Below are 141,900 nucleotides of genomic sequence, written 5' to 3'. Positions count from 1 at the left end.
TTCCTTCCTTCCTTCCTTCCTTCCTTCCTTCCTTCCTTCCGACACTTCCTTCCTTCCTTCCGACACTTCCTTCCGACACTTCCTTCCGACACTTCCTTCCTTCCGACACTTCCTTCCTTCCTTCCTTCCTTCCGACACTTCCTTCCTTCCCTCCGACACTTCCTTCCTTCCTTCCTTCCTTCCTTCCGACACTTCCTTCCTTCCTTCCTTCCTTCCTTCCTTCCTTCCTTCCTTCCTTCCTTCCTTCCTTCCTTCCTTCCGACACTTCCTTCCGACACTTCCTTCCGACACTTCCTTCCGACACTTCCTTCCAACACTTCCTTCCGACACTTCCTTCCTTCCGACACTTCCTTCCTTCCTTCTGACACTTCCTTCCTTCCTTCCGACACTTCCTTCCGACACTTCCTTCCGACACTTCCTTCCTTCCGACACTTCCTTCCTTCCGACACTTCCTTCCGACACTTCCTTCCTTCCTTCCTTCCTTCCTTCCTTCCTTCCTTCCTTCCTTCCTTCCTTCCTTCCTTCCTTCCGACACTTCCTTCCTTCCTTCCGACACTTCCTTCCGACACTTCCTTCCGACACTTCCTTCCTTCCGACACTTCCTTCCTTCCTTCCTTCCTTCCTTCCTTCCTTCCTTCCTTCCGACACTTCCTTCCTTCCTTCCTTCCTTCCTTCCTTCCTTCCTTCCTTCCTTCCGACACTTCCTTCCTTCCTTCCTTCCTTCCTTCCTTCCTTCCTTCCTTCCTTCCTTCCTTCCGACACTTCCTTCCTTCCGACACTTCCTTCCGACACTTCCTTCCGACACTTCCTTCCTTCCGACACTTCCTTCCGACACTTCCTTCCGACACTTCCTTCCTTCCTTCCGACACTTCCTTCCAACACTTCCTTCCGACACTTTCTTCCGACACTTCCTTCCTTCCGACACTTCCTTCCTTCCTTCCGACACTTCCTTCCGACACTTCCTTCCTTCCTTCCTTCCGACACTTCCTTCCTTCCGACACTTCCTTCCGACACTTCCTTCCGACACTTCCTTCCGACACTTCCTTCTGACACTTCCTTCCGACACTTCCTTCCGACACTTCCTTCCTTCCGACACTTCCTTCCAACACTTCCTTCCGACACTTCCTTCCTTCCGACACTTCCTTCCGACACTTCCTTTCTTCCTTCCTTCCTTCCTTCCTTCCTTCCTTCCTTCCTTCCTTCCGACACTTCCTTCCGACACTTCCTTCCAATACTTCCTTCCGACACTTCCTTCCGACACTTCCTTCCTTCCGACACTTCCTTCCTTCCTTCCGACACTTCCTTCCTTCCTTCCGACACTTCCTTCCTTCCTTTTTTTTTATAATTACTCTATATCTTTAGAGATTTTCACATCTAGCATTGTGAAAGGTATGTATGTGATCACTGTATGTAAAAGGAGAAAAGGTGTACATTGTATATAATGCTGAAAGTGTACTCACACATGTGTAAATGTCCATACATGCTGTGCATTTCCAAGGGAACCCAGGAGTGCAACTCCTGGAATAATGGAGAGAGCAGTAGATGACTGGGGGGTGGAAAAGTCACTCCATTCCCTTGCAAAACCAAGCATCGTCTGCACTGCAGGCTGGCAAATAATGAGCATTAATGCCCTGAAACAATGTGTGCTTGAAGAAAAGGGATGGATGTATTGAGGGAGGGGAGATTTGTAAATATTGCCCACATATCATTCAGAGCTGCTTTCACAGTGCACTACTAAAGACAGACTAAATTAGCAGTCCACTTCCCCCGCTCTCCTTCCCACTCAAGTCATGTCTGTTTACCCTCAGTAATGACAAAACGTAGACAACTGTCTGCTAGGACTGTGGTGACATTGGCACACACATACCAGACAAGCAGAATGTTGTGGGAAACACAGATTGAAGCATCTTGATATACGAGAAACAATTATCATGGGAATTGTTGTTTCTCAATGCAACAGCTATAATAAATAGTTGCCATATGCTAAGCACAGATGCCTCCTTGAAAAGCAGCCCTGTGATGGCACTGCCCATGTTCTCCACAGTCTGGGGCTTTGATGAGATGACTGGTTTTTTGTTAGAGCTGCTGCCCCAAAGAAGGGTATCTCAAGACACTGAAGACCTTAAGGGTAAAAAAGAAAGGAAAAAAAAAAAAGGGGGGGGGGGGCAAAGTAGCAGCTTTGCATTTTGCAGGTGGATTTTGCAGTGGGATCTGAAGCTGATTCCTTCAGTCAGCTGAGAGAGCTGGGATGCCTCTTGGTAACATGATTTTCACCTCTGCCTGCTTCTCAGAAATCCAGGTAAACAGAGGGGCACAGAAAACCTTTCTGAGGAAGAAGTGCTGCCTGCATTACACACGTTTCAGACCTGCAGGAGGATTTGGTGCTCAGCAGGGGCCTCAGGCTATGTTTGATTTCAGGACTTATGGGTGGAGTGCTTCATCTGCATCTGTGCAGACATACACCCAGGCACGTATGCACATGTGCACGCAGGCATGTATCTGCACCCATGCATCACAAAACTGTTCTGTCCATCTAGACAGCAAAAAGTTATTTCTGTAGCAGAGGAGGAAAAACAAGCAAACAGAAAGATGATGATATTCTTCCACCTATTTCACTAATACATCTCAGGAGATTTGTGCTGTTCAATAGAGAAACAAAACAAACCGAAAAACCTAACAGGTCCAAATGAACCAGGCAGTCTGACTTGCACAGTGTCCTGTCGAGGCTGCCAGAACTGATGCTATTTTACCACCACTGCCGATTCTGCATCTTTCTAGAGGCCAGGTTCTTTAAAACCCTATCTTCCTGGCATTCACAAAACCCTGCAGGCACATTCCCAGCCTTTCCTTTCCCAGCACAATGCCGAAGCTAGATTGTTTAGGTGCCTGAGAAGAGCCCAGCCCCGGGGCCATTCAGTGTCTGAAGGCAGCTACCTACCAGGTTATAGTGACAGATAGAAGGTTAGATTCTGGAAAAAAAAAATCTTATCTTTATCATTAGGCATCAAAAACTTAAAAATAACCCCTGCCTCTGTTTTCTTCAGGTTTTACAGCACTCAGCAGTCTCAACCTTCACATTGTGCTACAAACAGCTACCAACATTTTCTACTTCTTTGCTTGTGCTAAAATGGAATTATGGCCTCAATCTGGGCATCCAGGCATTACTGTAACAGGAACATCTGTTTAACACTTGGGTCTTCCCCGCCAGGACACACAGGACCTGACACTCCAACAGGTTCCACTAAGTGAGAGAAGTGGATGGAAATCTAAACCTGCCAATGATGCGGGGTCTGTGTGTGTGTTTTTGTGTGTGTCACTTTAAGAACATGGCAGGGCATATATTTGGAAAGCCAGCTGTAAACCCCTTAGATAGGCTTTGGAAAAAGCCAACCCATCGTGCACAGCAGATGCTGGCTTCATAAATGTCACAGAAGGCAACGATGTAACCTGCTGTACTGTTTGGCTGACAATTTATGTGTGCTATCATGCAGAATGCTAATAGTGTTTAAAATATATTTTTTAAAGTGTCAACCAGACTAAGAAATGTGTTACAGAAATATCAGCTAGTTTTTAATTTCTCACATGATTAACACAGCAGTGTTTTACAGCTATGAGGAATTTCCAATAACTTTTCACGTTTTTCATTCATGCAGTCCCTTTTAATCAGAAACTTTCTTTTATCTGAATGCAGTTGTATGCTTTGCTAAGAACTGTTACTTCAACAATACCAGGAACTTCCTTATTATTATCCTATTTATGCCGAGGATTCTGATTGCTACCCCCCACTCCCATCTCAAATTTAAAGGAAAATGGAAAACTGTTAAGGAAAATTAAACCCTGCCGAGTGGTTGCTATGCATTTTGAATGGCCCTTTTGTGCATGTATTATACATACATACATACTACATGAACCTTTTATTGGCTAAATTTGTATCTAGTGTATGTTTATTAAACAGCCAAAAAAAAAAAAAAAGGCACTGTGAAGAGGCTGCCTGTTTTCAGCCCTTACTGGATTTGCAACAACACAAGATAGCTGAATAAAGGACAAATGCTGAAGTGTTAAAGATCCTCTTTTTTAGCATATGAAGACTTTACAGCTTCACACTTGGAGTTCTTAGAAGTGCCTCTGTTTCCAGGATCTTTTTGAGCTCTTATTTAAACCTGTCAAACATTTTTTTTAAAGTTGACCTATTGGTCATTAAAAAACCAAATCAAATCAAACCAAACCAAACCAACAAACAAAAATCCAACCAACCAAACAAAGAAAACCCCAAAACCCCCCAAAGACCAAAGCAAAAAACCCCAAAACCCAAAAAACTAACAAAAAAAAAAAAAAACCAGACAAAAAAAAAAAAAAAAACACCAGGAATTTTCCCATCAGTGGTTGTATTTGCCTGTTAAAGATATCATACCATGATGGCAACATCAATCCACAGGCTATTTTAACTCTGAATTCCACAGTGCTGTTGTGTGTGAGGGACATACAGACCCAGATCCCATGGCTGCACTTGGCTGGTGACAGAGCAGCCTTTTCAGTCTCTCAGAGCTGACAAGAAGGAATTAAGTTCAACACTGGCACTGGAGTCTGCATTTTGCAGTCCTTACCTCAACCTTCTCCTCACAACATTTCTATGGAGAGCAAGGGATGCACCAGCTGAAATAAGACCCCTATTGGATTCAGCTTGTAGCTAATGCCATGCAAAACAAACTTTTTGGTGAACTGAAGTTGCCCTTGACAAGTGTGGCACAATGAAGCTGTTTAGCCCATGAAGTGCTACCCAACAGTACGGGGCAACACCTGCAAGAGAGAGCTGAAGCCATGTGGATACGAGGGAGAAGTTCAGTTACTCCAAATTTAGTGGAATTGAGCTGCAATGCGCAAGTTGGCACTTGCCAGCTGTGAAAAGTAACAGAAGAAGGAGTCAGGAGTCTGCCTTTAGAGTCTGTTTGAAGGAGAAGTTCAGGCACATCAAACAGCATCTATGATGGACCAACTGTGTTCATAGGAGACAGGAAGCATTCCTCCTCTTTTAGCCCATGCTCATTAAGGGGGCAATTTCCTTCTGCTTCCTCTGGATGAGAAGGCTTGCTCGGGAGATATTTGCAAGTGAAAAATCTGACACTCAGATGAAGGGAAGGGTTAGAAAACCATTAGCTGGTGGAGTTAATGACAAGAGGTATCTGCTCCTGTGTGTGTTGCACCACGGTGTGTGTGAGAGGAGTGACACCAAGCACCCTGCAGGATAGATGCCGTGGAACAGAAGGACACTCACCTGCCAAGCTATGCATTTCACCAAGCCCTGCTAGCAGGAGCCCTGCCCCTGCCTCCCTGTACAGATCTCCTAGCTGAAAACTCTGATCAATCAGCAACACACAGTACTGCCAATACACAGCCTCAAGATCTAAGAGTTGGAGCTTTTAGAAAAGACACATCTCTAAATTTATCTGAAAGATAAATCTCTAAAGATACATCTACATTTCCTCATTTCTTCTTATGAGCTCAGGTAGAAGTATCTTTACAGAGAGTGTTATGGCACACTGTCTGCGAGGAGTTCTCCAGGAATGCCCTGAGCTTGAGCTCTAAATGCAAAGAGGTGTCTCCACCATCCCTCAACCCCTGCAGTGGCTTACAGCACACCCTGCTCCAAGTGTTTCCTGGATGTAGCTGTGGGGCAGGAGAGCTCCCACTCCCATGTCTCACCAGCCACTGGCTGCCATGAAAGGGACGAGCATGGGTGGCACCAGCATGTCCCACTATGGTGCAAATGCCACCACAATGGAAACACTCAGAGAACAAAGGGCCAAAAAAAGACAAGTGCAAGATGTTACTCTTCACTCTTGCCCTAGTGCTTCTCTACAGCCACTCAATTTGGACATTTATTGCATCATCTCTAAGCATCTCAGCTGATTTATTTTAGTAACATATGTGTGTTTTCATGGCAGATCAGATCTCAAATACTGTTGCACACCCTATTGCCAGCAGTTACCCCTTAGCCCTGCTCTGAGTGGGGGTACGGCAGCAATCCCAAGGGACACCTCCTGCCCATGTTGCTCACTGGACTTGCAGGCTCCCTTTCTTCCACCTCCTCTGTCCCAGTGACTCATTTCTGATGGGCACTGAGGCCCCTGGGGAGCAGGGCTCAGCCTGCTGGCACGGTGGCTTTTGTTAGCTCTGCTTTCTGACACCTCTAATTCATGGCAGTCTCTTAAGCTTTAGGCTGGAGTGTCAAGAGTTCCTGTAGTGGGATCTTCGTCTAATCTCCTCTGGGATAGCCTTAAATGCCTTGTTTTCCCTTTTCCTTTTGCTTGGGCATTGTTCTTTTTGGTTTGCATGTGGCTAAATTCTCAAGTTGACAGCAGCTACCGAGAGTATGGAGGTAACTTCAATTACTCCTTTCATGGTGAGAACTCCCTCCTATTTTCCTCAGCTCTGCTTTACACAGACTGAGTGGTTGCTTTGGCTAATTACCTTAATTGTCCTGCTCTAAGACAGATCTACTCCCTGTGTTTGACTCTCAAGTTTTCCAAGGCACAGGAAAAAAAAATAGGCAAGAATGACCAATGGTTTCAAGCATGCAGAGCTGTTTGAAATAGGACAAAACCTCACATTTGGAGACATATATCTGTGTTCATTGTAGTTGCCTAAATTTTCAAAGGAGATATGCTGTTAGGAAAAGTGACCTTCACATCACATTCCTAAATGGACACATCAGCAGATAAGATAGTGCACAAGGCATCAGGGATTCACAACTGCAACAAAAGCAGAAGGAGGACAGAATATTATTAAACAAAGATAAGAGCCTGATGTTTAACAACCATTTTAAAATAAGTTTACTAAAAGAGAGGTTTGTTCAATATTTTTTCTGTACATTTGCCCAGATTCATGTAAACTCAGCCCTTTGAATAGCCTTCAAGTTGACTGGCCACCCTCCACTAGATTTGATGGAAGTTGAAGTTGCACTACAAATTATTAAATTCTTACAAGTCTCTATGTAAATAGACACCTGGGTTGAGGAAGGTGGTTCTGCTTGTGGCCTCACTGAAGACAAGTCCCTGTCAAATGCTAAAGCTTACTAGGTGCAGGGAATCTGCATGGGAGACATCACAAATTTCTCAGACATGGGGAAAAACCTCGATTAGAGACAATATTTTATTAAACATCAGAGTATACAAACACAAAGGAGAAATCCTACAGACATCATGCTCTTCCAGTTTCTCTACTCTTGCTGTGAATTTCTTGCCTCAAATTTTAACTAATTTGCTTAGGTGCACGATTCCCAAGTTTCCCTGCCTTGCTCATTATGGGACTTTTGAAACATCTAAATGAAAGCAAAAATACAAAACATTATAGAGGCAGTTAATTTGCCTTATCAATCAGATTATTTAGTCGTGCGTGTTTGTCCATCCAAATGTAGGTGATCAAAGAAAGGTGAGTGGGAGAAGTGTACTAACAGTGTTCTGCACAGAGTGTTGCTTTCTGAGGGTAATATTTATTTCATTTATGGCACTACCAAATACTGCTCTCTGGGCCTAAAGAGGGCATTTGCAACCCCCATAAGTTTTTGCTATATATGTTGTTTTAATAAAGATTAAATTCTTCCCAGGAACATATTCATTTCAATGATTTTCTGGTCCAGATCCGTCTAGTCACTTCCTATTACAGAGACAGTAAAGAATGAATGGAAAGGTTTCAGTTTTCAAGACTATGAAAATCCAGTAGCAGGAGACTTCTCTATCTGGTTCCAAAGGGGAGACAGAAAAATAATAGAATATCAGAAATTTATATGAGTTGAATACAGCAAAAATTTGAATGAAAGCAATTTGTTCTAATGGAAATACATATTTGCATTATTTTGCTGTTGTATCTTACTGAAGTTGTCAAATTCTGCCTTTTTGCTAAAATTTCACACACTCTGTGTGATTAGGGGAAATCAGAGATAGTGTAAAGAATATCTGCATTCCTCCTCCTATTCCTGTTTGAGTGTAATCTGAGATGGAAATAGAGCACTGTTATTCTTAATCAATGACTCTGGTAACTAAGTGTACAATTCAAATGGCCAAATTTTAAGTTAGGAAGGTTTTATTAAATTTTTTTTATATGAATCATCAAACTTTTCATCATCTCTTTGGTTTGGCTGTTGTTACAGAATTTACCTAGGTGTTTTAGTAGCTAGATGACAAATTACTGCTGTCAATCTGGTTTAGCTTTTCCAAGATGGTAACCAAATAAATGAAAACTGAATACCCCAATATCAGTTTTCATGGTGCATGTGCTCATTCTGCTTATGTTTACATGATGGTGAACTTTGCTGCTGCCTCCTGTACACACCTTCTATTGCAAATTTGTAATATCAGTGAAAGTAACCAGTGGAGAGAGAAGTCAATGTTTCTGAAACAACAGAGAAAGCATGTGAGGGTCCAAACACTTCACACAATTTTGGAATGCCAAGCTCCAAGCTAAAGTCACATTCGACTGTTCATTTGAAAATACTCTTCTGAAAGCTGCTCAAATCTGCAACCAGATTCTGTTTCAGGATGTTGCCTGAGGCTTGAACAAAGTGAAGCATCACACATTGAAGATTATGGAAAGTATGAATAACCATGGCCAAAAATGGATCTTCTGGGGTGTCATTGGGTAAAAGGGTTAAAGCAGCAATGGCTGCACAGAGAGACATTTCCAGAAAAACAAAAAGCCAGGATTCAAGTAGTATGATTTTGTCTTCAAAAAGAAAAGAAGCACAAAACTCAAAACCTACAGCCCCACCAAAATACTCCCCTGATATGATACTTGAGAAGACAGAGGAGTAGCAATTGCCTGTAAGATGTAATAGACCATGTGCTGATGCTCAAGGAACATTGCAAAGAACCAGGTCCTTGCCATTTTCAATAGAGAGACTGTGGCTACAAGAGTTCACTAGTTCCTGGTGGTGTTGCTATTTTACTTTCAAGCAAAGGCAACCAAAATAACAGCACTGAAAAATACCAAATGGATAATCCAAATTTTGGATATTTCACAAAAAACCCCAACCTTTTGCATACCAGGCTATCTTTGCATTTTTCATGAAGTGTCTTTGTTAGTCTAGATATGATAGCACCTTATATCTCAAAGCAAGAGTGATTCTATTGAAAGAGAAAAAATAGAAGCCAATTAATAATAGTTCAGCTAAGAAAAAAAGCCCTTGGAGCCCAAAAGACCAGGTTTGAAGGAGACACTAGGTATGTATCAGCCAGGGTGACAAAGGGAAAACAAATCACATATCCAGACAACTTGTTGATGGATATGCTTGCCAAAGATAATTTAGTGCTGAGCACCGAGCTGAAAGCAACCAAGTAAAAATCAATAGGCATCCGAGTGGTGCTGTGTAGAGCAGTTTTACAGAGGACAGCAGACATCAAAGTCTGCAGTGAGAGTGAGCTGTGGCCTTTTCAGTGCTCAGAACTGAATTAAGTCGAATGCACATGGCTTCCTCATACAATGCTAACAGGATAGAAGGAAGACTTAAGCCCATCAGCAAGAACAGAGCAACGGATAAACCTCTTTGACTAAGACTTAGTTTATTTAGTCAGATGGGGGAAAAAAAAAGCAATCCACCAAAGCCCCCCTGAAACCATCACTATCCCATCTGTCTGTGTTATTAACAAAGACTTGTCCAAAGGCTGAGTGGTGTTAACAAGGCATCTCTGCTCATTTGAACCATACGAAGGTGCAGAAAGTCATAAAGTTAAAACATTGTTAAGCATTTACCAGACAATAACAACAAAAGGTGCTGAGAAATCCAAGAGGATCCTCTGCCAGCAAATATTTCAAGGATACAACTGCAGGACGTGAAATCCAAATTAGAGACAAGTGGATTTTTTGTCCCATCAGCAAGTCAAACGTCATGAAATTCTTTCTTTAAAGATAGTGTGGGGGTGTGGGTGCAAATCACAACAGTAAAGTACATCTCAATTCCACTGCGATCCTCTCTTGCTCCCTAGTCAGAGACCACCACAAGAACACAGGACTTCTCAGAGAGGGAAGATGTGTGTTATACCACATGCTCAAACAATGGGCACAACCCAGCAGAATTATAGATCTTGGCTAATGCCTGAGAAAGTCAGAAAACAGCCACAAAGCATCACTCCCTGACAGAAATATAATAGTGTTCTCCCCTGGGACTGACACTTGCAGGGCACTGATTGGCCTGCATGTCTTCTGGGGATGCAGTGCTGTTGGTGTTTTTTTCAGACAAAGGAAAACTGGGAGCCTTAGAACTCATGCAAAGAAAATGTCATTATCAATACAACTTCTCCGTGTTTGGACAACCCTGGGAGCTTTCATCAGGCTTCTTTCAGAAATTGCAAGAATTCACATGCCATCTGTTTGTCCCTAAAAGTGCAACAACTGATGCCATTATCAATCCTTCTCTGCCAAAAGGGATGAAATCGACTCCAGCCAGCTTCCCCCATGCAAAGATTGCTTATTCCAGCGTGAACTGCATGCAAACCATTAAGCAGGCATTTGGAGATGATTCCTGCAATGTGAACCCACTCTGCTGGATCCAGCAAGTTATGGCTGGACAACTGATGCCAAAGGGAATTTGGACATTCAGTGGATGCCTGAATCATCATCACCAAAAACTGTCTTGAAGCTTATGAATTACAGATGTGTAGTGTCCCTTCCTGCCAAACTGATGAATGCTTATGCATTAATAATGGATTCAAATGCACAGGGATATGCAAGTTCCAAGCTGTACCAAGTAAAAGACTGAGAGGAACAGTTTGCAAGATCATTTCAGTGAAGATTTGGCAGAGGGATATTAGAAAGGGAATAATCATCTTATACAAGACCTGCGAAGCAAATATCTAACACAATTCCACAGGGGGAAAATATAATGTTGTTTATTATGGTTTATTTAAAATTATCAGCTCCCTACTTGTGCTCAGAGCCTCTTTTTTAGCCAAGAGCTATGTACTCTGATAAAATGAAGGCTGTCAACAAAAGCATGCTTAGCAGCTCTGAACTACCCCACTGAGGAAGCTTGCACATCTACATAAAATCTAGAGGTAGCAGCACCTGCAAGGAGCTTCAGAAGAATTTTGACCACAGCAACCATGAGCAAGAGGAATGCCTGACCTTGACTCACCAGATGTTGGCTGGACAAGACACTTGTGCATGGTAAGATCTCCTCAACTCTCTTCTTTTGAAAGATGATCCTTTCAAAGCTGCTAAGAACAGGAAACTGTCGTTGTTAAATGGAAATTAAATAAATTTCAGTGGAGACAATAAGATAGTGCTAACACAGGGGATAAGTGGCCCCGGTCTCTCTGTGTCCAGGCTCTCACTGTCCATCCTGGTGGTATCTTGTCCTGCCTCCTGAAACATGGACAATTCATGCCATGAATTAGACTGGGCAAAGCAGATTCAGGTACACCCTTGTCCTCTCCCAGCTACAGCTGAATCTGCTCCAGTTTGCCATTAAGCTAGTAAAAGTACTGTGGAAGGAAGAGCATGGCACAGGGTGAGAACAAGCAGTCAGAAGCAGAGGAAGTGTGGATCTACCGCTTTCATCAATACTGACAACTTATGCCAGCTTAAATTATTTGTCTGACTACAATCCTGAGATCTTCCAAATAGATTCTCATTCCAGCTTATATATTACCAATCCATAATCCTGTCATCACCGCCTGAAGCTGGTCAAAACACTGCAAAGGAAAAGTTTTATGGAAAAGAGGGTTTCTTTTTCAAAAACTAAGCTCAGGGCTTTCTCCATGTGTGAAAAGGACTGAATACCTGAAGACTACTCCTGCACATTTGGATCCCCCAAAACCCACTTTGTCTGACTGCCCTTGACAATCACTACTGCCTGATCACTGAGCACTGAATTTAAAGCAGAGAACATCCTACTGTGAAGGTGATTGAAGAGACTGAGGAAGAAAACCAAAAACCAAAAGCCAAAGCTGAATAAATTGCTCACACTCATTCAGAGACCAACCTAACTTAGCTTGAGCACTTCTCTCCCAAGTTACAGAAGCAAAACCATCCCCCTATTTCCCTCTTTTCTTGTATTCCCACATAGCTTCTTGTCAAGCTCTGGTAGTGTGCAAACCCCATGGAGGGCTCTCATCTTCAGTGGAAAAAACAAGCATTATTCACACAGCTCTGGCTCACTCACTTGAGTGAGTTGCACAGTGTCAGCAACAAGTGCCAGCTTGAAAGCTTTAGGTCAGGATTTTTAAAGAAAATGTCTTTCTGTCCATTAGAGCTTCCATCTCCAGGATGCTTTGATTTCTACATTGCTATGAAAAGAATTTTTTAAAAATTTTATTAATTTTGTCACAACTTCTTAGTTTCATTTCACTTGTTATCAAATTGACTTTTGTATTAAAATTCTTTTAAACACATTTTAATAAATATTTTGTTTTAAAAACTTACCATAATCTGCCATATTTTACTATTAATTAATATGCCTTTTAATATTGCATTTTTGAGTGCTTTAATATAAGGAGCATAAAGAAATTGGTGTGACTGAAATCAGAACTTCAGCCTTACTGCAATAAAAATATTCACTCAATCTGAAAGAGTAAAAAGTCTCTTCTTTGACCTAGATAAACACTGATTCTGAAAAAAGCAGATTCCTTGCACACTGAATCTGGAAAGAAGCATCCATGGCATTCCTGCCCTCCCATTACTCTCCAGCCCTGCAGAACCTGGCTGTGCTGCTGCAGCTCCTTTGGACAGAGCACGCAGCTCTCCCTGACCCGCAGCTCACTGCTAACAACTTCATGGCCATTGCTTTTTGGTGAAATTGTTTTTTTAAGGCCGAGCTTCTGCATTCAGAACCTGCTGTCCTCTTGATACCTGCTGAAAGTAATTCCAGGAACAGCCAGAGATTCCTCCTGGAGGGAGGCACGGCGCAGGTACCGCAGTCCCCTCCTTGTCCCCAGCAGCTCCTCCCCTGGACGGGAGCGCGCTGGAGAGCTTTTATGAAGTGACATATGTCTAATTGGCTGAAAGGTAATATTCAAAGCTGCTCTTGGAGCTCAGGGACTGCAGCTGGCAGAGTGTTAAATCAGTTAACAGTTGGGCCTTTGCTGCACTGCACCGCTGCTGCTGCTGCTGCTGCCGCTGCTGCTGGCGGGGCCGCTGCCCACTTGGGCTCATTGAGCTCCCCACTCAATGGAGAAGGCATCTCTATTGTGCACCTCAAAGCAGGCTCACAGCCCCTGAAAGAGAAACAGGCCCCAAACTACTGGGGCAGATCGTATGACAGGATTACTTGCTTGCTGTTCCTCTTTCTTTCTTTTTTTCTTCTTTAAAGGACTTCTATTGGGCTACAGGAAGGAATTACGTGAGGGGGAGACCATATTACATAGTGACAGCTGGAAACCCGGGGATTGCAGGCTAGTAACGGAGCTGGGTTCCTTCTGTGCCGGCTGGACACCTACCTAAGGCATCTTTTAATTAATTTGTGCAGAGAGTGATCTCCAGAGCCCAGGCAGCACAGGGCAAATCCTCTCACGACTGGTATCGGTGGCAGCCTGCCCCAGCACTGGGGTGAGGACGGGATTTTTTCACAAAAGCATACACAGCAGCTCCTTGTTGCCAGCCTTAGAGCACAGAAGTGCGAGCATTTGTTGTTCTTACAGGATCCAGACATCCAGGTTCAGGAAATGTGTTAGAGCTGTGATTAAACAGAGTTCTGAATGCCTGACACTCCAGTCACAGCAGAGATCAGGTTCTTGGCTGGCAAAAATCAGTATTTCTCTAATGGTGTCAATAACCATTGCCTAGCTGATGAAGTTCCCTAGCAGCCCAGCAGTGCTTCTGTAACTGGCTCTGGCACACCTGCCTAAAGCAATACCAGACAGGCAATTTGTGACCACCCCTCTCTTTCTGCAGGCTGAGGCTGTGTGTGCACCTCACACCCCTGTACCTGTGCTTCCAGTAAGACATCTGCAGTTTGCCTTCCAGGGCTGTAAACAGGCACAGCACCAGGGACCTCTGGCATTGCTCAAGGGGAGGACAGCACTCATTCCATAGGTGCCCATGATGGCAGCAAGGGAATTCCTATCTGGAGTTTGAGCGTGATCCTTGGTCCCTACGCTTCCCCAGAAATGCACAGACATTGCACATTTCTGGTGAATTGCACATATATGCCTCACCTCACCTTGCTGGTAGCATCTCAAGGCTTCAAAGCTCTTTAATTGACCACTCTCACTGTTCAAAGCACTCAGTTAAGACACAGTGCAATCTGTTTTAGCACACGTAGAAAGCAGTGCCACTGTTTAATCTGGGCCTAAGAACTGCACAAATGTGCACTCCTGCCCTGGGTAAAAATAGCACTTTCAGTTGGGAGCCACAAATCCTGCTGGGGGCTGGACTTTTAATGCCTAATTATGTTAGTATTCCTTCACATTTCTGGACTGAGGGAAAATCAAGCTGTCAAATCTTGAAGCGAATTGTTAAATTCGGCTTTGTTTTGATTCAACATGCAGAGTTGTCTAGGTCTGTAAAGATACCAAATCTACCAAGCTCTGTGATGTTCTTGGAGAGGAGAAAAGATCAGCCTAATTTTCATCTACATGCTGGCACATATGCACCTTTCTGGCAAACAACAAGGACACCAAAGTGGATTTAAAAGCAGACTGGCAGGAAACAAGTTACCACAAGAGAAGGTTTGAATTTAGAGTGCTCAGGCTCTGTGGTGATAATTGTGATAAGCTGCAGATAAATGCTTTTGTCATAACCACAATAAAGGCAAGGTAAGAGACCTGGCATGCAGCTCTACACGAGCACAGGGCACTGCCCAGTGTGCCACAGAATAAGAGCCAACACTCAGGCACTCACCACAAAGCAGATGAGGCCGTGTAAATCCCCACCCTTGCTGGCTTTGTGGTAATTTGTTCATGTGCTTGTCCCTGGGGTGAGTAAAACCAGCCTGTTCTGCCAGAACGTCCTGAAATAGCAGCATTTGCTGAAATTGTACGTTATTATTAACACCTAGGATTACGTCAGAATGGATCATATCTTATCCAGCTCTACCACACATGTCATGTGGTCTCTGAGCACACAACATTATTGTACTATTCAGTCATTTAATTAAAACAATAATTGATGCAGAGGATGAAAAATAAAGAGCCTTTTTCCTAAAAAACTTACAACTTAGCCTTATGAAAAGATGGTATAGATACCTGACAGAAATGGGAAGAGGATTTTGTGCTAGGAACAGAAGAAAAGGGGATTTTAGAAGCATGAGAAGCAAGGGGAGCTGGTTGAAAGGACAGCCAGAGTACAGCTGACTGGCCAGGCTACAGGAACAACTGGATTGAGGTAGGAAACAGAAAGGATAGGCTGCTTTTGCATGCTAGGGACTGAAAAGGGACAATATATTTGAGAAAAGATTTTCAGAAAACTTGAAAGAGGCAAGGCTGGGGGGGAAGGGAATTGAGAGAAATGGAAGGATGATGGGATAGTCTTCAGTTCCAAAATTTGGGGCTGAGACATCATGTCATTCAGGAACCAAAACTCCTGGGTCAGTGAGGAAAACACTGAGGAATATCAACACAGCAAGTGAAAGACCAAGCCATTTCACAACTTCAGAGTGTTTAACATTCCCAAGCACCCAGACTTTCTGTATCTTAATGGCTGACACATTTCACCCTCTCTATCTGGTCAGCTTCACCCAACAGCATTCCTTCATCAGATGCTGCTCAATCCCCTTCACACATAAGATGGGAGGAACGACAGGGCCGAGCCTCCTCAGCCCTGGTGTCTGGAATGCAGCTCCTCCTGGCACCATGGCAGAGCTGGGGCTCTGGTGGCTAATGAAGGGCAATCTGCTCTGGTGATCCCAGCAGGCAAGGCTGGGAGGTGGGCACGCCGCCTGTCCGTGCCAGCTCTCACACTCGCTTCTCCCCCTGAGAGCTGGGAATGCCACCTGCCAGCCCCACAGGCTTGTCATGGGCATTGATTAATGTCTGCAGACATTTTTAAGAGAGGGGGAAGCTCACCAGACAGAGCTGCTAAAAGGCTGAGTGCAAATGGTTTTATCACTGCTATGGCTTAAACTGAGGTCCACACCATAAAAAAGAATTGTTACATTTGGATTCAGTTATATCCAAATGATCTGTGGCTGTCAGGCACAACTACAACATGCAAAAGTCTCAGAACAAGTGACTCTTAACCAAGGGAAAAATAGCCCATCCCTTGCCTTTTGCTTTTCTCCAAAAATCCCTGTGTAGCCTTGCACGTCTCTGGGGCTGCGGGTGTTTCTGCATGATGCCAGTCACAGCTTTGTCACAAAAGCTTTCTGAGCACCACCAGACATGTCCCTCCACCCTGGGCTCCCACTGGAAGCATGCCTGGCCCTGGGTCCTGGCTGTAATGCCAGCAGTTGGTTCTCAGGCCCATCAGCTCTGCTGCAGCCTTCCAGCAGTCTGCCCCAAAAGCTGCACCTTGAATCCTGACCGCGCTCCCCAGCCAGGCCGAGGGGAGCTGCGGGGATGGGGCAGACCCGGCCACGGCGGAGCTGCCATTCCAGAGCACAGATAAAAGTGAAACCCGAGCAGAAAATGTTTGCGGTGCCACTGGCAATCAAGGGCCGGGTTGTCCCAGCAACGGGAACACTTCATCAGCTCAGCTAACAGATGGTCAGTGAGCAACAGGCAGCATATGTTCCAATAAGCACTGACATCAGCACAGATGGAGGGTGGGCAGGAGGCTGGCCCTGAAACATAACCTGACATTTCCTTCTCATTTGGTGCTGCATTGTTATAACTCACACAGGAAGATTAGCAGGGAAAAGTGAATAGCATTAGGGAATCTGCTCAGGAACCGATTACTAACACTTCACTGCAGTTTTAGATTTTTACTTAACCAGAGTGCAACATTGTTAACAACATTCAGGGGCAGAAAAGGAAAATGCACCGGGTTTTAACGATGGGGCTTTATTTTCACCACAGACAGGTTTTCCCAAGAACACTAGTTAACAGATTGCCACCTTCTAGGAGTCTAGATCTCCAGTTCCACTATTTTTACAGCTTTTCTTTTACTCCTTCCATCCCTCCCCCAACAAAATGCACCCAAATACCCCACAGGATTAAATAAAGCTCCACAACACATTGTCACAAAGGGCATAGCTTTCCTCAGCCCAAAATAAACTTTATTGCTTGCTACAAAAGACAGAAAAACAGCCACAAAAGGAAAAAAAAAAACAATTAAAATAAAACATATATTCCTGCTGATGAACATTCAATAAAAATAGGATTCAAAGGAGACTGTAGTCCTTGGAATCAACAACTGATCAGTCTGGGATTGAGGGTTGCTGTACAAACAGGTTACACACAAGCTGTGTATTTGCAGACTTGCACTGAGGGCAAGCATGCTGCATGGCTCCAAAGTGCCTCTTTGTGACAGGCAGCACGATGCCAAGTGGATGCATGCAAGTGATGTAAGAGTACAGCTGTACCACAGGCAGATATTAAAGGGGGCAGCATGTGCAGCCACAGCCTTCTGTTACCTCGTGAGATACCTTTAGAAGCCTTTTCCTCCACCAGCTCGTGGGAAAGTTTAGCAGGCACCTCCCTTCAATGCTAATGGCACTTGTATGTTCATCCATCTCTGGTGTCAGCACAAGAACAGACCCTCCAGTGAAGACTGTCTGCGGTCCTGGGGGACTGCCAAGCTGTTTTGGGAATGGCAAATGCTTCCATCCCTGCTCCCTGTGCCTTTCTTTGGAAAGCATGAATTTGGTCAGAGATTTGCAGCCTGGATAACCTCCTGCATGTCCTCCTGTTAATTCACAGCTTCTTCTCATGAGCTTTACCCAGATGCTGTGCAGTTGTATTGCCCAATTCTCACAAAGATCTCCTGCCCATCTTCAAACTACAGCATCTCTGAGAGATAAATACAGCTTTTTAGCAAAGAGCTGCACAAGGAGGCATCTGCTGATATTCTCAAGTGGCTCCTAGTGTGGCACAGCTCAGTATCTGGCCTCAGAACTACAGAGCTATTGGGGTAATATTCCACACATTTAGCGTGCAATACACACTGCAGCAATCACTTCCCATGCCTCTCAGCTTCCTAGAAACTTCTAAAGATGGATCTGTGCTCCAGCTGATGACAATGAGTGTCACAAGATTCTGGTATATCTTGAGCAAGGTCACAGAGTCAATAAATGATAGCTCTAGGAAGGTGCAGGGGAATCAATCAGGTTTCCTAACTCTGACCCCCATCCTAATGATTAGAGAGAATCCTCTTAGAGCAGAACAAATTAAATCCTCATCATCTCTGAACACGTGTTCAGTGAGAGCTCCCTAATGAACCCTGTGTGCCACTGAGTGGACAGACACACGGAAAGATTGCTGCATAAGGAGCAAGGAGTCCCAGGACTGTGCTCTTGCTGCTGACTGCCAGGGGCAAGCACTGCAACTCTAGCAAAGCCACTTAAGAACACTTTTAACCTGAGAAGACTGAGCAGCTGAGCCATTTTTGATCAATTTCAAGCACAAGGATGCCAGACTGCTGAGAGACGCTCATTTTATGCTCTGGGCTGTGTTATGCTTTATGCCATCCATGACTTTCAGTATCAGAAAGGCAATCTGCAAGTCTGGGACCATGCTCTTGGAAGTCCACCTCTTCTAGTGCTGTTTGGGGAACACCAGTCGTAGGGGATGTTTTGCTCCTTTCCTCCACTGCATGTACAACCACAGCTGGTACATACTTACTGATTTGGTGCAGCCTCACTCTCCCAGTTACACCAAAGACTGTGGTTCAGTCATCACCATTGGGTCCTCTGGCAAATCTTCACTGATATTATAGCAGTGCAGATCCTTTATGGTGAACAGTACTCTTAAGTGGAAGTTGGAGATGGTCAATGATAGCTAAAGTCAAAATGAAAAATCCAAAGCATGTGTTTTAATTGCAGCAATAGTGCTGACTGTTTACAAAACAGCTGCAGGGTGAGCATATACAGCCAGTTTCTGCCAGTTAGGAACACTTGGAATCACATTTAACAATTGAAGTCTTTCAGGATCCAGAAGGATTGGTTTGGTTTCATATAATGTGCTTTTTATGAGTAAAAAAATTTTCTGTATCTCTATTTGCACTACATATGTTCAAAAATATGAAGCAAGTGGGACATTGGGATTATTTATCCAACAAGCGTGAGTTGAGGATGCTATTTCTAGACAGAGGTAGTTTTTCTAGGAAAATCAGCAGCCAAAGGATGTTAACATTGCTTAGATCTCCAGAAGTTCCTGCCTCTATGTCTATCAGTTAAGAAATCAACCTGGCCAAGGTACCTGAGCATTCCCTTCTAGTGAGTCCCTCAGTTCTCTGAAGCAGCATGGATAATCTGATAGGTGAGCAGAGGAGTAATCTGAGCAAGGAACAGAAAGAGGGGAGACAGCTTCCACCTCTCCTTCCACTGTCCAACTTCCTGATCCTCAGAATGAGCAGGATATTCATGTTTACTGAAAAAAGAAGACAAGGGGCAAGGAAAGGTGTAATTTCAATATAGTAAATAAATTCTTTACAATGAGAACAATAATTCACTGGAACAACCTCTGCAGGGATGTGGTGCGGTCCTCATCACTGGAGGTTTTCAAGGTGTGATCAGACAGGGTGCTAAACAATCTCATCTGGGCTCCTCCCATTGAAGGTTGGGCCAGAATCAGTGTTCTATGATTCTGTATCTCCCACTGCTTAAAAAACCCCACCAAATAATTTTACAAAATGCTTTTGGGAAGTGAGATTGGTTTCACCTTAATGTGGAGCAAGTCCTTCTCCTAAAGGGAAGGGAAGGTCCTGTGTTCCCTCACCTGCTTCCAGCTACCAGTGTCTGTCCCTTCTTTGTGCTGGCCACAACAGACAGGTTAACAGATCAAAAGTTAGAGTTTGTTCTTCGTTTCTTGGGGAGGTTTTCTCTCAGTCAAGCTTGAGAGCTTGACTCCCTGACTTTGTGAACAAGGCATGAGCAAAGGGAGCCTGTGGACAGTGTTCAGCTTGCTGTAAAACAGATGGCTGGAATTTTCAGGAGAGACAAGAGTAGTGTCCTTTGACTTCTGTGGACACACAGCCGCAAACGTGGCAGACGCTGGTGGGTCTTGCCTTTAGCTGCAACCTCTGAAGCTGCAAAGTGTGACCACGGGCAGGACCTGCAGTGGATGTGCTGCACTCACAAGTGAAATCTTGTTCAGGCATAGAAATGAAACCAGGGCATGGTCAATCCATAAAATACAGAAGAGTCTTTACTGAGAGCACATCTTAGAGCACATCCTGGAAAAGCAGGGTGAATGGTGCAGCTTCTTCTCTTGATGTCCCCACCAAAGTGAGGGCTCCAGTGACAGGTTAGAGAGTCACAAATAGAGAGATCCCAGCAAAACTTGCTCTGAAGCAGCATCAACAGAGCAGTTCTAACAGGGCTCATGCAATGTTAGGGCACATTTGTGCAGGGACTGGCAGTGTCTTACAAATAATTGCAGGTGCCTGATCTTAATGCTAGCAACTGCTTCTTTTTGTCTGTTCTGTAGCCAGGACTTGTGAGTGAGAGAGAGATTGAATGCTTTGTAATGAAGGTATATTGTAACATTTCTCTCCAGGTGGCACTTTGTTAACAACAATTAGATCCTGATTCATCTTTGAAGGGCTAATTCTTATGTGGTTTGCAAGGGTCCTACAAGGAGCAAGTGTTGAGTGGGGGCACTTTAAAAGTATTAGTGAGGGGGGCAAAAAAAAGAATAGTGCCATAAGAAATTTGCAATACAATGCCCAAGCCTCCTTTGCACCCCACAGTAATTTGTTCTTATTCCTGTTATTATCCCCTCGGGCACTAATGGTCACTTTATTAATTAGTTGAAAATTGTATTCTAGGTCAAATGGCAGCTTTTTTCCCTCCCATTGTTGCAAATTGCTAGTGGTATGGCCCAGTAAATGGCAGTGTGACTGCAAAATGGGAAAGATCCTTTGCTTTTCAAGATAAAGCCTATGGACCAGCTGCACTTTCCATGACATTTCTAAGCAGAGCATTTCCCCGGGCCTGCTTTTAAGCAGTTAGGAATTAAACAGAACTCACTGTCATTGTTAAGATTTCTAATCATAGGCTGTTACTGTATTTGCTCTCACTCTCCTCACCCTGCCCCCCATTTTAATTCCAGCCGAGCCTGTTCTCTAAGGTGCATCTCTGCAGTGCTTAGCCCCATTTTCCAGCAAAGTGGGCAGTGTGTTTAGGTGCCTTCATTTCTGGTGCTCTGATGGAAATACTTTAGAGACATCTGCTTTTGCAGAAGAGGACAGATGCTTAGCTTATTTCTGAGAAATAAGGCCATGTCTGTGGCCTCTGAAGTTAGAGACATGAAAATTACAAATCACTCTTGAAAATGTTTGCTGGCTACTGAATGTAGAAATAGAGCAAACCACAGTCTCAGAAAATGAAATGGAAATTACAGATTTTGTGAAAGTTTTTCGTAAAGAAAACTCCTACTGGGGACAATAGATGTTTAGCCTTTAAACCAGAGGATCAGCCCACCAGAAGTGAACATCAAAGCAGTCTATTTTCCATTAACTACTTTCTGCAGCCTACTGTGCTGGATGCAATCTGTCATGCCAGTTTGTAGTCCAGCAGTCAGGGAAACTACCAGAAGTCAGAAGGCCTGGGCTAATTTCCCAGCACTGTCAGCCTAACACATCTAAAAGGATGCAGTTCATGTGAAGTAAGTTGCACAAGGTGCCTGAGACAAAGCACAGCCTTTAATTTTTAGTTTTCCAAAAACCCTGGCCTCATATCTGATTAATTTTCTTTCGTAAAATTACTTTTAAACTTCTGTTCTGGTAGTCCCAACTTAAAACCCACAGAATTCAGAGGAAAAAAAAAGAAAATACCCTCCCTCTGGGCCTTCAGGGATTTTACTGAAGTCGTATAAAAAGCAAGAAAACTTTTTGCAAGGGAGGAAAATGCTACTGAGTCTCTTACAGAAACTTCACACATGCTGCCCTCACCTACCTAAAAGCACAACTGTTTTGAAACTATTTCCTCTCTAAGGATAGATCATTTCCAGCACACAGAGAGGCATCTTATCCTCCAGCAGGCTGAGCACTCTTCCTCTCAAAGCCTCAATGCTGGAGCTGGCACCAGCTGTAGCCCCTAGTGAGCAATACACAGGGCAGCCAAAAACCCCCTGAAACTGCACTCCTAGATCATAGGGACAGAAAAAAAAGCTTTATTTCTCCTTTTTCTTTTTGCCCTCTCCTCTCCACCCTCCCTTCCTATTTTCTAGCACCATAAACGATCTGCCTTGCTAAGCTGGACTCTTTCTACAGGCAGATGGGGGTGTTCATGAGGGAGAGGGATGGTGGAGTGATTAAGCAATAACACCTTAGTGTAAACAAATGCACAGTGACAAATTTGGGATTTCTTTCCTGCTTCCAACAAGGAAGTGTTAAGACATGCAAACTGGCTCTTGTTAGCACTTAATATTTTTTCTTTGATGCTACTTTTTAACTTGCTTGGAGCAAAAGTTTCTTACAGCACTATTTGTTGCCAAGAATTAATATAGTAACCAGCAATGCAAATAAGTAAAACAATTCCCTCCTCAAACAAAAAAAGAAGGCTGAATTTGCAGGTTAGTATTTCTTTTGTTCAAAAACTTCAGGAAATCATTAAAATCTAATCTTCATTTAAAGCATAAACCACAATCAATGCCTAGATTTGCACTGGTGTCACACAGTTACAAGATGAGGCGAGATAGGCAGGCACTCAATAAAAACCACAAACAAATCTGCATTAAGTGTATTCCAAACCAGTATATTGCTCAAGGTTTCTGATTTGTTTTTAAAGCCTAGAAGTCTTGGTCTAGATGCACTGACCAACTTCTAAATGCTCTGTGCTACTGTACATCAACTGTATAGCTGCTCTCCCTCTTCTGTCTGGAAATGCAATTTTGTAGTGGATTTGTTTGAAACTCTCCTGTTTGCTCCTTTGTGAAATCCCTTCTCTGCATAGGGAAGGTGGAGCAGAAACTAAATCACACCTACAAAATGAAGGCTTTGTTAAAGAGAGGAGTATTGCAAGTTGCTCAAGGACTTGGGGGCAGCCTTATCACCCTATTTAAATGTGGTGATCTTTCCTATGTGTATTATGTAACAAGAGGTTCAGCACCCTGCCTCAGACCTCCACAAATGTCACTGGAATGGAAAACCCTCCAGCAGAATATAGATCAGAAGGACTGAAGGACCTGATGGGTAATTAAAGTAGGGGACAAAGATGATTATCAAAAGGCAGCTCATTATACACTTACATCCCTTGTAGATGAGCTGCATCTTGATCACAAGTGAAAATTAAAGTGTTATCAGGAAGTAGATACAGAGCCTGCTGGTTTTCTGCTATTAACAAACAACCTCTTGCCTAAAATAAAGCTGAATGTCACAAAGGTAACTTCTGAATGGTTACCTTGACCTACCTTTTTCAAATGCCATAAATACCATGCAAGTTTCTCATCACTTTTCTAAAAACTGTGATTGCTTTCACTGATTAATGAGTTTTTAAGCCACTTAAAACATCATAAGGAAACACATCTGATATCAGAACATCTCTTACAGTACAGTTTTGCTCTTTAATATGAGTCCAAAACCCAGCTGCAGACTTGGCTACCTAATTTTTGAGACAGGGTGCACTATCTTCTATTAAAAAGCCTGCAGCTTTATTTCCAGGATTGGTTTCTGTGCCTAATATTTCTTGTGTCTTCTGACATGAAAAAGAGAAGCTTAATACATTTGAAATATCAATTTATTAATATTAAAAAATCATGCCTAGATTAACTATATTAGCAGTTAATATATCCCTGTTTATCTATGGGACCACTACTAATAAAAGGTCATTTGCTAAGTGATCTAATATGTACCGGGAAAATAAGAATCAATGCAAAGACACATACTCAAAAAGATTCAAAATACTGCAAAACCTCAAAATACTAAATTGATGGGTTGTGTGCACCCATACCTTGCATTCTGTCTTGTCCTTGCTGCCCTAGCCTGTGTAATTTTCAGGTTTGTGCTTGAATCTGATCACCAAATCAAGTCCTTCATCTCCAAAGGAATGGTAAACAGTCATCACAAATGTCATCACTGAGGAGAAGGGAGTCTTTTGGTGATGCTTATTGGCAAGATACATTTTGATACTGAGCATGAACACCTACACTGAGGAGCTGCTAGGCCATCAGTGTGTACCCACGAGGGCAGCCTCACCAGACTCAGAATCTCACGGCATTCCTGTGCTCCCAAGCACCCTGTGCCTTTATGGCACAAACATACCAAGGCTTCTGCATATTTACTGGGCTCACCATGCTTCCACAGAACCCAAAGTTACCCTCTAAGAGAAAGAGGCTCGGCACCACAGAGGACTGTCCCATCAAACTTCCAAGTGAAGGAGCTTGGAAGCTATACTAGTCTGCCTGCCAGTTCAGCTGCCAGTGGGGAGTCAGTGTTTAAATGTGAACATGTACACTTTTGATTTTCCTCCCCAGCATTTAAATAAAGATGACCTTTGCAATATAATACTACATGTTGGAGTATCCTTATACTTTTGCTCAGCATGGCACAAAAAGATGTGTAGAGCTCCATCTCAGCACAGCACTTGCTAAGATAGCAGAGCAATTAAAACTGTTGTCTCCTGTTTTATAAAAGAGGCACAAACTATAAGTTTTGATAATTGCAGTGCCATGGCATCATAAGATTAACTCATTGTTTCAGGGTTTTTTTCACTCCAGATTCAGATTCCCAGTGTGATGGTGTCACAAATGAGCAAAGCAATTTGAGAGGAAGGACACATGAAGAGGAAAGCTGATAGATGTGCTCCTGTCAGTCACTCTCTCACAATGACCATGCCACAATTTCTGCTGAGTCACTCTTGACTAGTTTATTGATGCTATGGAATGTTCTCTGGATCCCCTTCCAGAAGGAGAACACATAAAGCTATTAAATCAATTCACAATTTCAGTGAATATTTGATGAAAGGCAGCTACCCAGTGCACGGGCTAGAGAAGACTAAGCAGTACAGCAGAACAGCTTTCGTTACTTCACTTCTTTGAAGTGTTCCTTCACTTCAAATCCATGTCTGTTTGTCCTCTGTAACCGTTCGAAACAACCCTGTGGTCCACATATCAAGGAAACCCTATTAAACTGGAACTTTTAGTTCCAGTTTATGGTTATGATATGATTTCTTTCTAGAGTCCATACACTTTGTGATATTCTGAACAATTCAAAGTTCAGTGAGACAGGAAAGCATCACCTCTGTGTTTCAGCTTCATGCTTCTGCTTTCCCTCTGCTATTCCTGGTGGGAAACAAATTTTCTGGCTTGGAAATAATAATAATAATAAGCAGCTTCTCCTTGTGGTCTAACATTAGGAAGAAAAACAACCTCACAGAGATGCTATCAATTCTTCAGTAATCAGGGTAATTATTACCAACAATTCATACCACAGCTAGCACAGCAAAACTCCCACTCTGACTGTATTTAACTTTGTTTATTGAGGATAACAGACATCTTTTCTCATATCAAAGCCTGAAGAGGGAATTACCAACAAATTCTGGCACACAATCACATTCTTTTAAAATACACTGTTATACATCATGAGATCCCTGAAACCAGAGAAGTCTCCATAAAATTCAGACCACATTATTTCAAAAGGTTTGTAGGGGAGGGATAAAAATGATAGTAAAAAAAATGATAGTACAATTACAGTCAGTGGAAAATCAATTGAAAAAGAAAGCAGAAATACCCCTATGATGACAGTGCATTTCCTGAAACACAAATCAAGACACCGTGTTGGGTGAAATGGTGTCGGCTCATACTTTACATAAAACTAGAAATCCTTATTTCTTTTTTTGTTGGATTGCTCCTATATACAGAGTATGAAAAATATATTTATTAACTATAGAAGTAGAGCATGATAGATTCCTTCCTCAGTTGAAAAAATTACAAAAAGTTCCTTAACTAAAAGTATCAAATGTAAAAGCAATTTTTTTCCTTTGTAAAAAAGTGTTACATTTTACAAGAAAGTCACATTGTTTCACTGGCAGATGATGCTTACAGCAGTGATGTCATGTTTCAAACTTTTCAGGGTTTCAGAAACAATGGTATAACCCTTAAAACACAGATATAATCCACAATCAAGACATAAAGCACAATACAGCATAGACATCACACATTATTCATGGTGAGGAAAGTATTGTAATATAAACAACTATTACAAAAATATGCAAAAATTATAGTTTAAGTCTTAAATTTGCACTCAGGAATATCTCACAACGTTATAAAAAACAATTCAGACTTTCTCTTGTCAAATGGACAAAACAATGTAGCTATACTGGCATGCTATTGTGCCTCAGGTAGCTGTAACTTAAGTTTTGGTGATTCTGGTCTCATAACAAGCTTAGACCTTACATGATAAATGATTAACAAGCTGAACAGCCTCAGCTTTGTGTGATTTTCTCCACAGTCACACTGTCCAGTTACTCTGCACAGTTCACAAAAACAGGTGAAAGCCTGAATAAACAAAAATGATCCCAGTGGCAATTATTCCATCATCCCATTTGCCACTTGTAGACATGAATTCTTTACTGAGGAGGATTGTGATACCTCCTCCCATGTGGATGTCCTGATCCTCTACCTGGAGAGAGTAAGAGAGGAATTAAATCATTCAGTGAACATTAAAGCAAAAAACAAGAGTTTATTAAGATAGCATGCAAGAAAAGCTATAATTATACATATCTTAAAAAAATACATGTCCCTGTCCAATTGGTGTGTAATTATGTATGTATGTATGCATGTATTCTGAGATCCTGGAGGATAAAGTGCATGGTGGCTCTTTTTAAACTCTTGGGTGACTGTAACTTTTAAGCCTAGTCCAGTTAATGGGTTGGGATAGTGAATCTCATCTGTGACTGGTAGATCTGACTGCAAGAATTCAGGTAAGGATAATACGCTGTTTAGAAGCAGACATAAGCTATATTTACAAATATTTTCATACTGGTTTAAGTGTGCCTGTGCACCATACTGCTTTAGTTAGAGAGCTCTATTAGCAAAGCAGCACCCACAATGTAAATTAAATCTTTTCTCAGCACTGAAGTTCCACCAGGTCCCATCTGCATTACAGTTCTACCAAAATCCTATTAATGAGAAGCATGCTTGAAAGCAACACCAGTGTGGAAGACTTGACTCAGTATCTTGCAAATGAGAGGCTGCTTGTATTATCAGCAGTTATGTGTTTTACAGTGTGCTAAGACTGAAGTGAATGTACCCTTTTGATGCACCTACATTCTGTGAAGAAATGCATAATTAACAGTGGTTTCCATAGTTCTTAATGCTCAGTTTATTTTTAGGTTCTTATAGATTGAGTTAATATTGTGATGTAAAAACCAATGTATTAGCGGTCTTAACTTGTAATTAATGAAGTTTGTCTACCAATAGGGTATATGGGCTGTGGTGTGGTGTTGCAGCCACAAACCTAAAATCCACAAATTATCAAACAAGAACTATTAAGGGAAAATCTACCTTCCTGAGGCTTAGATGTCCTGCTCTGAGTAACACAGATGTGCTTTTGTAACACACAGCCAAGAAATTTACGGAGAGAAGTTAAATGAATACAATCAAACAAACCACTCCCACCCCCCCACCCCAACCTTCCCAAAATGCAGAAAAAGCCACAGCTGAATTCTCTGCACTCAAAATACAGCACAGCAGCTGGGTACAGCAGCTACCACTGGCCATGTAACGAAGGATGCCTGAGTCCAGTTCTTGTTTTGCCTGAGGGCATTCCAGCCATCCTCCCAGAGAAATGCCACTGCTTCTCAGGTTGATGCTGTCTTGGTGGAGGCACTCTTTCCTCCACTGCTGAAGCTGAGACATTGTCACAGAATTCTTAAACATTAACTGATAAGAGAGAGCAAAGGCTGCCTAATCATTATATACACTCCTGATACAGAAGATATGGGTCCCATGGTTACTGTTCCATTACTTTTTACTGTATTTAATCCAATGATTTATGTATTATATGCAACAGTGGGAGCCATAACAGTGTGCCATGGAAAGGTACATAGAGGATGGGATAGACAGATATCAGTATTATTACCAGGGAGTTTTATCACATAAGCTACCATGAACAGAAAATGGCTGTTCTTTTTCTCTCTCTCTTTGCTGGAGACACACATATAACAGACAACAGCTGACACACATATAACAGACAACAATAGAGAAGTAACCTGAATACCTGTGCTAATATTAGCAAACTTAATAGAAGAATTTTGCCAAAATGAGTCATGTTGGCAGATCACTTTAAAAGGAGCTCTAAAACATTGAAGGGCTCTTTTATAAGGACAGATGTCTTTTTCCAATAAACCTGTTTCACTTATAACACAGGCAATTTAACTGCAGTTATGGGATCATGTTTTAAGAGTGTCCTAAGGGTAAGAAATAGGGATAGTGTAGAAGAAGCCAAGATGTTTAAATAATGCTACTGAAAGACATTTATAACACAGCAGCACAGTTACTGTGGAACATACTTTGTGGAATACACCTAGCCATAAAATCTCTGGAGCTGGTCAGAGATTATCTGACTCCTGAATATCAGGTTTCTTCAGATGGTCAAGAACTGGTAACAATGACCAGTTTGTGTTTTGCATATGGTCAGCATACATACTCTATATTTTAGCTTTATATTTTACACAGAGGATCACATAATATTATTTATGAATCAAATGATATTATCTTACTCTGAAGCATTCAACAGTGGCAGCTGAAACACATTTAAGACTTCACTGTATCTATTTTTTATTTATCTTTACTAATCACATCAGTGATCTTATTTGAAAACCTCGCCTGGAAATATAAAAGAAATTCAGGTTCTGCAGACTTAATAAAATAATTGATGGTTTTTAGACACCTCTCTTCCTTATTTTCTTTAATCTACATGTATGTGCTTCAACTCACAGTAACGAGGAAGTAAAACTGAATTAACTCAGTTCAACAGTGTTATCCACTGTGGTGTTTCACTGAAATGTCTGCTCTTTTCAAGCAGTGAGACTGGTGAATGATTTAAGATTAATGCCAAGGCAAGACAAAACTTGCATTTGTATCACTTAGGCAGTGACCTGGAAGCAGGGACCCTGATCTAGAAAACCACTTAAGAATGTGTTTAACTTTATTCATATGCTTGAGGGTTTTGTTGAAGTATGAACCAAGATCTGCAGCTAAAGACTTCAGACACATTTCTGTGCAGCTGTGCCAATTTGTTTTAGAACTGTTACAATTTTCAACACAGTTCAGCTGAGACCAAGCATGAAAATTACAAATACCACATGAAAGCTTATTTCCCAGAACACTGTGAGTAGAAGATGACTGCAGATTACAGTGCTACACTCCATCTCACCCTGCAGAGTCGGTTTTTGCAAGGGGCAATACAAAACAGTGTAACTGATGGTGATGCCTTGTGAAAGCTGACCTAGAACAGAGGCTAGACAGAGTTAAAGAATGATGTAGGTATTTATTAAAAGGCCTCAATGGATACACCTTGGGCAGTACAAGAGCCCAGCCAGGGCTACACCCAAGATGAACCCAAAATGGTCACAAAAATGGATGACCGGTCATGAGGTCTCACATTTTTGTAAGTTTTGGTCCATTAGCATATTGGAGTTAATTGTCCAATTACAGCTTTAGGTTATGAAGTCCCATCCTTCTTGTTTTCTCTCTTCTGTCCACATTGTTTATGCTTTGGGCCCGAGACTAGTATGGATTGTCCTTGGTCCCTAGCTGGAAAAGGACTCGTTCTGTCTACCTACTCTGTGAAGAGAGCTTACCAAGCCTTAAGATGAAACTCAGAACTGCACACTAAAGCAGCACAGAATCTGAAAAATATAAAAGCTAAAACTTAAAGCATCAATGCAAGTTTTGTTGCTGACTGCTGGAGGGTTACTGCACACATAAACATGAACCGCAGGCAGACACAGAGCTGTTATACTGGTGGTAGGGACAATTCCAAACCCACAAACATGCACCCATTTTTTACCTTGCGATTGCAGATGTCTTTGTGTGAACTCCCTCATCTGGTTGTGATATGGAGAAACAACATGACTTCTGTGTGGCTGTTGGAGCCTGGGATTAAAATCTCTTTGTTCTTCTTTGGAAAAACCGTGTGCACTGAGCAACTCTGACAATATGTAAGATTAAATGGAGAAAAAGAGGGACAGTGTATTCTTTTTCAGGAAACAGTATTTCTTAGTTCTGTGCCAAAATACTCAAGCACAATTACGATCTTTCCAAGCTAAAGTCAGCCTAACAAACATGGTTCTTGTCCTCATTTCCATCTATGCACATCCTGATTACAAGCTGTTAACAAGTGTATTTAGAAACCAGATCAAAATTTTATGACACAGATTTGGAGACTGCAGTCATTAAAACAAACAGAAATCCCTCTCCAAATTGGAATCACAAATCATAATTAAAATGGTTAAATATAGCTCTCAAGGAAAAGCAGATGCTACCAAGGTCTGGTATTATAAATCACCAACAGATATCCTCAATTTTGAGTGTCCAGCATGAGCTTGCTGTGGAGCCACATCACAAGTATTGCTGCCACATAATGCAAAGTATTGAACTAGCAGAAAATAATTCTGTCTGTTGTAATTCACTCAAGGAATTCTGAAGGGGTAATTGTTATCCTCACAGACATTATAACTGATCAGGTATTAGGCAGGTAATAAATATAATATGAGCATAAACACTGAGATTCAGTGTAAATTATTTCAAAGTCTTGAAGCCTCAACATTCAGGCTGATATGTGATTGATTTTAAAAACCTTTTGGATGTTTTTTACCCCAAAAGTCAGGCAGCTCAGGTAGGGAAAACAAATTTGCAAACTGAGTTCTTTAGCAAACTGTGCTGTAAAGCTGGGTGAAATAGCAAGAACTTAAGCAAGAAAGCAAAGTTTTTCAAATTGCCCAAAAGTTCTCTTCTATTTTGAAATATGTCAGCGAATGCAATAAGAAGTATTTAATCTTCAATGCCTCATTCTGACCTTCAGTTATCAATGTTAAATAGCTCCCCTGAGGGATTGAAAGAAAAAGCTGGACCATTTAATTTCTCCTATAAAAATATCTTTAGTCACTGAATAAATAGTGATGTTTCTGTCAATTGATGATACTTATTGCATATATCTCACTAGCTATGTACCTACATGGTAATATTATTCTATATAAACTTGGGTAATCAAATTCACATAAATTGCTAAAAAGAGTAAATATTTTCTTAGATCTTTTCATTGCTTCTTGGAGAAAGAACTTCAAATTTACTTAGCTTGAGGGCCTGCCTATGTAATTGCTGCTGCTGTAGAAGGATAATTTATCTCATTTATATATTAACTTGATTGAGAAAATTCACACAATGCTAACCTTCTAATTCATTCCCTCTTGGTCTGCTCTGTATTGTTCTGTTCTTTGCCATGCAAATCTTGCAAATGAGAGATTTCAGATTCTGGAAGGGTGTGTACAAAGACTCCTGCAGAAAACACAGTTAAAAATCAATGACTCTTCTGCTCTTCTTTCTTCAGGTGTAGCACAAATTAAACACATTAACAACAACTATAAGACTTGTCTTAGCCACACTTGTGCATGCATGAAGCTGGTAGATCTGGTTCACACTTTAACAGGAAATAAAGTTTGAACATTTAATATTAAATGTGGATACCTGGAGGAGTGAGTAGGGGTGCAGAAAAAATGCTTTCCCCTTTCTCAGTGAAGTAGCTTTTCCTTCTCTGCTCACATCTGCAAATCCTTTGCTGTCCTGTCCTATTCTATGACCTTGCACCTGTAGATACCCTTAACTAGACTTCCATCTGCAATAGCTCAGGTAGAGATGGTTAAAGCTTCCAGATAAGGACTGATGAACTCATGGGAAACACACCAGTTACAATCTGTCTCTTAATCTCATACATTACAAACACAACTTACCCAACAGTAATACATCTGCCCCAATTCCTGGCTGATAAAATATAACTCAGTCTAAAAAGAAATGGGGGAATTAAATTCAAATGTTTACCTTGTGGTGTGATAAAAAAATCTACTGTCAAAAGGACAAGCTGAAGCTATATAAGGGTGCAATATTGAGAGATGTGATACATCCTTGACTTTCTCTCTGATTTCTGTGAGCTTTGAAAAAGTGACAGATCTTAGAATGTATTTTTTTTTTCTGATTGGTACCAGGCATGTGGGATTTACTATACATTGAAGAGGATTAGGAAAAGAGAGATTTTAGAATAATATCATAATTTGTTATTTTCATAAAACTGAACTGATTTTTACAGGATGACATTTCCCTTTGAAGATGACAGGATAAAGTAAAAAAATTTAATAGGTAGCAAGGCTGCAGTAACTAGAGAGGTTTCTTAAATTAAAGGTAGAGTCTGACTCCCTGAATGAACCCTGCTGAGAACTTCCCTAACTCCTCCAATACATTTCTTGAGTTAAAAAACATCTTCAGAGAGACATGACTAAAACCCACAGATTTTTTAAAAAATTTGTTTTACCATACAATCTGGGTCCAGCCTGTGAAGAACACAGAGAAAAACCTTTCATTTTATTCCTGGGAGAATAAACTCAGAATGTATGGAGATTGGATGAAAAGTGAGATCAGAAAAGAACAAAACATCAATTATGCCGACCCCATGATGTAATTTGGTTTTAATTTAAAAAAATTGACCATGAACATACTCATTAGTGAGAAGCACAATAAAAAGGCTAATAAAGTGATAATATCATTGCCTCACTTCTTTATGAGACTATTATAGCCAATTTTCTGTGTGGATAAACAAACTAATATGATTACAGTTTTGAAAAACAGAACTAGCATAATATGAGCTTAGCATAATTTTGTAAAAAAACAAGATGGCTCTATTTTTATTCTTATCACAAGCTGTCCATTTTTTTATCTTTAACAGCTGTTAGGCTACAAAGAGCTGAGCTACACAAAAACTTGCCCACAAAAATATCAACTGTATTTAGTGTACACATTTTCTTCTTTTGGTATAAGAACCAAAAGGAAGGTAGGAAGCAAACCCTAAGATGTTCAAAATTTTTGATACACATGTAAATATTTAAACAGGATTGTATTTCCACTGTAATTGTCAGAAACCTATTAACTGTATTTAAGCCTATCAGATTCAAAACAACACTGATTCTGAGATTGCCTCAAGTGCCTGAAGTAATGCAACTGTCCACATAATAGAGAAAGGACCCTAGGACTTAGGAGACAAGCACTTAACAACCAAAGGAATAACTTTTTCATATAATTTTTCTTTCCCATAACAAACATACCATTTAGAATAACTTCTTTTCTGCATACAGTACTGTCACTATCACCAGATTAGATTCGTGGTGCTCAAGGTTAGATTGTTAACAAACAAGTGCTGAAAGATCTTGGCTTCCAGCAGTACATTAAGCTCTGCCAGGAACTAAGTACCATTTTTATTTATTAAAGCTGAATTATAATAAGAGGAAAAACCAATCACATATACTTGTTCCCTTGCCAGTGTTCCCAAGCAAACTGGCATCTCCTGGCAATTCTCCCCAGAACAGATTCTTGCCTCAAACTGATAAGCTGAAAGCTATTTTATTAGTCTGGGTACATATCTCTGCCATATATGTACCATAAAATTGTACCTAAAAAGAAAAAGGTATTTAAATTACTCTGAAAGTTCACATAGCTAGAGTATTTTTCCTCACAACAGAACAGTTTATCTGGAGTTTGTTTAAAACAGAGCATCAGGCTTTAAAAAACTCTAACCTAGATATTTCAGTTGACCAAACATATTTCTAACTCAGTTCTAGGAAAGGAAGATATTTCTTCATCTTCATTATAAAACAGAATAAAATAGAACTCCAACACTAACACAAGATTTTAAAATGTTAGCTAAAACATACTACATGACACATTTAAAAATATCTGTATCAATTAATATAAAAGGTGTACAGATTTAAATTTTTATTGTCAAAGTTACCCACTAACCTGAATTCTACCCAAGAGGAAAACAAGTATCAATTTCATTTTGGATACTTTAACATTTTCCCATTTATTCTTTAAACCCTCTATTGTTTTGTAAAAGTCCTGCATGAAATTCCTGGGTGAACCATTAGACCAATCCAAAATCTACTGAAATCAACAGACCAATTAATAGGAACCACAGGATTTGGATAGAGGTTATGGTCCAAATCATATGATTGAACACATATGGAAAGGATTATTCTCCTCCTTCATGCTAAAAGCATGTTCATTCCACCCACTCACAAGAGCTGCACTCCTCACTCCAGACCAGCATGGTATGCAGCTGGACACAAAATCAAAAAAGATAACCAGTTATATAAAAATAACTGGCACTGACGCATAAGATTAAAATAAATCAAAACTGAAACATTTTTTCTCTGCAATTAATTTAACCTCAAGTGATACATTCAGTAGCAGGTAAAAGCATTTAAAAAATAATTAAATGGTACAGGCTTTTCAGACATATTGATTGAGAAAGACTCATTAATTGAAGGCCTTTAGAGCTACCTTCCCAGATGGGTACAGATCCACCCAAGCATCTCTCCACATATTCTGTGCTGGTGGGGCACAAGGCAGGTCTGGTTTGAGGCTTCCCCAGTGCATCAGCACAGTCCGGCACTGAGCCCAGCAGACCCCACCTGTGAGCCTGGCCATGGTGTCCCTGAGCAGGGCACAGTGCTCAGCAGCACCTCCCTGCCCAGACAGGTCTGAAATCACACTGCTCTTCTGGTAACACAGCTTGCAAATCTTGTAAAGCTCCAGATTTGTAAGATAAAGTGGGACTGAGAACCAAATAAGTACTTAGAGATACAGGAAGGTACTTGGTGAGACTCTAAACGAAATACCCATATTTACCTACTCTAAAAGAATGTACCTTCTTCTGATTTGAAGTTCCTCTTTGAATTTGCCAAACCTTCATCTCAAAATTTAGGTTCCTTAATGCCTTTAAAAATATCACTCTTAAATATTTGGTTTTTTAAAGGTGTTCTTAACATGTTGCTTAAAATCTCATAGGAGAAAGATCTCATTAATATCTCAGTACTAGAAAACTATCGTGGGCATTTTCATTTTTGAAATTGACAACTATTTTCCTTCTATTATTTTCTGAGTAGTGGGAACAAAATTAAAGGTAAAATTACAGCTTCCTTCATAAGCTCAGTATTTCTACTTTTTTAAAAATTATTTTTTGTGGAGAGAATGAAAAAGGAATAAGATAAGAAAATATAAAGAAAAGGGGGAAAGTGTAAACATGAATACAAAAACAATCAACAAAACAGACAGGTACATTTTTACAAAGAATGCAGAACTAAAAGAAAGTGATCACTTACATTGCCTTCCAAAAGTTCTTCCATAGAGCAACCTCGGTGTGCCTTCTGGTATTTTTCTTGAAAAAGTTTTCCATCAAACACTGCCCAAGGCATCAGATCATCCATCCTGAATGGAAAGCCACAGGCACTGTTGGCCATGAGCAGCGTGGTAAGGCCACGGATAAGGACAGCACCCAGGTGTACAGCCCTGGAGTCCACCTGTGCCAGCTGGGAACACACACACACACACACACACACACACACACAGAGGAAATATGAGCCACCTCATATAGTTTTTGTACCCCATATAAACACACAAGCAGCAGAGAAAATGGTCAGCTGTCCCAATGTTGTGACAATGATGGTCCTCGACTCCACAGCACAATTTGTCTGACGGTTCTGTATCTAGTTTTATTGAATAAAGTGGAAGAAGTGAAGTTCAACAAATACAGCATCTCATTCAAGTTTTTTAGACAAATACATTCAAAATGTAAATGGAAAGACAAAATAAATGCCCCCCCCAGTATTTTTCAAGCATTAGCAGCTCTGCAGGGAAAAAAGTTCTGTTAGTGGAATGCAAAACATGAACTGGGAGTACAAACTGATGTGTACAGTGATCCACTGACCTTCCAGAGTTTGCTTACCGCGGAAATGTTACAGTGTTTAGACATCATTTAAATTGCAGCATTTGACAGAACAAAGTTTATTTTGTATCCCAGCTTTTATTTTAAACACTCCAGAATTTCCTTTGACTGTAATCTGAAAGTCAAATTATTTCACTTCAACCTGGATGTCTCCAGAAGAAATACTGGAATCGTGTGACCTCATTTAGAAAATGCAAAACGAGAAGCTCAACAAGACAATTAAAACTCACAGCCAAGATAAACTCGATGTGTGAATTTAACATCCTGTTGTGGCAGAGGACAGCAAAATATAAAAACCTTGAATCCAGTATGGGGAAACTCTAACTTTAAGTATTGTTTAAACAGTACAAAGCTCTCAGTGGGCAATGCCTTTTCCAGTCTGTTCCACAGCAGTCTGTTAGGATCAGGAGAGATTCATAACAGTGTGGCCATCCATGCTGTAATCCCTGGTAGCTGGTGTACCCTTAGGGTATAAATTATACCAGAAATGGAATAGTATCCAAAACAGTCCGGAACAAAAAGGGCAAAAAGTGACTCAAATTGTCTTAGCACTAGCTCCTGCAGAGGTGTGAACTATTTGCTTGAAATGCAATGGAAAGGGTTGGCCATTATTACTACATCTTACACCTTGAAAGATCTCCAAAAGACTTAAAGGTATGAACATACAGCATCACTGCCTTATGTTTTAAAAAATGACAAGCAAAATCAGTGAAATGTAGTATTAATGAATCAGAATTTTTCCTTCCTAAGGCCCACATAACAAAATCAGGTAACCTTTGCCAGCAAAAAAGAGCTACAAAGCTTCATCCAAGAATGAAAATCATATATCATTTGGAGAATAGAGCCAGACCCTGGTGAAGGAATTAATTTTTCTGCACTATTATACAATGAGCTGAGTTCTGTTGCAAAATTTGACTAGGTGAAGCTGACCTCTGTGCTGGGGCTCTCCCCTGCCACAGACACGGGACAGTAGGGTTCTGTTAAGCTGACTTGAAGATACGAGGTGCATCTCCATGGGCTGCTTTCTGCAAAATGCAGAAGCAGAAGAGGACTCAGATATGAAGCTGCAGGCAGGAAGATGCCAGGCAGGGAGGTTCAGAGCCCTCTGGGAAGAACTTATTCTGTCTCTAGTGATTCCTGGAAAGGCATCAGGCTCACCACCAGGGCACTGACCCAAAATGACAGTCAGTAGCTGAAATTCATCCAGTGCAGACAACTGCTGACAACCACTGGCATCCAGACAAATGCAGACAACACAAGCTAATTTCACAGAACTGTAGGATGGTTTGAGTTGAAAGGGACCTTAAAGTTTATCTTTTTAGTTCATCTAATTTCAAGCTCCTGCCATGGGCAGGGACACCTCCCACTAGAATTAGAGCAATCATTTAGAAAATGAAAGATCCATATTTTTCTGATCATGACATTTCATATTAAAGTAAGGAATCACTCTCCTGCCCTCCCTTTAAAATAAATGTACTTTCAATAGGGGATAAGGCCATTGAGTTTCAGGAAGTTATTGCCTCCAGATGTCAGCTACCATTTTGCCAGCTGAGACTAGTAACTACATGCACACTCATAACTCTCTTGCTCTGGCAAGTAAAGCAGGGGTTTGCAAACTGTTTAACGATGCTGAAGGGTACTTGAAAGAGGAATGTGGTTTAAGTGAACCAGCATTTGTACTGAAGTAAACTGCTAGAGTGCACACAGTCACTTACCATGTTGCAGCTGAGATTCTCACATTGCATTTACCAGATTGTTTCTGATCACCAGATCAAACCTAAAGATCTGCTAAGGAAGTATGTCCACATCATTTACAACCCTAGTTGTGTTCTTTTCAGTTAAACTTGAGACATAGTGACCAAAAAGATAAAATAATGTTGCTGGTGAGAGCCTCTATGGTTAGAAGACTTCATTGTCTAGGGATATCAGCCCAGGACTTTCCTAAAGCACTTTAGTATTGGGGGGTGGAGGGTTTGTGTGTGTGTGTGAGGGATATCAGGTAAGGCGTGGTGTTTTAATGGAAATTAGTATGAGCAAAACCAATGCAAGAGCTATCAACAGTGATTTCTTTATTTTAAGAGAATAGGAAATACATTGACTAAAGGATAGTTTCTATTTTCCATATCTGGCAATGAAAACGAAAGAAAATGAAAGCACAGTGAGTCTGTAACAATGAGGCTGTGCACATGGCAAACCACAGAGTGGCCTTGCCATGGGAATGCTCACAACTGCTTGGTGTCTGCAAGGTTAAGATGTCATGATGAGAAGAGGAAAATTCCAAAAGAAAAGAAGTCTTGTCTTGCAGGGCATTACACCCTAGAGATTACTTCCTTTTGGAAATTGTGTCCATTCTTTTTACCATTTCTATAAACTCAGGACCCCAGTGAACCACATGAGATGCAGCCCTGTGATCTCACTGCTGCTACTCCTACCACCAGCTGATGACATTTGTGTGAGACACAGGGACTGTGTGAGAACTGCCCCTCCTGCACCAGCTGCCTCTGCTGTGTCCCTGCTGCTGAGCCTCCCAATGGCAGCTCCCCACCCTCCCAGCGCTTGGGGAAAAAGAGAATTTTTTCCTGTTTGAAGACTCAGAACTCAAAAGTTCCCAGTCCTCTAGCATCATTGCAGCAGAGGTTACTGATATGAGAGGCTTGATCTGAACTGGGTAAGTTACTTGAAAAGCGCAAGAGAAGTGCTACAGCATCCACAACACTATGCATGAAGTTTTTTTCTAACAATTTCAGAAATCTCTTTGCTGGAAGACTTATATCACTGAGTTCAGGCCAATCTCTGTGGCTGTGTGCATGTGCAGTGGTGACAGAAAGAGGCCTGGCAGGGTGGAAGGTGTTTGCTCACAGCAGCACTCTGCAAGTCTAGACCGAGACTGCACATCCTGCTGAAGAGTTTTAACTTACAGGAAGAGAAAATACATGGATCTTGTACATGAAATGCAAATTTCCAGTTCAAATTTCATCTAATGAAATAATAATTAAAGAATAATCAGGATGTAAAAATACTTTTATGTTTAAGGAAATACTATTAGCCCTCTGACTCTTTGTAGATTCAGAAGGGATTTTTTGATAGAGGTGTAAACCTTATTCTATGCATTTTGAAACCTGCACAAACTAATTCCAGGAGCATACTAAAAAAATAATTTGCCCCTCAACTGATTGGAGTTTAAAAGCTTCAAATTCTGTCAAAATGATAAATAGGTTCTATGGCAGTTGAAAAGTGAGGGTGAGTATCTGAACATGCCACATGTCAGCAACACAGCAACATTTCACCAACTGAATTTCTTGAAACCAAGGAGAAAATTATTATGACAATTTCACAGTTCTTTACTTGTGCTACTTTACATGTCCTCTGTATCTCAATGTACTAAATACAACATTTAATTTAAAATGTCTTCCTTTAGTAGGATTTTCAACAACATTCTGGGCATGCTCCTTTTCAATGTAAAAAGTCTGTATTAATAATTGTTACATAGGTTAGAGTTTACTTTTTTCCTGTTCTGTTGCCTCCTTCCTGTGGTGAAGTTGAATACATAAGACATGACTATGGCTAACATTTTGATATAGAAATTTTAAAAGAAAAAGCTTTAAGATTACATAATACATTTTCTCCACTCCTCCCTTCCCCACCTTCCTCACCCACCTATAAAAGAACATACCTGTTTTTGTGATAAAAGGGAAAACATAACACTCAAGGGCAGTTAAAATTAATCAATTCAACAATAGTTACAAATCAATGTAATTTGTCCCATGCAATAAACTGCTGGAATTCAAGTGGTAGTGATCAAAATCTGTGTACTTGTCTAGTTTAACCAACTCCTTTTAGATCCATTTGAACTCAGTCGGTATATCATCAGTATTGCTGCTTCTTACATTAACTCTCCCAGCAGCCACCTGTATCTTAAATGATCAAATATTTAACCATAGGCAATTTGTGCTTGAGCAATAAAGGCAGCAGGTAGATGCTATCTCAGGAACTTGTCACTAGAACAGTCAGGCTTAGCCTTGCCTGAGAGCTCTAAGGCACACCGTGTTCTAAATATAGAGAGATGAACGCTCACTGAGACAAGTCTGCAATGGAAAGCATCACTAAACAACCTCAACCCAAGACAGACAGCAGACTGTCCTGCCTTCAGCCATTACTATAAATTCCCAGTGGGAGCAGGCAAAGGATGCTAAAGCCCCTGCACACTGGAACTCTACTCTCTGCTCTTGAGAAAAGGATACCTACACTGGCGCAATGTTGGTAAATTACAGGAGTGTCACCCTGCAGAGGCGGGCTGGTGAAATAGTGCATTTACTAGGCATCCGTCAGCTTTAAGCAACAAGCTGCTGGGCCCTGTCAAACTGAGGGGGGAGAGGAGTGCCAGTATTTTGAAAACAGACTAAGGTTTATTCTGATGAAAGATTATGGCTTAAATTAAGCTCTTCCTGCTTAAACAAGGTGTGTGCAAAGGAAAACGGGGATTGAAAAGAGATCCTATGAGGGCATTGGCTGCAACAGAAACTAGAAAAACCAGTTTTTAAACCCTTCTAAGACTTTGAAGTAAATATTTAGCTGTAAACAACCCAATTGTTTAGTATTTATATGTTCAGGAAAGTTTATTTACTGTGTTTTATCAGGACTTTGATGTAAAATGATACCTCTCTGTGGAAAAACACTCGTATTTACATTAAACCAAAACCACCACTGAAGTAAACTTTAAAAAAAAATTAAATATGGCTTTTACCATTATGCACCATTAAGCACAAATAATAACACAAAAGTATTACTGCTAACCAATCTGCAACTAGAAAAAATCTCCTTCAGTTCCAAAAAGATTACATCTTGTTTCTTGTTTAATTTTCATAAACAGTTGCTTTTATCAGAAATCTCTATCATATCCACAACAAACCCCAGCATAAGTGAGACTTCTGTGATAATTAATTTCACAATTAAAAAGTTTTGTCCTCTCAGCTTATTTATTCAATTCTGCAATAGACAGCATGTTAACACCTGCAGAAACACTGAAATAACATTACTTCCTTTATTTTAGCCACAACTGCTCAACTCTGATCAAAAGTGCTAGTGACAGTCCCCAGTACCTATGACATCTACAGAATGCTGACATCAATTTTGAATTATAGTCACCAAGCTAACCACCCAACTGTAGCCCAGCCAGCAGCCATGTCCCTTCTACAACTGTGAATGGATTTTAATTTCTAGTGTCTTAAATATTTACTCATGTTTTTGGTGACATACTTATCCTCAAATCTCCTCACCTTTCCAATACATAGATAATACTGAATTTAGTTGGTAGGGAAATACATTTTATTTTTTTGGGACTCTGAAAATACTTGTAGCCTGTAGCAATGTCTCCCTTTCACATGGATGCCCTAATAAAAGTGATGCCACAATAAAGTTTCATCCTGTTGGGCAATTTAGAGTGCCCTCTCCATCTTCCCTGCTGTCTATTTAAAACAACCAGCAGTAAGTATTGCTCTCTCAGACTCCTACATTTCTGTCAAATGCAGCTGAAATTGGCCAACACATCCAAACGTTATTAGGGGACACAGAGAAAAAATTTAGAAAGCATGCAAAAGGTCACTTCTCTCCCAGTAACTTTCCATTGTAAGCCTTCAAACACCAAACTTTATCCCCTCTTTTACTTTCTGACATTCACCATATATTTCTGTATTCTACGCTACACTGTCTAGCTCCATTACCAAAATCTTCAAAATGAGGGTCTTCATTTGCTGCTGCCTCATCCTGACCATACTCCTGACCTGAAGTCCTTATCCACACATTAATCATGATTCTTTAATCATAGGACTGGTCCATGGAACACAGTTTCAGGTGTAAAAATTCTGCCACCAACAGAACTACAGGGCAGAGTGTACTTGGATGCCTTTGCTGATGCAGTCTGTCCTTCCACAGCCCCAGACCCCACTGGCAAATGACAGCTGCTTAGGCCTGAAACTGCTCAGTTTGCTGCTACAATTGTCCCAGGCTTAATTAGCTAAGCTTAAAAATCAGTATTCTTTATTTTTCTCCCTAGATTCAGAGTGGACCTCCAAGGTTTATTCAATTGTCCTAATGTAGGATCATCCTTAAGCTGATTGAGCTTATATTTCTTAAGGGTCTGATTTATTTCACACTGCAAACAACAGAAAGATTGGTGAATTTCACAGAATTGGACCTGGCGAAATTTCGCATGTCTGCAGCACTGCAGCTTCCAGAAACATTATCACAACTGTTACTCATGTCATAAGCTCTTCAAATAAAACTGTCATTGAACCAGGGTACCTTGTGTAGAGAATTCTAGCAGAGCAAATATTGCTTGCCAGTGCAATACAGGTTTTGTAGATTCCCCCCCCCCTTTGAGTTTCTTTGTATTGCAAAGCAGCTGCACAGTAAGATTGTTGATACTTCGGTTCACCCTTTGAAGTGATATGGGCCGGCAAACAGCTCTGGCTGAGGAATTTTCTAGGTGTTAAGTCCACAGGTTGAGAAGGAAAAGAAGAACTTGTCTGCTTCTATTTCATGACAATCCCAAGCTCCAAGACAAATCAAATGAGTCACGCAGCATCATTTCAGATGACCTGTGAAGGGAACTGACAAACTGTAACCTGTGATCAGGGATGTTCAAGATGTCAGGATTTCATCTGAAACTAAGCTACAATAGTTTCCACTTCCAGAACACCTATTCCTTTCAAAATGGAAAATTGCCAGACACAGCTTGAAAGTTGCTGCCTTTTGCACAAGAATGCCAACCCCGTGCTGTGGTTTAGATGAATGCATACAGAGAAATTAGAGAAACCTTCTTTGGTGCACACAGCTGTTGCATAAAGATGGTCTTCTGAGCTATTCAAGAACTAACTCAAAATTTAGGTTTTTAATGAAAATAAAATTATTTACAGGTAGTATTCTACATTTTCTTGTGTTAACACTATGTCAGAGCAAATAAAAAATAAGTTAATGTGACAGTAACTTGGCCATTTTTAAATACTTACTGAATACAGAGAAGAATGTTGTTTTAAAGAAAATGCATGCTCTGTAATAAGCCAGACTTCGGCATTGCAGTCCTTCAGCCAGGAGGACTGCAGGCACTTTGCTGATAACATTTCAGCCTCAGGAACTGATACCCAGCCATTTTAAAACAAAGGATACCTTTTTTTTTCCCTTTTTTTTTTTCTAATGCAGAAGGTGCTGTGCCAAAATAAACTTCCTGCAGAACACCACTATGCTTTCAGCCTCCTGAAATTGAAAAATACTACGTACCATTGCTCCTAGGCTGAACTATTCCTCTATTGTACTGGAGCCTCAGGGTACAAATACAACACACAATTGTATGATTTTGCGATTTTGCTAGAAAGTTAAACATGCTGACATGCTGATGAGATTGTAAACACTTAACTAAATCTCTCCATATACCACTAATTTTCTTTGGAGGTAATACACAATTACCTTTACACATTTGGTGTTTATTGTCCCTGTTTGTTCTTTCCTCACATGTAACATTGGGATTAGAATGTTTTAAGAAGTGATGATGTCTTTGGATGCTAAAAAATAATGCTGGGAAGGGATATTATAATGTACTTTTATCACTTTTCTCTTAATACAGCTCCATTTCTTTAGAAAAAGTTCCTTCAAGGACATCTCAGCTGTTTCTCAGTGAACATCAAATGAAATAATCCCAAAACAAGGATGAAGGGGAGGAGAATACATATATGACATCAATCTTTATGTTAACACATTAAAAGTTCACTTTCACACAGCAATTTTGGCTAAAAAACTTATATCATTGAGACTAGTGTTACAAGCAAGAACTAAAAACTGAACAATTGGACCAAAGTCATAGAAGAAGCAACAGATAGGAACTGGACACTGTCTTGACTTTTAATCCCTGGACAGTGGTCATGCCAATCAAGAACACACTTGAAAAGAAAGGGAACAAATCAGCTCTTGCTGTTTCTGACATCTTCCAGATGAACATTTCTACTATAGTAATTCGAAAACCTCCAGTAGGTCCAGCAAAGCACTGTAGCCACATGCCTATAAATGCATCCACGTCTCATTGGCTCATTTCAGCAAACACTTGGCTTCTCTGAAGCTGCACACAGCCACCTGCTCCTTTTTCCAGGGCCAGCCCGGCCAGATGTGCGGCTGGCATTGCCGCTGGGGCGTGCCAGAGGCGCGGGCAGGTGCAGAGCCCCGAGCAGATGCCGGGCAGGTGCGCGCGTGCCACCGCTTCCCGACAGCGCCGCGCCCTCCCTACCCTGCCCCTGGATGTCACCTGCCCTGGGGGACACGGGGCAGCCCCTGGATGTCACCTGCCCTGGGGGACACGGGGCAGCCCTCAAAGGCAGCGGGGAGCAGCCCCACCCACGCCATGCAAACACCACCTCCAACCCCCACGGGCTGCTGGCTCCTTCCAGCATACGATATGCAAGGAAGGGAGAACTATTGAACTCAGAAGTAAACGTACACTTTGACCAACACAAACTTGGCAGGAAAATGCCAATTGATACCAGAAATATTTATTTTCCCCTCTCTGTAATAAGTTATCTCTGACTTTTTCAAAGCTGTCAGTTTGCTTGATATTTTGGGAGAGCTTTATTACCCTCACTACTAACAAACATGTTTCACTTCCTGCAATATTATTTGGCATGGATTAAAAATTAACAGCAATTTTGTTATCTGAAATTCCAGAGTGTCCTTTACCTTAAGAATCCTGAAATATTCTTTAAGCTATATACAGTCTAAAAACAATTTATAACTGAAATATTGCTGCATTTCCATGTTGTTGAAACCTTGCTAATTATGAGCTACAGGACAGTAAAGGGGAAAACTCACAGAAATGCACAGCAAACTTAACACAATTATGCAGAAACATGCAAGACTATCTTCCACAAAGGAATAAAAATCCTCTTTTTAAGACCCTTGCTCAAAACCTTGAGCAAGATTTTCTCCCTGGGCAAACTGAATCCATGTAAATAAATGAATTTTTTTCACAAAGTAGAAGAGATGACCTACAACTCAGCTCTCTATGGCTAACTGAAAGGAGGCTGTAGTGAGGTGGGGGCTGGTCACTTCTACCATGTTTCAAGTGAAAGGATGAGAGAAAAATGGCCTTAAGCTGCACTAGGAGAGATAAAGATTAGAAAATAGGAAATTTTTTTTTACTGCAAGTTTCACTGGAGTAAGTTGCTCAGGGAGGTGGTGAAGTCGCCATCTCTGGAAGTGTTCAAGAAGCATCTGAAGATGGCACTTGGGGATGTTGTTTAGGGGTAAATATGGTGGTGCTGGGCTGATGGTTGGACTAGATGATCTTGGAGGCCTCTTTCAACCTTGACAGTTCTGAGATCTAGTTATGCTGTGGTTTGTATTTGTGCCAGTTTCATATAATAGAATTGACACAGCTATGTGAATTCTGGCATTGGGGCTCACGTCAACTGCAAAAAATGTTCAGGAAAATAGACTCTAATGATACTAATAAATATACCAAATTTTGTCAAGAAGAAAAAGGGGAGAGTGGGGCAGAACACCAACCTTGTCTGCAAGATTTCTTTTTAATATGCGTATGATCCAACAGTATCAAAAAAGGTAGAGCTAGTTGTCAATAGACTAAGAAAACTTTATTCAGAACTTTAAAAGATGGTTATGAAAATAGCCACAAATTTAGAGATGGGTCTTTGAAAAGTGCTGTAAGCAGTGAGTAACTACAGCTCCAGAAAAATCATTGTATTTGCACTAATGTTTGACCCATGTAAGTGCAGTGGAACTGTTCTATTTGGACTGGTTCATTTAAGATCTTGAGCATATGAGAAGACTATTTCTAATTTTGAACAGGGATTGAACCAATACCAACTTGAAATCACATCCCACACTGCTGCACTTTAGTTCCAGATTAGCCCAGAACACCAAGGAAACCTAAAGACCGCAGATGAGAAAATGGGCTGGGGAGCAACGCCAAGATCAGCAAATCACCTCAATCCCCCCCTGCTCTCCACCACCTGCCAGTTACAATCCTGACTATAATTTTTAGAACACTTTTGACAGATGCAAATTTTGAGGGAATATGAACCCTGATTCAGTAAAGCATCTGGGAATGCACTCAAATTCCATTTTAGTTACTACTAATGTACATTACAGAAGTGGGTCCTTTGTATATAAGAAGGGTTTATCCCTAAGATCTTTACAATATTCTTACTTGCATTTTATGTTTTACTCAATCCAATTAGACTTCAAGCAAATATTAATTAGGAAACAGTCATACAGACACAATAAACATACACTCCCTGGGGGGAAAAAGGATTTTTTAAAATAATCATATTTTGACAAATACAGATAACTCACAAAGGCTGTTTGGGGTCTGTTTGAAAAATATCACACATAATGGTGTTGACAAACATAGCCTGGCTTGCCAGCACATCAGGAGATTGAAATTATTGAGTGTTTAGAATCTGGATATTATTTATGTCTTTTAATCTGCATGGCACAGAAGAAAAAACACAGAATAGATGTAGCAACATCCTTTAAATCTGAGGGATCCCTACCAAGACATCCACACCACTACTTATGTCTCTAAAACATAGTGCTATTTTACATGGATGTGGCCAAGTATCCGTCAGGAAAATATTCAGAGAAAAGTACCTTGTGTAATATTGGTATAATACCAAGGTAAACCAAGGTAATTTTGATTCCATGACACTGCACAATGAAAAACACTCAAAAGTTCTGTGCAACTAAAATTCTTGCTAAATGTATTTCAACTAGCTATTTTAACTAGCTTTCAAGCTAGTTAACTAGTTTGCTGAGTGCTTCTTATTATTATTTCAAAAGCTAATTAAATAATACCTAATACATATTGTGTGAAAGTTCATTTGCAATCAAGTAGCAAAGACTCTTTGAATCTTATAGTTTCATCTAAAATGATTGTGCTCATTTCACATCAGTAACAATTTTAAATAACAAAAAACTCTTAAAAAAATTGAAGAAATATATTTCTTCAGTGCTTGACTGTCTTATACCTCATACACAGAAGATGTCATTACTCTTAAGCAGATATTCTGGCAAAATGGGACATTTTAAAGCAAAGCTATCAAGGGTTTGCAAATGCCCTGCATTCCAGCAGTGATGTGTATGTCTACCCATGCACCTGCTATTAACTTTGATTTCCTATTTTCTAACATACATTTTGCTTCTAAAATAATTTATCAGGACCCAAAATTCATCTACCGATTTGCAGTTATTTCCTTTTTAACCAAATTTTTCCATCTCATCTTGGGTCACAGCTTTCAGAAAAGATGTGATTCACAGCTTTACACTTCCAACACAATTTTTTCATATTGTCGCATACTTAGTGAAATCTTAGAAAAATTGTAATTGTGTTTATAAGTCATTACAGTTTTTCCTGTTTGGGCAGTATTTTACATGCATTATTGTAATTGCACTTGTAAACAACCAGGGCCAGCACAATGTAAGAAACAAGTCTGGAAGCACAACTGCTGGTGCCTCTTTTCCTCTGCAATGGCCTCCAAGTTAGACTGATGGCTCCCTGGGCTTTTTGCCAACACCACACACCAGATTTAAATAGAAAGAAGGGAACTAGACAACCTGGGGTCCAAAATTTAATTATGACCTTATGTATAAGCTCTATGGGAGGCTTGGGCAAAGTAGAATGCTAATCTACCATATAAGGGGGGCACCACAAGAAAACTAGAAAAAAATCTAACCAGAAAAATGTCTTTTTTATCATGTGCACATTTTGGTATTTTGAAACCATCGATCTTGAAAAATAATCAAATCTTCATGTATAAACATTATGTTATTCTCAGAAAGTAATATTTAATGTACAGTGTTGTTACATGTTCACAGCCCACTTTCTTTCAGCATGAGCTAAACTATATTTTTTATGGCTTTAACCCACTTTATTCAAACCATAGACTTTTCTGTTTCATAGACTTGTGGGTTTATGGATCTCATTAACAATGAAATATGGACAGCATATTAGAAAGTAGATGTGAAAGTGAAGACTGAAATGCTCTCTTCATTCCATCAGAACGGGCTCTATTTATATCTCCTCTCATATTTCAGATTGGAAGTTAAGTATTCTGCTAAAACATATTTGATAACTGACTTCTTTACAGAAAGAGATATTTTTTAAAATCAAATTAGTGTTCTTCAAAGAAATACTTACAAGAAATAAACATTTATTTCTACATTTAAATAATACTATAATGTTAAGTCCAAAATGGCAAATGAGAAAATATCTTTATAAAATTTTGCAGATGCTGACTCATTTTACCATTTTCTTTGGAAGCTCTGTGATTTAGCTGTTTCTAAGAATTGCTTTTAACTTTTCAATGGAGAACAAAAACTATGGAAAACAGATTAAACTCTATTCCTGATTTCTGACAGTAAACTCCTTTTATTAATCAACTACATGCTAGTGTCATTCATTGCACTAGGATCCTTTGCTTTTAAGCACAAATATCTAGAAAATGAAGCTGCTAAATACCTATTGAAACATTATTCACTATTAAAATAACTCAATAACTCTATTGAGCATAACTCAAGTTTGTAAAATAACTAAGTAAATACAGTAATGAGTAAAATCTGTTTAAGCTATTCTGAGATGGGATCTTGAAAATTAGATGCTTGAATGGTAATTCTCAGAAAGCTAGCTTTACTGATCATTATTCTTAGAATATTTGTATAAGATATTCTATTTATTTAGTCCCCCGCCCTTTCAAGAGAGAATTCCCAGGACATCATTAAGTTCTCTATTCTTGATACAGCTTGACACGACACAGATACACACGCAACTGAGAAACAGCAATTTTTTTCCACAGGGAAATTCAGGTCATCAAAACACAGGAAAAGAGGTTAATTTGAAGGCAACGAGGGAAAGTTTTGAAACTCCTATTTATGTATTCACAACCTCAGAAGAGAAAGAGACCAAAATCTTTCCTCACTATTCCCTTCAGAAGGATTTATTCTGGCTCAAACTATTACCAAAGGTACTACTGTGAATTTTGACAGAACAAGACAAGGAACTGATCTACAAAGTGGCCTGATACAAAAAATTTCAGCTACGTTACATGGACCTTGTGCTGGTTTCTAGCACAGCAGAAGGCATTGTGGGACAGTGCATGAAGTGCTTATATAAGCAGCAGAGTGACATAACTTTGGAAAGGAGTTGGCAACAGCATGCAAAGTCAATTCCAACAACATTCTGTCCACTTCATAAAGTGGAACATGACACAGTGTAAGACCAGCTTCACACTTCCTGCACCTCTGTGTGCACAGCTGATCTGCCATAAGCTTTGTGGGCAAATAACAAAATCTTGTGAACAACTTTCAATCAGCACAATGCTGATAAGTAGCATACATTGATTAATGTTATGCATTTGGATGCAGATTTGTATTTCCAAAGAGCCACAACACAAATGAATCAAACAAAGGCCTCTAATTCAAGCAGAATAAGCTTAGAAGCACTTTAGAAACTTGTGTAACAATCCCTGTAAATGCATCTATAAACAAGTTGTTTCAACACTTCCTGCTTGGGCTTGATTTCCCTTATGCTGCTGCTGAATGACTGCCATGCAGACTTGAAGTACTGTTCCTCCCAATGCTGAGCGCTGCACTATGTGCAGTAATGTATGACAGAAATAAATCCTACACTTCTGCTGTGTTCCATATTGCCTTCATTCCATTGCGTCCTTTTTGTTACACAGTCAGCTACAAATCAAATTTGTGATGACTTTGAAGAAACTTGTAGGAGCCTGGACTTCACCTGCTATAAGGAATCAAATAATGGAACTGGGATCACACTGGTTTTGTTATTTTGGTACTTGTGCACTAGAAACAAATGGATAGTAACAGGAGTGTAATCTTGAGATCAACAAAAAAATACTTCCAAAATTCTCCCATGGACTGCTCAAAGAAACAGGGAACTTACTGGAAATACAAGCAAGATTTACAGAATGAAGATATATTAAGGTTCTAACAATTTCTAACCCTTTTCTGCTTACTTTTATGTAAACCCACAACTCAAATAGCAACTGACATGTGGAGTCTGTGCTACACATTGCTAATACTTTGATTGCAATTTCAGGCTAAGAAATCAAAAATGCTCTTGCATCATTTCATGCGCAGGAAGAATTTTTTAAATGGTTCTTCTGCAGTAACCATCTAGGAACCTTCAATCCACAGGTAGAAAGGCAGAAGATAAGAAAGGAAAAAAACAGATTTGCATGGAGTATATATAAAATATTTAAAAGAACTTCCAAATAGTTACAGAACAGTGTAATCCAAATGGTTTTCACTGCAGTGAGTCACATTAGGTAACTTTTTTCTGGTTAGGTTTATACTGTTTATATTCTCCCTCAAGCAGTAATACCAAAATTTAATACCAATACAACCCACATCCAAAACCAAAATCCTCCTCAGTAAAAAAAATGAAGCAATGTTGTATGACAGGATTCACGTTACCAATTTTTCATCAGATGGAAGTTTGGAAGCTAAGGAAGGAAGAAATCTGAGAATAATTTGCTCACTCTAGGACTGCAACCACTACAAAATGTCCCTTCGATTTTAATTTTTTGTGTGATTAGCAAATATAAGTATTCACACAAAGTATAGCACACGAAAAGCCTACATCTTTACCCTGACCCTTAGCTCCTGTATCTGTAAAAAAACTAATGTAGAATGATTTATCCCCAAAACATTCATCACAAGGTTTCCATGAGTATTTCACGCTACATAATTATTCCAGTGCATACCTGCAGGCCTTTCAGTTGAGCTGCTGATTTCCCTTTGAGGCAGAGGACGAGTGCCAGAAATGCATTTAAGTCCTCCAGAGAGAGGCTACTGACCTAAAACAGATGAAAAAATGACACATTATCCTAAGGTTCTGAAGAGGACCTTTCTGAAAACTGAATCCTCTTGCTCAAGCACATCAAACTTGGAACAGGGACCTCAATAATGACCACCAGGAATGCATCATCTAAGAAAACACACAGGGAACAAAATACTTTCTTTCACAGCTTGAAGCAAGTGCATACCCCAATGCTTGTGTATAGTGTATACACATAGATTTCCACACACCAAACAAAATACCCACCCTTCATTTTTCCCTTCTCCACTTCCCTTGGAATTTCTTAATAACAGGAAATTTCTCCCTCTCTGTTACAAAAAGCATAGTTTAAAAAATAGATATTAAAAAAAATTTCCTTTAAAATCAAGACATAGGATAAAAATCACCTAAATGAGCCACAGATATGATGACCATCAGGAATTTTAAAAATTGCTTACACATTTATCTGTTAAAAAATTTCAAAATATTCTAAAATATTTCAATTACCTATTTTAACCTGAATTTCAGGATTTATCAAAACATATTTGACTTATTTCAGGTTTTAAGGCTACTTATGGAAGCAGGGAAAACTTAAAACTAAAATGTAAAATGTTCAAGTTGGGAAAAGGAAATGACAAGTCTATATTGATGTATCAGTTCACTTTTATCCGTAAAGTGAGCACTTTTTCTGCTGTGAAAAAGTGTCTAGAGAGATTGCAGGGGCACATGATCAGCACAGAAGAAACACAGCACCTTGAGAGCAGCTAGCATCATTCCATGACACCACCAGTGGAGTTCTAATCCTTTCCTTGCTCCCATAACACACTGTGTATCACACAAGTGCACCAAGAGCACTTAGCTGTTACAGCAGCTGAGGACATGCAGAGAGCTCCAAAGTGAGATCCACAGAGCATTACAATTCCCCATCATTTGGAACTTGAGGAAAGGTTTCTCTTGCAAAATGTGGAAATGTGCATTGTGGGTGTGCAGAACACTTAAGAGGCAGCCAGAACCTCTGCATTGCCTTTCTTTTAATAGGATAAAAATCATTCAACCACTATTCAGATTTTTTTTTAAATCAAGACCCATTGCTTGTCCCACAGTAATGACTCTATGACACTGTTAAATCTTGCATATGGCATAAGAACGTGAGGGATATCAGAAACATTTTAAGCTTTCAAAATGCTCCTTGGTATTCATTAACTCCACCTGTCTGCTAAGATCTGATAATGGCCCTCCTTTACCCTGTAATTCAAGTCAGCTGTCACCTTTGTGTAGATGGCAACAAGAGAGGTTTACTAAACCCGCACATTTCATGAAGTAACAGAAAAAGTGAGTTTTATCTACAAACAATTCTTAATACCTGCACAATTTTGTCCTAAGAAAAGGAAATCAAAGATTGCTTTCAGGACAACAGCAAGAAAATGCCCCTAACAGAGCAGATCAGCCAAAAATGCTGATGAATGTAAAAACACTTCTTCAGAGAAATATTTTATTCAGTGATCAAACTTGGTGAGTTATCACAGTTCCACTGCCAGATTTAATCCAAAATTGTTAGAGACTTAATGAGAAAATTCTCCTCTGTCTGGAGGCTTCACTGGTTGATTTGAATTCATTTGCTGCTTTGCTGACTTTAAAGACAGACCTAATATTTTGTAATTTTTTCACTATTTTTATTTTCAATTTAGAGACTATTTGAAAGGTATCCTTGAAAAAAACACTTTTCGAACCAACACTCTTTTTACATAGTTAAGGTTTGTTCAATGGATTTCTTTTTCTTACTTAAAAAATGCATCTGAAGTTTTCATTAAATACTTGCACATACATTCTGAGGAAGCCAGATGGGTTGGTTAGTATGCTGGTTCCTGCAAAACCCTCATTTTTAGCTAAGATTCAATTATAAGTAATGAAATTTTAAACAATTTTATTTTCCCTCATATGAGCTGAAGGAAGACTTCAGGCCTGCTTCAAGGCAACCTACAATTTCCTGAACTTAGATAATTTCTGAGGAAACAATTCACCTTCCTTCTCCAATAAAAATTTAAGACCAAAGTGTAAAGACAAGAGTCAGAACACAGCTAGACAAGCCTTGTTTTCTCAGCTATAAAACAAATGGAAGCAATATGGCCAGCTCAAAGCATGGCTACTGACACTCCTGCCCTCATGTTTTCCTCTCAAACATCCCAAGAGAACAAACAGACGATATCAGAGAAATAACCAAAGTTTAAAATAACTCAGCAGTGAAAACCATTTTACTCCAAATCAATTCCCCAGTCTGGTTCCCAGGGTAGATTGTATCAGTGCAACTCCAAGGGCAGAAGAGAATCAGGGAAATGGGGCAGTTCTTGAGAATCTGGCACTGCCATGAAAAACCTTCCATCAAACTGAGCCCTTTGCATGAGCTCTCTGCTGTTACTCCTGCTGAAGCCAAGAGCTGTAAGTGTGATTTTGTCTCTGTTTATAACAGTGGCCATTGGATAATAAGTTCTGAAAACCATTTTACTGACAAGCATTTTTTTTATATTTTATTAATACCCTGTGATCAAGGTTCAGTAAATCCACATCTCTGCAGGTGTTCCATCCTGTTACTCCTCTTCTTAATCGCACTAAAGAAACCCTTCTCAAATAATTTAGTTATCATGCTATGAAAGGGTGCACAGAATAAATCAATAAATAGTGGAACATTTATGGTGGAACTATTCCACAATAAAAAGTGGAATAGTGGTAAATGAAACTGCATTTTCATATTCTAATAAGAAAAACACTTCAAGTATGTTGAAAGGTAGGTACATGATATAGATCTTGTTGACCTGAAACTGCAAGGCATGAAATGATGTTTAATAAGTATTATCTTTAAAAAAAGTCAATTTGTATTCTGTTATACAAATATTAAAGAAAAAAAAGACCCACACTGATCATTTGTGTAATTCCCATATGTTCTTCCTCAATATGTCATCTAAGTTTGAGTAAACATATGAAGGGAAATGAAAGGAAAATTCAGGGAGAACTTGTTTTCATGTATCACACACCAGTACAAATCTGTTACTGAGGAAATTGATGCCTCAACAAGCAAAACAAAAGACAAAATGCAGTTCAGTTAAGTGCAAGTGAAACTGAGTTTATCAGATTAGATAAATGCATAATCTGCTCATCCTCAGAGAGGAAAATCTGCTTGTGAGATCACCCTTGGAAATGTGGCAAGTACAGACAATATATTAAATACCTGAGAGAAAAGTAAATAATGAAGCAATATTGTATTTAATCTTGTGTCCCTTTTTATTAGAATTAAGGTATGCAGGTATTTTTATTACAATTAAGGTATTGCAGGATGCCAAGTATTTGGGATTATAACAGAAGTGCTACCTAATGATCCCTTATTACTCAGAATTTAATGAGAAGGGCCATATCCTCAATTCTGGCTTGAAAATTAGTAAACTGACAAGAAGGCATGAAAAAGTATTCAGTGAGAGCTGACTAAATATTTATATTGTCTGTTTGCACAGTCTGCATAGTCACCTGAGGGAATGTCTCCTTTTGATGACACAAAGGAAAGACAAAAGGAGCAACCTTAATTTGCAAACAAGTCCCAAAGAGCAGGGGAAATCCCTCAGTTTATATTCTCTCTGCTAGACTGCCCGAGGGGTTTTGTCATGGGCACATGAGAGTTGTGATTAGCTACTAAAAACCCCGAGTATTTCTTGAACAGGATGGTGCATGCTAAGTGGAGTAATTAAAAACACTGTAATGCAGTACTATTAAATTTGATCAGCTATGCCTACAGTAAGGATTAAGAGGAATGCCCAGCACAGGCTAGCAAAAACCATTTTATTTGTCTTTTGCACTTGTCAGGGCTGACAGCCCTGACTGAGGGAAAAGCAACCATCCCTCTTACCTGCATCATAAGATAGGCCAGCAAGCAGCAGAATCCTGCAACAGGTGCTTCCAGAGCTTGGAGCTCTTCCATCTCATCTTGGAGGTGAAAGCATGCCAGAAATGTGCTATACCGTTGCTTCTCCACGTCAGGCCCCTTGGCAAGCCACAGTGTTTTCAAACTAGGTGTTCCACCTACAAAAGAAATACATTATTTTATTTTGGCAGCAACAAGATGAAACATGTCTACCTCATTACAAATCTGAAAGGAAATGACTGCTCTGGCAGGAAAGGAAATGAAATGCTCTTGGCACTTGCCAGGACTACAGAGTCAAAAATAAAATGTATTTGACGAAACTTGCATTTGAAAAAAAATTAACAAAAAAATGGCCTATAATTTAAACCAAATTTATTGAATACAGGCATGTTTAAGCAGAGTGGACTGAATCGAACTCTTAAAATAACATAGACAACCTCGAGACAGCAAGAATTCAACCTATGCAAGGGCAAAGTTTGCCTGCAAGTGTGTTCTTTCCCTTGGGGATGCACAGCATTAATTGAGGCTCACTTCATCGTGAAACAGTGATTCAGTAGAGACCCACCAGGTCTGTTTTTCTCTCTCTCTCTGCTGAAGTTAACATATCAGGGGTCCCCAAAGGATGCTCACACTGCCTCCCTCATGATCACCTGTTTCAATGACCACCTCAGCCACTCGGTGATGAGCAGACCCTCCCCACCAGGCACTGTGTGGGTCTGGCCCCTCTGCAGCACGTTCCAGTTTGGGAACAAAAACCAAGGGGATCTGGTGTTTTTCACTTCCTAAGCTACTGTATGAAACACTGCTGCAAACACACACAAAAGATCTGTCATCAGTTATGAATAATGGATCTTTCCAGACTTTCTCTAGTATCATTCATGCTTGTCTCTAAATCCTTAATATTTACCCCATGCTGCCATCTCCCAGCTTGTGACACGTGTGGGCTAATGCAAAATTTGCTCCTCATTTAAATTACATTTAATCTGTTATCAAAATAAACGCTAAGGCACGTGAAAAAACAGAACAGTGAACTGGTTATGCCTGGGAATCTCCATAAGAGACAGAATCGTACCATAAAGTACGGCTGTTTCTGTAGTTAAATAAAACGAGGTGTGAATTTTAAATGTGCACTAATTAAGCTACATTTGGTAACACCTCTTCCTTTTTCATGTGACATGCAGCAGCTGCAGACCAGTTAGGAACACTTGGTGATAATAAATGGTTAAAGTGACAAGGTGCTGAAATCTACATAGATGATGTTTATTTAGCCAGGAAAGCCCATTAACCAAATGGTACTAATCCTCTGGAGAGGGGGAAACCAGAAGAAAAGTTAGCACTCTCTTTCTTTATCTCCGTGATGGATGTTTCCTTTACTATTTTCGAGGCTAACTCTCCTGTCAAAAGCTTTAACCATAAAAAGAACTACTATCAGAAAATCCGTAAGTTTCTAACCTTATTTCTAAGGGAAATGTATTATTAAGAAAAAAACCCAATTGCTTGATTGGAGGTAGAAATGCAAGAAAGAGATAAAATAAATAGTGGCAGTGAGTGGGGTAGTATAGACAGCACAGTAAGACTCACATTACTGGTTCTGAGATTGGAAATTGCTGCCTTAAGAAAAAAAAAGAACAGCAGAAACTGACTTCCAGGAAGAAAATGAAATATAACATGAATGAAACAAAAAAAGTCAACTTCTGCTACAAGCAACCCTGATGTGTGAGACAAGCTGTATATGGGTAAACTCAAATTGTTTTGATGGTTTCTGCACATGAAGAGATACACCAAGAATCAGTTAAAAGAAAAGTTCTCTTTTGCATCCAGAGGCATAGCTAAAAACAGAAATCCTTCTTTCTTCAGAGTAAAACCATTAACTTCGTCAATATTCAAGATTATAGATCTATATTGAGAGAGCTCAACAAAAAATTCAAGACATCTCTTCCATAAACAGTTTCTTCCACTTTCAGAAACATCTACTTGTCCCTGGAAAAAAAGGGTACTGATAAATTATGAGCTATTTACTGTGGGAAAGAAAACCTGATGCTGTCTCCTTTAGGAACACACCAACAAAAGGCACTTTTTTTCTGAAGGGTTCTCTTCTTCAAGTAACAGAATTCCGTGTAATACCCAAGACTAATCTATTAAATCAAATGAAAGATAAGTAAAACAAAGAAACAAATATCCTAAAGTTTAATGACTGTTCCACCATAAATGCAGTACACAGCACATCTAAGATTCATCTACAGCAGACCCTCAAAATGTGCTCTGCTTTACACACATCCTCACTACATTATTTACAATAATTAGAAAACATTTCTGAAATAGAAATGTACTTGGAGAGGCAGGAGAAATATTTCATTTTCTGAACATGTCTATACATTTCCTAAATTAACCTGAAAAACAACCAAAACTGAGTAACAAAAGGAAAACACCCCAAAACATATTTCTATCTACCTCATTGAAACATCTTTACTATAAAGACTAGTAATGATAGAATTACCTGTTGAGGTTGTAGGAACCACAATTTCCCATCAATTACACAAACATATGCAAACATAATTACTCTCAACAAGCACAAAATTGTGTGAAAACCATATTCAGTTCACTATGTGAACTGCAGTCCTCAGGAACCTCAAGAAGAGGAGCTTTAAAAAGACCTCCATGGAGGTGAGAAATTACTTGCCTAAACACAAAAACTGACAACCTATCAATTAAATACAAAAAAACATGGACAAATCACTTTTTACCTTTTCCTTTATATTCACACATTTAATACCATTATCATATAGAAAGCAGCATGAGAAACAAAAGCTTTCTCAAAATATAAACATTTATTTAATCTGTTTGAATTTCAAGAATCGATTTATGGATATGCAATACATGCAAAAGTTGTGGAATGCATTAATGCTATTATATAATTTAACTCAACACTTAAAGGTGATCCTCACACTTAAGTTGTAGCAAATTAAGCTGTAGCAACTTAAAACACATCATTATTGCGTATATAGATGTATAACAGTAAATGTTCATGTATATTTGAAGTAAAGACTATTGAAATTTTATTTTATAAAACCACAAATAGAACATTAATACTTCTTCATTTTTACATGCTCAAGTAAATACCAAGCAATAAAAATAAGTCTATAAAAATGTACTTGCTAGGAACACTCAACAGTAACTTCTCAACAACCGTGGCCAAAAAACTCAAATGCCAATTAAATCTGACCATTAAAGACAGAGATAGCTTTTTGAACTTAAACATATTCATGACACATTCATGAAGGATGCAATGATTCGAATACTGAAAGTACATCCAAACTCTGTGGTATGAAGCTACAATATCCTATGCATGTCAGAAATAAAATGAACAGCAGAATCAATACATTTCCAACAAAGACTTTAGAACTTTTTCTGTTCCACATAAACTGCATATCCAATATAGCTGCTGTGTTCACAAGATATGGATGTGAAACAGTATTTTCCTAGATCATGGATCTTATAACAAAATTGATTTGCCAGTGACATTTTCTATCAATATAAGTGCTGCTCTGTCAATGAGTGTAAATCATGATCATATTCATTCAAATGAAAAGAAACATTCTAGCAGGAAGAAAAGACACAGACAATGCAAGAAAGCACAGATGCTAATTCAGAAGACCATTTCTCAAAAATAAAAAATCTAGTTAATACATACTTACCATCCTGCCTTTAGGATTCAATATTTCGTTTTTTAAAAAAGCTAATATTCAATCTATCACCTGCAACCTTTCCAGATGTAAGGCAATTCTGCTGTTTTATACACACACAAGTGTGTGTAGGTTAAGTTAGTAGGAATTCTACTTCTTTTTTAAGATTGATGCAAAATTTAAAGTATTTATCATTGTGTACACTACAGTTTAAAGTTCACACTTTCTTTAGACTTTTTGATCTAAATTAAACTGGAAGAGAGTCAGGATTTTCCATATATTCTCAGTACAGCTCTAAGGTAGTTTTGATGATCAGGTTATCAGCTTTTAAAAAAAATATCGAGCCTTCCTAAATTAATTGCACACTTGATGATTCAAGTAGGTTTTTGCTAAAATTATTTTTTATCTTTTTGAGTAACCTGATCTTGATTGACAGCCTTGAACTCTAACTTCCTAAAACAACTTTAAATTTAGCTCTAAATATGATCCCTGTCTGAAAAATGTGATGTGCTGTTGAGAACCTTATTTGGTGAATTAGAGAGTCATGCTGTGGAAAATCAAAGACGTATGAGCGAATGTAAGGCATACAAATATGGACTGCAAAAATTTTAGAAAAATATTTGTCTGCTGAAGGAATGACAACAGAGCACTAAAAATAAACACTAAAAGTCCTCCTCCCTTTTTTAATAGTCTGCTTGAACAGTCTTTCATTACTGAGTTAGTAAAGATTGAATCTGAGAAGATTCTGTTTTTATAAACTCCACTTATGTGGTTGCTATAAACAAACACACTTAAAATCCTGTTTATTGTCAACAGGAAGGTGGGTTCTACGTGTTGTATGTTTGCAGAGCTATAGAACCAGAGTACATGAGATAATTGCATTCTCCAGAAAGGGAGGAAGGAAGTATACTATCTGGGATGGAAAATTCCACAACAATAAATATAGTATATTTGCTAGACAATTTGAAATGTAACTACACAGGTATGGTTTATACTTTTAGTTTTGTTTCCTTGTTTAGCAGCATGTTCCCAGTCCACTGTATGCTGAAATAAAACATTTGCACAGCACCAACTGATGAATTTTCAATCTGCATATTCATATTCCATGTGAAAAATTTCACAGCAATTTCTTGCTATCACAAAGCAAATTAGATAATCACTCTCCTAATATTATGTCAGGGGTACTGGACAGTGAAAGCACTGTATATCAAATAAAAACTCTTTTGTACTTAGTCTATATAACCAATTTCTTTCTGAACAGTCCTTTAAAAAGGATTTTGAAAAGGATGATATCTAAAAAGCAACTGATTTTCCTTCATCTTTGATATCAAAGACTCATTAAATATATGAGTTTCAAATATGAAGTTAAATATTCAATCTTTGGATACTGAAAAAGAAAATTTACTATAAATTTACAAAGATGCACCTGCATTTCAGCTTCTGTATTTGGATTTGGATCAGATCAGCACAAAGACTGCTACAGAAGGATGTAGGATGCCCAAGGAAGATGTGCGGGTAACTACTCTCCAAAAGCTGAATAACTTTTGGATAGTAACTAGATAGTAACTTTTCTTAACAAAATATCAATGCTATTGTATATCAGTGGAAGAAATACATTTCATGTGAAAGGCTAGAAAAATCCCTGAGCTGCTGATCCATTTGCCAACAGATGACAGAGAGGGAGAACTGTGAGATCAAGGATAACTACAACTGCATGGACAAATGAACACTTAGAACAATTTTCCCCTTGACATAATAAAATTGTTTACTTCCCATCCTAAACTTATACTGCATGATACAATTGTGTGTATATATATATATATATATATATATATATATGCACACAATTATATATATACAGTACTCAATCTTTTCACTAAAATGTATGATACTTCCTCATAAATGTAACACATTTCTCATAACTCCAATTTCACTAAGAGTGCTCATTAATGTGTTTTTTTACCAAAGGGAAGAAGATAAAACCACACAATATACCTAAGAGGGCAGAAACAGCTTCAGAGAAACAGTCCATTTTTTTTTTTTTTAATTAAAAGCTGGAATCTCTCTCTGGGTTATCAGAGATGATATAAAAATGACTCCTTTTTACATTCTCCACTGTTCTCATTAACACAATCTGTCAAACAGCTTAACGGATGAGTTTTAACATGGCCCCACACACCACTTATCCTGGCCTCAGAGCAGTATTTAGAACTTCTAAGAAATTGTCTGCATTTTAGAACTGATATTTGAATTAGCACTGGGTTTAACAAGACCCAGCAAAAACATGTATCTCAAAGCTGAATCCTACTATAATTACAAAAGGTAATTAAAAGCAACTACAAGAGTGCAGCTCTTTAGGTCCTTGTTCTCCACAGTCATCCTGGATTCTGTATCAAATATATGATGGATTGTCCAACCTCATTTTAGTGAAGTGGTTCCTTCAGTTTAGATTAATACACATTTTTATTCTACCTGTAAGAGAAGGTTGTACAGGTTGGATCAGGTCTGGCTGCTTGAGAGGATTTCCAAAATAGACAAACCACTCTTTTACAGAAGGACAAGTTCCACCTAAAAAAGACAGAATTGGATCAGTAAGGCAAATGCAAGTATTGACACTACTGTAACAGCTGTGATCAGGATTCCAAATAGAAGGCACTTCTTGATGACTTGTTTGCTCAGCTTTAGAAACAAACCAAGAAAAAATTGTTTCAGTATCTTTATGACAAATCATCAGAACAAATAAAGAGAGTTTCAATTACGTACTATAAACATGAGTTTGGGCTGGGGAACTGCAATCAAAACTGTAAATACAAGAGTCTGTGGAAAACATTCTGAAACAGGCCTAGGCCTTCCCAGCCCAAGGCAGCTCAGGAAGCTCTGGAGGCATGTGGCATGGCTCAGGGACCTGCATAAGCAACCTCAGTCTCTCAGCACTGTTACACTGCCACATATCCAGGCAGAGCTTAATATGATTCACCTTCCAACTTGCCCTGACGTTTCTTGTGTCAGGGTTTGAGCCAAAATCTTAATAGGGAGGCCTTGATGGCTATTTGAAAGCAATGGAGTCATCCCACCATCAGATGCAGAGCTTTTACAGCCCATTGTTCAAGACCTTTTTCGAGCATAAAGGAATTGTTTATACGTAATACTTCAAGTGGCTTTCCTAGTTCCTAACCTGAATCCTGCTCAGCCCCTCTATAGATGGCTCTTAAATTAAAAACTTGACTTCAGGAATTGTGCATCTAACTACTTGATGCTTAAAGAAACCCAAACAAACCAACCTACAGGAAAAAAAAAATCACGCATTTGAGAATTTTTGAAATGCAGACTATCCAATTTACAAAAACCAGCTCAAAATCATTCAAATGCAAGTCTTCATTAAAAAAACCCCAAACAAACATAGAATCAGTGCTGCTATCATGTATTCTGTCCAGATTTTGGTTATGGTACCCGTGTCATAGTGCCCTAAATTTCTTCTCTGTAATCTCGTAAACAGTATGAATTAAAGAGATTTAGCTAGTCCTGGACACTTGGAGTAGAGTTTTCAAATATTTCCTTTTTTTCCCTCCCTTGTCCCTTTCCACATTCACAGGATTGCATCTCTAATTTCTTCCAGCTCTCAACAAATACTGAAGCCATTATCCTTTAAAAATCCCGCCTTTTATCAGCAATTCCAAACTCCCTAAAATTTACTGCACAAGTATTTTTGATGCCATGTGAATCCTAACCAAAACTTCCCCTAGATTAAACCAAACCTTTAGATTAAAACAAACCTTTCCAACACTGTCCTTTCCTTGTCCATTCAAAAAGGTTTTGTCACACAATTTCCTGATCTCACTCATAGCTCAATGCTGGAGATAACTGTTGACATGAATGAAAAAGTAGTGTGCTATGGTGCAAGGGCAGAAATTCCTCAGATGAATTTCTAATGTCGGGGTAAGAGAAGGAGAAAAGAACACTACAAAATCTGTTTTACAACCCTGCTTCTTCCTCCCTTCCCCATGGACCTGCAGAACAAACTCCCAATAAAGGTGAGGGACTGAAGAACCAACACATGGAGTATGAGGGCCTGTGTTACAGATGACTTGCCATGCTTATCTATTCAGAAACCAATGACATTAAAAATAAAATTTAAAATGCCTATAGTACAGGGGGGAAAAGCCTTAAACTGCACATTCCAATAGCTGAATAATCTCACATCTTGATTATAAATCATTGTCTATGATAACATTATTTCATGAACAAAACCCTTCAATCAAATAACCCAAAGTAACTTTCAGAAACATTCTGGTGTTTTAACATTCAGTTTTAAGATTTAGTGTGTGGATTACTCTGCTTTGTTCAATTTATTCAGTTCACTCAGACTCTTAAATTTTAGCCTGGTTTCTTAAGGAGGCAAACCTAATGCAATTAGGACATCTGTCTTATAATTAATTCATGGATGCACTGGTCTCCTTCAACTAAATCTGCCAAGGGAGAAGTGATTTCAAATGGATTTCAAAAGTCCTAGACATTTTGTGAAACTGAAGACTCAGCTGACAGAGGGATCCTATTAGGGCACCAATTGAAAGAAAGGCAGGAAAGTCAACTTACCTGTTGTATCCAAACAGACTGAATGGCCAATCAATACACAAATATCTGTAGAAGAGCTAGAGGTGAGAGAAAAGCTAGATGGGATTTGGGAAGAGCAGGAAACAATAGGGAACATGCTTAGGAATACCATATACTGCAGGAGGGCATTGTCAAGGACATGAGGAGAAGTTAAGATGGTATAAAGAAACATGGAAATAGAATAACTTCGCTGGTGAGGAGCATTGCTCTTTATGAGTTCTACAAGTCACATAAATACATATCAAAATGTGTCTTGATCCTAAATACCAGTGAGAGATTATTTTTGACATCAACCATTGAACTCATGCCCAGTAAAAAGGGAAGCTGAAGGAAGGTCTACAGTTTCACTCTTTACATGTTTGTGAGTGTAGGTACAGGACATAGTCCCACATCAGCTGAGCGCTTTTCATTACTATAGCCCATTAGTAACAAACATATCACTGTTCACATAAATAGCCAAATAAATATAGCTGAAAGCAAGGTCCTGCAAACTGACAGCCTATGAACATACCAAGAACAAAGTGGAGATATGATTTCTAAATGTCAACCCTCTCTGCATGGAAATGTCTTGGGGAAAAAAAAAAACCCAACTTTTTCCCCATAATGCATATAAAGAATATCACCAATTAAATAAAAAAAAAAGCAGTTCCTTTGTTTAAATAGATTCTGAATGACCTGTGAAAGCACTGCTTAGGCAGCCTAAGGAATCTTCAACTATGTGCAAACCACGAGAGAGCTGGAAAATGCTGTTATGTGTGTTCCTCTACACCTGCAACAGCCCCAGTTCTCCTGAGCAGTCACTGGTGATAACTGGCAAAAATTCTGCTAAGGGACTGGTTTTGACAGTGTCAAAGCAAGAATCAGTCTGGCCTGTTAATGTTAGAACTGGGAGTGATGCCAGGACTTCGAGGAGCTGGCCACGGGCTCAGGCTACATTACATAACCTCCTAATTGGCAATGGACATGCAGGTGCAGGTATTTTCATGGACTGTGTCAGTGCCAAAACCTGCTGGCTTTGTTCTGAACCCTTTGCACACATAAGAAAGCTTGGCTGGCCTATCAGGGTGTATTATTTACTGTTATTTCCCCCTCCTACTTGAATTTTTCCAGAAGTACTTTTTCTCAGAAAGATGCTAAAGTGTTGACAATTTCTATCACTGTATGCAATATTTCACATACCGATCAGAATGGCTCAGTTAATTATAAGTGCACTTTTGAAATATACAGACAACAAATGCCATGTTGTCAGAATCAGCCCCCTATTTATTTCTGTAGGGTCAAAAATAAGGCTGTGATTCTCCAACATTTCCATGAGTAAAGGTACAGGCACCACACACCAAACTATACCAAAGGCAATGTTATATAAGCAATTGTTTCAGCAGCTCTGCTATCTTTTACAGGCAGGCACTGATTTGCTCATTCCCACTCCCTGCCATTCCCTCGGGGTGTTTCAGCACAGCTGCTTGTGGCTACACAGAGCCAGATGGGGAAACAGACAGGTTAGTTACCTGACTACAAAAAAGGCAGGGAAGAGAGACAGAGGCTATTTTCAGTTTCTCAAACTAGGCCACCACACAGCTGCACAAACAGCTGCAACAGCACAACTGAGACGATGTGCAAGGATTGAAATGAGTGGCTGTGCAAGAAAATTATTTCAAGTGGCACTGATAGGAAAAGCAACACATCCCACTATGGCTTCAGGCAAAGTGGCATGGTAAGGGCCAATGGCTTCAAGGGATATGACATTCTGCTCCTATGAATTTGTGGGTCTCCTAAGCACCCTTAAAAATCACAATCTAGACATTCAGCACTAACAGTCTTTTAACAGAGTAGGGCAAACAGTTTACATTAGCTTTAACCTGCTCTTACTAAAACTGTAACCACTGCTTTTACTAACTTTTGGCTGCTTTGCCAATTAATAGTAAGTAAGTAGATCTGCAAACTGCAAAGAGGTCAGTTTCCACCATATTTTAATTGATGATATTAAGGAGTAAAAAAGAGGATCACTAACACATGCATGACCACTGCAAACTGGAACAAACATTGTGTAGAGTAAGTCAAGTTAGCTTCAAATGTGCTACATTAGCAGCTGTAAAATGGTGGCAGACTCCACATGGACTAATTTAATTGGTTGTCTTGTTTCAGTAAACTCTTCAATAATGCTAACTCAATGTCATTCTACCTTATACTACGACAGTGTAGACTACTTCTTCCCATTCTATCCCTTATCAAATTACAAAAACCAATCAACTTGATCTCATCTGAGGGAAACTGGCACAGGATTCTACTTTGTAAAGAACAAAGTTTTGTAGGTCTAGCAGGGAATCCATAAAAACTAATGCTTACACATACCTATGCTTTCCAATACAGACTGTAACTAATGATCTACACTCTTGTCTTAGAAGCAACTATACACTGGAATAAAAAAACAACTCATGAACTACTAGGAAGTGACATGGTTAAAGCAGTTAGAGGTAGACACATGCATTGAAAATGCAGATTTAATAGATGCACCCATGCAGACACAATCTACCTACCTTTCTGGAAGGGTTAAGGACTGATTTTCTAAACTATGACTTAGTTTAGAAAATTATCACTAGAATTGGAAGCCTGAACTGAGAATAAATAACCCATGCTGTCATTTTATTCTAAAATCACTTCTTTAAAAGAAGACAACTCTCCCATTAAAATTTCATTTTCAATATGACTCTAAATAAACATTTCTGTATTTCAATTCTAATCTTCTCTGAGTACTAAACCCACTGTAACACAAATGCTAACCTGCCTACTACCCTGCCATCCTGCACCCACAACTGTTAATTAGGAATTTTGGCCTGGGTGTTTCTGAAAACATCAACGAATATCCTGCTGTTCAGATGAATAAGTAAAACCCAACCAAGTTATAATTATATACAAAATTTGGAGGCAGTACACCAAAAAATGAAAAATGACAGATGTGCATGATTACTGCTGGGATTTTTGTTATTCTCTCCAAATTGCTATGTAAACTCTGATTCAGTTTTTCCTATTATGGCACAACTTCAACCTCTGGCTGCTGAGTGAAATCATGTACTTAATTACCTTTTTGTGCCTTTCTAAGCAAATAGTTTGAATATTAGGTTTGATGGCGGTGCACTTTCATCAATAAAATGTAAAGTGATTACCACGGAGAAATCAACACATTCAAACGAATAAAGTTCAGTACACTTTTAATTTTCAACTCACTGGCTGAAAGACACTGTAAAGATAACACTTAACTAATGGAAGTCTTAAGAACATGAAATTGGTGCAAGGATGTGAATAAAGACCTCTCTGTCTTCAAGGAGATGAATGCAAGCACAGATGTAAGTACCTGCTACCGAATCTGTTTATACCACTGGATAAGGAAATCATATTTTCTAGAACCTGGATGAAAGAACTAATAATAGCTGGCATGACTACCTGCATTTGTATTATTACAGTAACTGTATTTGACTGTTCTGAAAACTGCAGACTTAAAATCAACAGAAGGTAAAACTTTAACAGTGAATTATTGTTCTGTAAAAGTTTTTGCAACTCACTAATTCATCCAGAGCCACACTTACCCAAGAACATTAGGTTTCATACACCTTCAAACTTTCAAAAATCTCACAAAGACCATTGCTTTGCTCAATTTTTTGATCATTAACAACTTTCACAACTTCCCATTTAGCAAGGAAAAAAGCTCCAATTTTTAAACATCACTTTAAAAGCACTGAAATGGAGCAGCATGTAGAAAAAGCCCCACAATTTCACATTTTCTCTTACTTCCATAAGAATTACATTTCAGCTGTTCGGAGTTTTTATCCTAAATGCATTTTCTATCCTAAATGCTGATAAAGGCACTAAAGCCATGAATTCAAGATTTCATATTTCAAAATTGAAAGTACAATGGTGTAAGTGGTTTATTCCTTACCTTTTCCAGATTCCAGCAAGATAGAATAAATATGCTGACGAGCAGGGCGGTAGATAAGTGCCTGTCCAGGAATCTCTCTATCAAAGTCATCTTCCAAGGAGTTGCTGCACTCAATCTCTCCATGACTCAGGATATTGAAGATCGAATAATTTTCAGATTGGATATGCTGTTCTTTAGCTAACTGTTAGTTCAAAGAAGCAAGAAGGCATTATCTCCAAAGTAAAGAATAAGTAAAAAGTAACAACATGTATTCACTGTTTGAGGAAATAGATATTTCTTTATCAGTAGAAATGGAGGGAATAGCCAGGGAGGGAACAAGTGCTTTTTCAGATAACACCAATATAGTTTATTTTCATCTTTTTGTGGAGAGGAATCCCCAGGAAAACTGTCATTACCTTTCTTAGCCCCTCCTTTAATTCTAAAAATTTAAAAGCTTGAACAACAGTAATTCTTCTTAAAATTAATTCTGAATTCTAGCATAGCTGTCCTCCTTTGGTCACCTGAAAATGTATCTTCCTTCTTTAAACAGTGAGTGAAGGTATGACAAAATGCAAACTTCCCATTTTATCACAAGATGAACTATATAAGACAGCTGTATTTCTTTCCTGACCTGACTTGGTGTAGTTTACATTCTGGTAAAATTAGAATACCTAATTTCACCATACTTTTACTTTGCAATAGCTCTCCACTGTGAAAAGAAATGCCATGTACTCTAGTGAGGAAAACCAGGTCTGCAGGCATGTTGCTGAAAAGCAGAATTAACAGCATCACCCAGGCTGCACATTAACCATGACTGGATGCAGACACATCTGGCTACAGCAGCTGGCTACAGGCAGCCTCAGTACCAGCAGGGTCTGCTGGTCTGGAACAGCCTAGGTGAGAAAGCAACAAAGATGCTCTCAGCATCATTCTGTGCTCATCAGCACAGAATTCCAACCAGTAACACTGGCAATCTGGATTGGTCAAGTGCACAGACAGACTTTCTACTGTACAACCCCAGACCAAAACCTGGGGTGTTTAAACAGCTGAGCAGAGTGAGTATTTCCATGGGGTGCCACTAACAAATTCTCCAGGACCTGTGCCCTATGGTGAGCAGGCACTGATGTTTCTTTGCTCTACATTCCCTTCATGTGTTGTGCCAGTTGTACTATTTGGGTTGTGCCATCCAGCGGAAGCTACCACAGATTCTTTCACCAGGAGTTACTGGACCACTGGCCAGAAACAAATTCATTTCTGCAGAATTCCAGTATCTGCAAACCTGGGAACTCAGCAGGTCACAGCTGAAGTCATTCACTGGGTAATTAGTGATCAAAAATAATTCTACTAAAATGTCATATTTTCTGTGTACAGTGCCAATCAACAGAGCACTTATACAATAAATTAAAGGTTTCCGTGCCAGAAATACTTCAATATTCCTAATATGTGTAGACAATGTAATCCCATCAAGTATACTTTTGTATAAAATAAAGTATTTCTAAGCATGATTTTAATGAAGCACTGAACTATTGCACAGAAACCAGATGAGACCATCAACAACGCTAGCTTATTGCAATTTGCCAATAAGCTACATATCCTTATGTACTAAAAAAACTGCAAACTGATTTCAAATGTACTGCTGTATTCAATGTCTGTATCTTGAAAAATATTTCTGATTCATACCTATAATCAGCTAGAAAGTTATGCTCTTCTGAGAGAAACAGCAACATGAGGCTGTGCCCTCATGGTGGGAATTGAGCTTTGTGTGCCATTTACATGAAGCTTAGACAATGTGCAAGGTAAGCAGAACTACATATGGGTTCCAAAACATGAAGCAAAGCACACACATTACATATACAAATATTTGAATACTTGTAACAAAAACAAAAGAGAAGTTAACATGTCTAACATTTTGACTGTAATTTCCTTGGCCCAGGGATTGGCTTCATGTAGGATTCTTGTAGCAACAGGGAAGCGTTGTTCAATGGAGTTTCTAAACATTATTATTTTATTAGAGCAGTAGCTCAGCATGATGCTTCAGAACTTCAACCCTTCAAATTAAAGACCAAGCCAAGAAATAATGACCATTTGTCATAAAGACCACACAGTACATTCTCTTAAGGAATACGGATATTGCCACTATTGTCCTGGCCATAATCCAACCTAGATAATTGCATTCTGGTTGTTTATTCCTTGCACTTCAAGCAGAAAGAGATGTTTCAACACCTTATTATGATGTATGGCTGCTGATTTTTTAAAATATCTTCTATTTAACTACAACAGTAAAAAAGTGATATGTACTGTAGCTGTGTGTGGTGAATATAAAAACCCAAATATATCTACAGTTTAGCTGAAATGAGCACTGCATTACAATGCAGTTATAAAATGTTTTATAGTCTTTTTAGAAAGCAAAATGTAAATTATATTGTTACTTTACAGTAACATGAGGAAACAAAAATAGTTTTAAAGAAAATGCTCAAGATAAGCAAGAGAAAGAAAAAGAAACTTCTGTGTTTGAAGTCTACAAGGACCTAATAAAATAGGGAGTAACAGATGGCTAATATAGGGTCTAAAATACACTTCCTTGTATAGATTTTTTTAAAAAATCTCAATATGTTATCTTAATTGCCACGAATTGACAGAATTGTACTCTAGACTTACTGTTGTACCATAAATTCTGATGCAAGGTAGCACATTTTCTATTAGCCAGGTACACCACCCTAAGCTAATATATCCAATTTCCCAGAGTGACTCAATCTGCCATACCGTATCTGCCATACCCCACATCAGTGCATCCCTGTCAATGTGGGATGCCATAACTAAAACTTGCTACTGCACCCCTGCCCTTTGGGAATTAATAAACACATTGAAGTGCTTTTGGGTCGTTCAGGGACAAGGAAAACAAGGAGAATTTAACCCGAACCAAAAATACAGACTAATTGCATTTGACACTGTCCTGTACAACATCCTTGTCCCTTAACTGGAGAAGCATGGATTTCACAGATGGGCCTCTTGGTAGATGAGGAACTGGTTGGATGGTCGCACTGAAAGAGCTGTGGCCAATGGCTCGATGTGCAAGGGGAGGCCAGTGCCAAGCGGTGTCCTCAGGGGTCATACTGGGACCAGCACAGTTTAACATCATTGCCAGGAACAGGGACAGTGAGATCAAGTGCTCCCTTGGCAAGGTGACACCAGGCTGTGTGGTGCCATCCACATGCAGGAGCAAAAGGATCCACCCAGAGGAATCTGGACAGGTGGGCCTGTGCAAACCTCAGCAACTTCAACAGGGCCGAGTACAAGATCCCGCACTTGGGTTGGAGCATTCCTAACCACAAATACAGGCTGGATGGAGAATGGATTGAGAGCAGCTCTAAGAAGGGCTTTAGGGTGTTGCTGAGTAAGCAGCTTGACCTGTGAGCTTGACCAGCAACATGCACTAACAGCCCAGAGAGCCAGCTGAACCCTGGGCTGCATCCAAGGCAGCGTGACCAGCAGGGCAAGGAATGGGATTCTCCCCGTCTGCTCTGCTCTGGTGACACCCTACCTGGAATGCTGTGCCCAGCTCTGACATCCCCAGCACAGGAAGGACTTTGACCTGTTGGAATGAGTCCAGAGGGCTGCAAACGTGATCAGAGGGCTGGAATATGTCTGCTATGAGGACAGGCTGAGAGAGCTGGAGTTGTGTAACTGGAGAAGAGAAGGCTCTGGAGACACCTTAGAGCTGCCTTCAAATACCTAAAGGGGGCTACAAAAGAGCTGGAGAGGGACTTTTCACAAGGGTGTGTAGTGACAGGATGAGGGGCAATGGATTTAAACCAACAGAAAGTAGGTTTAGATTAGATATTAAGAAGAAGCCCTTTGCTGTGAAGGTGGTGAGGCAGAGGTTGGCAAGAGAAGAGCTGGATCATCCCTGGAAGTATTAAAGGCCAGGTTGGATGGGGCTCTGAGTAACCTGGTCTAATGGAAGTCTCCCTGCTCAGGGCAGGGCTTTGGAACTAGGTTATCTTTAGTCCCAACCCCAACCATTCTATAACTCTACGACATGATTCTGCAGGAGTTTCCATGTCTCCACCACAAGCAATTTCAACTTCTGCATTCTTAGCGCAGCTACCTTTGATACCTCCACTGCAAGGCACAGCCAAGCAGATCACTGAACAGCTTATGGCTGACCTGTGGGTTCTCAAAGTAAAAACCAAGTCAATACACAAATTATATTAACATGGGAAATCATATAATACATGGGAAGTATGTTTCTGTGTCCAGGTGCTGACCTAGACAGGAGCTGCTCCCCATTACGTGACCTAGCTACCATTCCAAAATGAGAGAAACTACATTTTATTAAATGTGCTGCATCTGTGATCATATTAATGCATGCAATAATCATAACTGGAGCTCTACTTAACAGACAAAAGATTCTTGCACAAGCAAATTGAAATCTATAGGATTGATGTACCCATTACTAACTTCCATTAACTAGTCATGGCAATGAAGTGATCATTAAGGTTTAAAAAATAAGTTACCTGAAAGATTTCTTTATCTTGACAGAGAGGTGATTGTTGTTGAAGGGATAACATTTGACAAATTGTTTCATTGTGAGGAACCCATGGAGACTGCTGCCCAGGCAAAAGGTAGGAGCTCACTCCTCTGCAGAGCAATGTCTTGTCTGATCCCAGAGGTAGAATCTCTTCCAACTTTTTCAGGCTGCTGTAAGAGCATGGAATTTTTGAGATGTAATTTGCTACAGACAGCAGTATGTCTGCTCTTCTGCTGTAGCTGCAGTTCCTGTGGTGACTCTTGGTTAAACATTTGTTCCAAAATCCTTCCAACATGCTTTCTGGAACAATATCATTGCCAAGCAAGCATGCAAAGAGAGGAAGGTGTGTCAAACTAATACCCAGCACACGGCAAAGGACTTCTCGAGAGTACATAACAGTGACCAGTCTGTCCAAACAGAGGTTCTCAATGGAAAAGTAGGGACATGTGTCATAGATGAGGTAGTCACTATCTTGCCCCAGAATTCCTATACATTTGTGCTGCAAACCATATGCAGCCACCTCAAAGTCTGCCTCTTGCAACGTGCAGACTGTTTTCTGACCGAGGGATTTCAGGGCATAACGTGTAAAAGTAGGCAGAGCTGAAGGAAGAACAAACATTTCTCTCCCTGGCTGTATCCTGTAAGTCTTGATAAACTGAAATAATCTGGCTATTTCCTCAGTATTCTTCATCCTCCGTTTGATCCACTCATCTCTCTTTTTCTCTTCTACCACCCCGTCAAAGTAAAACACCAACTTGATACCAGCTGCCATAAAAGCATTGATAAAATCCTCTAAAACAGCAAGGTACTCTCGCCACTGGCCACCGCACACCCAGGATTCTGGAGTGTACCAGCGTCTAACACAGCTCATGGCATCTACCACGATAACAGGTGGGCAGTCAGGATGATCAGTGCGATGCTTTTCTGCCATTTGTCTCAGATCTACCGTTTGGCACGCATGTGGGCATACTCTTGCCACAAATCCCTGCAAGCCTCTAACACCCATGGCTGATCTCCAAAACTCACAGCAGTCTGAAAGAAAAGAAATAAAAACAATGTCCTAAGATGCAATACTGGAAAACAATGAAGTTCTACAATAATACTTTTAAAAGCTGCCTGGAAACAGAACTGTTATTTTTCTGCATTTGCTGATAGTTCATTGCTGTATGCCAGCTTTTAACAATTTGAAAGAGTTTACATCCCCTCTGCAAACCAAACATAGGTAGTCATTCATTTTCCCTTCCACTTCTGGCTTTTATATCAGTGAAAAATATAAGTACCAAAAAATTCTGGTAAGTATGACCAAACAAAATTCACTCATTCATTCACACTGAATGAGTAAGGCTGGAAGGAACCACGAGTCCAAACTGCCTGCTCCAGCAGGGCCATCCTAGAGCACACAGCACAGGATTGCGTTTGGACGGTTCTTGAGTATCCCCAGTGAGGGAGATTTCAGGTTAATAGCGCATAGAGAAGAACACAATACAAGAAAAACGAGGACAGATTTTGTTTTTTTATTAAGAAATATACAAGCTTATGGTATTCAAAAGGTAAAGGAAAGTGAGTTTACAAACTACAGTGATTAGACAGCTTTTAAAATCATTCCCGAAACCTATCAGTTAAAGATCGAGTTCTGAATGCCACCCTCTTTAATCACAGTCTGGCTTAGAAAGGACCTCGCAGGGCGTGAGGGCCGCTGCGTGCAGCCCCCGCAGGGCCGAGTCCCCCGCCCCGGAGTCCGTAAGGCTCCTGGACCGCGCTGCCCGCGCACCCCGGGACCGGGACCCCGGGACCCGGCACCCCGCCCCGCTCCGCCCGGCCCGGCCCAGTCCCGGGGAGTCCCCAGGCCCCGGCCCCGCCGCCTGGCACTGACCCGAGCACCGCTTCCGCTTCCCGCAGGGAGGGCGGCGCCGCGCCTGCGCAAGGCGGCGGGGCGTGGCGTGCCCGTGAGGGGCCGAGCCCGGCCTGTGGAGGGGCCGGGCCGCGCCCGTGAGGGGCCGGGCCGTGCCCGTGAGGGGCCGAGCCGTGCCTGTGGAGGGGCCGGGCCGTGCCTGTGGAGGGGCCGGGCCGAGCCGTGCCTCTGGAGGGGCCGGGCCGTGCCTCTGGAGGGGCCGGGCCGTGCCTGTGGATGGGCCGTGCCTGTGGAGGGGTCGGGACGTGCCTGTGAGGGGTCGGGCCGTGCCTCTGGAGGGGCTGGCGCTGGCAACGGCGTCTGTCCCCGCCCGGAGGCTGCGGTCCCTGGGCTTTGTACGGCTACAATGGGGCCGGAGGGGCCATTGTGCCCCCGAACAAACCCGGCCGGCATGGGGGGACGGGGCGGGGGACATGAAAGCGTCGCGCACCGAAATCGCTTCAAACCCCCCCCGAGTCGCACTTGGGAGATTTATGTCCCCCCGGGCAGCGCGACCTTTGGCGGGGGGCGGGTTCGCTTTTCATTGGGCCGATTGCCAGCGGAGGGGAACCCCCGTTGTCCCCCGGGCCGCACGTTATCCCGGGATAACGCCCTGGGTGCGGGCCGGCAGCGAGACCCCCTCGCAGCCCGCCGGCAACAGGTGGGGACCTGAATAACTTCACATCTTTCCGGGAGGGGCAAGAGGGACACGGGGGAGCCCATGGGAAGATTAGATCAGATGTTATTGCCGGTGAAAAATTAAAGAGAGCGGTGCACTGGGGAGTGCAGATTAATATATTTGGTGACTCCGAGTGCACAAAGCCTCACCATTGTGGCTCTGTCTGAATGCCTGTGAATAGGACGGAGCATATGTGGCCTGTCACCGCAGGTGCCCACATCTGTTCGTCTCCGGGCAGATGCTCTCAGAAAAGGGGAGAGCATTTCCAAAAGCTCAGGCCCACCCCATCCATACCCATCCTCTTTCTCATAATCACCTTCTGCAGAGTAGTTTTTGCCCGCACCTTCTCCCACCCCCTGCCTACCCTGAACACGGAGAGATGAAGAAAGAAATAAAAACTCCACAAACTGGAAGTGGCTTGGAAAGCTCTGGAAGCATGTAATCAAACTGCTGCCCCCTCTCCTCCCCCAAAGTTTATTAGCAGCAAGTTTTGCACTGCAGCCAGCGTACAGTGCACAAGATGCACACACTGTGCAAAGGGGGGGACACAAAAACCCTTCATGCATGAAATGCAACATAGTGCAGCAGCACTCTGTGCTGTCTCAGGGCTCTAGAGAGTGACCTGTGCTGGAGTGGTGGTTTGCAGCTACTATTTATAGTTCTGGCTTAAGATGATGATTAATAATGCCGGGTAAAAGTTTTCCTACGAGAACTGGCAGAGACGGTGAATATTGCTACTGAAGTTGGTAGCAGAACGGGATCTTTCCAGCCATCCAACAGAATCTCGTAGCTGCTATGCAGAACATTTTTTTGAGGAGTGCCATCTCATTTTTTATCACCTGTACACGATCTGAGTCCTGTGGCTCACCCTCCCTCTGTGACCCTGCTGCCAAGACAAGCCAGGCCTCAGCACTGCATGGAGTTACACTGGCCTCGCTTTGCAGGGCAAAAGGGGCGCTGGGGTGCAGGATAAATATCAGGACCAAAGGATATTTAATGTGGTAAGGCACTTCAGAAGGTTTTCTAGTTCAGATATGTTCGGTGGCTTCTGGTGTGGGGAAGACCTTGAGTATCCTTGAATTTAAAGGCAGGCAAAGATGCCAGTACTCCAAATGCAAGGCCAAGGTGCTTCCCAAGAGGGGCACAGGCAGGAAGAGCCTTTGAAACTGCGTGTCCCAGAGCAGGGGCAGGGGAAGGAATGGCACCTGCCCAGCTCAGGGCACCCGCAGGAGGTTTCGGGAAAAGTTATGTCCCAGACCGGGGTGGATGAGGGGGGTGAACCCATGGACTAAGGGAGGGCAAGGAGGGGGGAAGCCTTATTTCCCCGAACCCCTTTTGTCCTGTCATTCCCTGGGGGGTCCCGTGGTTCTGGCCCCCCGGGCGGAGGTAAGCAGCCCTTCACCATTCCGACTTTGGGAGCAATGACAGCTCACGCACACGAGTGATCAATTTTATCCCTCTTAGTTTCCCACAAGCTAAATCCCGTCGGAAGCGAGCCAGGGAGCAAACCCAAACAAACAAGTAGCGCAGAGAAACGGGGCCGGGACGGGGGGAGGGGGTATCTGGCTTTCTCCTCGTGTGCAATCAGTAAAACACATATAGGGGCCACTTCGGGATTTGCCCAGGGAAGGGTTGGAGAGCAGCTGGCTGCGGTAATCTCCTCGGGAGACAAAGGAATGCCCCGTCCCAGGATCACAGGTAAACACACAACCATTGTAATGAAAATGAGGGACTAGGATAGGGCCAGAGCAGATGATTTGCGATTTCAAAAAGAGGGCTGGGGGGAAGGGAAGACCCTGAGCTGCTTATCTATCATCTGGCCTCGCTGTGTGCCAGCTGAGCCACGCGACTGCCCTTTCTTATTCTAATCAGCACATGCCTTTGCAACTTTGGGCTAACCTACACGCTAAACTTCTTAATCCTCCTCCCCGCACACGGCAAGGGCGGCGGAGCGCCCCTCCGGCACCGCGGCCCCTCCGCGCCCGTCACGCACCCGCCTCGGGTCAGGGCGCCCGGCGGCGGGGCCCGGGGCAGCGCCAGCACCCCCGGTCACGCCGCCAAGCCTGGGCCAGCGGGGGAGCCGGAGCCCCGGCCCGACGGCACCGTGCCTGCCCTCTCCCCGCTCCCCATCCCCTCCCGCCCGGCCCGGCCCGGCACGGCACGGCCCGGCCCGGAGGAACAGGTGAAGGGGCGTGCGGCGGAGGGGCAGCCGCGCACACATACCTCCGTAGGGACTATAGATCTAATTAAAATATTATGCACACTCGGCTACACATAGCTCCACACGTTCACGTCCCTCCGCCGGCGCACCGTTCGCCATATGCCCGGAGCCCTCCGTCCCGGGAAAAATCAGTGTTGCACGCCAGCGATGGCAGCGCGTCGCCCTAATTAATATACGCACATATCCCACCCACCCCCCTTTTTAAGTGACTTTTCCCATAATCTGGCTCCCTTAGAAATAAAAGCTGCGGCTGATGGGGAGCTGTCGGCCGCGCTGGTCCGCGGCGCGACCGTAAATACTCGCCGGAGCAGGAGAGGGGGCCGGCGTTGCGGAAAGGGTCTCAATTAGGGGCAGGGAGGGAGAGCACAATGCCCCACCAGCCCCCGCGAGCCGCTGGCAGGCGGGGCCGGGCCCGCCGCGTCCCGGCCGTGCGGGGTCACCGCGCCCTGGCGGGGCCCCACTCCCCGCGCCCGCCCCCGGGGGTCCCGCCGCCCGCTCACCCGGGGGGCGGGTGCGGCCGCGCAGGGCGCCGGGCGGGACGGGACGGGACGGGACCGGGCGGCCGTGCCCGGCAGCGAGGGCCGGTGGCGGTGCGCGGGCACGGCGAACAGCGCGGGGGCGGCGGGGGGCGGCGGGGGGCGGCGGGCGAGCGCGGTGCGGAGACACGCGGTTGGGAGCGAAAAAGCGCCATTTGGTTGGGAGCAGATGGCTGGCTGGGGGGCTGATCGCATCTAAAGGCGTGTCATCCCCCTTCAGCGAGAATCCCTAAGGGCTCCCCTTGTCTTCGAAATCAATGAAAATTAAAGTGCAGAGAATGGATGAATAGTTAGACCTCGAGTCCCTCCTTTGTTCGCCTCAGCTACTGGTGGGCAGGAGTTAAACTACAACAGCCTCCTATAGAAACACTTAAGTTAAACAGTCTCCCCGTTAGTCCAGCATCTGAAAGAGAGAGGGAGAGGGGGGAAAAAAGCAGAAAAAGGAGCTTTCTGCTTGATTTCCCCAATACAGAATCGCGTGGCATAAATTAAGCCAGAGAAGAATGAGCGCCGTGGGCAGGATCCTGCCGGCTCTCACGGCGCCTTTCAGTCACGCTCAGCAGCGGTAATCGAGAAATCTGTGCCACGTCAATTTAACAAATACCCGGTACCGAAGGGGGGTTGTTAAGGATTTGGGGGCAAGTTTTTTCGGTTTGGTTTTTTTTTTCCCCATCGCTAGGTTAAAGCCCTCGCGCGTGTAACTTTTTATTTCCAGTTTTTTAAGCAAGGAGATGCTAATGGACCAACTTTCTATCTCTCGTAGATTAAAAGATCCGCGTTGATATATCACTTCTCGCCTCCGCCGACGGGCCACCACCCAAATTTCAAGAAAGATATTGCCGCTGACCCCCGCCCTCCCCGCCCCACTCGCTTAGTAAACCTCATACGAAGTGATGTTTTCCCCCTCTCTCTCTTTTTCCCGGGGAAAACGCCGCAGCAAAGTTTGCGAAGCAGCGACAAGCCACTTGAAAAGATGTTGACGCTAGGTGGCAAAAGTAATGTGCAGTGGAGACCGGCGCTGCTGCGGGATGCGCGCCCCCGCTCCCCGCTGCTGAGGCCGGGCACGGTGGGGGCGGGCGGCCGGGCCTCCGGGGACCCGCTCCGCTCCCTCCTGGGCCGCTTCCCTACGTCCTCGCACCATGCCTGCAGGATCGTGGTCCCCCCTCTGCCCGGACACAACTCCGGGGTAAAAAAAAAAAAAAAAAAATCAAACCCAAACATTCCTGTACACTTTAAACTTTTGCTTATGCGTCGAGGGGCGGGGAGAGGTGAGAGGAAGAGCACCTGGGTGTAGATGGCTCGTTCGACTGCAATTTGATGTAAAGGATGTATGCTGAGTAGCAAAATGTGGCCAAGATCTGGATGCTTGTACCAAGGGTTGGAGTAGGTGGCCTGGGTTTGGGGTAGGTGCCACAAACCCCCAGTAAATGAATGTGGGCAGCTACAGTCCTGGAACAGTCAAGAAGAGCTGGGCTGAATGAACTCATTAGTGATTTTCTTTTAATTGGTATTACTCAATGCTTTTACTTTAAGAAGTCTTTAAGATTTTTTTTTTTTTCCTAGCGCATTGTAAGATAATTTGTGATCAAGACATCTGCTTCAATGGAAGCCACATTTTGCCATGCAAATGCACGTTTCAACCCAATAAAGTCGCCATAATAAGGCTTTTAGCACGGCATACCTACAGTGAGGTTATTGTAGCCAAATCCTCTCCTTTCGCACACAAGCCTAATCTGTGTTGAAATGATCTGTTACAATTAAAATGACATTTACAGAGACAGTTACACCTTGCATCCTAATGAATCCGCCTGCGCCTACCAAAGGTGTTTAAACAGAGGGCCTAAACAAAGTGGAAAACCCTGCTTCGAGTGACATGCCAGAGTTGCCCTCCAACTTTTATCCCCTGCTTCCATCCATCATTAAGAAGCTGCCCAAATGGTAATAGTCTCTATCCCTTTTTCACCGCACCAGTAAACTCCTTTCCGTATTTTAAGGATCAAAACAAAAGTTGTACTGTCTAATGGGCACGTAAAAAAAATTATAAAGGTGACGACTGGTGTAAATTCGGGCTAGTTTATTTTGTGCGCGTATGTGAGTGTGTGTGTGTATGTGTGTTGCGGAGGGGGGAAGTGCTGGAAGGGATTTCTTTAAAAAATGTGCGGACATTGTTGTAGAGGCAGTAGCGTGCGCCGAGGGGAGCTCTTTCTCTCCCTCGCATTGTGCAGGGAGCAGGTGCTGTCTACATTACCATACAGCTGAGAGCACAAAGAGCTAACTGATTCAGCCCTCACACAATAACAAACGGCCTTAATGACAGCCACGCGAACGACACACACCAAACTCACTTTTTACTAAGCTGAAGGACGAAAAAAGAGAGAGGGAGAGAGAGAGAGACGGAGAGGGAGAGGTTGCTGGTGATGATGATAATAATCATAGAGGGGTGCGGGACGCGGGCGCAGCGAGCGGCTCTCTCCGGCAGCGGTGGCGGCGGGGACGGGACCCGCGGAGCCCCGCAAACGGGTCCCCTCCACGAGTCCCCGCCGCCAGCCCGCCCGCGTCCTGCCTTGCCGCCGGACCCCGGGATCCCCCGCGCCTCCGCCGGCGAGATGCGCGCCGTGATCGGAGCCTCGGGAGGAGCGAACCCCCGGTCACTTCGTCCACGCTCGTTGTTCCCCTCCCCAATTACCCCGGTTACGCCAGGGTAAATGCAGTGTGAATTTCATGGGATGGGACCCCCCACCGCTGTGGTTCGATGGCTCCCACCTCCCTCGTCCCTTAAACGCCGGAGAAGCCCCTTGGAGTAATCACGATCACCGAGTCACTTTTTGGGGTCACGGCGGCTGCTCTGCGCGTTCCAAGAGGCAATTACAACCCGCCGTCCCGGGGGCTGCTCTCTGGCCGGAGCGTGTTGCACTGCCTCTCCCCGGTGCGGAGGGGGTGTTACCCTCTCGCCGGAGCAGAAGGGGGATTCTTGCGGTTACCAAATTTGCAGGAATGTAAATGAACACGTTTTGTGAGCGCGAAGGGGAGGGGGAGGAGGGTTGCACATTTTACAGCTCACTGACCATTTGGCGATCCATTGAGAGGAGGGTTTGGAAAAGTGGCTCCTTTGTGACAGCTCTAGCCAGATTGGGGGGCTGCTCATTTGCATCTCATTAGGCATGCAGTCGGCCGGCGGGATATAAGGGCGGCAGGCGCCCAAGGAGAGGCAGATCCTTAGCGCTTCACCCTCGGAGAGAGCCGCCGAGCCGAGCCGAGCCGCGGCACGGAGCGGAGCGCAGCAGCGCAGAGCAGGCACCCCCTCCCCCGTAGGAGCACACCCGGACACGCTCTGGTCGCTGCTGCTGAGACACGAGCTTATTTTTGTTGGCTGGGATTCTTCTCAAAACAAAAGTAAACCCACAACAAGGAAAGAGAGCTTCGCTTCCTTTGCAAAAAAAAGAAAAAAAAAAAGAAAAGAAAAAAAAAAAGAAAAAAGGGGATCAAGGCTCCGACGTGACCTGCTCGCCACCGCTGCTGTTTGACACCCACCAGCCCCGACGTGCGCTGGGCGAGCGCAGCCGCGCAGAGCCGCTCCCGAATCGCACCGCCCCGGGAATTATCGCCGCTGCCTCCGCCGCTGCCTCTGCAGGGATTTCCAGATCGCCAATTTTTAATCTTCCTTGGGAAGCCTTTTCTCTGCCTTTGTTGGGAATTAAGTTGCTTTTATTTTATTATTTTTATTTTTTCTTCCTGGAGAAAAGGAGGACCATCGTGGATTGCGAAAGAAAAAGAGTTTAACAGATAATTTTTTTTTTCCCCCCGTCCTCTCTTCCTCTCTTTTTCTTTTGCCATCCGAAAGAGCTGTCAGTTGCCGACAGACTACATTTAGAGGTATCGGCAAAAGGGAAAAAAGTCAGACACTCCTGAAAGAAGGAGACCGTGACACTAACTCTTCCAGCTCTGCTGGGACGAGCGGCTTTGGCCGCTGTGTTTTTTACCCTTATCCCGAAAGACACTTTCCCCTTTTCCCTCTGACGAGAAGATAAGGGGGAGGAAAGCGAGGGCACCAGAGCTGCACCTCCAAAATGGGAGGTCGGTTCCTGCTGACGCTCGCCGTCCTCTCGGTGCTGCTGAGCCGCTGCCAGGTAAGTGCCCGCGGCGTGGGGGACAGCAATGCCTGACCCGGGGGGTCCCTGCACCGGGAATGCCGGGGACAGGAATGCCTGCACCGGGGAGTCCCGCGGGGATGCCGGGGACAGGAATGCCTTCACCGGGGGGTCCCTGCACCAGGGGTCCCGCAGGGATGCCGGGGTCTGTCGCTGCCGCTTGCAGCCGTGAGGAGCGGGCAGGGGGTGCCCGCTGGGGTCGGGGCCGGGCTGGGGAGCGGGCTGCTCGGGGGCTGACGGCCGCTGTCCCTGCCCCGCAGGTCGGCTCCTCCGGGGTCTTCGAGCTGAAGCTGCAGGAGTTTGTCAATAAGAAGGGGCTGCTCAGCAACCGCAATTGCTGCCGCGGGGGCGGCCCCGGCGCCGGCGGGCTCCAGCAGTGCGACTGCAAGACCTTCTTCCGCGTCTGCCTCAAGCACTACCAGGCCAGCGTGTCCCCCGAGCCGCCCTGCACCTACGGCAGCGCCATCACCCCCGTGCTCGGCGCCAACTCCTTCAGCGTCCCCGACGGCGCGGGCGGTGCCGACCCCGCCTTCAGCAATCCCATCCGCTTCCCCTTCGGCTTCACCTGGCCCGTAAGTGGGGGGCGATGCTGGAGGGGGCGGCACATATCCATCCAGTCCCGTCCCGTGCCATTCCAAGAGGCCACCAATCCCCTTGAAGTGTGAAGATGGGAGGGGGATAATGACTGCTGACTCCTGGGGACTGGTGGCACTGTCCCTTGGGCCTACCTGCTCTCATGCGCTCCTGGTGGGTTGTGTCTCCTTCTTCTTTTCACAGGGCACCTTCTCGCTCATCATTGAGGCTCTGCATACGGACTCACCTGATGACCTCACCACTGGTAAGTGTCCTGAAACACTTTTCCCCATAATAATCCCAGTCCTGCAGCCCTATTTTGTCCCCTCTCTCTGCAGTGTGTAGCACATTCTCCTCTACAGCAGAGCTGTGGCAACAGAGGCCAACCTGTTGGCATGCAGCCATGTCATCCTGCCTCTGCAGCTCCCCTCCCACCAGAGACCCCACTATGCCCTGCCTGCTTTGGGCTCTCTAACCACTCTCCTCTCCACTTCCCCACAGAAAACCCTGAGCGCCTCATCAGCCGCCTGGCCACCCAGAGACACTTGGCAGTGGGTGAAGAGTGGTCCCAGGACCTGCACAGCAGCGGCCGCACCGACCTCAAGTACTCCTATCGCTTCGTGTGCGACGAGCACTACTACGGAGAAGGCTGCTCCGTCTTCTGCCGGCCCCGGGATGATGCCTTTGGTCACTTCACCTGTGGAGAGCGTGGCGAGAAAGTCTGCAACCCGGGCTGGAAAGGCCAGTACTGCACTGAGCGTAAGTGTCACCTCCTTGTCTCCTTGGGTGCCCCTTGCAGCAGCATCTCTTGGGGTTGGCAGAGGGCTGTTTCTCTGACATCAGGCCCCATGGGGAGGGAGAACCAAGCAATAGTGGATGGATGTCTGGTTCCATGCCCAAGCCTTACCAGTGTGAGGGATGGGAGATCTCAGCATTGCCAAAGAAAGGCAATGCAGACAGCCCCTTCTCAAGCCAACAAAATGTCAGTGCCAACACTACACTCTTGCTCATTTGCTTTAGACCATTTAATCTGGAAGCAAAATGTTCAGCAGTTGCTTGAGGATTTATTAAAATATATCAGGACTACTTTTTATACCTGCCCACCCTCCTGCCACACAACTTTGATATCATCACCTACAGGGTACAAAGCACCAGGGGAGGGAGCTAGACTTTGGCAACATCCACGTGACAGCCTTGTGGGTAGGCTTGCTATGGTCTGACCCTCTGTGGCCTTGTATTAAGAAAAATATTGGGAAGTCCAAGACATTCTCTATGGCTTCTAGACTATACATTTCTCATTTCTACTCATATGCTGCCACTAACAATTTCTGCACATGGGGCCATGAGAACGTTCAACTTATTCCTCATCTCTCTTCTGTCCCGTTGCCATGATGATTAATACCAATAAAGTAGTGAGGGACATGAAACATACCCCAGAGCTTGAATTTTTTGAGGAATGTGGTGTGTTGGTACAGCAGGAAAAGCTGGGACAGTAAGCAGATCACAGACAGGACAGTCCAGGATGTCAGATACTTTCCGGTTGTATGAGATTCCGCCCTTTGTAGATCCATAGCAGTGTACACCCAAATGTGCACACAGAGCCCCTGCTGCAGCCTGTGATGGCATTCCCTGTTTGTGTGTATACATGGGTCTGAAATATGCTGGCAGATGACGTACTGGCCAGTGCTCCTCTGCAGTCATCAAAGGGCCAGGCAGGCAGGAAGAAAACAGTTCCAGGCTGCAAAGCAGCCTCTCAGCTTTCTTCTTGTTGTGTTTTTGTTTCTCTTTAAACCCACCTACACTGTGGTCTCAGCTGAGCTGCTATCAAACCATTCCTGATTGATTATTCACACTGTTAGTGAGTGCTAGGATGCTTTTAGCAGTTCACGGTAAGATGTTGTACAATAAACAGCAGGCAAAGGGGCTTGCATTTTCTTTGCTAGTGTTTTAAATGAGAGTTACAACCTTTCCTATGATCAAAAGTGCCTAGCCCAGTTGTGTCAAGGGGTGGGGAAAAAGGAAGCATTTTGATAATGAGCTCTTTTGGGGCTGTCAGCACTTTTGAATGCCTGTACATCTCTGCTATTCCCACAGCGAAGCAGAAGGCTGTCCATCTTTCTTGACTCATTACGTACGTTCTTTCCTGTGTTTTCCCTCTCAGAAAAAAAACAGCTTATAGCACTGACACAAACCTACTAGGCAGGGGAGATGTGTTTATGTGTGCATGCAAAAAGAATGTTTTGCCGTTAGTGAGTGGAGCTGCCAGTTGCAGATTGCTTCCCGTTGCCTTGCCCCCAGCTCCATTCTTTCCAACTTGGAGGCGATCTGATTATCAGCACGGATTCTTTCTTTCTTTTTCTTCCCCCCTCCTTCTCCTCACATGCCATTGTCTCCGGCTGGCTTTGTTGAATTAAAACTTTGCAGTGCCTGCTTAATGAGTTCCATAACCAGGCGAAGTAATGAGCAGAAGTTCCTTTTTTCCCTTCTCTCATCCTCCCTCCTGCTGGCCCGCTTACCTCTTTTACCAGGGCTGCACCCACCCGCCCGCCCCTTTTCGGAGCAGGGCGGAGGGGGGGAGGAGGGAGGGAGGAAGAACTTTAGACTTATTTATTTGAATAAGAAAAAAAAGTTTTTTTGCAGCGAAATCACGCGCGTGCCATAGATTAGCTGTGGGCAGGGATAGGCTGCCCGGTCGCCGGCCGCCGGCCCCATTGGCTCCGGGGCCGGGGTATTGTTGCAGTGGGGCAGCTGCTGGGAGAGAATAGACAATAGAGCAGCTGTCTTGCACTGGCACCCTGCACACCAGCTGTCCACTCTTATCTGCACACACACTTTCGGGGGATATTAAGAGGTGGAGCTGTGTGCATAGAATTGGAAAAAAGGACTTCTGACCCTCACTGGGAAGGGAAGGGAAGGGGGGTGAGGGGCTGTGGGGAAGGGAGCAATTGTGAGCCCTCTTTTGTCTGTGTGCAACTGTATTAAGAAGAATGCTCATCCCTGGTGATAAGTAAAGTGCCCAGTTACGGGGCAAGATCAATACTCCTTCAGACTCCAGAGATTAATTCAGCTGCGCTTAACTGCCCCAACCTAGTAAAAGGGACTCATTCCCCACCCACAAGGTGCTCCCAGACTCAGACTTGTAAAAGAGAATTGTTTTGGCACCAGTGCTGATGTCTTTCCCTGCTTGGTTTGTTTACAGCGATTTGTTTGCCTGGATGTGACGAGCAGCACGGCTTTTGCGACAAGCCGGGGGAATGCAAGTAAGTTTTCCACTCCCTTCCTGCTTCCTTCTTTGTCTTTCAGTGTTGATGCTCTGGTGTTAAATAAGCCATTGGACATTTGAAGGGTTGGTTTAAAGGCCTTTCATCATATTAGATGGAAATTTGAAATATCCGGTTGATGCCAGATCAAAGTATTATTCCATAAGTCAAACATCACTGCCATTAATATTAACCTAATGGGTTTACAGTGCTGTGTGTAAGATTTGGCTCTTTGTTATTAGAGTAAGCAAATTAACTATCAGAACCATGGATCTATCTAAGGAAGTGGAAGAAATAGCTAGGGCTGATGAATGCTGATGCTATGGTTGGACTTGGTGACTTTCTCACATGAAGGATCACTGAGGGCTTTTAGGAAACTTGATCCCTGGCATCGGTGTGCTTGCAGAGTTTGTGATAGGCTTTCCAACTGGGAGAATTCTAAATCTGAAGAGAATTTTTTGTCATCTTTTTTTTTCAGGTGCAGAGTGGGCTGGCAGGGGCGATATTGTGATGAGTGCATCCGATACCCAGGCTGCCTTCATGGTACCTGTCAGCAGCCGTGGCAGTGCAACTGCCAGGAAGGCTGGGGTGGCCTCTTCTGCAACCAGGGTGAGTTCTCAGTCCTTGCCTGAGCATCTGTTTTAAAATGCAGAAAGCAGGCAACTATTTTCAGCTCGCCCACTGTCTGCTAGTCTTGCAAAGTAGCAAGCATATTGGCTGCTCTCTTTAAAAAAAGAAAATATATCTTTTACAGACCTGAACTACTGCACTCACCATAAGCCCTGCAAGAATGGTGCCACGTGCACCAACACTGGTCAGGGGAGCTACACTTGTTCATGCCGACCTGGGTACACAGGCTCCAACTGCGAGATTGAAATCAATGAATGTGACGCCAACCCTTGCAAGAATGGTGGAAGCTGCACCGTAAGTTGTTTGCTAAACTCCCCCAAGGGAGGAGTTAATGTCAGTTTTACTAATTTTTAAAATCCCTTTTTGGATTTCAGAGCAAGTTCAGACAATGTTTTGATAGTTTCTTGTTTCCTCCCCCCAGGATCTGGAGAACAGCTACTCCTGTACCTGCCCCCCAGGCTTCTATGGGAAGAACTGTGAGCTGAGCGCCATGACTTGTGCGGACGGGCCGTGCTTCAACGGCGGCCGCTGCACCGACAACCCTGACGGGGGCTACAGCTGCCGCTGCCCACTGGGTTATTCTGGCTTCAACTGTGAAAAGAAAATCGACTACTGCAGTTCCAGCCCTTGTGCTAATGGTAAGGCCAAACAGCATACCCTTACTTTGGTGTCTGGTCTGGAGCTCATAACAAGGCCCACTGATCAAGGCACACTGATCAATCATAGAGTCATAGAATGGTCTGGGTTGGAAGGGACCTTTAAGGTCATCTAGTTCCAAACCCCTGCCATGGGCAAAGACACCTTTCACTAGACCAGGCTGTTGAAAGCCCCATCGAATCTGGCCTTGAACACTGCCAGAGACGGAACATCCACCACTTCTCTGGGCAACTTTTCTCTCATAGTAAAGAATTTTTTCATTTCATCTTATCTAAACCTGCTCTCTTTCAGTTTAAAGCCATTCTTCCTTGCCCTACCACTATATCCTCTTGCAAAAAAGTCCTTGTCATGTCAATAGTTGACTTGATGGAGGAGGATCTCTACTAAGAAAGCAGTGGCAAGGCTTGGGCCATTGCTTCAGATTGCATTTTCTGATGGGGTGGCTATGGCCAACTAAGTTGGTCTGAAGCTTCATGCATGAAAACATGGAAGATTATACTTTTAAATCCTTTACAAAGAGTCTTAGAGGTCTGTGGATGCAAATGCCACACAAGTGCTAAACATTACTACTTGTAATCTGGTAACAGTAATTTTCCTGTTTTGATTAAACTAGTGAAGACTTTCTGTACTGTAATCCTCCTTATTCATTGCCACTCAAACTCTGTAACATGAGATGTGGTGTTAATCTGACCCAGACTAGTGTTCTGGTTCAAGCTGAGTGAAATGTTAAAAAAGGAATAGAATTGAGAATGAAAAATAAATCTGCTTAACAAAAATCTTTCTTAAAAACATGTGCTTTTTATGTTGGATTAGACTTGTCAAAGGTCAAGCTGACCTTTCCTCAGCTGCTGGTTATACCTTTTGCCTCAAGAGCAGCAAGTGGGGGGCTGTTGTGTCTGGCTGCCCACCACTCAGCTCTTCCCCCTTGCTGTGTTGCAGGAGCCCAGTGTGTGGATCTGGGCAACTCCTATATCTGCCAGTGCCAGGCTGGCTTCACTGGGAGGCACTGCGATGACAACGTGGACGACTGTGCCTCCTTCCCCTGCGTCAACGGAGGGACCTGCCAGGATGGCATCAATGACTACTCCTGCACCTGCCCCCCAGGATACAACGGGAAGAACTGCAGCACCCCGGTGAGCAGATGCGAACACAACCCTTGCCACAATGGGGCCACCTGCCACGAGAGGAACAACCGCTACGTGTGTGAGTGTGCCCGGGGCTACGGCGGCCTCAACTGCCAGTTCCTGCTCCCGGAGCCGCCGCAGGGCCCCGTCATCGTGGACTTCACTGAAAAGTACACGGAAGGCCAGAACTCCCAGTTCCCCTGGATCGCTGTCTGCGCTGGGATTATTCTGGTCCTCATGCTGCTGCTGGGCTGTGCTGCCGTGGTGGTGTGCGTCAGGCTCCGAGTGCAGAAGAGGCACCACCAGCCTGATGCCTGCAGGAGTGAGACCGAGACTATGAATAACCTGGCAAACTGCCAGCGCGAGAAGGACATTTCCATAAGTGTCATTGGTGCCACTCAGATTAAAAACACAAATAAGAAAGTAGACTTTCACAGCGATAACTCTGATAAAAATGGCTACAAAGTCAGATACCCATCAGTGGATTACAATTTGGTGCATGAACTCAAGAATGAGGACTCAGTTAAGGAGGAGCACAGCAAATGCGAAGCCAAGTGTGAAACGTATGATTCAGAGGCAGAGGAGAAAAGTGCAGTACAACTAAAGAGGTATCTCACATCTGAGGGAAGGGGCAGCTTGGCTTTGAAGGGGGAGTGTATATCTCATAGGTAGCTTTAAGCAACAGTCATCTGACTTGTTCTTTCTCTTTTTGCCTTCAATAGTGATACTTCTGAAAGGAAGCGACCAGATTCAGTATATTCCACTTCAAAGGACACAAAGTACCAGTCGGTGTATGTCATATCAGAAGAGAAAGATGAATGCATCATAGCAACTGAGGTTAGTAGGGTTGGAACAGCAGAGAAAAGTCTGCAGCTCCCATCCAATACATGCCAGGGCAGATAAACTCTTTTCCATAATGCCACAGTGTTTTGTACCTGTTGAAATCCAGACATCTTGAATTTATGATGCTGTGGATGTTGTAAAGACAAGCTCAGTGATTTGCTGCTGTGCATGTTGTGGGTTTGACAAGTTTTGTAGACTAGGGTACAATGGCTGAGGTGTGCTGACCCACCTCTTGGTGTGCTTTATGCAGAGTCCTGACCCTCTGCAGCCTTACAGCCCTCTTCATATGTTTCATTAACCTCTCCTGATCTCTGCTTGTGTTTTCTCTTTCCAGGTGTAAACCAGAGGTCATATGGCAAGGTGGTTGCTCAGAACAATTTCAGAGGAGACGTGCCCCAATGAATGCTGCTGAAAGAGGAATGGGAGATAGATTCCTTCACTGACTGCTGCTGAGAAACTAAATTCAGGCTTGAGCTGGTTCTCTACTGAAGTTAGCAAAGTGACTGCAAAATAAAGAAACAAGATGGACACCAGGCTAGGGTCTGTGTTCAAGGATTACTGTTGCACTGCCTTTTATGAATTTTATCATTGCACTATGGTCAGTTGCTTTTCTATATATATTTAAATGAATGGACTTAATTACTACATAAGAAGCATGCACTGCCTGAAGTGTATATTTTGGATTATTATGAGCCAGTCTTTTCTTGAATTAGAGACACAAACACTGCCTTTATTGTCTTTTTTGATACTAAAATGTGTTTTTACTAGGTGAGAAAAAGTGTGTTATTTTTTTGAATCTGTAAAAATATTTTCATGATAATTGTAAAGCTTGAGTATTTTGTGATGTTCATTTTTTTATAATTTAAATTTTTTGGTAAATATGTACAAAGGCACTTCGGGTCTATGTGACTATATTTTTTGTATATAAATGTATTTATGGAATATTGTGCAAATGTTATTTGATTTTTTTTACCGTTTTGTTAATGAAGAAATTCATTTTTAAAATATTTTTCCAAAATAAATATTATTAATGATAACCAGAGTGCTATGTTTATTCCATATCTGATGATGAACTGACTGAACTTTGCAACCAGGCATCTGACAGGCCTGTGTGGACGCATGGGGGCATTGAGTAGGACTGAGACTTATTACAAAGATTGGGGAACAACTTGTTGTCTGTAGACCCTCGATCTTTCCCCTCCTAACCTTCTGGCCTTTTGACCCCATGGCTGTGCTCAGTATTACCCCAAAGGCAAATGGCAAAACCTTGAGTAATATTTGCCCCGTCATGTTGGGCTGTGTGTTTATGTAAACACATATGGAGTCACTTCCTGAGGAAGAGCAAGAGTTGAGTGCACTCCATTGCTATCCAGACCTGGAGCATGTCATGACTCAACTCCTCATTTTTTGAAAGCTCAAACACTTGCCTGGAGTCCAGGGGAGTTTGGGACACACCAGCAAGGGAGAGCTCCTAGCTCAGGTCCTTGATGTGCTCCTATGGGCTGTGAGCTTCCCCCACCTCCTTCTCCAGGAAATAACAGTGAACTGTAACAGTGAACTGACTGGTGGCCACAACTCCCCTGACTAAACACCTACTGAAGTACCAGCTGTGTCTTTGGTTTCTGCTCTGCCCCTGGTGCCTGCTGCCTTCATAGCGGGACAGTGTGATCCCATTCCCTGGCTTGGCTCTGAATGCTCAGGCAATTTCCCCAATTTAGTTTGCTCTAATGAACTTGCCTTCATGTTGTGCTGCATGTTAATCTGCAGAGACCCTTCAGAAACAGGCAAAGGGTTCTTCCACTTCAGGAAAATAAGGAAAATCTAGGGAATAATCTCATTTTTACTCAATTGTGGGCCACCTTCTGCAGCTTTGCGAAGATGGTGAAAATCCTCTGTCCCCATTCACTTCAGGGGAGGGGGATGATATCCTAAACACAAAGAGTGGGATAGCAGATATAATGAAGCAATTATTGCAGCGGGTGATCTTTATGTATTCCCCTTATTTTAGTGTGCATAAGTACATGAACCACTGGAACTCCACTTTTGTCTGAGGTCAGTGGAAAACTCACACTGACTGCACAGGCTTGTCTGTTTATATGCTTAGCTTTTTGTAAAGTGAAGCCTTACACAAGATATACAGGCTCACTTCCCACAAACTGTCTTGATGAAGTTATCATCTTCATCTATCCCAAAGTGTCCTTTACAGGAAAGTTTTCATAAGGAGAGTGACATGAGAAAACCATCCTGTCAGTGACAGTCTGAACAGCAGTTTTAATTTGAGCAGTGACATAACAACCTGCCAATAATCAGTAAATGCATCCTATAATAAATGAGGCATGATGGTGTGAATGGCAGCAGGTGCTCAGTGCAACATAATCTCACAGATTGGACAGAAAAGTGAGCCTTGGAAGGTGTTGTTGCTATCTTTGTTGCTCATTTGTTTTTCAACCTTGGCCAAAGTGCTTTATTTCTCTGTATTTCCTCTTTCTCCCAAGCTTTATGGAGCAGGCTCATCTCTCATGATGTACCGCACTTTGCAGTCAGCGCCATGGTCTTGGCTAGGCTTTCTTAATGCTGCTTCTGTAGAAACAGCAGTAACAAAAGGAAGGCCATCAGTGGTTGAGTACTTCTGCAATATCAAGTCTTCAGTGCTACAGCAAGATCTACTTTAATTTACTGTCAGGCAAAGGTCTGGAAAAGCACACAGCTCTGCTCTTGTGAAAATGCACAGTGTGGTGGTGTTCACAGGGATTTTAGGATGAGGGAAGAGATGAGAATCTTGACTTAATGTTTTAGATGGTTGATTTATTATTTTATGATATATGTTATAAGAAAATTATATACTAAAACTGTACTAAAAGAATAGAAGAAAGGATTTCATCAGAAAGCTAGAAAGGAAAGGAATGGAAATAAAATCTTGTGACTGACTAGAGAGTCTGAGACAGCTGGAATGTGATTGGCTATTAATTAAAAACAACTACATGAGATTATTAAAGATGCACTTGTTGCATTCTACAGCAGCAGATAATTATTGCTTTTCTTTTCTTTTGAGGTTTCTCAGCTTCTTAGGAGAAAAAATCCTAGCAAAAGATTTTTCAGAAAATATATCCTTAACAGCACAGCATTGGTATCTACCTATCTTTGCGTACAAATAAAACACTTTTGGAAAGATAAGTTTGTCCAAGCGTGCTAATGATCAGCAGTGCTAAGTTTGGTGAGTGACAGAAAACTATAGGCAAAAGGAAGGACATGGTCCTGCCTTTCTGAAACACCTCCTGAAATGATGGCTACACAGATCAGCCCAATGGCTTCTTCTATTTCTGTCTTGAGCAAGGTTAGGGCTACAGTCACACACAGGATTTATTCTTCTACAGGATCACCAAGTCCCCCAGCCCTGAGTGGCTCTCAGTGACCAGAGTGGGTTGAGGTACGCAGTGTGGAGCACTGGTTCCCTTCTCCTCACCTCACTTGGGCCTTACTGGGTAAAAAAATGGGTGATCTGGGCAGGGGGTGGAAGTGGAGCATGTCTTGCTTGGGAGAGAGGATGGCAGATGCAGGTGTGGAGCCATGTGTGCAGGTGGAGCACACTGCCAAGGGGCAGTGACGGGGCAGTGCTCACTCCAGGATGGGAGCTCGGCTGCCAAAGAACCGCAGGAACCTCCTGGTCAGCAGGGTCTCCGAATGGCCTCCTCATTCTAAAATGGGAGGAGAGCCTTCCTGGGGAGTCCATTTAGCTGGGACAGCTGAGAATTCAGGGCCCGATCCAAAGCCCATTAAGTTAATGGAAAGGTTCCAGCAAACTGCAGGGACACGTGGCACCGTGTCCCTCCTGACACAGCACATCTCCGTCTCTCGCCAGGGAAGCCGCAGGCACTGATGCAGCGCATGGCTCTCCAGGTGGTGGACAGGAAACCTGCGGCTGGTCCAGCCAGGCCTGTGCCCTGGGCATCATCCCCCTGGAGCCAGGACTTTGGGGGCCTGGGGTCCCTCCTCAGGCTGGCACTGTGGCACTGTTAATTCAACCTGCAACATCTCCTTCTCTCCGTCCCCCAGCATCCATCCCTCCTTGTTTGGGGCCAGTTCTCAACAGGGTGGCCAGAGAGGGCACCCTTGTGTCTCTGTGGCAGGTGGCATTTGCATTGTTGGCACAGACAGGATATGTCAAGAAATTAGAAGAAGCAGAAGAGATTAGGTGCTGGGAGGTATTATCTGCCCTGGTGGTAGACAGAGATTTCTTAAGAGTGTGACATCTTTCAATACATAGAAAACTTTAGGTTCAGACAGCAGTCTTAGGTTTAATTGCACGACATAGCTTTATAAATTGATTTAAATTTATATTTGTGCTTCTTTTGTACACAATGCAGGACAGTTTGTGTGTCAGGAAACTTGGGGGCTATTCCTGGCTCCACCACAGACCTGATACATAACCTTGGGAGAGGAAGGATGGTCTTGTGGTCAAGGCACTGCAGAGGGACTCAGGAGGGCCCCCTTCTATTTCCAGCACTCCCTCCAGACTTCCTGTGCAACCTTGGACCTGTGTCACTTAATCTTTCCAGGACCTTAGGAAAATGGGGGCCTCCTGGTTGCTCTAATAGGGAGAAGGTCATTTGTGCTTGCGAGAGGATACCGTGGTGGTGGGGAATGCTAAAACACCCTTTGAGGCAAGTAAGGCTATTTCCTATTTCTGCACATCAGACTGGTTGTCTGTGAGGTGTGAGCTATTTTTGCAGAGCACTTTCAGATGCCTGCATGGAATAGAGCCCCCTCTCACAATTGAAACATCCATCATCTCAGAGAGGATATGGAATCCCTGCACTGGCAGCGACGAGACAAACTGGAAGGGGGAGGGAATGTGTGTGCACAGTGTGTGCAGGGGGAATGTGATAGAGCTGTGTGTCCATGGCCCAGAGAGGATGTCACACACCACAGTGCTGGCATGGATGGCCACAGTGGCATCAGCGTCCTCCTGCAGATCAGCATCTGCAATAAAGGTCTGTAATCATCTCTGCTGTAGGTAGGTTCTTTTACAGCAAAACAATTTGGAAAGTAGAGATATAGATTAAACTCAGCTTGGAACTATGAGGGTCAAGGAGGAAAGCTGCAAAAATTATACAGATGGCATTTTTTCACTGACAGACCCTGGGAAGCTTCCCTATTGTTGCAGCCTAACATCCAAAGTCATGTACTCCAAAAAAAAATTATCTGAGAACTATTGCTAGGCCAAATCCCAACCTGAGAAGCAGTCTCTTCTGACACCTGACATCTACTTGTGTCAGAAGAATGAGGAGCCTCTGTTCCCTTCCCTTCCCTTCCCTTCCCTTCCCTTCCCTTCCCTTCCCTTCCCTTCCCTTCCCTTCCCTTCCCTTCCCTTCCCTTCCCTTCCCTTCCCTTCCCTTCCCTTCCCTTCCCTTCCCTTCCCTTCCCTTCCCTTCCCTTCCCTTCCCTTCCCTTCCCTTCCCTTCCCTTCCCTTCCCTTCCCTTCCCTTCCCTTCCCTCCTTGGGAGGTACATTTTTCACCTTGCTTGTAAGACCTGGCTTTCTGTCTGTGTCTGTGTTACCTGCTATGCAAATCAGAGAAATCAAGAGCCTGGCCAGAAAAGATCCAACAGGTAGAGGCAGATTTTCAGATGAAACCTTGAGCCTGCTGTTGAGACAACAGGACAGCTGATGCTGCTGCTCTCAGTGAAGCAGAGGTGGGTGACAGACCCACTGCCACTGAGGGCTTGCTGCCTTGTCAGTGGGCCAGGGCCGTGTGGGAGGTGGGGCTGGGGGTCACAGCATCCTTGTGACAGGTTGGCATTTTTTCTTAGGAAGAAACACCCTCAGTGTTTTCTCCTGCTGCTGCACCAATCAATTCAACACCGCTGGGGCTGCTCTCTGGCCCTATAGCCAGTCAGTGTGGGTCATTCTGCAGCCACAGTGTTAAACTGCCTTACCCCATCAATCAGGTGCTTACATCCACCCTGCCTGTGAGGGATGCCTCCTGCTTTGTGCCAAGGAACAGCCTAGGACTCTGATAACTGTGGGGCAAAAGCTTGGCAGGGACCACCATAGCAGTCCAACACTACAAATGACTGCATTTTAGAGACCAGAATCTGCTTTTCCAGGACAGGTGTATCCAGAGTATCTTAGTGGTGTGTTCAGGAATGCCTAACTCCTTGGCACAGATGAGGAATGGTGTGTGTCAGCTGTGGGAGTAACTCTGAGGGCGTAGTTAGATGCAGTGCAGATCCATTTCACCTGCTAGGGCAACTATATAAACTGGCACTGCTTACTTTACAGCTTGCCTTATGCACGTGTTACGTGTGAAAAGGGCAATTTTTTTAATGGTATACAACGATTCCATCTGAACAGCCAGTGTGGATGAAGCTATATTGAAAAAAGTTATGTACATCAGTGTAGATATAGGTCTCTGCACTGATTGTTTATCAGTTTCTTTCCCTTGTTTATTTATCTAAAGTGTGCCAGTAAAGGCAAGTTTGTACCACTGTGTTCTCCAGAGCATGGCTGTGCAGCTATAAAGAAGCAAATATCCTTAAAAAATTACATGGCTGTTTGGATAAGGTTTGAGTGCTTACAGCAAGTTAGTCTATCTTCACAGGGTAATTTCCCAGGGTGCTGGAGGCTGAGCAGGAGAAAGGATCAGAACGGGGCTGACCTGTGTTCTTTTTCATAACATGAAACCAGAACTTTGTGGGGACAGCACTTTTCTGTGGGAAAGAACACAGCAGATAGACAAATCTGACCAGCCCCTATTGCAGCAAGGATGTGCTGCAGAGCCATTTCTTGCTCCCACCACTGCCAAGACATTCATGCTGGAGGCAGCTGATGGTCATTTCTAATCAGAATTTTTATGTACCAGAAAACTACGTTTTATGACACTTACAAGTCAATGCTTTTACAAAGGAGATTTTCAGTGGGGAAAATGTTTTTCAGCAATGGTAAACTGAAATACCCTCTTGAAAACCTCTTATGAGTTTCATTTTCTTCATGAAGCAAGATAGGAAAATGACAAGTGTTTCCCAGCAAACAACAAATTATCTATAAACTTCCTTTTCTTTTTTTTTTTCCCCCAAAAATAGAACTGATCTGGGAATTTTTTCTCATTAAAAAGTTGTATATTTTACTTTTGATTTTGCTTTAGAATGCAAGCATTTTTAAAGATAAGTTCTCCCCCTTATCCCATTTTCTGGCCCTAAGTAGCCCTTCAGGGTCCTGAGGAGGGTTGTACTTAGTATAAGCAAACTGCATTTTTGGACAGATATCAGAAAATACTTTTAATGGTAGCCTGGAAAAGGAAAAACTGGTATTCCCAAGCACATCTAATTACATGAGGCAAAATGTGTTATGAGGTATGAACTTTACTGTAATATTTTACCATTAGTCTAAACAATTCAGGAAGTTTTCAGTGAAAATATGTTAACTAAAACCTAAGCTATGTCAAACCACACACTCATCTACATTTAAAATAAACATTGTATGGAGGAGAACCAGGTCTTCTGCATGATCCATGTTCTGCAACCAAGACAATTTGGCTCTTAGTTGTGTGCTTTCCTTTTTAAGGCACTAAGAGATTTTCCTTTACAAGGTTTTCCGTACATGCAAATGGGGGTGTTTACCAAGGCCACCTGTCTGAAAAATGTGAGCCTCTCACTTCAGTCTGGTTTTACCTTAGTGTGAATCAAAGGGCCCATGGAATTGTCCATTGGCCTGCAGTGGTGATGGCTTGGCACAGCTGCTGCTCCTATGACTGTGGGCGCCTTTGGAAAAGTTGGATGCCCGTTACTCTCATTCAAAGCCAGCAGGATTGCTCAGAGCAAAAATCAACGTGGAACTACTACATATCCTGCTTGTCACAGCCTGCATCTTAATTTTCTTTCTTTTTTTTTCTGTATCAATTTAAAGAAAGGAATTGTGAAAAATGTATGATGTTGTGTAAGTTCTTCTAATTGACTTCAGGAAGTGTTATCTGGAATGGCAGTTGTGAGCACACAAACTCAGCAGACTTATCTGCGTTATGTAATTACCAGACTATAAAGTTCTGCTGACATTTCCTTTTGATAAATACAATACACTGCTTTCTTTATCTATCTGTATTAAAGAAACAATGTTCTCCTAAATCCAACCCCATGCATACTTTTTACTAAAACAACATTATAAACCCCAAGACTAACAGAAATGTTGTCACAACGTCAACAGTCTTAAATGAAAACAGTGGCTTTCAGATGAAAAGCATTATCTAAAGGTGGTAGGAAACCACTACAAATCTCAATGTTTTAACTGTGAATAAGCATGAAACAGATTTCACAGATATTTATTAATCAAAAAAGAGACCTAGAAAAAGAAAATGGTGACAAAGAGCAGCAGTATTACATGTATGCTTACATTTCTTCACTAGTGCTGTGTTTACACACAGAAATAGAGAATCAGAATCATTTAGGTTGGAAAAGATCCGTAATATCAAGTCCAACTGTTAACCCAGCACTGCCAAATGCACCACTAAACCATGTCCCCAAATGCCACATCTACACATCTTTTATATGTTATTTTATGCTATAAATTACTGTTTACCATAAGGTGTTTACTCCAGGCTAGACTTTCAGGCCTTACTTCTGCACATGCACAGAAGGGTTTTGGAAGATTGTGGAAAGCAGTTGTCCCAAACTAGCTTTGCTGCTGGACGTCTACAGGTAATAGACATCAAGGAAAATGCCTCTGAACAATGCTTGTTGCTGTTTGATTTTCTGTTGTCTCCTGATTCACCAGGCTCAGATGCCTCCTGCATTGGGAAGAGGAAGGGCAAGAGGCAGCCAAGGGTTATTGTAGGGTTGAGGTAAGGCAGGACATGGTTTTGCCTGGGGAATGCTGCTCCTCTGGACAGTGTCAGGGTGGGGAAAGGCAGGTGAGGAATCTCCTTCCCAGCTCTGTGGGGTATCCACAGAATCCACAGTCAATTCCTCCCTGGCTGTGTTTGATCTGAGCAAGGAGCTCTGACAGAAGGCAAAAGTGACATGGAAAACTTTCAACACCTGTAGCACCAAACCCCCAGTTTGTACGCTCTCTGCATTTGCATTTACCTCAATGAGAATTCGGCACCGGGGGGGCCACAATGGCTGGGAATCCTTTGGCACCTGCACTCACCCCACAGGCACTGTGTGCCCCCACCTCTGTGACCAGCTAACCAGGACACACCAAAAATTAGAGGCTGCACAAATGTTCAACAAAGGAAATGGTATGTTCAGTGCTTTTAGAATCTATGCTTTAAAAAAAGAAGGAGCTCACAAGTGAAAAAGAAAAGCTGTGATAAGATGTAAATACACGTCGTAGATCAAATGTAGCCACTGAGTTCTGGGGATGTTCCAAAGATCACTTTTCTATCAGTTAGAAAAGATACCCATTTCTGTCAGAAATGCTAAAGGAAGTGTTAATGACTGGAATAAATAACAGGTGCTGGGAGCAGCTGTTACTGATTAATGACTTGTCTTTTTTTAAATAGGTTTTCTGTTGGGGGAATCAGAAGTTTTCAGTAATGCTCCATTGTAAGACATTAGAGGAATGGTTTTTTTTCCTTTTTCTAATAATGTGCTCCATTATTTCTAAAGCTAAACAGATTCAAGATTTAATCTAAATTAATATTTGAATTTCAGGCCATCAATAATTGAGGAGGATTCAAACCACAATACTTCTCAATTACACAAATTACTTGCTTTCTTTAATTTATTTTTTCTGCCAATTTCCTTCTTGTTTTCTCTCACTGTTTTTGTTCCCTGCTCTCTCCTTCCCTTTACCTCTCTACACCCCTCTTTCTTTTTACCTGAGCTACCTGGAGATGGTACTTCCAATGCTGGTTATATTTGGCCCTAAAGTTGGTTTTTTAATAAGCATATGAAGGATGATGAGATTGAATGTCACAAGAAAGACTGCCACTGTTGCCATTTCTCAATGATGAAGTAATTTAGAAGTCACTGAGGACAGCTCAGGGAAAACATCTGCTCTGTGCCTTGAGGCCATCAGGGAAACAAACAAAACAGTGTGATGGAAAAGAATACAGAAAATACAGTAATAATTAGAATTAATTCTTATTAAATAATTTTATATGCATGTAAACCCACTTCAGAAATAATGGCAACTACCATAATACCTCAATTTTAGCAAAAATGGCACAGGGGCTTCTATCCTGGCCCCTTTGAAGTCAATGGCAAGACTGGTATTGACTCAGATGAAGACAGAATTTCTTACAGAAATCTAGGTCACTCAAGACTGCCTTTCCAGTAGTCTAGAGCCCCATCTCCCTGCATCCTGAAATGTCAATTCCCATCTCTGCACTTCAAAGCAGGTGACCTCATAACTGAATGGACTTCAGAACTGGTGGAGGTGGTGGGGCACGTGGAAAGGCTTTTGTGTCATAATAAAATGTTAGAGTTTCCTCACTAAAGAGTAAGTAAATATGAGCAGTAAGAACAATTTCAAGAGCTTAGCATGCTTTAGAAAAGTATTCTTGTTCCTCTCAACTGTGAGGCAATAGTAGAGAAAATAAGGAATAGAATTCAAGCCTTAATAAGGCTTTACCATACCTGAGGCATGTCATGTGTTACATACTCTTCCTAGGTGAGTTTCTGTACTTAATGTTCATTAAAATTCTTTCTCTCTTTCTTTTCAAGTGGTAATTTAAAAACATCACCAAAGACAAGATGCAGTATGAAATAAACACAGAGATTTTTTCCAGTTTAGAGACAGAGCTGAAGTCTTGCTTTGCATCCGGACCGTTTGTGAGCATACAGAAACTCTGAGTTATCTTAATCTGATCTGGTTTTTTTTCATTTACTCGTCTGAAGTCGTTAAAAATGCTGTCAAGCCATGACTTCCATATACTGACCAACTTAATTCTCTGTGCTCACACAAGGAAAACATACTTATTTTGCAACAGAGCCTTAACTGGGGAGAGCGCTGCACTATTCTATACAGCACTGGTTAGTTGTGACAGTTTTGAAGAGAAAGCAGATACAACTGTTAATATGAGGGGAGGAGGAGAAGGTTATGGCTAGGCAAAAGGTAACGACATGCATGACATGGGCCAGTAGCTCATGATCTATGAGGATAAATCAGTGTGCTGTGCACCATGGCACCCACCGAGTGTGGTTTCAGGTGTAACGGCACTGGCTTAGTCCCCAGTGCCATCTCCCAAGTGCTGTGACACCAGGGCTGTGTGTGCTCCCACTGAAACCCAGCACGGCCCTCAGCCCACTTGTAAAATGTGGAGATTGAAGGTTGATGGAGCAAAGACACATGGATATAGTCCCAAACAAGTCTAGAACATCCTGCACAGTGGTGTCTATTTGCCATCCACCGGCTGTATTTCTCACCTGTAACCACATCTAAGATTTTTTTAGCTGACATGACCCAAACAAAAACAGTCTCTACATTTAGAATTGCTGATTCCTATGAACACTTCACAATGGTTCCAAGGAAACATCCTGGGCCTAAAACAGTTTCCAAAAACATATAAAGTACCAGCCTTAAGGGATATCTTTGGCTGTGCATCCAAGTCATGACCATCTCCAACTGTTTTAAAGTTCTTGAAGAAGTATTCCCTCTCCCCAAAGAAATCCATTCCACAGTTTTCAGCATCCCTCTCTGACAACCAGGATTTCAAATCCCTTTATCTGGAGACAAACAGAAAGAGTGTGCTTGTGGTGAATAATTTGAGCTGATATTCTTGCCAGCTGTTAAGGGACACATGCAAAAAAAGAAAAAAAAATCAGTGACATCTGGTCAGCACTGATATGTCCTAACAGAAGTATTTGTTTGGGAGTGGGGAAGGGGTGGTGGGGGTGAAGAGAAATACCATCTCCTTGCACCTCCTTGCCCCCTTTTGAAAACTGAAAGTGATAACATTGACCACAGCAACTGGAACAAAAATCGCAACTTACATCATGGGGAAACAGTGACATTACATTAGCCCTTATTACACAATGGTTGAGCAGTTGCTTTCACACACTAAGCTTTCAACTTTAACTTTTTTTTCCCCTTAAGCTACACAATGGATTTTTTTGCTGAGTTGGAAAATATCAGGAGACAGGCAGAAAACCTTCCTTTTGTTCCTTCATCCTGCCAAGCACCTCATCATAAAGATTTTTTCCCTTCTGTTCTGTTTTTCTTTCCCAACTTCCTTTCCCCTTTTCACCCTCCCCCACTTTTTTGTCAAATAAATGTGACTAATTAACAGCATGGCTCCTCTCCACTAAATTGTAAAACCACCTCCTTTAATTTCATGAAGGTGATAACACTGCATCCTGGTTTCTTCTTGGGAAATAGACTTGTAAACTACCTTCCAAATTGCTTTGATTCAAGTGATGGTTTTCTTGGGCCTCAAACTGGAGGACAAGCTGGCTTTAGTTCAATAGGAACTTCAGCTCTCTCCTTCTCTTTTGGGCCTGCTCACTGAGGTACACCCAGCACAAGGCAGTAGATAATAGAAATCCCAGAATGGAAACGCATAAAAAAAAGTTGTTTCCTGGGGTCAACAAAGGACAGGAAAAGAGCCAACAATCACTTAAATAAACAGTATTCAGAGAAACAAAATAAAACCACTCACAAAAAAACCAAAACTAAAAACCCACAACAACAACAAAAAAACCCCAATGCCCAAAATACCACAAAAAACTCTCAAACCAAAAAATGCCAAAAAACCCCTAACAAATGCCCAACCCCCCCTTGTCTGTACAAACTGACTTACATATGAGGGAAGCAATGGTTTAAAGCAATCCACTGCTCATTCTGCTTATGTTTAATACTGTTAGGAAAAGGAAATCAAAACCAAATAAAATTTGTAGGGTGCTTATTCTCAGAAAAACAACTTTTTCCCCTGCTTCCCATCTCATAATTATAGTCTGTTTTTATATAACACTTTTCATCATCAGAGCAGTAATGTCTGCAGGGTGGACATTTCCTGGGGATTATTAACTAGCTGAAGGTTAACGACTTTCTGCTGCACCTCAAACCAACAGCTCCTCCCGACTTCTCAGTAACTCTTTAAAAATATTGCTTATCAAGATTAGAAGAGTGGAAGACTAATCATGAGTTTTGTACTTGACAGATATCTTAGAAGAAGCATGACAAGAAAGAGATGAAAAATGTCTTTAGCTGCAAGAAAAAGATACAACAGGGGGAATTCATTATTTCGGAATTCTGCACTATGATTTACTGTTAACATGGCAAAAATCACCCATACTAGCAATAATGCCAGTAAGTTCTGACTTCTTAGAGAAACCATAGGGCAATTGCAGGGGAGAAAAGGCAAGTGAATTTACCCTGTTGTGAGAAAATGCTTTGCCTTCAGTTCCAGAATGCTCAAGGAAAAAATCCAGATTTGACAATAGGAAGATGATCTGTAAATTTAAAGCATGGAAGAATGCTCAAGGAAAAAATCCAGATTTGACAATAGGCAGATGATCTGTAAATTTAAAGCATGGAAAGCCATTTGCTCTCCAATGCAATGGCTCAGGTGTCAGAACATAGCTTTGAGAGTTTCCTGGCTGGAAAAGTTTAGTCTTGCAGAAAACAGTTTTAAGGCAGGTGACAAGAATCAGGGCTCTGAGAAATCTGTGGAAATGGTGAGTCTGGCTCTTCTTGAGAACCTGTGTAAAGAAGGGCACGTGAGGACACGTGATTTATCTTTGTCATTCTTTTGAGCTCTGCTTCTCACATTTCCTCTGCACTTTGGTGTTAGACACTGGCTCTCTGCTCACAAGGTGGGTGAGGTGTTCTGAGTAAACCCAGTAGGTATGAGAGACCTGGAGTCTCCTTTAAAGGAAGGAGCCCTAACTCTTGAATAGCTGCTTCCAGAAACACAAAACCTATCAGAACACATGTAAAGATCAGCTGAGACACTCAATTCTATCTAATCTGCTTCTTCCTCATTGCAATCTCTTCTTGGAAACATGAGTTCAAATGGGTGAGACATTTCAGGCCAAGAGAGAAGAGGAATACTTGTGTCTCCAGTTTGCTGTGGTGCTACTTTTTACCTTGTGAAGCCTTGTGCATGGAACTCATGTCCTGCAGGATATCAGTAAAAAGCTATATACGTCCCTAGCATTTAAGGCCTCAAAACAAGAATTCACTGGCACACTAGTTCCTTCTGTCCATATGTTCAGTGGCTGTCTTTGCTCTATAAGAAAAATCCAGTATATTCCATATCAACATCAAAAGGTTAAAGAAAAGTAATTCTTGACTCTAGTACTTAGAATTACTTATTTATTTTAAATTTATTTATCAAACACCTAGAAATAAAGAAATGAAGCAAATAGATATATATATATTTCTACACAGGTGTATCTTAATCCCTATCTCTGACATACATGCACACATATACCACACACATCACCATATTCTGTTTCTTTCTATGGACTCCTCAGAGATTTTAAAATTTATTTAATGAAATTTAATTGTTCCTTCAAATATTTTTGAGACTGTCTTCAATGAATTTCTGATGGAGTGAGTGGCAGCCATTATCTTCTTTAGAACTCCCACAACTAGAATATATTTTTGGACAAAGGTGTTCTCACAGTCAGGAGAGGGGTCTAGTACTTCTGGATCATAGTTCTCACACTGAATTGATGACAAGCTATTGGGCTAACTCCTGTGCTCCAATTTCCTATCTCCAAAAACCGAGTTGTTGCACTTGTACTTCTTGTAGTGTTTTAGAAGTACCTCTGAACATTAGCACTCCAGTTATTCCCTCCAAAACAAAGTAGAAATAGCAGTGAGATCAGTTCTGTCAGGAAGTAAGTAGCAGCCTCAGAGATGGCAAACAGCCCTTCAGAGAGCATACAGCACTCCAAGTACAGTGTAATCAGCACTTCAGGTGCAATGGCTTGGGAAGAAAAGTGTTGTATAATTAGGTGAGCAGAAGTGGTGAGGTTCAGTGGTGAATGGCAGCAAAAGCCTTTTGGATTATGAGTCCTTTTAGAGCAGCCAGAACTATTTATTTAAATTGTTGATCTTGTGTGGCTGATTTTCAATGTTTTTTATCACTGAAGCAGCATTGAATTACAGAGTGTCACAGGTCAAATATGAGAGCAGAACTATCAGATGATCTGACTGATAAGAAACATTTCTGTGGTAGAATAACTGACAAAATAAAAGCCAGTCACATCAGGAACATTGCTCTGAACTGAGCTTAACTTTATGAGGATCAGTCTAAAGGTTGCGATAACAAATAACCAAATATTAATCTTATTTACATGATTCATTCAACCGAGGCACCTTGAGTCAGCAGTGAAGGATCAGGTACTAACACACAATAAAGTCATAGGATGGGATTGAAATTACACCTTCCAGGAACTTGTACAGGAGCTAAACAAGACTGAGGCACAAAGGGATTGATTTAGAAACTCAGTTCCCCATTGCTGGGTACATGCTTGGTACCATTTAGCTTCTGAGCTTTGGATCACATAGTTCCCTAAAATTCCCTCATCCATAAAGCTACAGGAGCTTTATGATTCTGGGGGCAGGCACTTGCCTTCAGGGCCATCTCACTGAACTTTGGAAACATCTATGCCCTGCCTGAAAACCCTAACAGGGCTGATCTCTGGATCCTAATGCACCCCAAGACATGGAGACCCGTTCAAAGGATGCTAGGTGGGGTGGGGTGGGTGATTGCTTAACTCACTGAGCACAAAGAAAAAGACAAAGTGTGAGCATAGAAGGAAAAAATGTATGGTTTGCAGACATCGTAGTTTGCTGATAAACTGGCAGCAGCAGAAATGATGCAAATGATCCTCTCAGCTGAAGAATTAGGAAATTTAGTGGGGAGGAAGGCAAACATAGTCCTATCCAGAAGAGAGTCCAGTTGAAGATAATGGCATTCATGCAAGCAGTTCATCGCTCATAACCTGCGATGGTCAAGCTGATAGCCAAATTAAATAGCTGAAATAGATTCTTGTTTAAGGAGCGAGAGAAGAAATTCTGCTTTGACAGAACTGAAGACTGGCCTATCCAAACTAGAAATTGAAACAAATGCAGATAACTTCTGTGAAGTTCATACAGAAAAATCTGAGGAATTAGTATGTGCTGAAAAAAAGTCTGTTGGAGACAGTTTGCCAGCAGTCTGTGACTGCACTATTCCTACGAACCTTGCAGAACTTTACAAGCAACTCAGAATTAGCACTAATAGAGGCTATTTTGGGTCACAGAGAATTTTCAACTGTGAGGTATTTCTGATTTTTCTATTCCTCCTTTTCTCTTGATGCTTTCTGATCCTCAGCTGCATTGCAGAGCCTGACATGGCAGGGAGGTCAGCTTCAGCAGGTAAGATCAAAGCCCACAGGCAGGCACAGCTTCACACTGTGCTCTCCGGCCAACCCATTTTCATTAATGGAGACACAATCCAAAGACTGCTGCAACTCTTGGCACATATGTAGCTGTGGGACTAAATCCCTCCGTACTGGTTTTTGCAGAAACACAACAGGGATCTCTGCTCCTTGCTCTGGCCTGTCATCTTTTCAGTGATTGCAAGTAACAAAACAGAGAAGTGTGTGTGTTTGGGGAGAGAGCAGCACATTCTGCAGTAGGTGGACGGGGTCACGGCGCGTGTGCATGGCCCGAGTGGCAGTGTGCAGTGTACGCCTGAAGCAATGTGCACTTACAATTAGTTGAATTTCACTGTGTTGGAGATGGAAGCTGACAGGCCACCACAAAAACCTCCCTGCAGCCAGACTCATGCTGAGATCCAGAGCGGAAAAGGATTTTAACTGAAAGGCTTTGAAGGCTTTAAATATGGAGGCAGTGAATTCATGCACTGTTTACCTTTGCAGGCCTGGCTTTGACTCTGTCTTTCATTTTGTTTTAATGAAGTAGGTGGTCTCATGTAATTCCCAATTACCGTAAAACTCCAGTGCCCTAAACCCCATAGCTTACAAGTTATGAATATTCACTGAGGCTCATCAAATTCTGAAGAGCTGACCATATTGCAGTATTTAGACATAAACAGCTCAAAGCAGGTGTATCTTCACAGAACTGTCTATTACAGGCAGGTAACAGCTTCTGAAGAAGCATGTGCTGGTGACTCCACTGGGATATTGGATTAAGTGGACCAGAGGTCTGAGCCACTGTGGAAATTTGTTTCCAGCTGAAAGAGCATTCTGGCATTCACAGTCTATTTATTCCAGTACTGATCTAACTTAAGAATAGATCAAATTATTCAGAGGAAGGTCAGAAACCTCACAGGTGCAATTCACCTCTGGATGATGTTTCTATCTGTCCCTGAATATTTTTTCCTGGTTTGTAGTCTAAGAGATGAAGACTAGTATATAACATACAATGCATGTTTTAGCTTACCCATTTATGATATCTGAATGACATTCTTCTTAATACAAATCCTCACCCTTTGTAATTCACAGACCTTATATCCCACAGCATACTGTGCAGATGGGCTCATCCTACAAACTCTACATCTTGGCTCTGTCATTTAACTTCCTTGCCCACGGCAGGACATTCATTCCAACTCTTTATCCATGGCAGCAAAATTTACCTTGCACCTATCCTACTAGTAAACCTCTGAGCAAAGTAAGCTTAACTTCATTTGAACTGAGAAAGTATAGCAGAAAGGCAAGGCTTCAGCCAAAGCCCAGATAGCTCAGTTGTTATCACATATACCTCTGACTTGCAGTCCTCTAAGTGGTTGCTCTTCATCCTCCTGCCTAGAGATGGACTGAGGATCAGGTGAGACCAATGGCTACTAAACCATTACTTCCTCCTATGGCCTTCTGAATACTTTTAGCTAGCAAGCAAGCAACAGCTTTCTTTTAGATTTTGGTAACACCCTGAGAATTCCCACTCTTCAGACTGTGAGCTACAAGGGAATTCAGTGTGCACAGACGGCTTTGCTTGTGGACCATGTTCATTAATGTCCAGACTGAAGCTGCTGAAAGTTTCCATTTTTTTCTTTTGTTGAGAGAAATCAAACTGGGGGATCACCAATGAGAACTGAAAGGGAATATCTTTCATGCAGATGTATCACTTATTTCTCTCCAGCTCTAGAGAAATGCTATAGAGATTATATGTGCTTGTGAGGACTACTTCCAGCCTTCCACATGGATTGCCTCTAGCCACAGTCCATCTGATGATGGAGAGGGAACTGTGGGAGCTCAGGAGGGCACCACATGAGGGATAACCATGTTTTTTTTGAATCTGCTTTGACAATTGAGTGCTGCTTTCCTTTGTACCTAGTCTGCCAATGAACAGTGATGCTTGATGTAGGTGACAAGGACATTTGTGTTTGTGTGAGAGGAGCACGTATGGTAAAGACCTGCACAATGCACAATGTGAAAAAGACAGATTCCTCCTAATTTTAAGGCCTCTCTCATTCCTTGTCCATATCCCATGCATCTATGTGTCATAACTGTACTAGCACACAAACTTCTCATGAACTGAAGTGTTGGGAGTAGCTCATTCAGATGCCAGGTAATCCATGAGCAGCATGGATCCTTCCACTTGAAGACTGCCTGATGGGAACTCACCATCTTAATTCTTCTGTATGTGTCCCTAAAAGGGAAAACAGATACTTACAAGATGCATTTTCCACTTTTTGAGGTTTGGTTTGACAGTGTTGCTGGGAGTTCTGACACCCTTCACTGCTTTTCTTCTTGTCTGCAGTGGGGCAGGCCCAGCTTTACCTTATGGAAAACATCACTGGCCAGTACCAGGCTGGCTTTGAGCAGGCTTTGGAGCACCTGTTGGTGCCCCAGCTAGCCAGACCATCCTGGCATCTCTGATGTCCCGTGGCAAAATCAGCATTCCCAGGAGGTGTCTGAAGGACACAAGGTAGGTGGCTGTGGCTTACAGTGTAATTGAAAGTCCTCCTCACAAAATCTTCTTCCTAGTACTTTATCTCCTCACAACAGGGAAGGTATCAGCTGCTCAGAGAAACACTGATCAAATAAAAGATCAAAGCTCTCCTCTCTAGGGCATTATTTTTTCTTAAGCTCTCAAAGTTCACATTTTATTTCTTCCTACATTGTTTTAACATCTTAGATTGAGCTCACTTTGTCAGGTCCCCCTTCACATAAGCTTATTAAAGTTCTTTGGACATATCTGCATGTGAGCCCCAATGTCCCTACATGCACATCAGTGAAAGTTGGGCTTAGGCCTTGGTCCTGCTTTGCAGACAGAATTTTAACTATAGACCCTTAGGTCCCAGGGCTTGATAGCCTGATGGGTCCTTTCAGAGCCCCATGCTCCCACCAACACTCTTCTGGGGCCACCAAAAAGCAATGATATCCACCTGCAGGGCACTGCTGGTGGCCTTACTACCCCTCACCCTCCCCACGATCTGTGATGACAAGAGGTATTTACCACTTCAGAGGACTCCCCTTTGCCCTGAAGTCTTTTGTTGGCTCAAAGAGCAGATGTGGTGCAAGCAACAGCAGTGCCAGCTTCCCCCAGCACTCACCTGGAGGGAGCAGCTGAACGAGAGGAGGAGGTGGTTCAGCCCTACTGATTTTTCCATTCTTCAGCCTTTTAGCTGAGCTGGCCTCAAAAAAGCACCAATTACTGCCACCTGTAGCAGTGGCCTTGATGATGTGGAGAGCTGTCAGCTGGGAAGTGGACTGACACAACCAGTTCATTTCACATAGGTCAGCAAACAGCCATCAGATTAAAATGATTTTTGTTCGCTATCGACCTGGGCTCGATTGGAACCAGTGACCCAGAGATGAAAGGCTCAGAAAGAAGGGTTTCTATCTGGTGTATGGTCACACATCACTTCTGTCTCCATCTCTCTCATTTTCTTGTCCAAAATGCTTTCTTTTCTTTTTTTTTCCTCCACCCAAAAAATTAGAAATCCATCCTCTACTCTTTTAATTGCAATGCACCATATGGGGATCTGTTGAGGTTTTGTTAAGGCTTCAGTAATCTATTAGTCATTCTCCCCTTTGTGTTACAAAAGATTTATCCTTCAAGAGGCATGTATTGATTTCAGCATTTCTGCAGCTTGTTTGAATTTGGAGGGTACTTGGGGAAGTAAACCAGAGCGTAGGTTGAAATCAACAACAGTTGCAACAAAGCATGAACAAGAATCAGTCTTACAGAGACTTCAACATGTAAACTATACAAGGAAAAATTAAAATGAATGGGACAGGAGATAGGCTAGTAGCCCAGGCCTGCTACTTTTGATGAATAAAGCAATGTTCTCTTGGATCTGAAATGTCTCTAACCATTTTTAAAATATGAACAACTCTTTAATTTTATCTTATCACCCCATTCTCTCTCATTTTTTGTTCCTTAGACTCCCCCTACAACATATAAATGAAGCTTCTAACCATTTTGTTAGAAAAAAGAACATATACTAGAAAATGAATATACTTAACAAGTTTTTTGTGGTAATATACTATTCCAGAGCTTCTTCATTTATTCTTTGTTAGAGAGACCTTCTCTCTCATCTATGCTTAAGTCCCACTGTAATAATAGGATCCACAATATTCTCCTGAATTGTTGCTTATGAAATTCACAAGATGCTCACAAATCTTAGTTTTATGTTAGCACATGCATAGGTTTATTTTTCTTTTAAAGTCAGGAACAAAACAAACAACAGGACTAAAGTAAAATTTTAGGGCTTATACAAGTGATGCCAGTAAAGATGTGGAACTCTGCAGTGGTTCTCCTTGCCATGATCATGACATTAATGCCCATTTTTTAAGGATGGCAAAGAATATCCACATAAAAATGCTACATTCTTTTTTCTTCTAAATTAATAGTGCAAATATGGTAGCCCACTACTTAAATCAATGTAATTTTCAGGCATTCAGAACAAGGCATTTTTCTAGGACCATATTCCCCTGTAAAATTCATTATCTGTGATAAACTATTCATTTTGATTAAACCTGTAATCCGTCCCCTAAAACACTGGTTATTATCATCCTCGCTACAGTTCAGCAGTACCATCATCATCCTCACCACCATCATTACCATATGAATCACTGGTAATAACTGATTTTGTTGGGATAATTGCTTCTTTGTCATGTCTGCAGTTGCATTTCCAGCACATGGGTGATGGTTGAGAACCTGGAATGGGCAGCAGTTAATTTCTCCAGACACTTTCATTTAACCCACAGAAATGTGCAGGCACTAGCCCTTATTCTGAAGCTTTTAGCATTTACAAGCTGGAGCTTGCTAACACACTGGTCTTTGGGTCTTTAGACAGAGAATTCTTTCTTTTTTTATGGAGAGTGTGTCCTTTATATTCAGGCTGTAATACTAGAAACAGAAAAATAGTCTTGGAAGGTACCCTGGGAGGTCTCCAAGTCCATAGCACTGCACCAAGGCAGACTCATCTCCCTTCCTGAGAAATATTTTCTATCTGCTTCTTTCAGACTTTTAGTGTCACAGATCCTGCAACCACTCCTAGTGATTCAGTTGGGTGCTTCACTGTCACAACTGTCAGAAAGATTTTCTCATGTCTGTCTGTTTTCCAATGTCTAAACTCCTGACTTGTGGATAAGGAGAGCAGGTTACTCTCTTCTTTACTGGAGACCTTTGCATATTTGAAGACTCTTATCCTAGTGCCAATCAGACTTTTCTGAATATAACAGGCTGAAATTATTCAGCCTTCTCTCATCTTCTTGGGGATTCCTCCAACTTCTGTGCATCTGGCTTCAACAGCTATACTCAGATTTGCACAGAGCACCAGTAGTGAGCTAACTTCAGGACTGTCACACTGACAACACCTGCTGTAAAGTCATTAGATACATATAACATAGAAAATAAACTATAAAATTACATATAGTTATGAAAATTAGCAGAACATCTTATACAAGCCAAATTAATACAGCAGTGGCATCATTCATTCAGAGTGTACAACAACTGCAGTCTGACACAGTCCTGGCATGAGGCTGGTACCTGTGGCTTTACCAGTTGTTTTTCTTGGGAAGAACACTATTCTGCCCTTGAAAAACTACTGGACTAGATATTTTTGCCTCTTTCCTGGAGAAGTCACTTCCAGATTAGAAGATTTTGACCTGTTTTTGTCTAACTACAACAGATTCTAGAAATAAGATTTTTTTCTTATGAATTGTACAGCAATATTTTTTGCTGAGAGGTCTTACTCAATGGACTTTCGAGTGGTTTTTTCCCATCTCTTGTGCACACAAGACTATGCAGAATACCTTTTTGTATGGTGCTGTGTGATAATCTGCTTGTTCAGTGAGGTAACTGGACCCAGGGCAGCTCCAAACTGAAATCTGTGGCTAAAGGAATGCTGAGCCTTTGTTAGGAAGTCCTGTTGAGAGATGCAGGAGAAACCACCTTGGATCCATGCAGCACTAATACAGCTGCATGGTTGCTAGAACAAAGTTTCCTTGGCTTTGACTAGGGTGGAAAGAGTTTGTGCTTCCCTGGAGTGTGGGCAGAGCGAGCTTGTGTTAGCCTACAAAGGTTTTTGCAGCCAAACCCTAAGTCAGTGATGCAGAGTCTAGGCATTTCTTTATTATGTTCTGATTCATTCCAAAAACTCTGTCCCCTGGAGCTTTTTTGAAATACTGCCTAATCAGTTGTTTTCCAGCCTGAGTGCAGTACACCATCAGCTGTCCAAGGAGCTAGTTTATGAAACAGTATTCCCATTGGAGTGCACTGAGCTAAAAGGTAAATGTTTAAGGTTACCCCAAGACAGACAGAAATGTGAATGGCTGTCACAAGTCTCTGATCCAAAAAGCCTGATAGCTCCAACACTGAGAAAGTCTCCCAACACTGCATTACTTCTTCTCCAACCAGTAGCTGTTTTGCAAGACCACAAAATCTGGAATTGTTCAACAGAGTGCTGATGCCTAAATATAATGGGTCCACAAATAGGACCCATTTCTGCAATGCTACAGAAAAATAAACAACACAGGAGGCAGTGCACAACACAACTAATGATGGAGTAGTTCAGGTTTGAAAAAGTGTTTATTGCTAGATATTGTGCAAGTTTTTGAAAAAATGTACACATAGCACCAAAGTCTCTTTCTTATTGTGTTTAGTTCCCTTGATGACTTATTTTTAGGCACAGATTCTGTCTAGAAGCTATTTTTGGGTAAACCAGGGATTGCATGGTATGTTGACCAAAACAAATTGTGTGAATGCTGGTAAATGGAAACTGTAGTTTTGTTCAGCTTTCCTGAGTATTTGCTGTGACAGGAAGTTCACTGTCTCTGGCTGAAGCACTAGGAATAAAAATGATGTATAATAATAATAGGAAATATTATAACTAACATATATAACTATAGTCACTTTTGCTCTTTTCTCATTGATTTGCAGGAATAGTTATCTTCATCCCTTTTTATAATATTACATTGGGTTGCAATTTTTTGTTCTAGGAGGCATTAGTGCTGAACAATATAGTGACTCTTCTTAAAACCCAATAGCTTCCTCCAAAGGATGTTATAAGGGACAAAATTTAGAAAATTGATAAGGGAAAGCTAAACTTCACTAAATTGGTGTCTGGAGTAGCTAAAGACAATGAACACAATTTTTTAAACTACAGTAGTAACAAAAGAAATCCTGTTGATATGATAAATATTAAGAGATGAAGATTACAAAAATTGATTACTCAGATGTGGAAAAATAGATATTTCACAGCTTTTTTTCCTTTTCTTGATGTACTCCTATTTTCAAAGAAGTATCTTTCAGACACTGCATTACTGGAAGAAAAACAAGTCAATATCTTTCAGTGATAGCCATTCATGAAAGATCAGGGATCAGTAACTTACACACAGAAATTCAGAAACCACTGACTGATGAAATCCTCAGTTTGTTGACATTCAGTTTAAATCCACCTCAGAGCCGGATACTCCAGCTGTACAGGGTGCAAAACATTCAAAGAGAGCAAGTAGGATGATTCAAGAAACAGTGACCCAATTAGCCTACCATTCATCTGAGGAAAATAATGCTTAGACTAGTAAAGATTTCAATCAATAAGGAATCAGATGATGGAAATATTTTTTGGATTAATGACACCAAACAAAGTTGAACTTGCCAGATAATTAACAACTACTTTAATGAGATTCAAAGACTTTAAAGTTCAACTTTTAAAAATAACTATGGAAATAAAATATATTTCATACCGTATTGATGCTATAGGAGACAAAATAGAACTGAAATTCTTTAAAATATCACAACAGATGATATTATAAACAGATCAAGAGCTAGACATTGGCATGTATGGAAAAAAAGGTGTCCCTGCATAATTATCTTTCAATGAGATTGTTCCTAGTGTGCTTGTCAACAGCCAGATGCAAGCTTCATCCTGCTTATCTTGGAGTAAAAATTGCCCTTCTAAATGTAAATTTACGTAAAAAGATTAGTGGAATGCTTCAGGACTCAGCAGTTCACATGGAGCAATGTGATTGTGCGTCCAACAAAACATCTTTAAAACTCCAAAACAGTGCATACTTAGGAGGAAAATAAGTGAGCCACTCCTGGAAAAAGTGGGTTTTCCTCCTGAAATATGACAATTTTGGAAAGGGGGGGCACTTACAGTGGACAAGCTGCTTGAGCTATGGCAAAGGGGTCAAAGCAGTCCTTGGGTGCCTGCACAGGATTTGCATGTGACAGCAGTCAATCCTCACTTAATAGCCAAGAAAGATCAAGGAAGTGGCTTTCACTGAACACCTTAAGGAGTTCAACCAAACAAAAAAAAATATATATAGACACAAGTTTGTGAAGAAATACTTTCACAAGGTGAAAAAGTCAGGTTCAGGAAGGCCAAATCAGGCAAAAATGGACACGGAAGCAAGGCACACTCAAATAAGAAATTAGGTACATGTTTTTCAAATTTAAGGTCATTAAAATACTGGCATAAACTACCACAGGAGGTACCAGTTTCCTTTTTTTTCCCCTTTAATTTCTACTCATTAAAGCAGGATGGGTGATCTGTTTTAATCAAGTACAGGTAATTAGGCTCAATATGGGAATAACTGGGAAAAAATATGATGGCATATGGTACGCAGAAAGAGCAGATGATCTAAAAATCCCTGTGGTCTTTGACTCTGTGCAAATATGAAATCTGTCTGATCAAATTTAGTGCCAGCCAAGTGCAGACCTCCAATTCTGGGCTTGCCCTAGGACTGTCTTCAATGTCTTTGGAGCCAGGCAGGTCAGCCTGTGTTACCTTAGGCATCACAAGTGGATGGACTCATTGAAGCAATGGAATGTTGAAACTGAGCAAGTTTACAGTATCTACCAGCTGTGACTGAGTCTGGCTGGGTTGAAGGAGGAGGTAGGCAGCAGATGTTAACCTTTGGCAGTGACTGTATATAGATCCACTGTATACAGTGGCAGGCCAAATCTAGACAATCAGCAAGATCAGTGGGAGGATTCTCACTGATTTGAGTTGATTTAGGATTATGCCAAACCAGTGTGATGATATTTCCACTTATTTAGATAGGAACAATTCCAATCCAGAGGAAGTGATAAAGGGTTTAATATAAATACCATACACATGCTGCTAATGGAAGCTGATGGTGCAGTCATTCTAATTCAGCAGCTATTACGTGCTGAATGCTCCTCTTTGGCATGTCAGACATACTAGGTTTTTAAATATTTACCATACTGTAGACTCATAGATTGCAATGTCATCTTTGCTGTTACCTGTGACACAGAGCCTGGGCTTTGCTTACAAAAAAGCTGTGGGGGGGGAAACACTGCAAAACTGAAGAGCACTTAGGGTCAGGCCCAAGCTAACAGGAGGCACAAACCACCAAGCCCAGACTGACACGCAGGCCCCTCCCTGCTCCCCTCGATGCCTTAGAGCAAACGGCCTTGCAATCCATGCAGGCAACAGGACTGTCCCCTAACATCCCAATGGCTCCAGCACATGGTGTGGTGTTGAGTCAAGCTGCCCTCTCCAGGACTAGCCAGCAACATTCCTTTCTCCTTCATATTGCATCCAAGGAATGTATTAAAACTAATCAAAGCCATCTCCTTTAGCAGGCACTTGTTGTCTGCAAGTTAAAAAAAAATGAATTAGTTAAAGGCAGGACATCAGACATGATGTTCAATTTCCTGTCTTTTGTGGTCAGTATCTTACAATACTCAGACATTATTTCCAGGCTGTAGTGGAGAATGATATAGATTTGTATTTATTAATGATTTTAGTGAACGTGGGGCCTAGTCCCTCTTGTGCGCAGTTTTGCTTTTTAGGATTTTTTTCATGTTCTGTTGTTCTTGCTGCTGCAAACACTTGTGCCTGGCGAAAAAAAGAATTAAAACGGGGAGGAAAATAGATCAGCCTCTATCAATTGGCCTGTTCAGCAAAGAAGGAATAGATTTTACTCTAATCTGTACCATTAGCATAACAAGAGAAATGCTGGAGCAGTTGTTAATAACAGCAAAGAGGTTGTTTAAGTCAAGCATGTGTTTCAGCTCCACGGGCTGATTAATCTTGTCACCATTTTTTTTTTTTTTTTGGTTCAGAAAACTTTTCACTGGAGGCAGTGGGGAAGGGAGGGGGAGTTAAAAAAAAAAAAAAAAAAAAAGAGGCATCAGAATAGCCACGTCCCCGCCTTCAAACCTGTCTCTGTGTCTACCCTTACTTCTGCCTGGATTAGTCGACATAAAGCTGTTTTCTACAGGCAGGGCCCTCAATGGCAAGTTAAATTCAGACAGATTGTGAGGAGTGGAGAACATGGGCCTGAGAAAAGGGACCCGGCTCCCGCCCTGACCCCGCTTTGTTCCCCCGCCGTGGTCACCTGCCACCCCGCACAAAGGCCCGCGCCGCCGCCACCGCCGCGGCCGCCGCCGTGCCGCCCTGACCCGCCACGGCCCCATTGGCTGCCGCCCGCTGTTGCCGGGGAAGGAAGGCCGGCGAGAGGCCAGAGAAGGCCGGCAAAGGCCAGAGGCGGCTGCAGGAAGGATCGCAGCCGGCACCGCTGCTGGGCGCTGCTGCAGTGGCGGCCGGAGGCCTCATGGGCCATGGGAAGGAGGTCGCTCGTGGCCCCGAGACCTGAGGCGAGCACCTGGGCGGCCGAGGGGGCGATCAGCCGCTATCTGCTCCCCTTGTGACCCCTTCCCCATCCGGGCCAGGCCTCTCCTGCCGCTACTGCGCTGTATTTCCAGCTCTGTTTCGCAGGGCGGGAGCTGGAGCCGCTTGGCTAAGCCCACAGCAAACAGAGGGTGGGTGAGCAGGGGCGGCCAGCGGCTCTCGCTTGCCATCCAAACCTGCCCGCACACAGCAGGGGCCCTTTCCAGTTTGCAAACGGATCTGCTGGCAGTCATGCTGCAGGCAGGAGGAGAGGCAACAGCTCCTCACCTAAATACCCTGCACACCCATCCTAAAAGGAATTTTGTCCATACTTGTTCCTGCTGCTGGAACAACAGGGAAAAAAAAAAAAAAAAAGACTGCTGCAGTATTTCCTGACACGCGAAAACATTTATACACAGGCTTTTCTGTAAATGTGCCAGCGCTGCTCTTCACTCAGGGCAGCTGCTGGCAGCCTGGCTGACGCTGGTTCAGGTGGGTTTTGTGCCCCTGGCTGGCACCTCTCACAGGAGCCGTGTGCTGGCTCCAGCCGGGCCACCAGCAGAGACCGGTGAAAATGAAAAGCTTTAGAGTCTGTGTGGTTAGCCTGAAGCTGGAAAAAGTACCCAGTGAGGCTCGTTGAAGCTGTATTATGCCAATAGGGTGCAAATCTCTTTCTGTCGAAAGCAGTGGCTTATGTGCTTCCTCACATCACATCTGGGGTTTGCTGTGTTTTACTGAAGATCATAGTGCCCTTAGTGTCAGGTCTTAGTTTGGTTCACTTTGTTACAGGAAATAATAAACACACAGGTCCTCCTGCAAAAGTCAGTAAAGGATCCCATATCTTCATGGCAGTAGCAAAGGAAGCAGTGGTGCCTCAGGGACCTACAGACTCAGGAATGGTGGGTGGTAGGTTTGCAGCAACTTAGCTCTCACAGCTGACCTGGGAGGCATCTGTAGCTTCAAATCTGTAGTTCAGAGCATTTGTATGTTAACAATCCTGCTCAACGTCACAAGTCGTGTTTTCTGGCTGCTAAGATAATTTTATTGCTTTCTGCCTATGGATATAAGGTTTTATAAAAGTGGATCATACACAGTTTGTATATGTGAATTCCTTCACATACATGCTTTTTCATCCTCCATTTTTAAAAAAGAACTGGTGAATTTCTCCATTGCTCAGATTTTGTAGCCATTGTGGAGACTAGATGCTAAGTCCAGGGCTCCAGCTCCAGATAGTCTGTGCTTCCCCAGGCTCATCTCATTTTAGTGGTAGAAAAGCTGCAAGTGAGTTACCCAGACATGTTTTCCTGTTATCTGTTGTCTGTGGAAAAAGGGTTTCAGACTGCAGAGAGGACCTTGATCATGGATTCAGCAATGTATTTTAAATGGTCTTAACCAGCAGCAACTCAGCAGATCTGTTGTCTAACATCATACCTGGCTTAGCCTGTAAAGTGCCCTTATTCTCCCTAAACTTGTTACATGCTCAGAGAGAACACAAACCAGTTTTAAATCAGAAGTCCTCATTTAAATTTATGGTAAAACTGAAAATGGACGTTAAATAACTTGCAAATGTTTGAAGGCAAGGTGATCTGGTGCTAAAGAGAGTAGTATGTCTGTACAATACTTGTTCATGTTCCTTCCATGCTCTTACTGCACTTGGCCTTATTTGAACTGGCAGTGTAAAAACACCGTTGAAATTGCTCGAGTCCCATTTAAAATAGGAATCACAGAGATATTAAATGCTACTATTTTTTCCTTTCCTCAGTATTTTTCCACCCAAAAATGTAGTAGAGATGATGCAAAATACAAATGAGACTAAGAAACAGTAGCCAAATGCAGTCTTGTAAATGCTTCTCTGATATTTGTTTTGTCACCATGTGATGTATTGCACTGCCTGACAGTTCCTTGAGACTAAGAGGTAGGAGAGATGATGATCTGGGGAGTGGGGGGCTTAGTTTAAAAAACCTTCTTCACAAGTTCCATTGTTGTTTTTTCCCCTCCCTCTCTCCAGTATTTTGATCAGCACTAAAATGGATTTAAAAATTCAGCTAATTATTAGTACTACTTCCAGAGTCAGCCACCTTGGTTACTTTAACTACTATGAAATTTTAAAAGTACCTCTGAAGGGATTAAGTGTGATTTTATGTATAGTCAGTAGCTCCAAATTAATGAAAAGGTGAAGAGAAAAAAAAGAGGATAAGAGATGCATCAATACATTTGGGGAAATAAAATATCACTTGTGATCTATGTATTATAGGGAGAGATATTTACAATGCTTATGTGGATATAGAAAATGCCATAAATACAGATGTAAGTGATAACTACATTAATGGAAAGTCCACAGTGTTACAGATGACTCGGGGGAATGGCAGAGGCGCATAGACAGGAGAGGTGTGATGTCTCTTTTAATAGCTCCGCTTTTCTACGTGAAGATTTATGTGAACAGACTTGACAGAAAATCCAACCGCTAGGAACCTGGCTGTCTTTTAAGTGGGTTTTGGTCAGAAGGTACATAAGGGCAATAATTTCACCCAATTGTAAACGTGGTTTTACTAGTAACATCTGTTGCGCTTTCTTTCTCCTTGCCCCATAGTGGGCTATTCTGAGCTGACACCAAGGATATTGTCGTGAGTTAAAAGTGGCTCTCTGGAGACGGGACCGTTCTGCGCTTCCAGGCTCGTACTCCAAAAGTTCCCAGGAGAAGTGCTTGACACACTAACTGTTTGACAGAAGGACAAGGCAAGATGACAGCTTGGGACGCCTATGTCCATCAGAAGTCTCAGTCTGTATCCCACTAACAGAGGGTATTTAAAGATCAGACACATAAATAATAGCATTCACACACATTTGGTTACAATGCTTAATAGCCGTATCAGGAATCAGGAGAAAAAACAATGCATCCTTTATAGTATTTTTAAAGGAATTAAAACTGCTAGTTGGGACATTTTTTGCTTTTTGTATCTTTGCTTGTTTTTAAACCTTGACTTAATGCCAAACTGTCACTATTTTAAAAGCAAATAAAACAAAAAAACCAACCCCAAACCTAAACCAAAACAACTTAACAACAACAACAAAAAAATCTGCTTCATTTTCCCGTCCATTGCAAGCTTTGAAGCTTTTTCTACCAAAAATGGTCCAGCCTGTTTCTTTTTATTTTAATGGTTTGATGCATAGGAAAAGGGTTAACTGCATAACTCAATCACACAATATCTTAGATTACAGATAGCCTGCAAGAAGAGGTTTTGCAGCGTGGTAATAACTAGCATTGCATCGTGGGAACAGGCTGTGGCAGACAATGATGGAATTGACAATGGCGCATACAAAGGCCACCTTTGGGAGAAACCATATCTCACAGCATGCTGGGAAAAGTGAGAAATAGTAGCAGATGCTGTCAGGACTATAAGCAACAGATGCCTCCTGGCCAGCGTTCAGCCAGTACAACCAGATCACACCATTCATAAGCAGGGAACATTTTTTTTTTTGTCCCTCTCTTTGTAGGAGGGAGGTAGCAAATACAAATATTGCAGAGGAATTAAAAACAGCAGATGGTGGCAGCAGGATTTGATGAGATCAGGGTCAGGTATGGGTATACATTTGGTAGTGGCATTAATCATCCTTTCCCTTTGGGAACTGAAAGTTCAGGCCACTAACACAGCATTAAATTGACCACCTTCAGGTTATGTTTTACTTACCCAGTCACCCTCAATACCCCCTTGTCATCCTCCCCTCTCTTGAACAGCATGGCCACATAGCTCTCTCGTGCAAGGCTCTGGTAGATTTAAGAGAGTTTAAAAGAACATATGTTCAATATTTGGTTAATTCAATTTGTGCTTAAATCATTAATAAGCCAGCCAATCCCGAACAGGAAACGTTAAAAGCCTCCTATTAAACCCACTGCATTATCTCCCTCTCTCTCTCTCTCTACTTCTCTCTCTCTCTCTCTCCCCCTCCCCCTCTCTCCCTCTCTCCCTCTATCCCTCTCTCCCTCTCTCTCATGCCAAGCTGGTTGTTTTCACCTACAAATGCTCTCTGTTTATTACCCGCTTGAATATATTTGGTCACCTTTCATCTTCCATGTATTGCTCGAAACATTTAGCTTATAGCTCCTGTCGTAAATGCTCCAAAGGAAATGAGGAGGTAAATAATACAGCTCCTTTGGAAAAACAAAGTTGGAAGTGTAAATGAGCTTTCTTGCATGGGTTGCTCAGTGCATTGGGTTCAATACAGTCAGATCATTAAAGGAATGTAAATGAACAGTTCATTTCAGAAAGTGACACAGATTCCTTTTCAGAAGCTTGTTTCAGATTTTAGTTTTAAGAGTGGTTTGAACTTGTTACAGGTCTCTGTGTGAGGACTTGTCAAACTTCTGAGATAATTTTACAAAACCAAAGTGTATTTTCTCCCAGTCATTGCTCTATTACTGGATTGTTGAGTAAACAGGATAGTGATGATGGTATAATCGTTCCAGTGCTAGGGTTGTGGGTTTATTTGGCAATTAAAAGAATACAGTCCAGTAATTAGAGGATCTGCATTCTAGCATTGTCTGTGATGCTGGTTTCCTCACCTTAGGTAGGTGATATTTTTTCCATTCCTCCATTTTCTCTGTTGTGAAATTGACATTTTCATTATACCCGCATCAAAGGAGTAGTGTGGATGGTTAAACAAATTATTCTTCATTTGCCCAGTGAGTTTCTGGAGTCTGAAAAACATGCCCAGTAGGCATGTTGTGTCAGATGCCAAAGTCTGACAGTGAGGCGCTTGTAATCTGAAACTTTGACACATAAAATGTAGGTTCTGAAATTCAAGGTGCAGGAGAGGTGAGATTTGACTTCCCTTTATTGAATTTCTTTTTTCGAACTCTGGCCCCAGGCTTGTGCAGAGTGTTCTGGGAAGACACCCAGCATTGCTCCAGCACCCTGATTTTCCAGGCCAGTGGACCTTCCTGGCCACCCAAAGCATTGATTCCCTAGAGACATAACAGGGTATCTGGCAATGAGTTGTGGGTCAAATCAGGTCCTCCAATAAAACCATCAGATTTAACTTGACATTATTTGGTCGATATTTGCTATGTGGATGATAAAGTTCTGCACTCTCATCAGAGGTTCTTCTTTTAATTCTAATTCTAAAATTCATCCGATCCATGCTGGGGATGGATTGGAGATTAGGGAGGTACTATTTAATTTATTAATCTGTCTGTTGCAGAAATATGCTGCAAGAACGAAGAAGATATTTTGTGCCCAGCAGGGGAAGAAAATATTTGCAGTCTCCTTTTCATATGTTTTCCCAGACTGCTATCTTCAGCCTAATGAAATTCATTTGCCTCAGGGTCTACTCCTGCTAAGGCCAGGTGACTCATCACTACTGAAAGGGTAAAAAACATGAGCTTTCATTATCCAACATACTCTTCTGTTGTAATTACTTAACCAAAAATGGGGGAGATCTGTATTTTCAGTGGGAGATTGCACTGGAGATAGATGTTATTTCCTACTTATTCTAGCACACAGAGTACGTGAAGAATGAATTGTCTCCGTTAAAAGGCAGAGGGTGTAAAATTAGCAGAAGGGTATGATTTTTTTATGCTAAATTGTTTCACAGGGCTGTGGGCCAGATGGGACAGCTAAAAAATTTAGTTTGACCTCATGTTTATCAGAAAAGATTACCTTTTTTTTCCAGTTACCTTTCTCTCAAGCCTGGTTGAATGCACGCTTTCCTAAATCACAGCTTGTGCACTCCTGATGCACAGATGATTATCTAATGAAATTCACAGCTTTGGGATATTAATAAGTAAAATAAATAAATAAAAAAGCAGCAGAGACCTGTATGGATAAAAAGGTTACCTACATGAATGCTATCCAGTCTTTTATTATGAATTGTAGGGCTCTTCTTGGACATTAACATGCAAAGTATCTACACTACAATATTGAGGGGTTTATGATGCATTTTATTATCTTTTTGAAGACTCTGGCTTTGCCAATATATTTCTGATACTGGCAAAGTTATGAGAGAGGAGTATTTATTCTGTTACTGCTGTGATATCCAGCTATATGGCAGGCTTCTGCTGGATCTTATTGGAGGAAATATTTGTATCACAGTCTGGGCAAGCACTGAGTTTACAATTACCAGCAGCTAAATGTCTACAGAGTAGCACAATCTACATGGCTGCAGAGACTGCTTTTACTAGTAGATATGGTTCCTATGACTGAAAGATACCAAGGAACCATCTTGGCTCAGACGCCTTTGAAATTTTGAAATGCATGTGTTTTTTTTTTGTACAAAGTGCCAGACTGAAAGTGAATTTTTGTGGAGTCTGAACCAGACCTTTCTTTTCCACAGGTATGAATAACACACTAAACTAATCCCTAAACCAGACACTACAGAGCCCTGTAAATATGAATTTGAATGATGGTGTTTTGGTATCCACATTGAGTTGTGGATCCAGCTGTTCAGAAATGGGAAAAAGATTGTCCTGAATCTTGAACTTCAAGGTACTGAAATCTTGCACACAGGGTTATAGATTTGTTCTCCTGAAATAAACTTGCTTGTAACAAAATGTCATGTTTAAATGTGCTGGCTAAATGATCCTATTCCATATTACCCTTTGATAGGATAAGAAAGATGTTCAGTATTATGTACATGCCGCCTGGCCCATAAAAATGCATACTGGGGGCTGGCAACAAATACATTTCCCAGCAGAGAAGGCAGAGCCATGTTCTGGGTGGTGCTGGTGGGCTTTGCAGCATAGAGACAGAGATGAATGTAGTCAAGGATGTGGGCAAGACATGTCCATGCTCCATTGGGAATATGGGATGTAGCTTTGGAGACTTTGGAGTGACTGCAGTGCTCTGTGACTCTGGCAGAGTGCAATCCATGTTGAGATACAGGTTATCTAGGGTTACCTCCTCAAAGATCTGGCCTGTCTTTAAAAATATGGACCTCCCTTTTTAACTTATACAGAGATTACCAAAAGCTTTTTAGTGCCTCTGCAGATCATGTCTTTGATTGAAGTTCTAACAGCTGGATGAAGCTCTGACTTCCCACACCTGTCTCAGACAATCAGCAAGATCCATTCTTCTAATTTCCAAATTGAAAGAAAATTACTTGTTTGAGAACTTTTTTTAAACAGCCAATTGTGTGTAGTCAACACAATTCTTTTCCCTTGCTCTTTCCACAAAGTTTGAGACTCCTGTGCTTGCTAATGAAAGCAAAAAATAAAACCCAGATCTTTTGAAGCCTGACCAAGCCTGTGTATTTGTTTTCCTGCTAGTTTTGGGATAAATCCACCCAATAGGAAGTTCTTTTGTTTTAACTTTCTGTCTCAAGGAGCCAATCATCAAACTTCCCCCAGTGCCCACAAGTTCAGCTGTCATTAGTCCTTCCTTCTGAAATGACTAATTTCCATCACTCCATGTCATCCATGAATGGGAAAGTAATCAGCACCATTTAGAGAAAAAAACCACTTGAGCTGCAGGATCCTTTTCTCTCTGTCGGCTGATTGTGATTTCATATCTTTTATGTAAAGCAGACTTTCAGAGCTGTTACCTATTTAAGGAATTTTTCAATTAACATTTTTTTCCTTCAAGAGTGACCAGGGCCTTTCGATTCCATCACAAAGGATTGGCTTACTTTTCATATAACACTGTGCTCAGCTCAGTTCCTTCATCCTGAAAGTCTTTTATTTGGCAGTGATAATTTGGTTTAAACCCTCACCAATCAATAGCTGATCAATGCACAGCAGGAGAGGATTTCTATTGAAAACCCATTACACTTCAAGGGACTAAAAATTTCTCATTTGAACAAAAAGTCCTCCAACCTTATTCAAAATCTGTCTAATTGGCTCTTGGTTAAAAACAAAAATAAGCCTAAATGGGGAAAAAAGTCCCATATGAACATTAAGAAGAGACTGAGGACTTGTCCTGAAAGGTAACGAGAACCTTTAGTTTTGGAAGAACTTGGTCTTTCAGGACATGCCAAGGTTAGGTTCCAATGTTAAAGTGCATATTATGAAAAAGGTTGTATTTATTTTTAAATGTTTTCATTAGGATTTGATTTTTCTGGAGTGTGAATTATATTATTTTTGACTATTAAGTCCTTCATAGTTTTTCTGCCTTCACATTTTGACAAAATCAAATCCCAAACAATGTGTGTAATCCATTATTGCTAGCTAGTTGTTCTCCTAACCAGGGAGTATCTTAATCGCAGGGTGTAAATATTGTAAAGCTGGGCTCAAGACTACTTGTGATGTTTGTGCTTTCCTGCAGAACGATCTTCAGATTTCTCCTGTGCTGTGAGCCTCATGTAACTGACACTGTGGGAAACTTTGTAATTTATTTCTGTATCATTGCTTCTCTGTCCAGCCAAGATCACAGAACCACACTGACAACAGTTTTACAATACTTTCTGAGGTTACTCTGTGAAATGGCCATTGCAAACTCCTGTTTTGGCAGCTGCTGGTGGTATCCTGCTCTCATTTCCCAGAGTTTTGTCTCCATCTCACTTCTCATTCCTGTGCTACTTCTCTCCACTATCTCAGGCAGATGAGGCAAAAGATGTCTCCACAGCTGCCAAGAGCATGTGCTTCTGGCAAAACCAGTAGCTGTATCTGTGCCCCAGCTGTGTGACTGCTGCCACAGAGCAGTGGTGGCTGCCTCCTGGCCTCAGAAAGAAGTACCAGGAGTGCACCTGTGCAGGCAGTGCCCCAAGAAAACCTTCTGCTGCGTGTTACCTCTCTGAACAATGTCGGGATCCCTTATTCTCCTAGATCAGGACAGGCTGTGCCCCACATCACCTCCCTGGGGGATCAGTAATGGTCGCAGGCTTCTCAGAAGTGGGGGAAAATTGTTCTTCTCCACGTAATCTGCAGAGAGAAGGGAGCACCTTGATTTTCTCATTTTTAACTCCACTGGGCAACAGATACTTGGGCTCTGGGTTGCTTTGTCAAACCAGATTAACCAAGAGGCCCCAGAGAACACTGGTATCCTCTTTGATCACTCCTGCAGTGGCTCTCCTGATGAGGGAGACCCCATGTCAATGAAAAGCCTACTCCTCCCAGCTTCCCTCTCTTGTAATCCATGTCCTCTGGAAGTACTGATAACCCCAAACGGTGAGATTCATACCAGACTCAACACTTAGATTTAAATGTCCTTTGTGTCACAGTGGAGTTCAGATTGCCCCTCCTAGGCTGGCATGATGGACTTAGGCTCCTCTGTGTGGAGTTTTCATGCCAGAAGCATCTTTTTGAAGAAGATCCTTTAAATGCCAGAGACAGATCAGGCAGATGTTAGGTAAAATAAGGAAGCATGGGAAATCTGTTGCCAGATTTCAGTCCCGCCTGCAGATCTGCTTGGACCAGAATAATAGTAGTGTAGTAATGATAGCAACAGAAGTAACAGTTGCACATGATGCCTGCTTTACAGTAATTCACTCAGGAAATCACACCATAATGCTGGTTCTTGAGCAGTTTTTGCAGGAAGTGAGGTTTCACAGGTTGTCATTTTAATGCTCTTGATCTTCCATGACACTTTCTCACCCATTAGCCAAGATTTATTTTGTAGGGTGATATTTTGCTTTACTTTGCAGAAGAATTGTATGCCCACATTTCTTTCTTTCTTTCTTTCTTTCTTTCTTGCTTGCTTTCTTGCTTTCTCGCTTTCTCGCTTTCTCTCTTTCTTTCTCGCTTTCTCTCTTTCTCTCTTTTTTCTTTCTCTCTTTCTTTCTCTCTCTCTCTGTCTGACTTAGCAGCAATCAAGTAAAGCCACTGACATTTCCAGCAATGCAATCTTCTACACTGATATAAATAGTGACTATCAACTTTCTATACACTGAAAAATTCCCAGTCTAAGCACTTCCAATGGTGGTTAAAAAGTAGATAAACAAGCATAAGGAAGAGAGTTTATTTTGTCAGGACAAAGTTTTGGCACCTTTACCCACACTCCCTAATCTGTTAACCCAAGCACTGGCTACAGCAGGCTCCTGGGACAAGGTACTATTCAACAGGGCAGACTGAAAGCCCTTACTTTAGTTCTGAGTAGTTAAAATCCAAAAAGGTGCATTGTGCTAGTAGTCCTTTCATAGCCCCTGTGCCTTTAATGATAGCCATTTCTCCTTATTGAACCCTTTCTACTCCTTTTCTTCTCTGTTCCTCTCTCCTCCTTTAAAGGCTCCTTTGAGTAAATGCTGTGCCTCTTATTTTTCTTTTCCTTTTCCTGCTTCCTCCCTCTTATTTGTTTAAACCATTCCCTTGTTCATCTGCTCTCATTTTCTTTCTGCCTTTAACCCCCCATTCAGTGTTATTCTCTGTTGTTTTTTTTTTTTTTTTTTTTTTTTTTCCTGTGTGGGTGTGAGCACATTCTCCTGCCTTATCAGCTCTCTGGCCCTTTCTCTACAACATCTGAGTGGATGCTGGAATGATCTTTAGCCAGAATCTCCCTAGGGGTCTCAGTCCCAGGCTCCAGAGCTTCTGAAATGAGATGGAAAAAGAGAGACACCCTGGCAGCAGCTTGTCCCTAATGGCCAGATGGCCAGCACTCACATTAATACAATATCAGGCATTGCTGTAGTTCTGCCCTGGAAACTGCTTGCCTGTGCTGGCATCTTCTCACACTACTCTGACAGCCATGCCAGTCCCAGCACCCTCTTGGGAAAAGAAATGGAAATGACCACATAAATACTTTGAATTCAAGTCACTGTGCAACAAGAATCATCTAATATTTTCATGCGTGAATGTTTACGTTATCCCCTCCCCCTGCACACCCTCCCTTCTGTCCCCCTCCACTTCCATTATACATTGTCCTCTCCTGTATGTTTTGCTGATATTGAATTCAGCTCCCTTGCAGCCTGGGACTGATGTTTTTGAATTTACCCTTGCTTTCATGTGTACATCCTTTCACACTGTGCTTTGTCGGGTGGGACACCAGAAAGTGATTGCACATGTCAGGGCTGGAAGCAGTCAACTATCTACAAAGGAACAGTCAGTTGTTAATGTTTGGCTGTGGTGAGATGGAGGAACAAGCAAACAGGCAGTACCTTTTTTCATTTTTTTTTTATTGCCTTTTTTTCATGACCTTGTAATGCCATGGGGCTTTGCTTTGTGTCATGTCATTCCCAGAAAAATACAGATGTGAAACAGAAAGTTTTGTGGCTGATGGCAGATCAGAGGAGGCAGAGGTGGCAAAAAGCTGTTGACTTCATCTGCACTCATAACCACTCTTCCTTATGCCACCAGGAGTGCATGACTCAGCCTACCTCCAGGGCCAGAGCTGCCTGTCAGAGTCTAGCTTACCCTGTGCTGAAAAAAACCCCAAAACTGTGCACAACATGGCGCAGTGTGAGCAGGGCTGCCTGTAGGGCTCTTTTTCCTGGCCTTTTCAGGGTATGTTTTGGTTCAGCATTGGCTCTTGTGATCTCAGACTTGGGCTGCTGTAAAGAAACTCATGTGTGGTGTCACTTGAATGTCCAAGCTGCAGTTGCTCACCCCAGAGTGTAGGCTTGTCTGTGTGCAGCAGCCTCCATGCTGTGTGCCAAAGGAGGAGAGTTACCTGCCTGTGTGGGAACACTGTCTCCTCCCGTGGATCCTAGACCTTCCCATGCTCACATGTTGGGATGGGTGGGCAGCCCAAGCACATGGGAGCACCTAACACCTCAGTACAGCGTGAAAGCATAAACCACTGAGCAGAAAGGTGAAATGTGAGGCACATTTTAATTCCTCCAAAGGAGCTGTGCATGGAGTCCCTCATTCCCATTGGTAAGGGAGTGCTCAGGTGGACATTACCCTGCTGGTGTGAATAGGGGCACCACCCCAGTGCTATGCATGCAGCTTTGTTTGCTTTTTAACCTCTGCTTGTCTCTTGCTTGTCTGTCTCCCTGACAGCTTTCTAATCTTTCCTGGTTTTCTTTTGCTTGGAGTGGAAAGGGGAGGGAGACTTAATCCTATACTGCTTCCTTTTTTTTTTTTTTTCCTGAAGTAAATCCTAAAACTCCCATCTAATTCAATGAAAGCAAGAGTAGACTATTAAACCATTACTGTTATTAATTACATTACAATGATGCTAAATGCAACTGCTATGACTGTGATGTCTTTTATAACTATTAGTATTGCCAGTATCATTATTGCAACTAATAATATAGCATTGCCTATTGCTTTTCTCTTTGGAGCTCTTTATCAAGGCTGGGAGCAACCTATGCAGCTTAAAGGATTTCTGGTTGAGAAGACAGAAATTGTTTGGTGAGAATCCTGACAGGAAATTACCTCTTATGCTAGAAGAGGCAACAGCATTTAGTTGAGTTTGCATCTAGGGAGTGTACAGTAGCTGGAGTTAAAAAAGACAGAGGCTGAAGCAAATAGAGCTCGGCAGATCTGGCTCAGCTTTGTTGAAGATGTTTATGAGCCTCTGAAGTGGCTTGAATGTTGTAGGTCTGAGCAGGCAGTGTTACCTTTAGACTTAGGGAGACATAATGAGAGGGGAGAACAGGTGGCCTGTCACTTTATGCACAGAAGGTTAGTAAATATTTATCTGCAAACAGGGCTGGCATTAGCACACCAGTCTGAGTGGGGCTTCATTAAACACAGTTTCTGCTTCAGATCATTAATTCATTTTAATGATGTGTCCACTGGTCAGCGTGGGCTGGGGCAGACGTGGGAGACACGTGGGAGTCTGCAGGGATGCCCCGTGTGCAGCAGCCGGAAGGGTGCCCTCCATGCACCCACACCATGTGCTCCTTTCTCCTCCCTCTTCCTCTCGCCCAAGAGCTAGCAAATTTCACACAGGACATTTCCTCTGGGATTAAATAATGCCTGGCTGGGGTTAATGGCACTTGGCTGTGCTTCATGTCAGCAGCTCCACCTAGCTGGTCATTAATCTGTGGCCTCAGGGGAAGTCCTGTATTTCAATTATTGTTGGATTAATGAGATTAGATCTAGTCTGTACCGCTCAACACTAATTTCTTCATTTGAATGTTTAAAATTGTGTGAGTGATGGGAAAAAATTATGCTCTTAATATATGAAAAATTCTCATCTATGTAAACCACATCTAGGGCCTTTGTTTGATTGAGGCAGCACCTGAGGAGACAGTGGGTATTGAGGAAATCAGGAAGTGCAGGAAGGTTAAGGTCTCTGTTAGAAAGAGAAATTGCTCTAACCATGGCTGTCACATTAGAGCTGGTGCAATGGACTGACAGTGAGTTCCACTTAAACACCAATCAATATTAATGGCAGTGGAGAGAGCAGCTTCTGGCCTGAGTAGCGCGTGCGGTACTTCTTGTGCATATTTATTAGGACATAAGTGTGTAGTATGGGATCCTCTTCTGCTAATCTAATCTGATTATATTGTCCAAGACAGCTAAATATATATAGATTATAAAAGTACATGCTAATATATCATTAACTTCAATGACAAATACGCTATTTGATTTTCTTCTATGGTGGGAGATAATTTTGATTCATCTGTTATCATTTTTATCTCTAGATTGCTAAGCTTCTGTATCTTTTGCTCATGTCTTTTCTCCAGGTTTAAGACAAGGTATTAATCTGCAAGTATTATTCTCAAATTCTAACGTATGTGCACCTTTGTATATGTGTATCCTGAAGCCATTTGGGTTGGTCTTCTCTCCATGCTGGCCTCTGCCTTTACATTTCATACCCAACAGTTAAAAGCACGACTGTTGCCCACTTTTCACTCCTCCATGTTACTGCACACTGATGAGGTGCTGCTGTGTCCCTTCCTGGACTCCAGTCTTTCCCTTCTGTCCTCTGTTCTTGGCTGCCAGTGGGGACAGACAGGAGATGCTGTGGGCTCTGGGGTGCTGTGCAGCACTGCACAATGACTCTTGACTTTCTGAGAAAGAGGAGGGAAACTCACTGATTTCGTAAAACTTCTGACGTGTTTTCAGGCAAAACTGAAGCAGCTGTGAGAGTTCTATGAGAAGAAATACAATATAGGCCTAATGTTCTTTTCAAAAGCCTAACTAAAGACAGGGATATCCCCATTACAAATCAAAACGAGCAACTCCTGTCCAAAGACCGGATCATGTTAAGTACAAATCCACCGAGGGGTAAGGCTGAGAAATTGAGACTTATGTACGCCTTTAAATGTGAAGACTGCAGCACAGGGCTCTGTTTGACACTGCTTCTCCTTCTAGCCCTTGAAGCCTTCATGCAGTGGCCTCTTGTGGAAGGAAAGATGGAGGCACTGCCTCTCTAATCGGCCTCTTCCTCAAGGCTTTCCCTCCCCAGACTGGTGAGAGCATGGGATCAAGTCCTGTGGGAACAGTGAAGGGAACAATCTGGGTTTTCCACTTTCTGGAGGGGTGTTCCTATCCCAAGTTCACCACATCAGAAGGCCAGAGGAGCTGCTGACATTTGTCCTCCAGGTGTGTTTAAAGGGTAAGAAGGTCCTGTTCAGTCCTGGGACATAAAGCATTGAGGCATTAGCCTTTAGAAGGGCAGTGAGGGTGGTAGGTAAGTGTGTGGTTTGTACAATCTCAGTAGCATGGTCAGAGATTTAAGACATGGTTTTTCCCTAGATGCTCTATGAGTCTATCATGGCATAAACTGCTTTTGGAAACCTGTGGGCAAAAAGTGTGCAAAGTGCCTGGGCTGTGGGGAGGCTCTGCACTTCCTCCTTAATGCAGGTGTTGCCAAGAGTCCAAGGGCTGCAGAGACCTCACTGGGGCTGAGACTAAAGAAGGAGAAATGAATGGACAAGAAGATTGGCCACCATTCATTTTATCAATATGAAAAATTTCAATTAAAAAATAGAAGCAGGTAAGACCTGCAGGTATCATGGGATCTCATCAGTGACCCTATCTAGCCCATTGTCCTGTCTTGATAATGCTACTTTTAGGAACTTGTCTTCATAAGAGGAAAGTGTATTAGTCTCAAAATAGTTACAAAATAACTAATTCTGGCAATGCCACTCATTGTCTGGATTACACTGAAAGCCTACAATTCTGTATATCACATATATATATGTAATGTAAAATGATTCTGTCTGCTGTAACCAGATGTCCCCATTATCCATGGGAAGGATAGAGGGCATCGTGAATTTTTCATGCAGAGTGATTTCCATTTAAGTGCTGATCTGGATAACATTGATCTGTAGTCCCCTGGTCATGCTATTATTCTTTCATAGACACGAACAGTTTTGATTCTTCCAAGGGAAATATAATTTTTTTTTTTTTTTTTTTGCCTCTAGATTGGTGTAGTGAATAGCACACAGAAAGAAAAAGAGAGGTTGAATGGAGCAGGAAGATTGTGTGTGACATAACAAAGAGAAGAGTTTTTTAGAGAACTTTCTAAAAATGCAAAATGTTGACCAGAAGTATCCTTTAGGAAAGTGATACATTTGATTATTATAGCCGTAACAATGAGCTTTAGTTACAGGAGTGGTAAATTGAGTATCTCACTGGGGACAAGGCTGCAGATTAGACTTCAACTTGGAAATTATATACATTCAAGTAAGCTGAATTTGATCCCAGCCTGACTGTGTAATGTGGTTGGGGGGGGGCAGGGAAAGCAAGAAGAAAAAGAGAAAGAGATTATGGGGCGTGTGGACCATATAATGCTGTGTTTGAACTTGATCCACCTGAGGAACCAGCAGGATGATATGGTAGGGGCCCACTTGTCCCTTTTGTCTTAAAATTCAGGGAAAGGAACTGTTTGCATCATTATTTTTCCTCTATTAGAGGTTTATTTTGTCATAATCCTTGTCTGTGCTAGACAAGGATGGACAAACATCGTCTTCCATGTAAATCCTCTGCGTTCTCAAACACAGCAAACATCAGAAGAGCTGCTAACATGTGCATAAAGGTGGCAGAACATGGTGAGGGAGAAGATCTTTACCATCTTGCTTGAAATTCAAACTGAGGAGAAGAAGAAAGCCGCCACTTGTTTTGCCCAGACCATTTTTTCTGGGTACAGATGACAAATATCCATCTCACCTTATGACTGTGGCCCATATCCTGTGTGATGAGATGCTGCTGAGCAATGGAAAACTGCATCTGTGAGAAGTGTCCCACAGGCTCAGGCTCTCTCGAATGTTAGTCACTGTTCCTGGCACTGTTTCCTCCGTGTCCGAGCTGAGCGCTTTCCCAAGCATGTGCTGCAAGGCTTTGCCTGCTCTCTTGCCACAGCAGAGCCAAAGCTGAGAGGTGGAGGGTACTGTGGCAGGGCCTAAGCCTGTAGCATCAACCCCCAGAGAAAAAGAAGCAGTGTGTTTAGTCTCTCTCTCTTCTGTGCAAACATTCCCTGAAATCAGCGGATTTGCTCACTTCCACGAATTTTTCACTTTTGCTTCCTGTGCTGAGGATGTTGTTTGAACAGACCCTGGGTACCAGGTATCAAGAGGGCCGAGGCAGTAAGATGTCCCTCCCTCTTCCCCCACCCCCCCTTTTTTTTTGGAAGCCACCAAATTTTACACAATCTGTTCAACTCATCTCCAGAGGTAGAAGACAGAAACAGTTGCCAGTTATGTGGGGCTCAGTGATCAGCGGTATCAATGCAGTCCCTTCATTTGCCTCCTGGCTCTGGCTTCCTGATCGGTATGGCCGTTAGCAGAGACAATGCCAGCAGAGCAGATGCAGAACTACAAACCACTGAAGGATGAAAGGGGAAGAGAAAAGTCTGTTTATTGCAGCCAGCTCTAAAGGAAGGGGAAAAAAATGACCCGAACTCCGTCCAATTAAATTTTCTAATTAAACTGGGGACACACACATTCTGTCCCTCTCGCATTCCCTTTCTGCACACACGCACACGCTCATGCACACGCGCATCCTGAAGTGGGGGTCCTGCCGTGGAGCTCATCCTCCCAGTTCCTAGTGGGGCACAGTGTAACAAACAGAAGAGTGTGGTCAGGCTGTAGAAATGGTAGTGAATTTTTTTTTTAATGAAAAAACTTCACTGCTTCAGCAACAGTGTTTATGGAAAGAACAGCTGATAAGAAAAATATAGAAGAAGCAGTAAGGAAAAAAAGAAACAATGTGAAATAGGTCAACCCTCCATGTTTTATTAGCAGAATCATAAAATTAAACCAACTCTCTGGAAGACTTAAACATTCTCTGTACTGACACAGTGTTTTGTTACTTTTCCAGTTCTTTGTGTGGCTGGAGAAATCCTGATGCGATTAGCTGAAGTCCTTGGCTGCGCAGCTGGTCCTCACAGCTCCCTGCTTTGGCCCTGTCATTGGGAGAGGATGGCTGGGGTGACACACTGCTGGAGCCAGCCTCTGCCAATACTATAAGAGTCTTCAGGGTAACTCTTCTTAAAGAGGGCTTGGAGATGGATCAGTCTCAGTAGAGCACTGAGGAGCTTCTGTTCCCCCCTAGCATCTCTTTCCAAAACAGTTGCAAAGGAAATGCACAAGGTCAGTCAATTTAGAAAAATGAGAGCTGTAATAATACACTTGATAGTAAATACACCCAAGTTAAGCATGAGTCCCTCTAGTAGTTCAGCTGTGCTTTGAAACTGGCAAAAAATTTGTCTTGAATTGAGACTTAATAAAACCCATAGCCAAAGCACAGTATATGATCTCAGACATAATTTGTCAGCCTGAGCAACAAGCATCTGTTGATGAGTGTCTTGGGACTTATCACCATAAACATGCACTGTGCTCCTCAAAACAGGAACTTGAATTTTGCAGGGTCATACCAAAACACCAAGTATAAATGAGAATCTGAATTCAAGTGTGTCCAGCATGCTGAGAATAACAGAGGCCAGGGCAAGGGCACTGCAAGTAGATCATGGCAACACCCAAAGCTACAATCAAGCCAATCAAGCACTGGTCACCTCCATCCCTTTCCTTTGGGAGATCCCAGAGGCTTCCAGTGTCCAGTCCCTGAGGGTGAACCAGCAAACACCACAAGCAGCATGGGGCTGAAACCAGTGGGACGTTTTCACCACAGTTGGTGTTGCTGGTGTGGCGGAAAAGATGATCTCATATATACAGAATATACAGAAGGTTTGGGCTGGGATGAAGGTTTACTGGCAGGAGTTCATCCATGATGACACAAAGGGAATGATTTGCTACAGACAACAACCTGTAATTGTATCCAGAGGGGCTGGATACAATTATATCACTGTCACCAATTATGTACAGGAAGCTGTGATTTATGAATCAGACTAAAAAGATGTCACTAGGCTTGAGTTCCTAAGTAGCCTCTATGTTGAAGAGCCCTCTTGGACTTGGTGATGGTGTTATGTGTTCACCCAGGACTGTGGCACCTTCAGGAGAGACAAGCTGGGTCGGGGGTACCATGCAAAGGCATCGAGGCTCTGATTCTGTGATTTGCTTTCCTGCCTCAGTTGTCCCTTCTCACAGGCTCCACAGAGTGGGCTGGGGTTCGGGATTGGCACAGCCTAATAAAAGACTGAGCCCAGCCTGATCATGGTTTTGCTGTGTAGTTGATCAAAGGGAGTTAACATGGACTTGCAGACTTCTGGTTTTGTTCTAGCGAACAGAAAGCTTGAGGTCAACTGTCTCAGTTTGGCAGTTTCTAAATTGAAATGGGTAGCACCCCAAGCTTTCTGGTTGTGGGCAGTTCTGTGTACAGGATTGACAAAAATATAATAAAACTGAGAAGTAGGCAGCAAGCCCTCATTAGTATGTCAGAACACAGGTGACCAAAAGTGAAACTTTTGATATAAATTCAACATGCACTCAGCCTATAGAATATGTTTTCACAATCAATCCCCTTTTCAGTCTTTCCTGCTGCCCTCCATATAGTCTTCTACCTGAGCACCTGCTCAGGGGATACTGCAAATTATGCTTGTTGACCAAGTTCACAACATCAACATACGAAAGTTTTTCAAGGACATATTAAAGCTCTCTCACACTGGACACATCTGTTTGTTGGGAGAATTGTCATATGTTTCAGGATGTAATTCTGAAAAGGCTGCTGAGATCCTACTTTTTCAATAGGATGAACCACATAATTTTGCAGCCCCATGGAAAGTAGTTCTGATACAGGAGCTGATGTTCTGCCATATTAATCTGCAAGACTGACTCAGATTAGAAAAGTAGTTTTTGCTGACTGTCACCAGTGAAAGGAGGCAGATCTGAGGAGAAAGCAACAGTTGACCCAGTTTTCAAATCAGGACCAGGTGCCAAATCACTGTGTCTGAACATAAATGAGTGCACTGGTCCCTAAATACCTGTTTTACTAATTTAAAAGAGACTTAAGGAATGTGTTGCAGGGTCAGGGTACTGAACTTCATTGACTGAGTTTGAAAATGGGGCATTTCATCCCAGGAGTGCAGAAGCAGAAGGAACTCTGGTCACCATCCACTCCAGTCTCAGAGCTTCACTGGCAGCAGCCAGGCAGCGTGCCTCAGGCAGAGGCTGAAGCAGAGCGACAGAACTCTAATTTTGGAGGGAAGGAAAGGCCTGGGATCTGGGAATAGGGCTGGGTATAATGGCTGCGGGAGGGATCAGGCTAGGTTTGGGTTGTATGGCCATCTGCCCATGGGGAAAGCAGAGGTAGCGTTAGTTGGGTTTAAAGGAAGAAATATTTAGCAGCTCTCTTGGCATTTGGATAGGCTGTGGCCTAATACCCAGGCAGCTGATCAAGACACCTTCAAGTCACCTTTCGTCCTGAAAATCTACTATTCATACTCCTGACTCATCTGACCAGATGCAAATAGAATTTGTGCCACTGACACGTATGTGGACACGCTGTCTGCTCCACAGTTAGATAAGCTCTTTACTGAACAGATGATACTTTTGCTTATGTTTCTAAATATGAATGACTTATTTCTACTTAAGGTGATCAAATGCTGTTGTTAGCTGTGTTGATCCATGCTTCTCCTGTAGATAGCCTCTGGCCTTTTCTTTTTCTGCATTCTTTTGGACAAATAGGAAAATACATAATTATTTTGTTTAATGTAGCTCTCCTCTGATTCCCACTGACAGTGAGACCCCTGGATGCTTCTGTTCAGTGTTCCACCTCACCTCCTTGATGAGAAAGTGGTATTCCTCACCAAAAGCAAGAGTTGCTCTCATCTTTCCTAGGAGTTTCAACTTATGTACATTTGAGATGTTACAGGTATCTCTGTGGGGAGAACAGAAGTAGATGGACAGACAGAAAGATATACAGAGCACTGATCTATGGTCAGATTACAAAGAAGTAACATGAACCTATGATTTTCAGAAAAAGTTTTGTTTACATAAACAAGTTTAAGTTTTTGTTATGTAAATGAGCAATGGTTTAATATTGCAAGATAAGTACCTTCCTTAGGAGTAGATGTTAATTGGCATGTAGTAGGGTTTAATTCTGTGCAAGGTTTTCTTCATTCAATCTTAACTTTTTTGCTGCCATGAGGTTAGGGCAGTATTTGTTATACTTGAACAGAGCAAAAGCAATATCACATTTACATTCTTTTGGTGAAAAAATTAGTATCGTCAGTTTCCACAGGAAGACAAATACCTCCTGATGTTTTTACTTCAGGTCAATACATAAAGTATATTTCAGGTCGATACAAAAAGCAATTTCACTTTCAAAGAACTTTTACACCAGATTTCCCTGTGGGAGGGGATTCACCTGCTGCCTCTAGCAGAGACCTATTTCCATTCCCCCCCACCCCACATGTGAGGTCCCCTTCTTCTGCCTGATGTGATGAGACAGTAGGGGATCCTCTGCTCCTTGTGATGCAGCCAGCTGGTGCCTTTGCCACAGGGATGGTGCAGAGTGGCTCCACCAGCCAATCTCCTCCCCAGCATCCCTGATGCTTCTTAACCTTTCCCCCTCCTCTCTCAGCACTGCCACCATGGTGAGCACATCATCTGCCTGGCTGCATTTCACACAGCTGTTGTCTCTGCTGTCATCCAGCTCCGGTGCCAGACTCTGGCACTCCCTGCAGCCTGAGACCTGGGCAGCTCTATGTTTTTGTGGGAGCTTTGTCTGCACCACCGCATCCTTCCCAGTGACTGCAGAGGACATCGCTGCCTGCCAAGGGGGTACCACAGCTGAGACTGATGACCACCAACTCAGCCCTTCTTTTGAGCTGCTGGCTGACTGCATCCTCCCTCCCTGTGCTTCCTCAGTGAACTGCTGTGCCCACTGCTGCAGGGAGTTGGGATTGAAGATGGGCTCGTCAAAGGTTCTAAAAGGAAGTGTGTGGTGCTGGCTTTCTACCTTCAGCTCTTTTGAAAACTACCACCTGTTACATTTCAATTCTGTAACAGTGTGTAAAACGTCTTCGTTTGGAAGATGTTTTTTAGCAGCGAGGTCAAGAGTGGGAAAACCAACCCAACAGAAAGTAAAAATGTTGGAGCATTTGAGTGGGTCAGTATCTTCTGGAAACAAATCAAACACTTCCAGATAATACTGAGCCATGCAATATCTTGTGTCTTTGAGAGTCCCCAACAAGCCTTCTGCCTTGCTGCCTTGTGTGAATCTAAAGCTAAGCTGACCAAAAGATAATGACACTTATCTTTTTGGATTGCTTTTTTTTTTAAAAAACTGAATTGCCTTCTATTGGCCTTCTGAGAAGTCTGCTCCCAGTAGGAATCTGGAGGGAGCTGTAGATACCTGCATGCTCAAGTTTGGAGAGGAGTGCAGTTCAGTAAGATGCAGACCAGACAGGTCTGGAGAAGGAATCTCGCCTCTGCTTGGATTCTTTGATGTCTAATAATGACTAAGAGACCCCAGAGAGCAGGGTCCTTCTGTATCAGAACATAAAAGGGACTCTCCTCACAAAGCCTTTCACAAACCTTGTGAGAAGGTGAATTACAAAATATCCCTATCCCTCTGACAAAATTCATTGAAATTTTCCTATGAATTCAAAAATTTTAAAATGAAAAATAGACATAAAGTCACAACTAGCGGAATTAAAAGGTAACTTGAGGTAGAAAACTTGCAGTGTAGGGTTATGTTTTCTTTTTCTGTAGCTGTTAATACTGTACAATTGCTTCTCAATACTGTTCCTGTGACTGGGTACCTTTTCTGCACGACACATTAGCTGACAAGATGACATCGAAGAAGATACTTGAAGAAGCAGAGCACAAAGACAAGAAAGGTGAAAAATCTTTTTGAAGGAGGAGTTTCTCTCACATGCATGTCTGTGCTCCCACCAAGGTGGGGATTACAAGTAAATAAGAGCTATTCATTCTCTAACCAAAGTTTGATCTGTCTCTGCATCCAAATCGGCCGCTCAGCCCCACCAAGTCCCTGAAACACTGTTTGCATTGTTTAGTCCATGTGGTACCAGGAAAAAGCTGGTGTTACTGTTATTTAGCACCAGCATTCTCCAGGCTGCCAAAATCCTTGTGCCAAAAAAGAAAGGTCATTTGAACCTCACTGTTTGACAAAACAAGCTCAAACTGTCTACTGTGGGAACATGCTTTTTCTTGGGCTGATCCCATTCTGTAGCCAGAATGGGTAATGGCAAGCTCTTCCCCTCCCGCTGTGTCTGGAGGTGAGTTCTAAAATCCCAATGAATCATTTTGTTTGTTTTGTGACGCCTTTTATTTTTTTTAATAGACACTGCCTTTTGTTAATGACAAAAAAATGGCTCCTTCCATCTCTGTGAATAGCAGTCGCTGCTGCGGGCGGCGTGCGCGTCTCGTGGCTGCTGGGCTGCGGAAGAGGCTTTTTCCAAACAGCTCTCTTTGTCTCCAGGTGCCTCTACCAGTTTTATACAGCTGTGTGGCTGATTAAGACCTTTACGTGGCTACAGCCCACACAAGTCTGAACCCTGGTTGCTATATGCGCCTCCAGCTAAGCCTCTGAACATCGTGGAGGGGTTAAAAGGATTGATCATGGGGAATAAAGGCTCCGAAATCCACGTGTTTCGGATGCTGAGTGCCCACAGCTCCCATTACTCGGAGCAGACACTGGACCTATTCAGTGGGTCTGGGAAAATGAAGCCACAGAATCTCTTAGGAGGATGAGGAATTTGCTTTGTGGTCTCATGTGTGGTCTTGTGGACCTGCCTGTGGTCTCATGGAGCAAGCCATATTTTGGCAAAGGAAGGGAGCCCTCTTTTGCAGGCATATCCATCTAAAGCAGTCTCTTGCTGCACCACAGTAGGATTGGGACTTTTTTCAAGCCTGGCTGGAGGCACATGCAAGTGGCATAGCAGCACTTGCTGTTTCCTGCAGGACCAGGATGGCAGCTTGGCCCGGCTGAGGGAGGCTCTGACTGGAGATTTGGCAAGGCCAGAGGGCTATAGGCTCTTTCAAACCCCAGGGACATCCATGTTGGATACACACTCAGCCCAAGCAGATTTAGTGGCTAGAAGAAGGCCAGGTGAGTTTCATTCATAGGACACTTTGTCTCCATGGAGGCAAGAAATTCAAATAAGGAAGTACTTGAAGTCACTCCCAATGGTAACAGAGCTTCAGGGGAGTCGTTTGTGGCAATTCCTGTGGATAGGAATGATTTCTCAGTGGGTGGCAAAAATCTGCTTGGGGGTCAGTGTTTCCAAATGCCAAGGCTTAGGAAGGCTTTCATTCTGCCAAATGGGCAGATTCACTGCCCTTCCAAGCACTAGTGGCTGGGAAGCACCTCACATCACCTGGCAGGTTTTAAGGCACCACATTGCTCCTGGGGTATCACCAAGGAGTCCACAATTATGGCCTCAGTGATAGTGCTCACCAATGTTTACTAATGTGCATTTTAATGGTTTTTGAACCATTGTGGTTGTGGAGTGTCCTTCACCGGAAATATTCAAGAACTGCCTGGACACAATGCTGTGCCATGTGCTCTAGGATGACACAGGGAGATTGGGCCAGATGAATTCCTTTGGTCCCTTCCAACCTGACCCATTCTGTGATTCTGTGTACTAGTGTCTGTTTACCTCTTTCATGCAATGACTAAAGAGTAAAAGATCCATAAAAAGAACCCTACTGAGGGAGCTGGGATACTGACTTTGTGGTCTAAACACAAGTTTATTTTATCTCTGTACTCTGGAACTGTAGATACAAATCTAGGTAAAATTGATACTGCCTTAAGACACTCTGAAACTGATAAAGCAAGCAGTTCATGGTGTTTCTTCTAAAACTAGGGGTTTACTCAGAAGAACTCTGAATAAATTTCTTTTTCTCTGAATCAGGCTTGTCGGCTGCATTCCCTTCAACTCCTTAGCTTTCTAGGTATGCAATGTGCAATGCTGTACATGAATTTTCAAGCCTCACAGGATGCCTGTGCTGTATAAATATAATTAATTCAAAATAGCTTTACACTTTTTTCAAAGACATGGATATCTCCTGCTCTTTCCATGTCACTGTTGGTCTTTATTGATGTAGCCAAAAAATAACCCTTCTGTCCTGTCTTCTGTGGTGCTGTCAAGTCCCTTCCAGCACAGCATACATATCTCATTTACTTTTTTGGAAAAGTCTTGAAGAGGGTATCCCCTAGTGCCAGTGGAGAAGTTAATTTGCAGAGCTCTGCTTTTCAGCCTAGTGCCACGCACTGCAGCATCCTGCTCAGCACTGCGGCTGTTTTCCTTGAACATAACACTAGAAAGAGTGATGGGGCTGGTTTTTCTGAAGCAGAAGTTGGGGGAGTCACATATTAATATACAGTAGTATCCCCTGGAAATGGGCTTCCAGTGTGTCACATCTGCTGGCAACCTGTCACTGTCCTTGTGGAGTCTGTGAGTGCCAGCTGAGCACTATTAACCACTAACCAAACCATTGGTGCTGCAGCGTATTTGCAATATAACAGCTGAATATGGGCACAATTTCAGTCACCTCAAGGCGAGTTTGGCATGTAGATAAAGGGTAATAAATGGTGCCTTGCTTTGATTTGGAACAAAACAATAAATTGTTAAAGTGTAAGTAGCAACAGACCTACACTATGATGAAGCCTCACATGGAGTATGTTCTTGAAGAATAACTGCGTGTCAGCTGGGTGAAAGCTTCCATCATAGAATGTAGGACACAGCTTTCACAGGAGGCTGCAGTGACAAGAGATTTCATAGCAAAGAACAAGATAGGAGAAAATCTTGTTCTGAGTGCCTCTGCACCTGTCCTGGTAAAACCAAGCTGCTTACAGTCCATAAGGGGAAAGAAGAAAAGAACAAACAAGATGGTGCCCTGCATTTCAGGAGTCTCTTTTTGCATAGCTCTCCTCTACTGAGGGCTAGCATACTCCAGCCTCCAGCCTTCCCTTCCAGGAGGAATGCAATAGCAATAGCGAGGAAATATACCTGCAGCTTAGAAACAACTTGTATAGCATAGTCACAGCAGTCAGCATAAAGACTTTTGTGGCAAAGCCTAGTTTGCAACTATGCTGCCTGTTCATAATTGCCAAACCCTGGTGCAACACTTCCTCTGCCTGTTGAGGAGTGTGTATGTTGTGTTCGACTTGGCTTAGAGCCCAGAGCAGCCTGGGTTTTATTTTCCTTTTGTGTGAACATGGAGAAGATTTTCCAGTAGGATGGATGGCTTAGCAGATAATGTACTGGCCTTTCAAAGTTGGGAACGTGGTTTGGGTTCAGTTTGAGGTCTCAAGCAAAATGATATTACTGGTCTGGGCAATTCACGATCAATTTTATACAACAGTCTGTATGCTGTAAACTTGCCTCTGATTTGCCTTGCACAGGTTTATTGTATTTAACACCAAGGTAGTGGTGTTACATCAGCCTTAGCTATTTCTACTCCACTCTCTGCCCTTCTATGGCAGTTCATACTAGTATTGAATTCTGTTGGTGTGCAAAACTCCGGAGTGCTGAGATCTTCGTCTTTTTTCATCCAAGCTTGGCTTCCTCTTTTATTGTTTGGGTTTGTTAACCGGCTGCTGTTGTCCTTCTCAAGTCCCAATAACCATTTTTCAATCCCCTTGTTTTTCCACAGGAAAGCCAGGAAGAAAGGCGTTTTCAGCAAGGCCTCCCTCCTTGCTGGGTTTCATGCACAGACTTTAATCATTGCCTTGCCTGGAAAAGGGAAAGAGCTTTTCTTAGAATGTCCTACTGCAGCATATAAAGACTTCCCCCCTTCTCCCTTCCTACTCATTAAAGCACAATTGTTGACTGCTTTGGGGTCCCTCTGGGTAAGGCTTGTTTGTAATGTCAATTACCTTGATTTTATGAGTTAAGAGCTGTTGCCGGTCCTCTGGAAAAAGGAATCCTTCATTTGGCTGTCACTGGCGTACAGTGCGGTTCATTCGGCCAAGAGGAAATGCGGATTAAAGGACCTGGTCCTGCTCCCCCTGGGGGCAGTGGTATGGCTCCTGGTGAGAACAATGGGAGCAGACCCCAGCCTCAGAGGAGAGGGTGGTCCTAGCTAGGGTGCTCCCCTGCTCCCCCTCTTCCCTAAGTGAATGATGATAATTACTGCAGGAGAGTCTGCTTGGTTCACTTCCTCCAATTGTTCCCAAGCTCTTATTTTGCTTGATGCTCAGAAAGGGTCATTTGTTTAGCTGCATAGCAAAGCTTGTCTATAATGACTTAATGTGTTTCTGAAAGGCTTGAAAAGGTGGGTGACCACTGCAGAGAGAGGCAGAGAGAGAAGCTGAACAGAGGTTCCTTGCATACTTTAGCCCATCCTGGTCGAAGTGATAGGGGAGGTTGACAATGTTGGTGGCACGAGGCCAGTTTTTTGGTGAGATATAAAGAAACTGTAACCTCATTTCCAGACAGAAGCCTACACTGGGATAACTTGAGTCAGTGTTCAAGAGCCCTTTCTGAGGAATTAGAGTGGTTCACCTGTCTGCTAACCAGGTGGCTTGATAAAGGATTGCTTTTTGTCTGTGCTGGTTCCCCACTGCTCTCGTAGGCAAGAGACAGAGTGGTAGAACATGAAAGAGGGAAGTTCTGTCAGCAACCCAAAGGCCCAATTATGACACTTTAAATGAAGACCCAATTTTGACACTTTTCACCCCAGATGACTTCATTGTCACTG

At 42.3% G+C, this 141,900-nt stretch overlaps 2 protein-coding genes across 2 annotated transcripts; one reads left to right on the top strand and one right to left on the bottom strand.

The window, feature by feature from the left end:
* Positions 1 to 25,485: 25,485 nt before the first annotated feature.
* On the bottom strand, positions 25,486 to 72,526 carry FAM120B (family with sequence similarity 120 member B). Its single transcript, XM_058802093.1, has 9 exons — positions 71,507 to 72,526; positions 67,011 to 67,191; positions 60,938 to 61,033; positions 54,768 to 54,940; positions 50,802 to 50,894; positions 35,396 to 35,602; positions 31,433 to 31,526; positions 30,040 to 30,165; positions 25,486 to 26,646 (listed from the first exon to the last, which is right to left on the bottom strand). The coding sequence occupies exons 1-9, from the start codon at positions 72,524 to 72,526 to the stop codon at positions 26,594 to 26,596; spliced, it is 2,043 nt and encodes a 680-aa protein (XP_058658076.1). The 3' UTR covers positions 25,486 to 26,593.
* A 7,563-nt stretch (positions 72,527 to 80,089) lies between these two features.
* DLL1 (delta like canonical Notch ligand 1) lies at positions 80,090 to 89,046 on the top strand. Its single transcript, XM_058802194.1, has 11 exons — positions 80,090 to 80,974; positions 81,256 to 81,567; positions 81,773 to 81,833; positions 82,070 to 82,327; positions 84,768 to 84,828; positions 85,307 to 85,437; positions 85,583 to 85,752; positions 85,880 to 86,096; positions 87,055 to 87,847; positions 87,962 to 88,076; positions 88,417 to 89,046. The coding sequence occupies exons 1-11, from the start codon at positions 80,915 to 80,917 to the stop codon at positions 88,420 to 88,422; spliced, it is 2,184 nt and encodes a 727-aa protein (XP_058658177.1). The 5' UTR covers positions 80,090 to 80,914; the 3' UTR covers positions 88,423 to 89,046.
* The last annotated feature ends 52,854 nt before the right edge of the window (positions 89,047 to 141,900 follow it).

The sequence above is a fragment of the Ammospiza caudacuta genome, chromosome 3, assembly GCF_027887145.1.
Source record: "Ammospiza caudacuta isolate bAmmCau1 chromosome 3, bAmmCau1.pri, whole genome shotgun sequence".
In the NCBI taxonomy this organism is placed as follows: domain Eukaryota; kingdom Metazoa; phylum Chordata; class Aves; order Passeriformes; family Passerellidae; genus Ammospiza; species Ammospiza caudacuta.
Note: the sequence above shows the minus strand (reverse complement) of the source record. Positions and strands in the feature narration are given on the sequence as shown.

Bases quoted from the DNA above. Each gene is read 5' to 3' on its own strand.
- FAM120B (XM_058802093.1), bottom strand. From the start codon at position 72,526: ATGGGTGTTAGAGGCTTGCAGGGATTTGTGGCAAGAGTATGCCCACAT. The intron at 67,192-71,506 runs GTAACTTATTTT...TTGAACTAACAG, and splicing joins AAGATAAAGAAATCTTTCAG to TTAGCTAAAGAACAGCATAT. The intron at 35,603-50,801 runs GTATGCACTGGA...GTGTGTTCCCAG, and splicing joins CTCAACTGAAAGGCCTGCAG to CTGGCACAGGTGGACTCCAG.
- DLL1 (XM_058802194.1), top strand. From the start codon at position 80,915: ATGGGAGGTCGGTTCCTGCTGACGCTCGCCGTCCTCTCGGTGCTGCTG. The intron at 82,328-84,767 runs GTAAGTGTCACC...GTTTGTTTACAG, and splicing joins AGGCCAGTACTGCACTGAGC to CGATTTGTTTGCCTGGATGT. The intron at 86,097-87,054 runs GTAAGGCCAAAC...GCTGTGTTGCAG, and splicing joins TTCCAGCCCTTGTGCTAATG to GAGCCCAGTGTGTGGATCTG.